This window comes from Scyliorhinus canicula, chromosome 5, assembly GCF_902713615.1.
Source record: "Scyliorhinus canicula chromosome 5, sScyCan1.1, whole genome shotgun sequence".
Lineage (NCBI taxonomy): Eukaryota > Metazoa > Chordata > Chondrichthyes > Carcharhiniformes > Scyliorhinidae > Scyliorhinus > Scyliorhinus canicula.
The window spans coordinates 152,909,183-153,053,361 of record NC_052150.1 but is presented as its reverse complement, the minus strand read 5'-3'; the positions used below and the strand labels follow the sequence as shown (position 1 = coordinate 153,053,361).

The 144,179-nt window shown below is 49.2% G+C and overlaps 1 long non-coding RNA gene across 1 annotated transcript; it reads right to left on the bottom strand.

The window, feature by feature from the left end:
* Positions 1–36,107: 36,107 nt before the first annotated feature.
* Positions 36,108–84,351, bottom strand: LOC119965645. The gene is made up of 3 exons (XR_005460591.1): positions 84,285–84,351; positions 72,437–72,587; positions 36,108–36,817 (listed from the first exon to the last, which is right to left on the bottom strand). It is a non-coding gene; the product is annotated as an uncharacterized LOC119965645 (long non-coding RNA).
* Between the last annotated feature and the right edge of the window lie 59,828 nt (positions 84,352–144,179).

Below are 144,179 nucleotides of genomic sequence, written 5' to 3'. Positions count from 1 at the left end.
AAGAGCTCGTGTTGGCTGACAGTCGGCCTTTCTCTGTACAACCACTGCCTGGCTCACATCAAGCGTATTAAAGCCTGTTGTTTGGAACTTCACTACGACTCGAGTCCAATTGATGGTGCATCACCTCCAAACAGACCTTCGGGGACAGTGTAAACAGATAGCCCTGAAGATCTGTTGCACAATCCCTGGAAGCAGTGTTGCAAGGAGTTCATTGGCCTCATACAGGTGATTAAGGTCAGTGATTGCACCGTTAAATGTCATTTCCCATCAACTAAACCACGAGCCTCAGACACATTCCCATTACAGCATTTACCAACCTTGGGGCGATTATCAGCTTGCGGGGCACGATTCTCCCATGCTGCGCCGTATTGGAGAATTGACGTTCGCGCCATATTTTCTCGCGGCGCCAGTCCGACATTGGCAGGCATTTCTCCGAGGAGCGGAGAATCGCCGCCATTTGCGCCAGCGCATTTGGCACAGTGCCGGTCGCGGGCCGCTGTCCGCAGCCTGGCCGCCAATTCTCCGGCCTAGATGGGCCATGCGACCACGCGGAAACGGCAGAGTCCCGCCGGCGCCGTTCACACCTGTTAGCAGCCGGCGGGATCTCTGCGCGTAGATTCGGGGGGTGGCCTGTGGGGTGGGGAAACGCGCTCCTTCACCGGGTGGGGGCCTCCGATGGGGTCTAGCCCGCTATCGGGGCCCACCGATCAGCGGACCGACCTCTCCAGCCCCGGCCCTATTTTATTACACAGCTGGTCCCTGAACCCCCACGCCATGTTGTGTCGGGGCTGGCGCGCTGAGGAAGTCCCCCATGCATGCGCGGGTTGGTGCGGCCCAACTGTGCATGCGCGGGTTGGTGCGGCCCAACTGTGCATGCGCGGGTTGGTGCGGCCCAACTGTGCATGCGCTGGTTGGTGCGGCCCAACTGTGCATGCGCAGGTTGGTGCGGCCCAACTGTGCATGCGCGGGTTGGTGCGGCCCAACTGTGCATGCGCGGGTTGGTGCGGCCCAACTGTGCATGCGCGGGTTGGTGCAGGCCAACTGTGCATGCGCGGGTTGGTGCGGCCCAACTGTGCATGCGCGGGTTGGTGCGGCACAACTGTGCATGCGCGGGTTGGTGCGGCCCAACTGTGCATGCGCGGGTTGGTGCGGCCCAACTGTGCATGTGCATGCGCGGGTTGGTGCGGCCCAACTGTGCATGCGTGGGTTGGTGCGGCCCAACTGTGCATGCGCGGGTTGGTGCGGCCCAACTGTGCATGCGCGGGTTGGTGCGGCCCAACTTTGCATGCGCGGGTTGGTGCGGCCCAACTGTACATGCGCGGGTTGGTGCGGCCCAACTGTGCATGCGCGGGTTGGTGCGGCCCAACTTTGCATGCGCGGGTTGGTGCGGCCCAACTGTGCATGCGCGGGTTGGTGCGGCCCAACTGTGCATGCGCGGGTTGGTGCGGCCCAACTGTGCATGCGCGGGTTGGTGCGGCCCAACTGTGCATGCGCGGGTTGGTGCGGCCCAACTGTGCAGAGCGGGTTGGTGCGGCCGAGCTGTGCATGCGCGGGTTGGTGCGGCCCAACTGTGCATGCGCGGGTTGGTGCGGCCCAACTGTGCATGCGCGGGTTGGTGCAGCCAAACTGTGCATGCGCTGGGTTGGTGCGGCCCAACTGTGCATGCGCGGGTTGGTGCGGCACAACTGTGCATGCGCGGGTTGGTGCGGCACAACTGTGCATGCGCGGGTTGGTGCGGCCCAACTGTGCATGCGCGGGTTGGTGCGGCCCAACTGTGCATGTGCATGCGCGGGTTGGTGCGGCCCAACTGTGCATGCGTGGGTTGGTGCGGCCCAACTGTGCATGCGCGGGTTGGTGCGGCACAACTGTGCATGCGCGGGTTGGTGCGGCCCAACTTTGCATGCGCGGGTTGGTGCGGCCCAACTGTGCATGAGCGGGTTGGTGCGGCCCAACTGTGCATGCGCGGGTTGGTGCGGCCCAACTGTGCATGCGCGGGTTGGTGCGGCCCAACTGTGCATGCGCGGGTTGGCGCTGGGAAGGGAGGCTGGAGCGGTGTGAACCGTTCCATCACCGTGCTGGCCCACTGTGAGGGCCAGAATCGGTAGTGCCGGCGCCCGTTTCGCGCCGATGTGTAATGCAATGGTATTCACGATGGCGCGAACACTCTGTCTCCATTTCGGAGAATCGCACCACAATCTCTGTCAGAGAGAATGGTAATGTGGGCAGAAAATCTGGAGAGAATCGGGAAATGTGATTCCTTCTGGAAAAATCGTGGTTCCCGATTTTCCCCGCCCCTCGCTGGCGACGTCATTTAATTGAAATTATAATACAATTTATATTATTAATGGTCCTCTACGCCACTTGATCCCATCTCACCAAATATTCATACCTCATCGGTTTACAACAGCTATTTAAAAACGAGATTCGGTTGAGGGGCTCCCTCCCCGCCACAGGTTGGCAGTACCCAACCTGGTAGTGTCTACATGTGCCAGCGGACAGTGCTGAAACAGTGCCAGGGGTGGGCCCTCATGGGAGCCCAATGGGGGAGCATTCCATTTATGGGTGATGGTGGTGAGGGGGTGGAGAGTGGGTAGCGAGGGGGGGGAACTTGCAGGCGTAGGTAGGAACGGGGGGGGGGGAGGGCAACGCCGGCGATACCTCCACGGCGATTCTCCAAAATGAGGCCCTGATGATTGGGGAGGTAGTGGGGCTGTGGAAAGGAGTGGGGGAAGCCCGTGATACTTCATGTTGGGTTGTGGGGGAGTTACACTTCACCTCTGATCAGGGAACCCTATAAAGATGGCGCACCGATCTCTGGGGAGCCGGATGCAGGCTCTATCAGTCACGCCCCACCAGAGTGGTGACATAAGCCACACCAACTAATTTTAGATGAATATCTGGAGAGGAAACTGGGGCTGAATTCTCTGCCGGTGGGATTCTCCATTTTGCTGGCATCCAGAGGGTTTCCCGATGGCGTGGGGCTGCCCCACAATGGGAAACACCAGTGACCAGCTGGTGAAAGGGAGCATCCCGCCAGCGTAGTGAACCAGAAATCTGGCGCAGCGGGGCAGAGAATCCAGCCCCTGGTCAGTGCAACTGGAGAACTGCACTCCAGTTTTCTGCTTGAGCCTGACACTTCGAAAAATTATGGTAAGGTTCTGCCCAGTCTATCAATTAGGACTCATACCTAACAGTCATGGCTTCCCCGCAGCATCATACACTTAGCACTGCTTCAAGTCTCACACCAACAGCTCACAGGTTATACACACTGCCAGCTATTCAACAACGACAGCCACACTACCCAAACATGTACACTGCATTCACTCACACACTCCCCTGTTGATGCACTATCAATTATGCAAAGACGAGAGTAGGATGTAATCGAGGCTTTATTACACTGAGATGTGTGGCCTCCTACAGCAGCTGATGAAATGGCTGGTGTACGGGGAGCACACATATTTATACTCCGCCAACTGAGCGGAGCCAGCAGGCAGGGATCTACCCCCGTACCTGTAGTACAGGGGCCTTACCATAAAGCACCTATAACAACATCCTCTATGTACAATATCCCAGCAGGCAGGGATCTACCCCCGTACCTGTAGTACAGGGGCCTTACCATAAAGCACCTATAACAACATCCTCTATGTACAATATATACATCAGTGGTGACTACAAAACCTGGCTTGAGGCCAAGGGAGTGACACCAGGATATCCTAACCCTCATGGAGGAGACAATGCTGACCAATGTTCTTACACCCATTGCTGAGATTTTGCAAGTGGCAAGGCTGAAATGATCGAAAATGAAGGTATCCTCCTACCTAATCCTCCCACTTCCTCCTCATCCCACAGTGTCTTCAGATTTACAAGCTGCAGATGGTGTAAGCATGTTTTCTTGCTTTCTCCATGTCCCCACATAGAACATAGAACATAGAACAGTACAGCACAGAACAGGCCCTTCGGCCCTCAATGTTGTGCCGAGCCATGATCACCCCACTCAAACCCACGTATCCACCCTATACCCGTAACCCAACAACCCCCCCCTTAACCTTACTTTTATTAGGATACTACGGGCAATTTAGCATGGCCAATCCACCTAACCCGCACATCTTTGGACTGTGGGAGGAAACCGGAGCACCCGGAGGAAACCCACGCACACAGGGGGAGGACGTGCAGACTCCACACAGACAGTGACCCAGCCGGGAATCGAACCTGGGACCCTGGAGCTGTGAAGCATTTATGCTAACCACCATGCTACCCTGCTGCCCCCTATGCTACCCTGCTGCCCCTGGCCACATCCTTGTGCCTTTCTCCTTTCAGATGGCCAAGAGTTGAAACCAGGTGATGTAGTGGAGGGACAGATCTGAAGAAAACACATTACTGCCACTTGTTCTCATACTCACATGTTCGGATGTTGACACTGCATGTATCTTAGATAATAGATTAGAGATGGGATCTGCACGTGGTGGGCTGAATTTTGTGCACACACAGTTGTCTCGGCAGCGGAACAGTTGTCATTGCCACACAAGTGAAATGCAATTGGCCAACTGTTGTTACATGGAATGGCCTGGAGACCCAGAGTCCATCCAATGAATGAGCAGGGCTGGACCACGGAGCATCAGTCTCGGTGTCATGTGACGAATAGGCAGGTTCTGGCACCATCTCTGAAGGCCTGCCAGCCCTTAATGCACACCTGCCTTGTTCACCTGGATTGTCACAGCAGCAGTCTTGAGGGACCCTATTCCTGCAGTCTGGGTTCCTCCACCTCTGTGGCTGCAGTGAAGACCACTGAGCCCCAGCGGGTCAATTGAGGACCCACCGAATGGACCAGAAGACAACTGTTATCATGCTGGGGTCAGTTCAGTGATGCCTCCATACAGGTTCTCATCCAATCTGCAAGGGAATGGTTGGAGATCTTCTTCCCAAGAGATGCTGCTGTCATGCAAGCCCTGATTTCTGTCAGTATGGGTGTGGACTACTGTGTGCAAGCGCTTGCAGGGTATCACAGCAGTTCAGCAATCTACCCTCCAACAGATTGCTAAAATTGTTGAGGCTCTGCCCTGGGTGAATGGTAAGTGGAACCACGCAGGATCCATCAGGAAGACAGCAGTCATGCTCTACTCCTAGCTTGTTGCCAGTACCTTGGCTGTTGCCTGTCATCTTGCCACCCATGTAAGATGGCACTGCCTGGAGTCAGGCCTTCTAGGCTCTGAGCATTTTGAGGTTGCCCTCCAAAACCATCTGTAGCTTCGTCCACTGAAAATTATCAGCCATCCACCAACCCGCACTACAGCCTCTGAGATAGCACCATGAGGGAGCGCAACCACAAACCACAGTCAAAGTTCTGCAGTGTTAACACATACAGACATAAATGTTGGTGATCAATTATACAACTAACATCAATGATGGCGGTGTCCAGCATGTTAATGAAAAAGACATGACTGATGCATTTGCAGACATCTTCAGCCAGAAGTGCCAAGTGGATGATCCAACTTGGCCTCCTCCTCAGGTCCTCAGCATCACAGATGCCAATGTTCAACAATTTAATTCACTCCATGTGGTAGCAAGAAATAGCTGAATACTGCAACGGTTATGGGCCCTGATAACATTCTGAGCTTCAGTACTAAACACATGCTCCTGAACTAGCTGCACCTTTAGCCAAGCTGTTCCAGTAGAGCTGGCATCAACCCAGCAATTTGGAAAATTGCCCAGGTTTGCCTTGTCCACAAAAATTCGGAAAATCCAACTTGACCAATTACTGCTCCATCAGTCTACTCTCGATCATCTGCAAAGTGATGGAAGGGTTCATGAATGGTGCTATTAAGTGGCACTTACTCAGGTATAACATTTCCTTGGATGTTCAGTTTGTGCTTCACCAGGGCCACCCAGCTCCTGACTTCATTGCAGCATTGGTCTCAATGTGGACAAAAGATCTGGGCCGGACTTTTCCAGTCATTGGGATTCTCTGTTCCCCACCAGCAATGCAACATAGCTTGCGGTTTCCTGGAGTCATGGGCTGGCTTCAATGGGAAATACCATTGACAAGCACGGGGAGTAAAGAATCCCACTGCCAGCGAACAGGGCGCCGCTGACAAACAGGTGGCTGGCACACCTGAGAATCTAGCCCCTGAATACATCAGGTGAGGTGAGAACGACTGCCCTTGATATCAAGGCTAAATTTGACAGAGTGTGGCATGAAGGAATCCTAGAATTACTGAAGTCAATAGGAATCAGGAAGAAAACTCTCCCACGTTGGAGTCATATCCAGCACAGAGGAAGATGGTCGTGGTTGTTGGAAGTCAATCATCTCAGCACCATGATTTTGTTTCAAGAATTCCTCAGAGTAGTTAAGGCCCAATCACATTCTGCTCCTCCATCAAGTACCCTTTCTCCAACATTAAGGATGTTTGCTGGCAATTACACAATGCTCAACACCATTCACGGCTCCCCATATATTGAAGTTGTTCATATCAAAATGCAGCAAGACCTGGAAAATATCCAGGCTTGAGCTAAAAAGTGGTTTGTAACATTCATGCCACAGAAGTGCCAGGCAATGACCAACTCCAACAAGAGAGAATATTACCATCACCACTTGATACTCATTACCATTTCTGAATCCCCCACTATCAACATCCTGGGGGTTATCACTGACCAGAAACTGAACTGGACGAGCGGCAAGTAACTTACCTTCTAACTCCCCAAAGCCTGTCCACCATCTACAAGGCACAAGTCAGGCGTGTAATGGAATACTCCCCACTTGCCTGGAAGAGTGCAGCTCCAACAACTCTCAAGAAACACAACACCATCCAGGACAAAGTAGCCCCATCCACCACCATAAATATTCACTCCATCCAACACCACAAATCGTGATAGCAGTGTGTACCATCTGCAAGATGCACTGCAGCACTTCATCAGACTTTCAACAGCATCTTCTAAACCCACAAGCTCTACCAAAAAGAAGGACAAGGGCAGCAGACAGATCAGAACACCACCACATACAAGTCCTCCTCCAAGCCGCACACCATCCTGACCTGGAACTATATCCCTGCTCCTCACTGTCACTGGGTCAGAATCCTGGAACTTTCTCCCTTATGGCACAGTGGGTAAACCTGCACCAAATGGACTGCAGCAACTCCAGAAGCAGCTTCCCAACCCAATCAAGGACATTAATGTTGGCCTTGTCATCATTGCTCACATCATATAAGTAAATTTTTTAAAAGGACAGACTAATAAACACATATGATTGGCACTGAGGGAATGCAAAATGGAGATTGTTGACTTTTGTATATAGAACATAGAACATAGAACATAGAACGATACAGCGCAGTACAGGCCCTTCGGCCCTCGATGTTGCATATGGAATGATTTAATTTATAACTTTGGTTTAGCATGTTTATTTTGTGGTGGCTTTGATTTTTGCATTGAGGCCGAGCAGATACTGTAATGAGCAGTGTAAAGGAATGGTGCTGTGTGGGAGTGTAAAGGAAAGGGGAATTGGGGTTACAGATTTTGGTATTGCACTCACATGAGTTTTTCAAGGACAGTTTGGACAGAAATTAACGAGTTAGGTTGCCTCTTTACTGGCTCTTCTGATTCCTCCTCATGTTTATGCTTCCCTGCTATTTGTTCTAATAGCAAACGTTGTTCCCTCATAACGTTGATGCCGTTCAGCATGAAGTAAACCACCACACAAACATTGACATCCGTTTTGTCAAGTCCCAAAGCATTCCTCCGGGGTGTCTGGGTAGTGGAATCATTGTTTCAGCACACCAATAGCCAGCTCCATTACATTTTTGGGGCCATAAGTCTTTCATTGTGTGCATACTGAGCACTTGAACGTGGGGGTCACATTGCAGTCATTAGGTATGTCGTCAACAGATTGTCTTTTTCGTCCAGTAATCACTTTTTTGTTTGCCGTAGCAGGAGCAGTGAACTGGAATCAGTGAGATGTTACAAATACCTCCAGCTCCATCCTGGAAGGAGCCAGCCACTTGACCATGGTCAACTTCCTTGCCACTGGCAATACTGGGCATATATAATCTCCTGCTGAGAGTCTTTTTCCTTCTCGTTCTTCCAGTAGCTTGTCCAGCTTTGTGTGACCTCTGTTCATTCTCCCAGTCATACTGTATTCCAATGGAAAGGCTTCCTAGTGCACCTATATCTAGGAGAAACTTGTTTGTATTGGAGACTTGGAGTCAGCAAACATTCCTCCAGCATCTGCCACGACTCGCCCTGTAGATTTTCCCAAGTTGAAACAACTATAGAAGACACCAAATGCTTGTAGCATCATAAAAACAGCCAGAAGGAATCAACCACTAACTCACCTGTAAGTAGTTTAAAAAAAATATTTTTATTCTCCTCCTTTTTCATATTTTCCCCCAAATTTACACCCACCAACAATAAACAATAAGCAATAACAAATGTAATGTCAATCCCCATATCAATAACAGCGATCCCATCCTCCCACCAAACCCCCAAACATTAGCCCGCATGTTAACATAAACAAATGACAAAAAGGAATCAGGAATCACCCATAGTCACCATTAACACATACAGTCCCCCTCCTCCAATCCTCCCATCTTCCCTCCCCCAACTAATGTTCAATGTTTCCCAGTTCTTGAAAGTGCACAATGAATAATGCCCATGAATTGTAGAACCCCTCCATCCTTCCCCTCAGTTCAAACTTAAGCTTCTCAAGAATTCCAACAGGTCCCCCCGCCACGCCAGGGCACAGGGTGGAGAGGTTGCTCTCCATCCCATCAGGGTCTGCCTTCAGGTGATCAACGAGGCGAAGGCTACAACATCTGCCTCCGCACCCTTTTCCAGCCGCGGCTTGTCCGACACCCCGACACCCCGAACATGGCCTCTTCAGGGCCTAGGTCTAGTTTCACGTGCGCCACTTTCGAGATTACCCTAAAAACCTCCTTCCAGTAATCCTCCAACTTTGGACAGAACCAAAACATATGAACGTGATTTGCGGGGTTCGCCCCCCCCCCCGCAACGTTCACGCACATCTTCTACACCCTCAAAGAGCCGGTTAATCCTCGCGCACGAGGTGGAGGCGTTCACTCTCCGGAGCACCTCACACCAGAATCCCTCCTCCATGCCCTCTCCCAATTCTTCCTCCCACTTTGCTTTGATCCCTTCCAGTGGTGCCTTCTCCTCTTCCAAAATAGCCCCGTAAACCACCGACACTACCCCTTCTCCAGTCCCTATGTCGTGAACATCTCCTCCAGCAATATGGAGGCCGGCTCCACCGGGAAGCTCTGTATCTCCTTCCTGGCAAAATCTCAAACCTGCATGTATCTAAATATTTCCCTCTCCTCCAGCCCATACTTCGCTCCCAGCTCCTTCAATCCTGCAAACCGACCCCCAAGAACAAATCTTTTAGTGTCTTAATCCCCTTCTCCTCCCATTAACGAAAATTTCCGTCCCACATTCCTGGCTCAAATCTGGTTTCCTGTGAGTAGTTGATTTTTCCTTTAAACATATGTTTAGTTGTCTAAGTTAAAAACAAGCAGGCACAATCAAGCCCACTTTTTTACCCATAGAACTTTCTAACTTGGTGAGAAAACATGATACAGGCAGCTGAGACTGATCCAAGATGCTGGGCACTGTGATGACGGTGGGCACTTTATTCAACCCACATGGAAAATTCTCACCTCTAGCCGTGCCATGTGTAAGCCTGAAGCAGAAGTCAGACATTCCCCCACAGGAAGAGAGGCAATCCATATTGGTGAGTCAAAGATAATCTCTCCTACATCCAATTCAAGAACTTAATTGATGCACTCTGAGGAGCATTTGTGTGCCCATTGTGTTAAGGGAGAAATGGGGCGTTGTTTAACTCTTCAAAACCACCCACTTGCACAAAATTAAAATTGGCCAAATGGTAGCTGTCCAAGAAAGACCAAAGGAAGGGGAGAAAATGAAAAGCGATTCAAAGTAATTGAGGAAGTTAAATAGGTAATGGAAATCTAGCTTTTGATGAGTGGATCACATCGAATATATAGTACTGTAATGGGCCATTTAGCTGTTGCTTATCCCTCGCATTCTATCTACCTCTTCTCAGTCACTCACCAATCATTTCTCTGATGTACTTATCATGTCTCCTTTTGAAGTCACCTCAGCTATTTGCCTCAATTGCTTCCTGCGATAGCGAGTTCTACATTCCAACCGTATTGAGTCCATTGTAGCCTATGCATTTCTCCTTTGGAGGTAGATAGTGCAGATATTTGCATCCTACCCAGAGCAATCTTTCAAGATATTATCAACATTAAAGGTGGATTGCTTTGATGAATTTCTGATATATTTTTAAAAACCTCCTGCTTGAAGCAGAACATAATAAGAACATAAGAACATAAGAACTAGGAGCAGGAGTAGGCCATCTGGCCCCTCGAGCCTGCTCCGCCATTCAATGAGATCATGGCTGATCTTTTGTGGACTCAGCTCCACTTTCCGGCCCGAACACCATAACCCTTAATCCCTTTATTCTTCAAAAAACTATCTATCTTTACCTTAAAAACATGTAATGAAGGAGCCTCAACTGCTTCACTGGGCAAGGAATTCCATAGATTCACAACCCTTTGGGTGAAGAAGTTCCTCCTAAACTCAGTTCTAAATCTACTTCCCCTTATTTTGAGGCTATGCCCCCTAGTTCTGCTGTCACCCGCCAGTGGAAACAACCTGCCCGCATCTATCCTATCTATTCCCTTCATAATTTTAAATGTTTCTATAAGATCCCCCCTCATCCTTCTAAATTCCAACGAGTACAGTCCCAGTCTACTCAACCTCTCCTCATAATCCAACCCCTTCAGCTCTGGGATTAACCTAGTGAATCTCCTCTGCACACCCTCCAGCGCCAGTACGTCCTTTCTCAAGTAAGGAGACCAAAACTGAACACAATACTCCAGGTGTGGCCGCACTAACACCTTATACAATTGCAACATAACCCCCCTAGTCTTAAACTCCATCCCTCTAGCAATGAAGGACAAAATTCCATTTGCCTTCTTAATCACCTGTTGCACTTGTAAACCAACCTTCTGTGACTCATGCACTAGCACACCCAAGTCTCTTTGAACAGCGGCATGCTTTAATATTTTATCGTTTAAATAATAATCCCGTTTGCTGTTATTCCTACCAAAATGGATAACCTCACATTTGTCAACATTGTATTCCATCTGCCAGACCCGAGCCCATTCACTTAACCTATCCAAATCCCTCTGCAGACTTCCAGTATCCTCTGCACTTTTCGCTTTACCACTCATCTTAGTGTCATCTGCAAACTTGGACACATTGCCCTTGGTCCCCAACTCCAAATCATCAATGTAAATTGTGAACAATTGTGGGCCCAACACGGATCCCTGAGGGACACCACTAGCTACTGATTGCCAACCAGAGAAACACCCATTTATCCCAACTCTTTGCTTTCTATTAATTAACCAATCCTCTATCCATGCTACTACTTTACCCTTAATGCCATGCATCTTTATCTTATGCAGCAACCTTTTGTGTGGCACCTTGTCAAAGGCTTTCTGGAAATCCAGATATACCACATCCATCGGCTCCCCGTTATCTACTGCACTGGTAATGTCCTCAAAAAATTCCACTAAATTAGTTAGGCATGACCTGCCTTTAACGAACCCATGCTGCGTCTGCCCAATGGGACAATTTCTATCCAGATGCCTCGCAATTTCTTCCTTGATGATAGATTCCAGCATCTTCCCTATTACCGAAGTTAAACTCACTGGCCTATAATTTCCTGCTTTCTGCCTACCTCCTTTTTTAAACAGTGGCGTCACGTTTGCTAATTTCCAATCCACCGGGACCACCCCAGAGTCTAGTGAATTTCGGTAAATTATCACTAGTGCATCTGCAATTTCCCTAGCCATCTCTTTTAGCACTCTGGGATGCATTCCATCAGGGCCAGGAGACTTGTCTACCTTTAGCCCCATTAGCTTGCCCATCACTCCCTCCTTAGTGATAACAATCCTCTCAAGGTCCTCACCTGTCATAGCCTCATTTCTATCAGTCGCTGGCATGTTATTTGTGTCTTCCACTGTGAAGACCGACCCAAAAAGCCTGTTCAGTTCCTCAGCCATTTCCTCATTTCCCATTATTAAAACTCCCTTCTCATCCTCTAAAGGACCAATATTTACCTTAGCCACTCTTTTTTGTCTTATATATTTGTAAAAACTTTTACTGTCTCTTTTTATATTCTGAGCAAGTTTACTCTCATACTCTATCTTACTCTTCTTTATAGCTTTTTTAGTAGCTTTCTGTTGCCCCCTAAAGATTTCCCAGTCCTCTAATCTCCCAGCAATCTTTGCCACTTTATATGCTTTTTCCTTCAATTTGATACTCTCCCTTATTTCCTTAGATATCCACGGTCGATTTTCCCTCTTTCTTCCGTCCTTCCTTTTTGTTGGTATAAACCTTTGCTGAGCACTGTGAAAAATCGCTTGGAAGGTTCTCCACTGTTCCTCAACTGTTCCACCATAAAGTCTTAGCTCCCAGTCTACCTTAGCTAGTTCTTCTCTCATCCCCTTGTAATCTCCTTTGTTTAAACACAAAACACTAGTATTTGATTTTACTTTCTCACCCTCCATCTGTATTTTAAATTCCACCATATTGTGATCGCTCCTTCCGAGAGGATCCCTAACTATGAGATCATGAGGATCCCTAACTATGAGATCACATAATTCGCTAATTGTATTAATAAGGGTAACAGAAAGTATTTCCACTGCATTTTCCACAAGAATGAATTTTGAAGTAGTTTCAAAGATTTAATTTAAGATCACACATAAACAGGATGCATGTTCGGACTGAAAATGAATGGGTTTCCTCTCTTGACGGGCTTTTCTGATTCCTTGTTTAGCCAAAACTGCAGAAAAAGTTTATGAACAAACTCAATGAATTTATAAATTCCATTGCCAATGCAGACTAATATTCATACTCCATTAAGTGAATGTAAATTTTTCTTACAAACTGACTCCCACTCATGTCCATTGACAGCTTTTTAAAAATCTGGGGCAGGCACCTTAAATGAGTGCAGCAAGAGGAATAAGAAAACAAACAGTGGAATGTTTCAACAGCATCTGGACAAAGGGAATGAATAGAAAGAGGTTCTAGATCCATTTTTTAAGAGGAGTTATTTGCTGTTTGACGATCGACATCCAAGTTATAATATCCTGCAGTAAAATACTTTGTACAAAACATTAGCTCGATAATTTTATGTAAAAATCAAATTTTTACTTTAGGATGACTAATTTGAAACTTCCTTCCTTGCCCTCCCATCCTTAGACTGGAGTTGACAATTTGAACATGTAGAGAAAAGTGTTATCAACCATGAAATCTCGCTTTCCATGTTGGAACGGGGAAGCCAGACAGAACAGCGTAGACTTGTTTAGTTGCTGTGACTCTGAAGAACTCAACTTTGGCGGCAACATTTTACCGATTTGGCACCAATTAATTTTTCTCTGGGCTTCTTCAGCCATGGGGATTTCAGTTGCTGCCAAAATGGCTCCTATTGCCCCAGCTTATCTGCCTGAGTTCATGGCACCGGAGATATTTCATTCTTGTCGCGTTTGCTTGTGCTGCAGCAAACAGATGATTCTAGCAGGTAGAAGCACATCTACAGCGCAGCACATCCCCTGCATCTGAGTCAGTATTAGATAAATTAGTCTCAAACACGTGATGGGAAATGTAATTAATCAGAACTGTTGTGATTTTTTAAAATGCAGGTAATAACATATCCGCCACATAGCAAGGAGTGGGCAGATAATGGCATCCTGGACAATCATGCTCTACTATGGTATGGTATGATCCTTCACTGCAAAACAGACATACTTTCAAAACCAAGAATAATGTATCATTTGCATTGTTTTCTTGCTTGCCATTCACACTGGGAGCATTTGCTATTTCAATGGTTTGAATGATTGCATCATGTAAAGATGCACTTTAAAATCACAGGCTAATGGATTTTTGGGCTCCCAGCCAAGCCTCATTATGTATTCTTAGCTGAGAGACCGGGAATCCATTAGGCTGTTGAAACATGTGAGCCCCAGGGAAAACATTGCTTGAGTGACAATTCTGGCTCGCTGACCTATGCTGTCAATTTCACAATGTTTATTTACATCAGGTTAAGAGGTTGCAACAGCTTCCAGTTTCAGCTATTGATAATTTAAAGGGTCTGCAAAATTGAGACATTAATTGACCTTTAGTTAAAAAGGAATTTTTGTTGAGAAAGTGAAAAGTTATCAATGAAATACTTTTTTAAAAGTTTATTTCCATGTCCTACTGTTCATATGGTTCATTGCTCCTATCCCACAATATATAGCAGGTAAATGGAAATGAAAGTGCCATAGCTTGGCATGGGGGGTTGTGCCATGAGGGGCCATATGGGTTGCTTGAGGGCATAGCTAGGCAGGGGAGGCGTGAGTACCATCGGGGGTAGGTGAGGGGGCATGGTGAATGTGCCAGGGACGAGGCAGTATGAGAGGTGAGAGCTGTAGGGCCTCACTGTTTTTATGAAAACGGGGACAAAATCCCACAACACCGAGCTGGGCTTTTGAAAAAGACAGCCCTGGCACCCGACAGCCACTGTGCATGCCTCTGAACATTTTCCTTGGTCGACTGTCCCAACTCCAACCGACACCAACTACTCACCCTCCTGTCTATCCAATGCAGCCACTTCCTCCTGTGGCAGGCAGGTCAAGCCGGGAATTTTCCAGACTTGGGGCGAAATTCTCCGACCCCCCCCCGCAGGGTCGGAGAATCGCCCGGGGCCGCCGAAAATCCCGCCCCCGCCGTGACAGAAATTCTCCGCCACCCGGGAATTGGCGGCGGCGGGAAACACTACCCGCCAGTTGGCGAGCCCCCTGCAGCGATTCTCCGGCCCGTGATGGGCCAAAGTCCCACCGCTGGGAGGCCTTTCCCGCCGCCGTGGTTTGAACCACCTCTGGTGGCGGCGGGATCGGCGGCGCGAGCGGGCCCCTGGGGTCCTGGGGGGGCTCGGGGCATTCGGATCCCAGGGGGGGCCCCCACGGTGGCCAGGCCCGCGATCGGGGCCCACCGATCGGCGGGCATATCAGTGCCGTGGGGGCACTCTTTTTCTTCCGCCGCAGCCACGGCCTCTACCATGGTGGAGGCGGAAGAGAATCCCCCAGCGCGCATGCGCCGGTAGTGACGTCAGCAGCAGCTGACGCACCGGCGCATGCACAAACCGACGAAGGCCTTTCGGCCAGCCCCGGCGCCGAGTGGCGGGCGTCAAAGGCTGCTGGAGCCGGTTTGGGCGCCAGTCAGTGTGGTGCCAACCGCTCTGGCACAGGCCTAGCCCCTCAATGTGAGGGCTTGGCCCCTAAAGGTGCGGAGAATTCCGCACCTTTGGGGAGGCCCGACGCTGGAGGGGTTGGCGCCACTCCGCTACGCCGGGACCGCCCCGCCGGGTAGGGGAGAATCCCGCCTCTGCTTCTTACCTTGGAGATGAAAATCCAGTGTGGAGTCACCTTTGCTGAACTGTGTCTTGTTTAATTTAAGGGTTGTCATAATTTTATCACTGGATGATATTCGCACAAAGCTCTGAAACATTTTAAATGAAATACTCACTCATAGACGGCGTGTGGGTGGCCGTAAAACAGGGCTGGTGAGACAGAGAATCCCACCCTGTCTGTTTTCAAGAATGAATTAGATGTAGCTGTTGGGGTTAAAGGGACCAAAGGATAGGGGAGAAAGTGGGAACAGGTCCAGTGAATCCATATAATCTCTACAGTGCAGAAGGAGGTCATTCGAGTTTGCACTGACCCTCCAAAAGTGCACTCTACCTAGGCCCACTCCCTGACTTATCCCCGTGACCCCGTAATCTAACCTGCACATCGTTGGACACAAAGGGGCAATTTAGCAGGGCCAATCCCCCTAACCTGCACATCTTTGGAATGTGGGAGGAAACTAGAAAAAGCAGAGGAAACACACGCAGACACAGGGAGAACGTGAACTCCGCACAGACAGTCACCCAAGGTCAGAATCAAACCTGGGTCTCTGGCCCTGTGAGGCAGCAACTGTCACTGTCAATGCTAACAACCGGCACTGAGTTGGATGATCAACCATGACCATAATGAATGGCAGAGCAGGCTCAATGGACCGAACGAACTACGCCTCTGCCTTCATTCTATGTTTCTATTGTAACCAGGTGAAACAATTATCCTTAAAGAAAGGAAGAGAGAGCAACCTTCATCCTGTTTCCTCTGTTGAAAACGTTCTTGACATTGCCACTTGCAATTTCTCTCGAGTTGTTGGCAGCCTAGCCTTGAATACTTCACCAATTGTGTATTTCTGAGAGATTTTGGGTATGTCTGTCTGGCTATCCAGCACCTCTGAGTGGCCATTTTTCACAGTTTGGTTCAAAGGAAAAAGTTTGTTTGCTTAACCTCTCTGCTATAGCTGCTGTGTAACATATGAAAAGATAAAAGGTGGATGAGGTGAAAGAATCACACAGACATCTTGGGCGGGATTCTCCCATCGCGGGACTAAGTCCCCACGCTGGTGGGAAAACCAGCGCCAACCACTCCGGCGTCAGCAGCCCCTGAAAGTGCGGAATTCTCCACACTTCCAGGGACGAGGTGGACGCCTGAGGGGTTGGCGCCGCTCCAGCTGGCGCCAAAGGGACTGTGCAAGTTCGCGCATGCGCCGAAGGGCCGGCGTGATCTCGCACATGCGCGGAACTGCTGTCTTGGGTCTGCGCAGCTGGCCGGCGTATTCTGGTGCATGCATAGGGAGTTGACTTCTCTGCGCCGACCATGGCAGAGCCCTACAGGGGTCGGCGCGGAAGGAAGGAGTGCCCCTATGTCACAGGCCCGCCCATAGATCGGTGGGCCCTGATGGCGGGCCAGGCCACTGTGGGACCCCCAGAGGTCGGATCCTCCCGCGCCGCCCCCCGAGGACTGTACCAGCCGAATTACCTGCCAGGTTCCGCCGTGTGGGAACATGCCTAACCCACGCCGGCGGGACTGGCCGAAAACGGACGGCCGCTCGGCCCGGAAAATTGCCGGGGCGGCCGCTGCCAACGGTCCCAACCGGCATGGCGTGAACCCCGCCCCCACCCGAAAACCGGCGTCAGGGCAGCGGGGCAGGATTCGCGCCACCCCCGGGGATTCTCCGACCCGGCGGGGGGGTCAGAGAATCCCGCTGCATGTGTTTTCACAAATGTATAAAGAGATGCTGGGGCGAATTCTCCACCTCCCCAGCTGAAGTGGTGGATAGCCAGGCAGGCTGGATTTCCTTTTGCTCTCCTGCTCCTGGGAAAATGGCTGGGTGATGTTTAGTATCTCTGACTGCCTGACCCAGTACCTGTTGTGGACTCTATCAATATATATTTGTTTTATTTAATGGTGCTCGCAAACAGGATCAAGCCAGATGAATATCAACAATGCATTTAAGCATTAAGATGGTCAAATATATTAAACAGTTATGAGCTCTTGGTAACATCATTTGCCCATGATAATGAGAGGGAGAGGTGTCATGGCAACCTCAAAGATGTGAAGAAGTGAACACAGGCTGTTTTGACTGGGGGGGGGGGGGGGGGGGGGGGGGGGTCAGGAACAACTCAGAAGAGATCACTGTAATAACAGCAGTGAATGTTACATTGAATGGATAACTTATTACAGTTTTATGGATACTTAAAGAACTCAAACCGAAGGAGCCCAATAAAATGTAAATCCAAGTTAGAAAATGGTGGATAGCTTTCAAAATCTGTTCTTTCTTTAGGCTTGTAAGAATCGCCAGAGTTTGAAAGTATTGCTGAGATAATAATCCATTAGTTATAAGATGGTGGTCTGCAGAGAATGTATATTCTTCTGAGGGAAGATCAACTATAAACAAAAGTGCCATCTGTTTTACCGCCATTTTATACGGGCCTGAAATATTGATCCCTTTAAACCCACATATCAGGTCGCCTCTTATTCTTCAAAACTCCAGTGAGTACAGGCCCAATCTACTCAACCTCTCCTCATAAGAAAATACCTCCATATCCGGGATCAGCCTAGTGAACCTTCTCTGGAAGGCCAGCATATTTTTCCTTAGATAAGGGGACCAAAACTGTTCACAGTATTCCAGGTGTGGTCTAACTCGTGCTTTGTGTAGTTTTAGCAGGGCTTCCCTGTTTTTATATTCCATTCCCTTTGAAATAAAAGCCAGCATTCCATTTACCTTCCTAATTACCTGCTGAACTTGCATGCTAGCTTGTTATGTTTTATGCACGTGGACCCCCAAATTCCTCTGTGCTGCAGCTTTCTACAGTCTTTCTGCTTGTGTGCATGAGGGCTGAATGCACTTTTACCTTTCTGAATTTAATGATTAATAAATTTGCTCTTTCTTTGACTCAAGAAAACCGTGTCTGATTGGCACCTGATTGCTTGCAGCTCAAATTGTGTAACATATCCTTATTTGGAAAAGAAACTTAAACCTTTTATGTGACCAACTGAGAAGGCTGAAGAGAGAGGAGCTAGTTCACCCATTCCCACCTGATCATAACAAGCTAAAACATTTCATAAAATACAGGTACATGCGTAGTGTTCTTGGCAAGACTTGTGAGGAATTGGAGCATGTCATTGAGCCTTGGATGACCTCCTTGAAAGTTGGTAGTGTGTGTGGATTTGACTGCATGCATATGGGCTTGCTCATGCCAAAAGAGTGCAAGAGGAGCCGAGAGTTTAAAAAGAGCATGAAAGGAGGATAAATACAAACGGCAGTTCAGAAAGTGACGTGGGACCAACCAAAACAGCTGATGGGTGATTAAGTCTTGGTGAGTATTTTCAATCTTTTAAACTAATTCATTGCTTAATACAAAGGTAGGGACTAAAAAATAAATAAAGAGGAGTATAGAATGTTGCTGTACAATTATAATAGATTACAATTATAATAGAAGTGTTTGGTAAGTAACCTCCTAATTAATGTAGATAAGGCCCCAAGCTAATTTAATTCTTTTTCAGGCAGTAATTAGCTTAATCGAGTGGGAGGTCTTTGCAGGAGACCTGAGGCCCGTGATATGCTACTCCTGCACAATGTGGGGAATGAGGGGTGCTGCCACCATCCCTTGATATGACACCCTGAGCTAGTGTTCGGTCAATTCCAGCCCCACAAAGCCCTGGAGTCCCAACACAAGTGAATTAACCAATAATTTGCATGACGTTTCTGAGATCTATGGCCTTCAACTGCTCAAATGACCTCAGGCACCAGATTTGTAAGTGAAACACAGCACTGTTTATTTATAACAAAAATGGAGATAAGACATGCAATAATTTTAAAAGAATAATGGCCAGCTAATCTATTATTCCCCCCTTTTATCGTCTCACCCTCTACCCAAACACACACAAAACATACACAGGCAGAGGGAGTGGTAGAGGAAAGATAATAAGGATTAATATGAAATGGAAGATGGGTTTCTTTGCTTCAGATGTTGAAATCGTTGCAGCAGACTGTCCTCTCTGGACGCCGAGTGATGGAAAACACCAGTTGGATTGCTAACCGGGGTCCTCTGGCTGGAACTCTCAGTCTGAACTCCCAGACTGCAGGATTTCTCGGAGGAGTCCACTCAAAAGAACAGCCTCAGGCCTGTATATTTCCTGGTTGCTTCCAACTCCACCAGAATGTCTAACAGACATTTGAGATTAGAGCAGAGTTCCTCACATGAAATTTTAAATGGATTGTTAAACTATTGACCCTGCTTGCAGCTGGTGCTGGACTGGATTTTCTTTGCAGTTAAATCTGGTTGCGCAGAGAGAAAGGTCTTCTGTGGGATTCTCCGTCGTGGGATCCTCCGCCTCGCCGGTTGCGTACCTACACCTGTGCGTCTGCCAGTGGTGTGGGGTGGCCCACAATGCGAAACCCCATTGGCCAGCTGCAGGAAAGGAGAATCCTGTTGCCAGCGGGGGTGCAAATGTCAGAAAATGGCGTTGCAGGATGGAGAATCCCACCCCTTTACGCTGGACCTTAAGAAAAAATGCATCAGGTGAGAGAGAAATCAGAGCTCTGAAACTCCAGCTTCTGTTTAAAGCGAAACTAAAAGCAAAAAAAAAACAGTCTCACAGAATAAGGGACATTCCAGAGAAAAACCCTGCATGATTCATTGATCAGGCACAGCAATCTGAAACAGTCTATTGGCCAACAGCCAAGTCCATCAAAATGTGTCCTCATTGATGTCAGAGTAAGAGCACACCCTGTCCATTTTAAGAAGAAAATAAAGGTGAATCCATCTTAAAGACAGAGGTGGATTTTTGTCCAGGTACAAAAATTGAAATAGCAGAATTACAGAAATTAAAAGGAAAAAACAAAGGACAGACAGGGTTTAATAGGAAGATCCTTTCAACCTGATGACCATATGTGCAGAAGGTGTGTCCAAATGCAGCTTGTAGCTAACCAAATTTCAGTGCTGAAGCTGCGGGTAGACTCACTGTGGAGCATCTACAATGCTGGGTCAGTCATGGATAGCACGGTTAGGGAAGTGGTCACACTGCAGGTGAGGATTGCACAGGCAGAAAGTGAATGAGTGATCATCAGGAACAGTAAAAGACTCAGGAAGGTAGTGCAGGATCACCTGTGGTCATCCCCCTCTCAAACAGATATACCGCTTTGGATACTGTTGGGGGGGGGTGGCCTCTCAGGGGAAAGCAGCAGCAGCCAAGTTCATGGCACCATGGGTGGCTCTGCTGCTCAGATGGGTGGGAGAAAAACGAATGTCAGGGCTATAGTGAGAGGGGTTTCAATAGTTAGGGACACAGACAGACGTTCTTTGGCCGCAAACATGAATTGAAGATGGTATGTTGCCTCCCTGGTGCCAGGGTCTGGGACGTCACAGAGCGGCTGCCCTCTACAGGAAGTTAGAAGATAAACTAAAATGCAGGATCTCAAATGTAGTAATCTCAGGATTACTCCCCGTTCCACGCAGGAACAAGAGGATAGATGAGATGAATGCATGGCTGGAGAGATGGTGCAGTTGGGAGCGATTCAGATTCTTCAGGCACTGGGACCGGTTCTGGGCCAGATAGGATCAGTACAAACCAGATGGGTTGCACCAAGGCAAAAGCTGGGACCAATGCCCTTGCGGAGGCTTTTGCTAGTTCTGTTGGAGAGTATTTAAATTAGTGTGGCAGGGGGGTGGTATACCAGGAGTAGGATCAGATAGGTCAAATTCAGATCAGGAAAATGGAAGTAGAACATTACCTAATGATGTAGAAGATGTAGTGATAGACTTAGAATTACAGGAGAAGCAAAGTTTAAAAAGTGTCCAGCAAGGGAAAATGGTGGGGTTAAACTTCTTATAATTCAATGCATATAGTATTACAAACAAGATAGAGTTGAGGGCACAGGCAGACGCATCATATCAGGACGTCATTGCTATAACGGAAACTTGGCTGAAGAAGGGGCAAAATTGGCAGCTCAATATCCCTGGTTATAAATTTTAATTTATTGTCACAAGTACCAAAGTACAGTGTAAAGTATTGTTCTGCGTACAGTCCAGGCAGATCGCTCCATACATGAAAAACATAAGACATTGGATCTTCAGACACAATAGAGTGGGAGATAAAAAAGGAGGGGGAGTAGCACTAATGGTTAAAGAATCAATTCCAGTTGTGAGAGGGGACGATATACTAAATGGGTCAACAAACAAGGCTTTATGGGTTGAGCCTAGAAACAAAAAAAGGGACATTCATACGACTGGGAGTAAACTACAGACTCCCAAATAGTGAAAGAGAGATAGCAGAGCAAATAGAACATAGAACATAGAACATAGAACAGTACAGCACAGAACAGGCCCTTCGGCCCTCGATGTTGTGCCGAGCCATGATCACCCTACTCAAACCCACGTATCCACCCTATACCCGTAACCCAACAACCCCCCCCCCCTAACCTTACATTTTTTAGGACACTACAGGCAATTTAGCATGGCCAATCCACCTAACCCGCACGTGGGAGGAAACCGGAGCACCCGGAGGAAACCCACGGGCCAAATATTGTGGCAAATTTCGGCCTGTAAGAACAAGAGGAGAAGAATAGTAGGAGACTTTAACCATCCCAATAGCAAATGGGATTCAAGCAATTTATGGGGGAACTGAGAGAGAAAACTTCATGCAGTGTGTCCAGGAATGTTTTTTCAACCAATTGGTGACAAACACAACGAGAGGTGATGCAATCCTAGACCTAGCCTTGGGGAAAGAAGGTAAAGTGGGTGAAGTGACAGTTGGTGACCATATCAGAAATAGTGATCACAATTAAGTTAATTCAGTATAACCATGGTAAAGGACAGAGATAAAGCAGGAGTTGAACTGATTGAAGGTATATTTTGCAGAAATGAGAAGGGACTTGGCTGAGGTGGACTGGTCAGCACTGCTAGAGCATAGATCAGTGGAAAACCAGTGGGGAGCACTAAAAAACGAGATCCTAAGTGTACAAAGTGGACATGTCCCCTCTCAAAATAAGAGTGGTGCAGCCAAATCTAGACAATTCTGGTTGTCTGGAGGAATACAGGGGAAGATCAAACAGAAAAATAAAGCAGACAACAGGCACAAAGCACTAAGCACTGTAGGTCGCCTAGACGAGTATAGGAAGTGCAGGAACAAAGTAAAAAAGGAAATAAGGAAATCAAAGAGAGGGCATGAAAAAGGTTAACAAATAAAGTTAAAGAAAACCCAAAGATGTTTTATCAATATATTAATAGCAAAAGGTTAGTTAAGGAAAAAGTAGGACCTATCAGAGGTGAAGAAGGGAACGTGTGTGTAGATTTAAAGAATGCTTATGTCGGAGGAAGTTAAAAAGGACCTGCAAAGATGGAACACACTCCCGCTCTCCCTCGCGGGGAGAGTCCAGACGATCAAAATGAACGTACTGCCCAGGTTCCTCTTCCTGTTTAGATCCATTCCGATCTACATCCCCAAGGCCTTTTCAAAGCGCTGGACAAACTTATCATGGCGTTCGTATGGGGGGGGGAAAAATGCTAGGATCCCAAAGAAGGTCCTACAAAAAACAAAATCCAGGGGGGGCTAGCCCTCCCGAATCTACAATTCTACCACTGGGCGGCAACAGCCGAGCGAGTAAGGGGATGGATCCAGGAGCCAGAAGCCGAGTGGGTGCGTGCGGAGGAGGCCTCCTGCATGGGAACCTCCCTCCGGGCCCTCGCCACGGCAGCACTCCCATCCCCACCCAAAAAACACTCCAGCAGCCCAGTGGTGACAGCCACCCTCCAATCCTGGAACCAACTGCGGCAGCAATTTGGCCTGTACAAAATGTCGGACAAGGCTCCCATCTGCAACACCATAGGTTCAAACCAGCACTGACTGACGCCACCTTCAAAAGGTGGAGGCAGGACGGGGGACACTGACAGTCAGGGACCTATACACGGACGACAGGATCGCAACACTGGACGAACTGACAGAGAAATTTCAGCTAGCTGGGGGGAACGAGCTACGGTACCTGCAGCTCAAAAACTTCCTACGAAAGGAGACAAGGACGTACCCACAACCGCCACGACAGACACTACTGGAAGACCTACTGGACGCAAGTATCCTAGAGAAAGGGAACTGTAGTGACATGTATGACCGACTGGTAGATAGGGACGACACCGTACTGGACACAACAAGAAGGAAATGGGAGGACGACCTGGGGATGGAGATAGGGTGGGGACTCTGAAGCGAAGCACTGCATAGGGTCAACTCCACCTCCACGTGCGCAAGGCTCAGCCTGACGCAACTAAAAGTGGTACATAGAGCCCACTTAACGAGAAACCGTATGAGTAGGTTCTTCCCGGAGGTGGAGGACAGATGTGAGCGGTGCCAAAGAGGCCCGGCCAACCATGCCCACATGTTCTGGTCTTGCCCCAGACTTGTGGAGTACTGGACAGCCTTCTTCGAGGCTATGTCCAAAGTGGTGGGGGTGAGGGTGGAGCCATGCCCGATAGTGGCGGTCTTCGGGGTTTCAGACCAGCCCGATCTATTCCTGGGGAGGAGGGCGGACGCCCTTGCCTTTGCCTCCCTGATTGCCCGCCGTAGAATCCTGTTTGGCTGGCGGTCAGCAGCACCGCCCAGAGCTGCAGACTGGCTGTCCGACCTCTCGGAATCTCTCCAAATGGAGAAAATCAAATTCGCCATCCGAGGGTCGGACGACGGCTTCCACAGAACGTGGGAGCCGTTCATGCAACTGTTCCGGGACCTGTTTGTGGCCAACGTACAAGAGGAAGAATAGTCGGGTGGCCAAGAATCGGGAAAATGGACGGGAATCGGGGGAAGGTAGCCGGGGGGGGGGGGGGGGGGGGTTACGGGCTCGTTATGGGGGTTTGATGGCAAGCCAAGGCCCAAAACCAAACTATAAATAAATGCCTATAAACATGTGCCTCGGCCATATTGGGGAATGTAAAATATGTATGCTGGCTAAAGGGGGGCGGCCACAATTGTTGTTATGAAGATGCTTACCTGTAAATATTCATGTTAAATTTTTGTGTTTTCTTTTTTTTTTCTCTCTAATAGTTTGTAATTTGTCATATATAAAATATGAAAACTCAATAAAAAACATTTATAAAAAAAAGAATGCTTATATAACACTCTCCTTCATTGGCAGAGGTATAGAATATAAAAATACAGATATAATGTTGGAATTGTATAAAGCACGGATGAGGCCACAACTGGAGCATTGTGTGCAGTTCTGGCCATCTCATTACAGGAAGGATGTTATTGCTCTGGAGAGAAAGCAGAGGAGGTTTACAAGAATGTTGCCAGGGCTGGAAAGGTGAGCTACTAGGAGAGATTGGATAGGTTGGGGGTTTTTTTCCCTTGGAACAAAGAATGCTGAGGGGTGACTTTATTCAGATGTACAAAATTATGAGGGGAAGAGATAGCGTGGACAGGATAAAATTGTTTCCCTTGATGGAGAACTCTAGAAGCAGGTGGCATATATTCAAGATAGGTGGCAGAAGGTGCAGAAGGGACTTGAGGAATAGCTTTTTCATGCAGGTGGTGGTGGGATTCTGGAGTTCACTGCCCGAATTGGTGGTGGAGGCAGAGACCCTAACCTCTTTTGAAAAGTACCTTGATCTGAACCTTAAGTGCTGTAAGCTATCGGGATGTGGACTGGGTGCAGGAAGGTGGGATTAGAAAGGGCACCTGGGTGTCCTTGGGCTGGCATGGAGAAGATGGGCTGAATAGCCTCCTTTGTGCTGTCACATTTCTATGGTTCAAAGGATTTGTAACATGTTGCTTCCTTGGCAGCAGAAGTTGAAGGCCTGTACGTTAGTCTGGAGGGAGTGTACCAGTTCTGCAGACATTTGCGCAGTGACATACTGTGAGTTCAAGAGATCTCGCAGGGGTCTCATTCTGGGTGGAATCTGGATGTAAGGAGGCTGTCACAGGCCTCTCTGGTGCATCATTCCATTGTCTTGGAATATGCAACTGGAGCCACACCATCCACTCCCTCATAAACATCAGCTTCTTCCGCATCTGTTGGCTCCTCCATCTCTCCAAATCCTCGTCCCTTTGCTACACGTCATTGTGTGGGATGCAGCAGACCCAATGATCCTGGAGACATTCTGTGATGCGTAGTGACATGCTCCATCTGAATGATTCAGGCAGCGGAACCTCATCTTCAGCAGTTCAATGGTCTGTTCTATTCTTGTCCTTGTTGAGGCCTGGGAGGCATTGACCTCCCCTCTGATGGGCTTTTTGGGTTCTGCACAGGGATCACATACTTTCTGTGGATATTCCTCCCCCCCCCCCAACCCCCCCCCCCTCCTCCCCCCCCCCCCCCCCCCCCCCCCCCCCGCCAACAACCCCCAGAGCCAAGCCTGCAATATCTGAGGGAGAGAAAACAGTTGTCGCACTGGATATGGAGTGAGGATATAAGAATCATGAAGACTCCTGGGAAGTGAACACATTCCTGCAGGATATGTTATACCCAGCTGCACAGAATGGGAGTTTACAAAGGTGCTGGATGGGATAAGTGGCTGATTGTGGGATGCACACATGTCCCCACTGGAGTCCCAGAAAGAAACACAGGCATAGAAATTTAACTTCAAGATAACTTTTAAAGCTACTGGCATTGGATTGCCTCCAAGTTCTTAGAAACCGAGGTCATCCTTAAGGAGCTGACATAGATGAGAATCCCTTGAATCCTCAGCCTTCTCAAACATTCTAAAATTGGCAGGTAGTTATTCTGCCTGTGGTATGTTTGATTATGTGGAAATGCTCAGCATCTCAAAGACGCCTGCTTGCTTTTGTCTTCAGTTACCTGAGCTTTAGGGGCACCCCTCATTGCTGTTCTGCCCATTATGGCACCTGGCCCTGGGCCATTCCTGGTCGTTTCCTCTCCAGATGGGTAAGAGCTAGCAGAACCTCTAGATGCACTTGACTCGCCTCGTCTGCCTGAGGTAAACTGCAGACACCAAGTCGGCAAAGATCTGGTCAGCACAGTTTTTAAGGGACCGTCAATGGGGAGCCCTATACTTTGCATTGAGGGAAGGAGGGGAGGTGTCTGTGAAAGAGGAATAGTACAGTACTGACCGAGGGGGGGGGGGGGAGTTGGCTGTGAAAGGGAATGGGGCAAGAATAATAATAATCTTTATTATTGTCACAAGTAGCCTTACATTAACACTGCAGTTAAGTTATTGTGAAAATCCCCTAGTCGCCACACTCCTGCCCCAGTTCGGGTACACTGACACTGAGGGAGAATTCAGAATGTCCTATTTACCTAACAAGCATGTCTTCTGGGACTAGTGGGAGGAAACCGAAGCACCTGGAGGAAACCCACGCAGACACGGGGAGAACGTGCAACTCCACACAAACAGTGACCCAAGCAGGAATTGTATCTGGGACCCTGGCGCTGTGAAGCAACAATGCTAACCACCGTGCTACCGTGCTGACAGAGGGAGGCTATTGTGAAAGGGGAATGGACAATACTGACTGAGAGAGGGAGGTCGCTGTGATAGGGGAATGGATAATACTGACTGAGAGAGGGAGGTTGCTGTGATAGGGGAATGGACAATACTGACTGTGAGAGGGAGATCACTGTGATAGGGGTATGGACAATACTGATTGAGCGAGGGAGGCCACTGTGATGGGGGAATGGACAATACTGACTGAGAGAGGGAAGTCGCTGTGATAGGGGAATAGACAATACTGACTGAGAGAGGGAGATCACTGTGATAGGGGTATGGACAATACTGACTGAGAGAGGGAGATCACTGTGATAGGGGTATGGACAATACTGGCTGAGAGAGGGAGGCCACTGTGATAAGGGAAACAACAATAATGACTAAAATAAGGAGAGGGAGAGAGACGACTGTGAAAGGGTCACTGCAAAGACCACTTCATGTTGTCACAGACTCGTATAGTGACACTGACACTGGAAGCCATCATCCTGTGTCCTCCCTCAGTCACCTTTGACCTTTCCTCCAACACTCTGGGCCGTCACTCCATCAGCCTTGCCCTAGGTTTTTATGACGCTTGCCGCATCCACTGTTGCATTACCCTCGAACAACTAACATTTACCTTCAAATTTCTCCCTGCCACCATAGCCAAGTTCCCTGTGATACAGCACCTTGGGCTAGTGCATGGTTAATTCCAGCCCCAATTGACCCAGAGTCGCAACTCAAGTGTATTAACTCCAAATTCTTAGAAAAATACCCGAAGCATTGACCCTTGGCTACCCAATAATTACAGTCACCAGGTGTGTAAATGTAAACATAATTACTTTTTAATAATAACAAAAAGTGCAAAGATATATGCAGTAAATACAACTGGTTAACTGTTATCTAATTTCTAATTCCTCTCTTTAACCTGCCCCCCAACCTCGACACACACATATGCCCGCGGGCGTGCGTGCACACACAGATACAAACAGGCAAACACAGAGGGGAAGAAAGGGGTCAAAATCATACGTTAAAGGAAAGAAGAGTCTTTGTTTCAAATGGAGTTTTCAGCACCGTACCTCTCTTCAAACTTTGCTTTCAAATCAAGGTTTTACTGTAGATTCATTCAGGTCGCTGTAATTTCAAAAATACCCTCTCTGGAGATAGAGAGGGTCCTGGTCTTTGTTTGCAAGATGTGATGATTTTCCTGTAGATTCATTCATTCAGGTTCTCTGCAGCTTCAGGGATACAGAATTCACCGCCTTTCTGGAGACAGATAGAGAGGGAGAAACGGAGAGAGAGCAGGTCCTTGTCTTTCTGTGTCGAGGACTCAACTGCTCCCTCAGGTCTCCGAGAACCATCCCGCTGGAATAGAATCCTTTCATCACCTGTTACTGGGCAGAGTATAGCCTTTTGGCCAATTCTTTTCCAACAGCCAATCAACCAAACCGAGCCCCACCCATCTCTCTGGTGCTGAAAGGTTACAAGCTCCTGTTCAAACTAGCAGGGTGTCCTCACCTGTAACTTCTGAATTCCTCATTCTGACTGCTTCTTGACTTAAAGATACATGTCCATTAATCACGCATGGATCAAAAATGATAACAGGAAAATAAAAGAAAGGGAATATAAGGGAATAAATAGGAAGGACCCATACACCTGGTACACTGGTACTGACCCTGTTATCCTCAAAATGCCATCTGTCATCCACGATCATTCCTCTATCAATCTTGACCTTCCCTTTCTTACCCTTGGACCTCACCATTGAGCCTTCCTTCAATAACCTTTGATCTCACAGTCATGCGTGACCTATTTTTCTATACATTGACCTGACCTGTGTGATCCAGCTCCCTTCCATTGTCCTACATGTGTCTTTGTAGGGTGACCAACTTCCTCTCAACTTCAGCCAGCCATGCCCTGCTCCCCTTTCACAGACACCTCCCTCCCTCCCTCCCTCAGCCAGCCATGCCCTGCTCCCCTTTCACAGACACCTCCCTCCCTCCCTCCCTGGGCCAGCCATGCCCTGCTCCCCTTTCAGACACCTCCCTCCCTCCCTCCCTCCCTCAGCCAGCCATGCCCTGCTCCCCTTTCACAGACACCTCCCTCCCTCCCTCCCTCAGCCAGCCATGCCCTGCCCCCCTTTCACAGACACCTCCCTCCCTCCCTCCCTTAGCCAGCCATGCCCTGTTCCCCTTTCACAGACACCTCCCTCCCTCCCTCCCTCCCTCAGCCAGCCATGCCCTGCTCCCCTTTCACAGACACCTCCCTCCCTCCCTCCCTGGGCCAGCCATGCCCTGCTCCCCTTTCACAGACACCTCCCTCCCTCCCTACCTCAGCCAGCCATGCCCTCCCCCCTTTCACAGACACCTCCCTCCCTCCCTCCCTCAGCCAGCCATGCCCTGCCCCCTTTCACAGACACCTCCCTCCCTACCTCAGCCAGCCATGCCCTGCCCCCTTTCACAGACACCTCCCTCCCTCCCTCCCTCAGCCAGCCATGCCCTGCCCCCTTTCACAGACACCTCCCTCCCTCCCTCCCTCCCTCAGCCAGCCATGCCCTGCTCCCCTTTCACAGACACCTCCCTCCCTCCCTCAGTTTTCCATGCCCCTTGGCCCTGTCACAGCCATCTTCTTCCCTCCCTCCCTCCCTCGGTCAGCCCTGCCCCATTCCCTTTCACAGCCACCATCTTCCCTCCCTCCCTCCTTCCCTCGGTTTGTCATGCCCCTGTCCCCTGTCAAAGCCACCTCATTCCCTCCCTCCCTCCCTCGGTGTGCCAGGCCCATTCCCCTCTCACAGCCATCTCCTTCCCTCCCTCCCTCCCTCCCTTCCTCGGTTAGCCATTCCCATTCCCCTTTCACAGCCACCTCCCGCCCTCCATCCCTCTCTCCCTCAGTTAGTCATTTCCATTCCCCTTTCACAGCCACCTCCCGCCCTCCATCCCTCTCTCCCTGAGTTAGCCATTCCCATTCCCCTTTCACAGCCACCTCCCTCCCTCTCTCCCTCGGTCAGCCATTCCCATTCCCCTTTCACAGCCACCTCCCTCCCTCCCTCCCTTTCTCCCTCGGTTAGCTATGCCCATTCTCCTTTCACAGCCACCTCCCTCCCTCCCTTTCTCCCTCGGTTAGCTATGCCCATTCCCCTTTCACAGCCACCTCCCTCCATCCCTCCCTCTCTCCCTTGGTTAGCTATGCCCATTCCTCTTTCACAGCCACCTCCCTCCCTCCCTCCCTTTCTCCCTCGGTTAGCTATGTCCATTCCCCTTTCACAGCCACCTCCATCCCTCTCTCCCTCGGTTAGCTATGCCCATTCGCCTTTCACAGCCACCTCCATCCCTCCCTCCGTCCCTCTCTCCCTCGGTTGGCTATGCCCATTCCTCTTTCACAGCCACCTCCCTCCCTCCCTCCCTCCCTCCCTCGGTTTGCCATGCCCATTCCTCTCTCCTAGCCATCTCCCTCCCTCCCTCCCTCCCTCTCTCCCTCGGTTAGCTATGCCCATTCCCCTTTCACAGCCACCTCCCTCCCTCCCTCGGTTTGCCATGCCCATTCCCCTCTCACAGCCATCTCCCTCCCTCCCTCCCTCCCTCTCTCCCTCGGTTAGCTATGCCCATTCCCCTTTCACAGCCACCTCCCTCCCTCCCTCCCTCTCTCTCTCGGTTAGCTAGGCCCATTCGCCTTTCACAGCGACCTCCCTCCATCCCTCCCTCTCTCCCTCGGTTAGCTATGCCCATTCCCCTTTCACAGCCACCTCCCTCCCTCTCTCCCTCGGTTAGCTATGCCCATTCCTCTTTCACAGCCACCTCCCTCCATCCCTCCCTCTCTCCCTCGGTTAGCTATGCCCATTCGCCTTTCACAGCCACCTCCCTCCCTCCCTCCCTTTCTCCCTCAGTTAGCTATGCCCATTCCTCTTTCACAGCCACCTCCATCCCTCCCTCTCTCCCTCGGTTAGCTATGCCCATTCCTCTTTCACAGCCACCTCCCTCCATCCCTCCCTCTCTCCCTCGGTTAGCTATGCCCATTCCCCTTTCACAGCCACCTCCCTCCCTCCCTCCCTTTCTCCCTCGGTTAGCTATGCCTATTCCCCTTTCACAGACACCTCCCTCCCTCCCTCGGTTAGCTATGCCCATTCCCCTTTCACTGACACCTCCCTCCCTCCCTCCCTCCCTCGGTTAGCTATGCCCATTCCTCTTTCACAGCCACCTCCCTCCCTCCCTCCCTCCCTCTCTCCCTCGGTTAGCTATGCCCATTCCTCTTTCACAGCCGCCTCCCTCCATCCCTCCCTCTCTCCCTCGATTAGCTATGCCCATTCCTCTTTCACAGCCACCTCTCTCCATCCCTCCCTCTCTCCCTCGGTTAGCTATGTCCATTCTCCTTTCACAGCCACCTCCCTTCCTCCCTCCCTCTCTCCCTCGGTTAGCTATGCCCATTCCTCTTTCACAGCCGCCTCCCTCCATCCCTCCCTCTCTCCCTCGATTAGCTATGCCCATTCCTCTTTCACAGCCGCCTCCCTCCATCCCTCCCTCTCTCCCTCGGTTAGCTATGTCCATTCTCCTTTCACAGCCACCTCCCTTCCTCCCTCCCTCTCTCCCTCGGTTAGCTATGCCCATTCCCCTTTCACAGCCACCTCCATCCCTCTCTCCCTCGGTTTGCTATGCCCATTCCCCTCTCACAGCCATCTCCTTCCCTCCCTCCCTCCACCTCTCTCCCTCGGTTAGCTATGCCCATTCCTCTTTAACAGCCACCTCCCTCCCTCCGTCCCTCTCTCCCTCGGTTAGCTATGCCCATTCCTCTTTCACAGCCACCTCCCTCCCTCCGTCCCTCTCTCCCTCGGTTAGCTATGCCCATTCCCCTTTCAGAACCACCTTCTTCCCTCCCTCCCAGTTATCAATGCCTCCTCTCTCCTGGTTCGAGAAAGATCCCTGTATAAGAATAGCAGTAGCTACTCAATTCAAATCAGGAAGCCTATCTCGACTGTTGCCCACCACCTTTAACCAGTCGTGTTGTTTTGTTTGCTGCTGACTTAATCACAAAGGTATGATTTATTCTGGTGCCCATGTATATTAATGAGTATGTATAACATGTTAATGTATTAAAAAGAGGTTCCAGCTGCTTGCCATTGGGAAGCATAATCCACCTTCTCCTGCCGCCAATTTAATACCCAATGTTCATTCCGCTGTCGGAAAGCTGACATTTTGCCTCCTGCTCAATTATGGTCCCCTCCCATCTCGTTCCTGCTTCCGGAAGCTTCACATAATTCTATCACTTGTCTTTCACAGGGCCTTTTAATATTTATAGTTTCCTGAAATTATAATACAATAACATTAATCTATACATTAGCACCATTACGATGTGGCAAGATGTATAATATTGATCAAAACGTTGGCAGATGAGTTATTTTTGAGGTTTATTCACATCTATATATTGAAAGAGTTCTAATAAATTCTTTGTTTCCACACTTAACCCATATCTCCCATAGCTGAGTTCTCTTTCCCCACCAAATTGTAATTATGCAAAAACACTGAACGTGGCACTAATGTCTGATTTTTACAAAGTTATCTTTGAATGTTGCTTTTGTTTCTTAATTACTGATAATTATTTTATAATTTTGCTCAAAATCCTTTTGAATTGCACCTGTTTCATGAGCATGTAATTCACAGAGTGTCACGCAGGTGTGATTTTTTTACTGATTAAACACAAAATAATGAGGATAGTTGCACAAAGAGACGGCAGGTTAATGCTGTTCACAAATTGCATGATGTTGAAAACTAACCACAAATTGAAGCCACTAAAGAGTTAAACATTTACCCTGGGAATAAGCCACATTTTGTTCCCATGAGGTAAGCAGCCACTGAACACAGGTGACTAATGATGTGAGAACATGCTTTACAAGGAATAGGAGGACAGAGGCAATAATTACATGCTGTAAACAGCTCATGGTCATTTACTGCAGCACAGGACCTGGGCATTCCTCTATTCTAGCTATTAGAAGTAGCTCCATTAAGCACCATTGCACTGACAATGTGCTTTGTGGCACTTGGAGATCATGTTGAGAGCTACAAGATGTCATTCTGATATCTGGATTAAGAAAGGAATTTCTTCACAGGGAATTTGAGTTGGAGGATCCACTTGCAGAGAATACCAATTCAGTCAAATGACCTGTAGATTATAAGGTCTTAATATTTCCAGCCTTCCGGGGAAGATCTGGGAGGCTGGGAGAGGTGCTGGGTTGAGTTGGGTGGTGAGGGAAGGCCAGAGAGGAAAGGCTGTCATTTCCCACTGCTGTGCCATTTTACCTGTGGCGGTTGAGGACAGCCCCCCCCCCGACCCAGAAGGCATTGAGTCACTCGTACCCAATAAGAGGGTCCCACTCAATTCAAATCTGAAAGATTCCACTGCCACTAGCATTTTGCCAGCAGCAAGGAGACCCTTCAGGAGTCTGCCCAGTGAACCCTGGTGTTCTCCCAGTAGTCTCGGGAGGCTATTCTGTTCTGGCCCACAATGGGGGCCCAGAGGCAATGGCCGTCCCCTTGACAGCGATGCTACCTGCCATCACCAACCAACCCTCCTCACCTCCTGGGCCTGACTGGCTTACCCTGGATGGGAGGAGAACATCCTTCCAGTCACCCTCTTCTTCCCATTATGGCAACACCAAAGTATATCATGGAATTCACCTGACCCACAACTTTTAATAGATTTTGGATATGGGGAGTACAAGGGCCCACTTCCCAGGTGTGTGCAACAGAGATCTAAAGTATTTGTAAACTAAACAATGTTTATTCTATGAATCCAGTTAACATTTTATAAATATACAGTAAACAGTTTATCAACTACCAACACAAATAATCCCCACAGGTACAGTAGTCTATAGGTAACCCTTAGTAACTTTCCTAACAACATCCACAAGCCAAAGACCCTTTTTTACAAACATAAGAGGTTTGCATTCCTTACAGAAACAGGTATTACTTTGAAATAATAAAGTGATCTGGGGACATTCTTTAGCATGCAGAGAGACCAAAATACACCTCCTTGGTTTGAATGCAGCTCTCCAACTGAAAACGAAACTAAAACGCAGCCAAAAACAGCTTCCAGCTCCAAACAAAAGTAAAAAGCAGAGTCATAGCCGAGCTCAACCCACACAATTACATCACTGCAGCACATGAGAAGACAAGCATTTCTTAAAGTGACATTCCCATGACATTCCGGATGCAGTCCCAGGGGTGGCCACTGTTCCCGATAGCACTGCTGAGACTGCTGAGTTGCCGGCTGTCTGATTGGGAGGAACAGCAGAATAACAGCAACCAATTAGTTGCCTGACTTCTTATAAAATGAGCCTCCAGATCCTGAAAACAGCCAAGGCCGGGTCGCCTAGGGCTTACAGGCCCATTGTTGAGCCTCCTATTGCGGGAACAAAATTGGGCTCATGTTATTCTATACGAGAGGCAGCAGCTGCCCATGTGTGGTTTCAGTTCCAACATTATTATTTTCGATACCAGACAGAAATGGATAAGAAAGTGTCATAAATCAGTAACAGAGCTGGGTTGGAGTGTAGGTTTCAGATGACAATGTCATAAATCATGGGAGCAAGCCAAGCATGAATTGTAAACTGGACATCTATATAAGTTTTCCACATGCATTTTCTTTCCCATGTATTTGTTACTTTCTCTGATTTGTGTAACATTCCTTCACCATGATATTAGCAGGCTGACTTCCCAACTACCTGAATCATTGCTACTTCAGCAAATCTGGAACAAGGCGACTGATTCATTTACTGACCCTTTAAGGAATCATCTTTTGTGATCCCTGCACTATCACTGGCATATGGCTGAAATTACATAGGAACATAGTAACCATTCAGTCCCTCAGGCCTGTTCTAGGGAACAATTAGATCATGGCTGATCTGGGTCTTAACTTTGTCTATCCACCTTGCTTCTGTAGCACTGTTGTCAACACAAAGTTTTAATGTTTTGAATTGATTCTGAGAGCCTTGAAAACCTTTTGGGGAGAGAATTCCAGATTTCCCGGCCTTTTTGTACAAACAAGTGCTTCAGGACATCGCTCCTGAATGGCTTCACAGTAAAGTTATGATATTTTCTTGTTCTAAAGTCCCGCATCAATGGAGATAATTTCCCTCCATATACCTGAACAAATACTTCGATCATCTTCAATTGCTTGAGGGCCGGCCGGGGAAGATGTAGTCACTTGGTCAACACGTAGAACACGAGGGACAGCTCAAATTGTGATTGTGGCCATGCAAGTCAGGCCATCGCCCACTGACTGAACTTCTGCCCTGAGAGATCCATTCCTGGCAATATTACAACCATTCACCCTGAGTTCAGCTGAAGCCGTTGAATGGATTGTTAACCTCAATATCGAGTTGTAACTGCTTCCCAGCCATATAAAAGAAAAACTCAAACCACCTCAATTAGGTCTGAATTTTCTATATTCCAGCAAGTACAAGCCAGTAGTCTATACAATTTTCTCATAAATTAATCCTTTTAGCTGGGTATTATTCAGGTGAATTTACAATACAGCTACTCGAAGAACAATATATCTTTGTATTGTGCCATTCCCAGGACTGAATGTAATACTTCAGATGAGGTCTCACCAGAGCTCCGTACAGTTCTAACATAACTTTCACCCACTGTATTTCACTTCCTTTAAGATAAAGAGCAACCTCCCATTTAGTCTTTTAAAGTTTTGTTGTGCCTCTCCACTAGTTTTTAATGATTTCCTGGACTCCTGCTCATTTCCTGCTTATCCGTGGCTCCTCACCATTATTACGATCCTAGGCCAGACCCCAACATTTGTCAGGATACCAGACAGAAACCCTAATATTTAATTTAATTTGTAAGACTGTGAGGAAAAGATACCTTGCACCAGGAGTGACTCCACACACAAATCGGGATATGGTATATTATAAATAGGCTTTATTAAAACACAGTATTTCTAACTTTAACATCTGTTACAACACCCTGGGCTAGGGCGTGGCCCACTCATTCCGGAGTCACAACACAAGTGAATTAACCAATAATTTTTAGAAAAATTCTCAAAGTCTTTGGCCCTTAGCTGCCGAATAATTACAGTGACGAAGTTTGTAAGTTGAAACACAATTACTGTTTATTTATAGCAAATATAATGATGAAATATGCAGTAATTATAACTGGATAACAAGAATCTAACCTACTCCTCCGCTTTTACTGTCCCACCTTCTACACACACACACACACACAGAAGACAGACAAATACAGAGGTGGGGGGGGGGGGGGTGAAAATGATAAAGGTGAAGGTCAAAAGAAAAAAGCCTTTGCTTCCAATGGTGGTTCTGGAGCATGCTTTCCTCACAGCCTGCTGGTTGATCAAAGTCATGAGTTTACAGCTGGTAATGATTTTCTTTGCAGAGTCATTAATTCAGTACAGCACTTGCAGGCAGCATTCCTTCTGGAGAGTCACTTTAGTTCTTAGCAAACTGCCCTTCAACTCAAGACTCACACTCGTACCTATTTCTTTCTTGACTTTAGCTCACATCAAACCCTGCATCCAGCTCGTGGTTTGACTTCAAGCGTTTGCAGTCTCGAGAGATTGACACCCAGTCTTGCAGGAGAGAGAGTCAGCCCTCACAGTGGCCTTATGGAGAGAGTTTATCTGGATCTTTTAGGAGAGAATTACTTAGAATCCTCCATCCAAGCTGTAGAATCAAAAGTTAAACCAAACTGGAACCTGGTGACTCTGAGAACATTCCAGTGGGACCAGATCCAATCACCACCTGTTACCGAGCAGAGCACTGCCTTTTGGGCCCATTCATTGGCCACCAGCCAAATCAATGAAAACGCGTCAGCTCAGGCGAGAGCCAATCCGCAATCACCAGTCTAAAACAGCACAATCATCTGGAATCTTCTTGTTTCAATTAAAGGGACAGGCTACTTGCCTTGATGGCACAGGTCCATTAAACATCTATGGATCAAAATTAAAGGAAGAGAAAATTAGCTAATTGGCCGGGAATAAACAAGAACAAACAAGAAGGACCCTTACACGTCATATGAGAAATATCTTACAATTATTAGTTAAACAATAAAACTAATCACTTTAACTCCTAACTGCTACATTTTTTATCTCTAATTGAGCAAAACCATCTTGGGACAAAAGAAATGGAGTAAAAACAGTGTTAAATGGTCTGGTCAGTTCTGGCAAAATGGAAGCACAATCGTGGAATTGTCCAATTCACTGTCCATGCTCTAAACCTGCTTCCTTTTTTAACTTTTTAACTTTATTACACCCATAGCTCTTGTAAATAGGAATTCTGTGTTCTTTCCCTGCTGCATCTTCCATTTCTCTGAATTCATGGCGAACGTTTCTCAACTTCCTTCCTCGGGCTACTGCTTCCATGTTAATGATCACCTGGTCACATGGACCAGTATTTCTTATTACCCAATAACAAGACAATTGATTCCTTTACAATTAGTGTAATCTCTTAAAAGTTTTATTCAGACATTCTTAAAAACAGTTGCAGATTCCCGACATTTTAAGGAAATTACAAAGTTTCCTGACTGTGTTGCTTGCAGGTCAAAGGTTGCCAGAAAAAAATATTTCCAATGGGAATGGAGGGGAAGCTTGTGGGGTGAAGTTGATATGGTTACTCATAGACTCGCATTTTAAACTTAAATAAGGGAAACTAAGTGGGAATGAAAGCTGAGCTACCTGAAGTGAACTGGCCTGGATCTTACATTGGCGACAAGGGTGAAGTGGAGCTGCAAGAGACTCCAATTTCTCAGGACCCGGCCTACTTCGATAAGGCCTCAGGGGTACTCTGAACAGGCAACAGGTATGCCTCTTATTGGGGGTGTTTGACGCCGAGGCAGGCGATCGGAACCAATACATCAAGAGAATGCAGCATTGTTTTGCATCAGTGCAATTATTGGCAATGAGGGACAGGCGGTGACCCTCTTCACAGTTTGTGGAGCTTTCACATACAGCATCATAAAATGTTTCACCTGCCGAATTCACCTGATATGCGTTCATTTCCAGAGCTGATCACGTTGGTGGGTGACCACTTTATTCGAAGCCGCCCATCATAGTGAGGCATTTTCGTTTCCACACCTCCACCCAACACCAGGGAGAGTCAGTGACCAGTTTCCTGACCCGCCTGAAAAAACTTGCCAATTTTTCTGAGTTTGGACCTATGCTATCAGAGTCAGCTGGAATTTGCAAAAGGTGGCTGAAATCATTTGTCCAGGGAAAATGCAGAGCAAGGGATACAGGAGCTACAGGGGCTGACCGTCCTCAATATGGGTGCCAGAGGGAGCCCCTTTCACCCTCCAATCCCCCTTCCCCACCCTCTGGGCTGAGGTTCCAGACTCACGCTATAGGGGCCACCCTTCCCGAGTCTCAGGCCATCGGCACCAATGCCCCTCCACTTGGGAGGGCCCGAACCAAAAGGGTCGATAAGCCAGTACCCAAAGGGCCAAATGGAGCGGTGCCTGAGGGAAAGCTCACCCACCCACCACCCCGCCGGGTACACCCGCCCCCACGGAAAGGCACATTTTGTAGTCGGTGAGTTGGACAACCGCCAGCACTTGCATTATATTGCAGCACTAAGGGTGGTGCCGATTCATGTCACCATCCTTGATAAATGGGTTTCTAATCCAATGATACTGGAGACTGGAGTTGCAGTTTCCATGGTGAGCTGATGCACATTCGACCGTATGCGATCTGATATCTAAGAGTTGGAGCAACGGGATCCAGATGCAAGGTTGGCAACATACACGGTGAAACCGTTGGCAATAGTGGGAACCTCAGTGGTCGCCATGGAGTACGAGTTCCAGTCCACAAATCTGCCATTAGTGGTAGTCCGAGGGACTAGGCCCAGCATGCTGGGGCGCGATTGGCTAAAGCGCCTCCAGTTGGACTGGCAGCAGATGTGCCAGATGCACCGATGGCCCTAACGTTGTACTGGCCACATTTCTGGATGTCTTAAAAAAATGTATATTTTCAATTGTTCCAACTAAGGGGCAATTTAGCGGGGCCAATCCACCTACTCTGCCCATCTTTGGGTTGTGGGGGTGAGGCCCACACAAACACAGGGAAAATGTGCAAACTCCACATGGACAGTGACTCGGGGCCGGGATCGAACCCGGGTCCTCGGCACCATGAGGCAGCAATGCTAACCACTGCACCATTGTGCCGACCCCCCCTTTCTTGACATCTTTAAGAAGGGCTTGAGTACTATCCGGAAAATTGGTGAATGTGGTTTGCGCTGTCAATCTAGTGGGGGAAGGGACATGATTGAGCCAGCAAGGCCAGCTCCACAGAGATCGGGGCACCATCTGTAAAGGGTGCCCCGATCAGTACTGGAATTAAACTCCCCCACAGACATGGAGGACCCCACTCACAATCATCAGGACAACTCCCCCCCACCCCCGCCACAGAGGTATTGGGGGCTCTCTATCCCTCTCCTCCCACCACAACAGAAGTATTGTGGACACTTTTCCCCCATCACAGCCATTGCAACCCTCCTCCACAGGCATAGCCCCCCCCCCCCCTCCCCCGTCCTCTTCCCCCCACGGGAATCAACCTTACTCCCCTCCCCCCAACCACACAAAAGGGGAAACCTCCCAATGGGGTTCCCAGAGTGCCCACCCTGGCATTGGCCTGATACAGGCTAGCACTGCCTGTGTAGGGGCAGTGCCAACTTGTGCTGGGGGTAGTGACATGGGACAATGCCCTGCATGTCCCTGTCCCCCCAGGGACTACACTTACGTTGACACCCCCAGCGGGATCCCCTCGACTGATTCCCATTCTTATGTAGTTGTAAACCTTGCCAATGTGACATCATCTCGGTGAATCATAAGCTTGGAAGACCTTTAATAATATGTTCATGTATTCAAACATATGGATGGGATTTATGGGCGGGAGCCTCGTTACGTCACAGGTCAGGGGCTGGGAAAATCAAGAAAAAAGGTCTTGCCAGCAAAAATCTCATTTCTCAACTCTCGTGGGATTTTGCACCCACATTGCTGTTTGCTCACATGGTGAGCAGGGGCTCAAAATTCCCCCCATAATGTTCACATTCTTAAACCATCTCATCAGGCGAGCATTAGTGTTTTCTCTTCTTTCTTATAGATAAATATGGTGAGCAGTTGTAGAACGGATAGGTGAGAACAGGAGGTAAAACATTTATTCAGAGGCAGATATTGGAGGTAGGCTCCATTAGAGATGTGCAAGTGGTCAGGCTTCAAGAGTCTTGGCTATCTTCCCTGTCCTTCCTTACTATATTATCACCCTTTATACACTATGCATGACAAAATGCAGCTGCTTCCAGGAGTGGCACATTTGTCTCTGCTTATCCTTCACATTTAAAGCCAAACTTTCCCTCTCTCTTCCTCTTCAAGCCACCAAAATGTAGAGTGCCCAAAGAATAAAGAACTGTTAAAGAGCATCACAAAAGATGGTGCTGCATCACAGGACCTGCTTGGACAGCTCAGAGATTGGGACTATGAATACACTGCATTGTGAGACCCACTGAGCTGAAGTGTGCGGTGGGATGGGCAGTCTAAGAAACAACAAGCTGGAGAGAGGAAACTCACATATTGGGCGGGATTCAGTTTTCTGGTGCTGCGGGATTCTCCGTCTCGCCAGCCGGCCAATGGCGTTTCCCATTGCCGTCGGGAAATCCCCGGGCGCAGGTGCACTGCCCATTTTCTTTGTTGTGGAGGCAAGATGTGGTGATCCAAAGGGCACAACCTGCATTAAAGGACTGATCTGTATGCACCAGGATTGTTAAAATGCACTGGGAACCTGTCAGATTGTTTGCACACAATGGCATGGAGGAGTGCAGCTCTAGCTTGTGTGGGGTCTTCCAGTAAGGCGTTCAGACCATGCAGGAATAAGTGGTCAGCCCAACAAACTATACTGTTCTATGATGAGGTCTTAGAGGTTGACCCATCTTCCTAATTAATTGATGCACCATATGAAGTCTCTGAGACATTTTTTGGGAGTCAGCTATGTTTGTAGCAGCTGAGCAGGATTCAGATCTTTATTCCACTGAACCCACCAATATAGTAGCTAGTTTATTGCTGGCTGTCCATGAAAAGTCTTCCAGAGAAAAGCCGTTCCTGATTCCACGTTACAGTTAGGCTCCTAATAACCTTGACATCAATAGTGGGAAAACTGATGGAGGCCATAATACAGGCAGGATGAGATAAATATGCGCTTAGAGAAAAATAAGTTAATACAAGACAGTCAACATGGCTTTATCAAGGGAAGGTCATGTCTGACAAACTTAATTGAGTTCTTTGACGATGTGACACAGGCAGTGGTGAAGGTAGTCTCGTGGGTGTTGTATATTTGGACTTTCAGAAAGCATTTGACATGACAGGTTGGTTGGCACATTTGAAATATTTGGGATTGCTGGGTCCTTGGCAGCTTGGATTAGAAGTTGGCTGAGAGATACAAAACAGAGGGTAGGTATAGACAAGCATTTCTCAGACAGTAGGTATAGACACTGGAGGGCTCAGTGTTGGGACTCTTGCTTTTTCTGATTTATAGAAATGATTTATAAGTGAGTGTTGAGGGAAAAATCTCTAAATTTGCAGATGACACTAAGCTAGGGAGAATAGTGAATTGTGTGGATGATGCTGAGCGGCTTCAGAGGGACATTGGCAAGTTGGCCAAATGGGCAGACACCTGGCAGATGAACGTCAATGCATCAAAGTGTGAAGTAATGCATTTTGGTAGAAGAAACATGGGGAGACAATATAGGCTCAATGGTACAACTTTGAGGGGAGCAAAGGACCTCGGGGTCAACGTGCATAATTCTCTGAAGGTGGCCAGGCAAGTTGAAATAGTTGTTAAGAAACTCTTAGTTTATAAATACAGGCATAGGGCACAATTCTCCCGAAAAATTTCTAAATGTGGTAGCGAGCGGCAATTGCCGCAAGCTTCCCGGCGCTCAGCCCAGCGAGGCCAGCAACACCTTTCAACGTAAATTGGTCCACTGCATCTTCTCCCCGTGTCTGCGTGGGTTTCCTCCTGGTGCACCGGTTTCCTCCCACAAGTCCCAAAAGATGTGTTGTTTGGTGAATTGGATATTCTGAATTCTTCCTCTGTGTATCCGAGCAGGCGGTATCTAGGGGCTTTTCACAGTAACTTCATTGCTGTGTTAATGTAAGCCTACTTGTGACAATAAAGATTATTATAATTATTATGAGGCGCCATGAGCTTCTCGACGCAAATGAAGGCTCACCAGCTGGTCTGCTGGGACCACGCTCACCAGCCCCCTGCTAACAAGGACTTTCCACTGACTTATGGTGTTCAACACTGCCTCAGCCAGCTTTTTGATGTCAGCACCTTGTTTATGTGGGTGAATACAAGAAAATGCAAATTTTAATGATGCACACTCATGGGCGGCTCTAAAAAAACTAAAGATATTTATTGAGAAGAAAAATTGTACAGAGGTCAGCAGCCCCCGTGGCTGCTCCAGTCTTTACACACCTTCTGGCTGCCTTCTGCCTAAGAGAGGACTCCACACTCTGGGGTGATTACCCACTTTCAGGCTCAATTGGTCCCTCAAGCCAGGTGACCCTCTTCTGCTGTGCTGCCCTTAAAGGGACAAACACCACAATCGTCACACAAATGAGAGGCTCCAAAGCACCATTATCATAAAGGGCTACAAATGCAAATCAAGATTCCTAATAACGTATTTCATTGATGCCAGCATCCAGTTCAGACGAGCCCCAGTGGTAGCTAATTTATCTCCTTTATAATATAATGGCTGCCACTTTATGAGCCACTCTTCCCAGAGCAGGATGTCCATCTATGAAATTTGTAAGTCCAATGCTGAAGTCACACTCTTGGCACCTGCAAGACTTGAAGGATTTTCAACCCCGGAATCAGGTATCATAATTTAAACAGTGAATCATAGTTCTGAACGCAGTAAGTTCAATTCTCATTTGTTGTGTGTCCCTCTGCATCTTGGTTAAACTCAGTCTGGAGACTTTCCTCTCCCATAGGAAACTCAGGAACATCTGTTTCATTTTCCTGAATCGGTGTTCCTGGCAATCATAAAGGTGGATCACAACACCCACACATTATATTCATCTAGAAACCATTCTTTTCAATGTGTAATGGGAACTGGAAAACTTTAACATTCTAAATAAGTTATCCAATGCCCAACATTTGTTTGATATTATTACCAACTATTAAGCAACACGGGCCCAGGGCAAGGATTAGGCATGAACAGACCATTCCGTTAGAAAACTAAACAGAATCATATCCCTTCATTGTACTGTGTCATTGCTGTCATTTAATGGATGGATCACTAATTTTTCCAGCTAGTTTTGGGAGGTAATTTTGACTTTCACTGATCATATAAAATGGGAAAATTGTGGTTCAGCCAACTGTGGTATATCTCTACCAATTTAAAAATTGGAAAGATGTATAAACAGTGTTGCTGATCCGATATACATTATTTCCCAAAGTCAAAATTATCCCTGCATCATTCTGTTCAGTTACATGTTATGTAGAGTCTAATGGAAGCAGAGAAGGACCATCAGCTAAAATACCCTTATCCATACACTATCTACCATCTTGAGGAACTGTAAGTTTTAATCAAGAAATGAAGATGAACTCAGATTTAGGATTCTTCACAGTATATCTCAGTTCATATAAAGATACTCATGATATTAATAATAGCAAAAAAAAACGCAAGGCTCTCATTTCCATGTTCTGTTTACAGACATTACAGACACCTGAGCGTTTAGATTTAAATAGGCTTTAAAATATACAATCTTCTTGAATAACAAACTTTGCAAAAGGAGTTGCTAATTAAACAGTGAATTATTGATTCCCTGTTTGCTTTAAGACATGTTATTTTTAATCAACTCCTCTGTCACATCACGAAGCTTAAGCTAGTAAGGCAATGTACAATCAAACATTTGATATTGTTATTCAGTTATCCTTAATTCTCAAATATCTATGAAGTTATTATTGGCCCATATGTCCCATTTTTGATTTTATGCATTCTTTTAATGCAATCAATATATGATATCCACAAGACACTTTGTGGATTCTTGTGACCTCTACAGGGAGTTGTCAGTGTATTTTGGTATCTGACGTAAATGTAACACCAATTTATCTACCAAACTAAGTCATGCTATATGAAACTGGCACAATTTCAGAACACTAGCCGATGATGACTCAGATGTTTGGACAAGTCTGAAAAATAACAGAAAATTAGATGATCCAACCTACTGTAAAAATCCCAGCCCCTATTAGATATATAATTTAGATAATGATCTAGATGTACTTCACAGACACGCAAAAGTAAACAAGCTCAGGTTTTATTCAAAAATAATTTTATATCTTTTTCCCTGTTCTAATTTTCTCCCCTCCTCTGCTGTAGGTTTCACGTTCTTCATCATCCTTTTATGCGTTTTAATGGGGAAGTTAGATAAACACATGAGGGGGAAAGGAATGTACTGATAGTTTAAGACGGAGGTGCATGGGAGGAGACTCATGTGAAGCTGAAAAGATGGAGTGTGGATCTGTTGAGCAGATCTCTTTTTGAGGCTCCTGGTGATCTGCTTACTTGGATGGTGCCTTGCATGGCCAGCCCCCCCCCCCCCCCCCCCACCTCACTGCGGCCCCCTCCCATACGCCCCAGCGGATGTGGTGAGCCATTTAAATCCCCATTCAGTTCGGCATGAGAGGCCGTAACGTCCTGGCCATGTCTGGAACTCTCTTCTTATTAAATGCCACAGGATCCAAATGTGCTATCGGATTACAATCTCTCATCTGGTTCAGAGGACATTTTCAAACGCTGGTTGGACAAGTTTTAAGTGACTTTGCTCTTTCTCACCTGATTTATGCAGATGGTTTACCACACACACCTACATTGAATTTTATCTCCTTCACACTTACAGTATGTATGAGAATTTCTATGGTTGGGCGGGATCTTTAGCCCTCCCTATTGGTGTGTTTGATTGTAGGAGGGCATTTAATTGGGTGGTACAGTGCTGGGTGAGCACTCTGCTACCTTCCTGCCTCTCCCCCAATTAGGTCCGGGGTAGGAGGGCCCATGGTCGACCTTCCCACCCTGCTGCCAATTGAGGCCTTTAAGAGGATAATTAATGACCGCTAATAGCCTCACATGTCCATTAATCATCCATGGATCAAAAATGATAACAGCAAAATACAAGAAAGGTAAATAAGGGAAAAAACAGGAAGGACCCTTACAGAGCGGAAAAGAAAATTATTTCTGCTCAAGGGTGGGGCGGCTGGTCATGTGCGATCCTGTGCTGTTCAACTCATTACTTACGCCTGTGTGAGGATCTTGGCAAACCTCACAGTAGGTGCGGCAGAAAGTTGCTGTCCATGCTATTACCTGATGGGGGTCAAAGGTTTTGATGGAACAAGGACAAAGGAACAAGGACAAAAATAAAAGACAGAAAGGGGAATAAGAAAAGTGATGGGCAGGGAAACCAAGGGTGTGATCCAAATCGGGCCACAGTGAAAAATATTGGTAGCGAGACAACTAAAGTCTAAAAGACAAGCTTAAAGGCTTTGTGCCTTAACGTGTGGAGCATTCGCAATAAAGCGGATGAACTAATCGCGCAAGTAGATGTAAACGAGTATGATATAATCGGGATTCCGGAGACATGGCTGCAGCGTGACCTGGGATGGGAACTGAATGTCTCAGGGTATTCAGTATTTAGGAAGGTCAGACAAAAAGAAAAAGGCAGTGGAGCTGCAGTGCTGGTTAAGGAGGAAATTATACAATAGCGAGGAAGGATATTAGCTCTGACAATGCGGAATCTGTATGGGTAGAGCTGAGAAACACCAAGGGGTTGAATATAGACTCTCAAACTGCAGTGGTGATATTGGGAATGGCACTAAACAGGAAATTAAAGACGCCTGCGATAAAGGAATATTTGTAATTATGGACGATTTTAATCTGCATATAGATTGGGCAAAACAAATTAGCCTCAATACCATTGATGACAAATTCCTGGAGTGTTTACTGAATGGTTTTCTGGATCAATGCGTTGAGGAACCAACTAGAGAGTAGGCCATCCTAGATTGGGTACTGTGTAATGAGAACAGAATCATTGGCACTCTAGTTGTGCAAGACCCCTTGGGGACGAGCGACAGTAATATGATAGAATGTTTCATCAAGATGGAGGGTGAAGTAATTGATTCTGATATGCGGGTCCTGAATCTTAATAAAGGCCAATATGATGATATGAGATTGGTTATGATCCATTGGTGAACGTTACTCAGAGGGATGACAGTGGATAGGCAATGGCAAACATTCAAGGAGTGCATGGGGGAACAGCAACAATTGTTTATTCGTGTCGGGCAGAAATGTAAAACGGGAAAGGTGGCCAATTCATGGCTTACAAAGGAAATTAGAGATAGTAAAGAAGAAGCAGACAAGTTGGTCAAAAGAAAATTGGAGGGGCAACCCGCATTGCCAACTGGAAATTGCAGTATGTGCGGTAATGGGGCCTTAATAGACATGTCCCTGTGCTGCTTTCATTCAAAATGGCTCCAGGTCAGATTTGTAGCAGGGAACCGGCATGGAGGCCGAAAATGCCAAATTGCACATCCATCCACCTCCGACCCCTTTTAAAAATTTAGTCCCCAGAGAGACTCGGTGTTGAGTTTACAAACAGACATTGAATGGCTGGACAGAATTTGACCAATGTACAGACAAGGAGCAGAAACAGTTCCACACACGTCACAATGAACTGTCACGTGGGCACAGGGCAGCATTAAATGGGGTCACAGAGTGGTGGTACCTTGTTCTTTGAGAGGTAGGATTCTGGCAGAACTCCATACTGAACACACAGGAATAGTCAATATGAATTATAGCAAGAGATGTTGTTTATTGGTCTGGTCTGGACAGTGACCTAGAATAAGCTGCCACAATTAAAGAAAAAGGCTGCCAATAACATGGTCAACTCCACCATCTCACAGGGTTAATGTAGACTCTTGGGAAAAGAGAAATGACAGTTTCTTGGTATTCATCAATAACCACCCAAAGTGGATCGTAGCAAAGCACATTGGTCAAAACACCAACACTAAACAGAGAACAAATGAGATATGATCTATTTTTGATTGCTATGGATCACCAGAAGAGCTTGTCCTAGAAAATGAACCTCAATTTTGTTTTCCTCTGTTCCAAATGTTATCGAATTTGCATCAAGCCCACACTCAAACATCTTTACCATTCAGCATTAAATGGAGCAGCTGAAAGATCTGTTCAGATTGTTAAAGAAGCACTCAAGAATCAAATGCTGCGTGGCTGTTCAAAACTCCATGTGAAACAGCAGATGGCTAATTTCCTGCTGAAGTATAGAACAATCCCATAACCACCACAGGGTAAACACCTGCTGAGTTTTTGATGAAAAAACGGTTAAGGACACCTTTGAGGCTAGTTCTACCAAATGTGACTGCTTTAAGTTGGGCATAAACAGTTGTCAAAAACGTCACTATGCCACAAACAAAAGAGAACACGGTTTCAGGTAAAGTGACCACGTTTCTAAGTGTGGTATCGAACGGGAACTGCCGCAAGCTTACCGATACTCAACCTGGCGAAGCCATCACTGGTATCAAACGCTAATTGATCCACTTAATGAGTCTCCACGGGCTTCACGCTGTAACTGTTTGTCCCGCCAGCTGATTCGCCAGGAACGCATCCACAAGCTCCCCACTATGAAGGTGGAGCCGCACTTACACCAATTCCACAGAGCAAGCCCACACAGCTTGCAGCCATGCCACCCCCGCAGACCAGCTCCACGATTCGGAGATGCCGACCAGAACGGGATTGCCCTGTTCCCCCGAGAGGCTCAAGGAGTCAGCCACAGGGCATCCTGTTTCACCTGTCAGCAAGGCGAGTGTCACCAGGAGGACCGGCTGAAAGAAAATCAATGACACCAGCCCCGTCTGCCACCCCTACCCACACTCCCGAATAATCTTTGCCTCCCACTGACCCAATGACCATGTGTCCATTCCCCCGCAGGATCTCCATCTGATGGTGCCGGCAAATTCGGGGTGATTTCCACACACCCCTACCTTTGAAGAGAACACCTCGGAGGGGAGACCACCCTCGATGCACCGACTGGGGAGAGGGGTCTCTGGGTGCCAACCTGGCAGATGGGTGGCCACATTCTCAGGGTGTGGGGTGGGGCCCTGCACATGGGCCACCCCCTCGAGCTTCTGTAAATGCTGCTGCCGTTGCCTTCTCCGGAGTCTGGCCTCTTGGCCTGCCATCAGCACCATGAAGGCAACCCCGCGGGGTCCAAGATGTCATCCACCTCATGTAATATCTGTAAGGAATTGGAGAGGGTGCGAGACTGACAACCAGCATTGTCCCCCACTCCTGGACCCTCCAGTCCACCATGGCTCCCCCACCCTCCACCTACGTCACTCCAACCCCACTCCTCCCCGCCATCCCTCAGGGCGCGATCCAATCCAAACACCCATTGGTAACTTTACCTGGCGCTGGTTTCTTCACTGGTACACACACCCACCCTCTGGTTGCAGGAATGTCCACTGTGCTGAGGCCCAGCCCCTGTTTGGATGCTGTTTGGATGTTGGCTGCTATGTATGTGGTGTTGAGGCCTCCTGTGTTCAGTCCAGAATTCATGGTCTGATTGGGATACTAGGCCATAACTCCCACCTGCATCATGGCACACCTATCCACAGTGATCCATGTGGGAACTCTGAGATACTCACTTTACTACGATTGCCGATTCCGTATAAGCAATAGGCTTCAGCTGTGCGGCAAAAGGCCACCGTGGTCATTAATTGGAAAAATTAAAAATAAGCAATCTATAGAGTGGCATGGCAGACCAGCGGGCCTGAGACACCCATCCCCCAAGCCCAGTGGCGACCCCGCTCACCGATGGTGGCCCATCCCCCCCCACCAACCGAGGCCCCCCCCTCCCCCCCCCCCCACCCCCCCCCACCCCCCCCCCCCCCACCCCCCCCACCCCCCCCCCCCACCACCACCCCCCTCCCCGCCCCGCCGAGCAGTAGGGCAGTAATTCCGGTGCCCTTGGGCTCACGGCACGGGATCAAATTTGGCTGCCCACCTCCTCGGATCCCCCCAGTAGCCCTTCTGCCAGCTTCCCGTTTTTAAAAAGGAGTGCTAATCGGCGCCCGCGTGACCACTTGTTGGGAAGATGGTTAGATCACGGGAGGTCGTTAGATAGGAGGTCGCTCCAGTTAATTGTCTGGGGATTGGCTTTAATTGGTGATTATTGGTTTCTTGCAATGCGAGATTCAGTTCTCACCAATGGGGGTGGGCCGTTAGACCGCAAACCGATCTGCGCCCAGTGCAGGTCCCGATTTTGGCCTCTGCCGTGAATTAATGGCCGCGTTGCGCTCTGTCTCAAGGGCGACGCACCCGTAGCAAAGGTGTGTGGAATGGAAAGATACTTGGTTGAAATTGGTGGAAAGGGGAGAAATGTTCATGTAGATCCCATGATCACAGCAAGGGATCAACCAAAGCATTCATCTGATCCACTTGATCATGAGCTCATGCCAGAGTTTGAACCAGTTTAGACTTCAGTATCTGAAATGCCAATTTTTGAGAAAGAACCAGGCACGTATCTTTAATGGAATGGCTCCTAATCTCCTATCCCTTGCATATTTCAGATATGTTTGTTATATTTGAGTCTTTAGCTGCATGTAAGAATTTCCTTGCACGACATAATGGGCTCCATTTCCCAGAAAAATTCATAGGATCCATGGAATCCCTGCAGTGCAGAAGGAGGGCATTCGACCCATCGAGTCTGCACCGACCCTCTGAAAGAGAACCCTACCTCAGCCCCACCCCCCCACCCCCCCCCACCCCCCCCCCCCCACCCCCCCCCCTCCCCCCCCCCCCCCCCCCCCCCCCCGCCCTATCCCCGTAACCCCACCTAACCTGTTCATCTTTGGACACTAAGGGGTAATGTTAGCATGGCCAATCCATCCAACTGCACATCTTCGGACACTAAGGGGCAATTTTAGCATCGCTAACACATCCAAATGCACATCTTCGGACGCTAAGGTACAATTATAGCATGGCCAATCCATCCAACTGCACATTTGTGGACACTAAGATACAATTTAAGCATCGCTAACCCATCCAGATGCACATTTTCGGACACTAAGGTACAATTTTAGCATCGCTAACCCATCCAAATGCACATTTTCGGACACTAAGGGGCAATTTTAGCATGGCCAGTCCATCCAACTGCACATTTTCAGACACTAAGATACAATTTTAGCATCGCTAACCCATTCAAATGCACATTTTCGGACACTAAGGTACAATTTTAGCATGACCAGTCCATCCAACTGCACATTTTCGGACACTAAGGGGCAATTTTAGCATGGCCAATCCATCCAACTGCACATTTTTGGACACTAAGGGGCAATTTTAGCATGGCCAATCCATCCAACTGCACATTTTTGGACACTAAGATACAATTTTAGCATAGCTAACCCATCCAGATGCACATTTTCGGACACTAAGGGGCAATTTTAGCATCGCTAACCCATCGAATGCACATTTTCGGACACTAAGGTACAATTTTAGCATGGTCAGTCCATCCAACTGCACATTTTCGGACATTAAGGGGCAATTTTAGCATGGCCAGTCCATCCAACTGCACATTTTCGGACACTAAGGGGCAATTTTAGCATGGCCAATCCATCCAACTGCACATTTTCGGACACTAAGGTACAATTTTAGCATCGCTAACCCATCCAAATGCACATTTTCGGACATTAAGGTACAATTTTAGCATGGCCAGTCCATACAACTGCACATTTTTGGACACTAAGATACAATTTTAGCATAGCTAACCCATCCAAATGCACATTTTCGGACACTAAGGGGCAATTGTAGCATGGCTAACCCATCAAATGCACATTTTCGGACACTAAGGGGCAATTGTAGCATGGCTAACCCATCTAAGCTGCACATCTTTGAAGTGAAACCATCTAATGAGTTTCCTTTCCTTGCTGCGCTGGTTGCGATATCTACTAATGGGCCTTCTACTACTGTCTACCAGGAGCCTATCTTCACTGGTCAATATTCATGCTGGGATTCCACACGGCAAAAGATTGTCCTGATCAGCAACTTCATAAATATGGCCTGAGCAATTTACTCAGCGAGCAAGCTTAATGCTGAAATATGGCGTATCAAATCTATCCTGCAGGGTAACGGCTATCCTGATCCGATCATTGCTCACTGTATACTGCACAAACGACAAACTCATGAATGGGCCTCAGGCCACTACGTTTTGTCCTGAAAAGTGCCGGGTCTACCTCAGATTACACTGCAAGGGTCTCAAAAATTTGAGCAACGTTATTTTCAAACTTCTGCTATGCAGTAGCAACTCAGGGGATATTCCCCACTAACAGAATGCTGCCATCAAGCAAGAAAGGCATTCTGCCTACTGAACAATGATAACATGGGACAGGATTCTCCAATTGGCCAAAGACGGAATCAGGAAAGGCGATTGAGGGAAAATAGTTTTCGACACCGAAACCGTTGCAGGCAGTGGTTTCACGCGATTCTCCACCCCCAGTGGGGCGAGTTCCCAATGGCGCGGTTCACTTGTGCTTTAAAAAAATGTTAAAAGAATAGAAATAATAGAGACCAACCTGAACATTCAGAGGATGGCAGCGTTATTTCTGCAGATCCATAGCCACTTGGAGGAGTCCCAGGGGCTACAGGCGCAGGACATGGCACCAGCAATGAGTGGCACTGACGCCAATGCTGCCAGGGTGATGATCACAGTGGAGAGCCTGGTGCACAATGTCAGCATCATGAGTGAAGGTGTCCAAGGCATCGGGCAGTCAGTGACGGCTATGGCTGAGAATCTCGGCAGTATGTCTGCCTCACTGGAGGATTGTGGTAGTATGACTAGGGAGATCATGTTACCTTAGAACCAAGCTGCCATTGGTACAGCAGTCCCGCTGCCCATTGGCCCAGGCAAGTCATGTGCCTCTCTGCCAATTGGCTGTGGCTAGTCATGTGACTCCCACCGATTGGCCGAGAGGATGGTAGCTCCTCCTACAAGGCGGGGTATAAAAGCTCGTACCAGCTGGCAGTCGACCTTTCCTTGTACGACCACTCACGAGCTTACATCTAGCTTATTAAAGCCTGATATTTGGATCCTCTCTACGACTCGTGTCTGATTCATGGTACATCAGGGATGTTGCCCAGTACCAGGCTGACCCTGATGGGGTGCTGTGGGACATGTCCCGCTCTCTGATGGGCATGGCCGAATCGCTGCGGAGCTTGTCCCAGTCGCAGGTGGGCTTGGCTGAAGCGCATCAGAACATGTCCCAGTCACTGAGGAGCATTGCCGAGGGCGTCAACACGATGTGCAGACCATCAGAGTGGGGATTGTACAGCACCTTTTCATAAAACCATTATGATGCCTCTGCCACCTCCTTCTGCAATGCGGGCTGACCCCTGGACCCTTTGACCATCTCCCCAGTGCACCCCCCCCCCCTCCCCATGGCAGCCTATTCCTGCGGAGGGTCCCCCAACCCACACGGAGCACTGGAGTGGCAGGCCTAGCACCCCCGGGCTCTTTGCCTGTGAGCAAAGATGGCTACTCACCCCCTCGGCTCCCCACAGAAGCTCTTCCACCAGGTTCATGTTTTTCGAAAGGATTGATAATCGGTGCCAGCGTGAGCACTCGCTGGGGAGGCCGCTGAATGACGGGAGGCTGTAGGATATAGGGTGGCTCTCGTTAATTGTATGGAAATGGGGCTTAATTGGTGATAATTGGTTTCTCGCCACACTGTGATACTGAATTCACCTAAGGTAGGCTAGTTGCATCGCAAACTGTTCGGCGCCTGGTGCGGATCGCGTTTTTTCCCTCTCCCGCCAGTCACTGGCCTCGTTATGCTTAAGCGAGAGCGGAACGAGGCCGGAAGATCACGCTCTAACTCTTAGCTTTTTGCAGAACCGTTTCAAAACTCTTTAAAACTTTTGTGTTTGAACTTTCTGGGCTTAAAGTTCCTCGAAGGTTCCAGTCTTATGTGGTAATTTCAGCAGGAGACCAAAAGAACCAGAGTATTCTGGATTCCTTATCATGGGAAAACTTCCATTCATCCCTGACCAGATCAATAACAACACGAGTGGGGTGATGGTTAGATATGCTAAATGAGCGGAAGCAACCCAAGGAAAACTGGGCTCACTATATTTATTAAACGTTACTTAATCTCATTGGGTGTTTTGGAGTCTTCTGAATTAGAGGCGGGGAAAGTATTACCTGATACATCTCACTTAAATATAATCTAAACACATATGTACACACAGATAAACAAACACATTTCACACACACAGTGATAGAAAATATGAGAAAGTAGACATAATTAACAACCTCATTTGCAAAACTGCTTACATTATTTTGAAAGCTGTGTACAGGTTCAGCATAGCTTTACCCTAGGAAGCCTTATATTACTCACTTAATAAGAAAATGTGCCGTTTTAATCACCTGGGGGACATATTTTCTCCATATGTTAATGCACTGAAAACACAGACAAAGGTATAAAGCATTTGGCGTGCAGTATGCGGCACAGCTAAAACTAATAGGGTTTTGATTTTTCAATTCATTCAGAAGTATTGGTTAACTGGAGTCATCCTTCTCAGGTACACAGCGCCTTCCAAGAATGAGTCACAACCCAAATACATTTGGACAACGTGGCAGCAGCTTGTGATCACCATCAGTGCTAATCCATTCATGCAAACCTTCGCTATACTTAGCACAATGATTTAAAATTTAGTTGTGTTGTCCATGGAATTGAGTGACAGATGTTATTCCCGAAACACCCCCATTTGACTTCTGTGTAAGTAAGTGGTACATATAATTTACTTGTTAAAGGGCAAAATGCTGAGCATTTCACTGTCCTTACCCAAGATTGATATTCATCGTGAAGCCTTGTGGTGCTGTGGCAGCATCGCTACTGCTGGACCAGAAGCTCCGGGTTTGAGTCCAATCCCAGGACTTGTTGGCCACGGAAGAAGTGTTCAATGTGGTCCAACAGGCTAATCATCAGCTCGGAAATCCTACAACTTCCTCCCCAATATTCCCCAAAAGAGTAAAAAAACAATGTGGATGTGATGATATGCTTAAAAAACCTGATCACAGAATAATACAGCACAGAAGAGACCCTTCAGCCCATCGAATCCGCACTGGTGCGTGAAAAGCACCTGACCTGCCTTCCTAATCCCATTTACCAGCACGTGGCCCCTAGCCTTGAATCATATGATGTGCCGAGTGCTCATCCTTTTCAAAAGATGGGAGGTAACCTCTACCACCCTCCCAGGCAGTGCATTCCAGACTGTTCCATTCTCTGGGTAAAAGATTATATGGCACAGTCCGGTGAGGCAGGGGTGAGCCATATCTCTGTGAAACAGAGCACACAGCAGTCTCTTACTTCCCTCTGAGAGGTACATCTGCCGTTAAATTCATCCAGCTTGTTTTCGATCGCTTGTTCGTTTCCCAGGAGTCTGCAGGTGAGACTGAAGCAACGGAGTTTCAAGACTCCTCTCCCCACCGTACATCACTTGGGTTGCTTTTGTGGAGATATGCCTGTGAATAGTTTTGTACAAAGTTAGTAAGTCGGTGCTCCTTCTCCCGGCATACAAGCAGAAACTCAAGCGGGAGAATCCAGCTAAGAAGATCGTGCAGTGCTGGTCCAAGGAAACAGAAGAGCTCCTATATGACTGCTTAGAGACAGTGGACAGTGGACTGGTCCACATTTAAGAACTCAGCGACCAACTTAAATGAGTATGCCACCACCGTCACAGACTTTATCAGTAAATTTGTGACTGCGTGCTAAAGAAAGCATTACATACATTCCCCAACCGGAAACCGTGGCTCAATCGTGGGATTGGCTCCCTACTGAAGGACAGGTCTGAGGCGTTCAAGTCAGATGACCATGACCTATACAGGAACTCCAGGTACAACCTCTGCAAAGTCATCCGAGATGCCAAGAGAGAATATCAGACCAAGGTAGAGTCACATACTAGCGTTACAGACTCTCGGCGGTTGTGGCAAGGCCTAAACAACGTAACGGGCTACAAAGCTAAGCCGAGCAGTATCTCCGGCAGCAGCGCAACCCCCCCCCCCCCCCCCCCCCCCCGATGAACTCAATGCATTCTATGCTCGGTTCGAGTACGAAACCAACAATCTGCTGTTCAGTGTCCCAGCAGCCCATATCATACCCATGCCCGCCATCACAGCTTCCGAAGTCAAATCGGCCTTCCTGAAAGTGAATACTCGGAAGGCGACGGGTCCGGACGGGATCCCTGGTCGTGCTTTCAGAGACTGCACGGACCAGCTGCCTGATGTGTTCGCAGACATCTTTAACCTGTCCCTTTTCCGCTCCGAGGTCCCCACCTGCTTCATGAAGACCACCATCATTCCGGTGCCAAAGCAGAACCAGGCAACGTGTCTTAATGACTACTGTCCAGTGGCCCTGACTTCAGTTGCAATGAAGTGCTTCGAGAGGTTGATCATGAAGCGCGTCAGCTCCATATTCCCAGAACGCCTTGATACACTACAATTCGGATACAACCAGTCCACAGCAGATGCCATTTCCCTGGCCCTATACTCATTCCTAGAGCATCTTGACAACAAGGACTCATACATCAGACTCCTATTTATTGACTACAGCTCCGCCTTCAACACCATAATCCCAGCCGAGCTCATATCAAAGCCCCCAAACCTAAAACTTGGATTGAATTGGATTGGATTTGTTTATTGTCACGTGTACCGAGGTACAGTGAAAATTATTTTGCTGCGAGCAGCTCAACAGATCATTAAGTACATGGAAAGAAAAGAGAATAAAAGAAAATACATAATAGGGCAACACAAGGTATACAATGTAACTACATAAGTACCGGCATCGGACGAAGCATACAGGGGTGTAGTGTTAATGAGGTACAGTCCATAAGAGGGTCATTTAGGAGTCATTTAGGCTCCTCACACTGCAACTGGATCCTCGATTTTCTGACCCACAGACCACAATCAGCAAGAATAAACAACACCTCTTCCACAATAGTACTCAATAACGGGGCCCCACAAGGCTGTGTACTTAGCCCCCTACTCTTCTCCCTGTACACACACGACTGCGTGGAAAAATTTGGTTCCAACTCCATCTACAAGTTTGCTGACGATACGACCATAGTGGGCTGGATATCGAATAACGATGAGTCAGAATACAGGAGGGAGATAGAGAACCTAGTGGAGTGTTGCAGCAACAACAATCTATCCCTGAATGCCAGCAAAACTAAAGAGCTGGTCATTGACTTCAGAAAGCGAAGTACTGTACACACCCCTGTCAGCATCAACGGGGCCGAGGTGGAGATGGTTAGCAGCTTCAAATTCCTAGGGGTACCAAAAATCATCACCAAAAATCTGTCCTGCGACACTACCACCAAGAAAGCACAACAGCACCTATACTTCCTTAGGAAACTCAGGAAATTCGGCATGTCCACATTAACTCTTACCAACTTTTACAGATGCACCATAGAAAGCATCCTATCTGGCTGCATCACAGCCTGGTATGGCAACTGCTTGGCCCATGACCGCAAGAAACTTCAGGGAGTCGTGAACACCGCCCAGTCCCTCACACGAACCTGCCTCCCATCCATTGACTCCATCTATACCTCCCGCTGCCGGGGGAAAGCGGGCAGCATAATCAAAGACCCCTCCCACCCGCCTTACTCACTCTTCCAACTTCTTCCATCGGGCAGGAGATACAGAAGTCTTAGAACACGCACCAACAGGCTCAAAATCAGCTTCTTCCCCACTGTCACCAGACTCCTAAATGACCCTCTTATGAACTGACCTTATTAACACTATACCCTGTATGCTTCATCTGATGCCGGTGTTCATGTAATTACATTGTGTACCTTGTGTTGCCCTATTATGTATTTTATTTTATTTTCATGTCCTTAATAATCTGTTGAGCTGCTCGCAGAAAAATACTTTTCACTATACCTTGGTACACATGACAATAAACAAAATCCAATCCAATGTAGGTGCAGCACGTAATAAGGAAGGCAAAGGAAATTTGGCCTTTTTAGCGAAAGAGATAGAATATAAAAGTAGGGAAGTGTTGTTGCAACTGTACAAGGCATTGGTGAGACCGCACCTGGAGGATTATGCTCAGTTTTGGTCCCCTTATTTGGGAGGGATGTAGTTGCATTTGAGGCAGTTCAGAGGAGGTTCACCAGGTTGATTCCAGAGATGGGGGCTTTACCTTCTGAAGAGAGGCTGAGCAGTTTAGGCCTATAATCTCTAAAGTTTAGAAGAATGAGAGGAGAGATCTAATTGAGGTATATATGTTGATAAAAGGCATTGACAAAGTAGACATAGAGCGGTGCTCCCTCTTGTGGGGCAATCTAGAACAAGAGGTCATAGTTTCAGGATAAGGGATAGCAGATTTAAAAGAGACGAGGAGAAATTACTTCTCTCACAGGGTTGTGAATCTGTGGAATTCACTATCCCAGAGGGCAGCGGATGCTGGGACATTGAGTAAACTTAAGGAGGAAGTAGACAGATTTTTAATTACTAATGGGGTGAAGGGTTATGGAGAACGGGCAGGAAAGTGGAGTTGAGGCCAAAAGGAGATCAGCCATGATCGTATAGAATGGCGGAGCTGGCTCGAGGGGCTGAATTGCCCAATCCTGCTCCTAGTTCCTATGTTCTCATGTTCTACTTGCATCATAGTTACATCAACAGTTACATCAGTATCAGGTGCTCCTTCATTCTACATCTCCTCCTCAAATCCTTATTCCAACTATATGCATTTTTCCACAAAGCCACTCAAAGATGGAATCAGTGCAAGGTGGCAAAAATGTGCTGTATGTGTTTGAGAAAAGAAGCGAATGAGTGCTCGAAATGCATGGGAGGAGATCTCGAAACATTTCTCGGGAGGGAGTTGGTAGTGGCAGTAATGAGGGCAGGCAAAGTAAGCCACTAGTTGCTGTCACTTTTACTCCTCAGGCACCGTCAAAATCAAACCACTGCTCACTCTTCAAAATGAAGCACTGCACAAGTTGCCCTTCACACTGCACTGTGCTTCAGAGAGGCACTGGGCGCGATTCTCCGCCCCCCACGCCGGGTGGGAGAATAGTGGGAGGGCCTCCCGACATTTTTCACATCCTCCCGCTATTCTCCCCCCCCAACGCCCGAACCACGCCACGAATCGCCGGCGAGCAGCGATTCTCCGTTGCCGATGGGCCGAGCGGCCGGGCCTTCACGCCCGTTTCAACACGGCAGCAAACACCCCATTGTGCAGAAATCAGATTCAAGCTCTGTAATTTTCTTTAAATACAAGGCAGAATGTAAAGGCAAGATTCCCTCATACAGTAGCGAAAACCAAATTATAATATCCACAGTGAATCCCAACATATGGAGTGGGATTCTCTGTCGGCTGATGGCGAAATCGCGATACGCGATTCGGAGGAGAATCAGTTTTGATACCAAAATCGTAGTGGGCACCAGTTTCACGCTGGTTTGCAATTCTCCGGTGCCTCAACAGCGGCATCAATGCCTTCCACTCCGCACGCACAGTAAACGCATTTGTATATCATTCGCGGACCTGACCCGGTATTCTCAGCGGCATCTGCGATTCTCTGCCTCCACTGGGGGGATTTCCCGACGGCGAGGTTCACTTGTGCTTTTTAAAAAGGCACGGTATCGTAGCACAGTGGTTAGCGTGGTCCAGGGTCCCAGGTTCGATTTCCAGCTTGGGTCATTGTCTATGCGGAGTCTGAACGTCCTACATGTGTCTGCGTGGCTTTCCTCTGGGTGATCCGGTTTCCTCCCACAGTCCAAAGTCATGCAGGTTCGGTGGATTGGCCATGATAAATTGCCCTTGGTGTCCTTAGTGGAGTTACTGGGTTACGGGGATAGGCTGGAGGTTTGGGCTTAAGTGGGGTGCTCTTTCCAACGGCCGGTGCAGACTCGATGGGCCGAATGGTCTCCTTCTGCACGATTAATTTTTTGATTCCAGACATGTTCGCGATGCCTCCGCCCTGGCTGGAGGGTGGTTGGCTCCGAGATGACAGGGGTTATCTGCTGCGATTGTGGATGAATGCGCCTATCTGGAGGTCACATACTGATGCGGAGACCTGCTATAACGATGACCATGTAGCAATCAGGGGATGATTGAGTGATGCTTCGACAACCTTAAGATGCGTTTCATGTGCCTGAACCATTCTGGAATGGCTGTAGCTTGTCAGCCTCCTGAGTGTCAATTACAAATCCGACAAATCCGGCACCGTTTCTCATTGGAATCGAATGTGTTTCTCGTGGTGCCAGTGCTAGCCCCTCAACAGTCGCTGAATCGGTCCAGGTGAGGCGCCAGTTTTGCTGTCGTAGAACACCACGAATCCTGCCCTGGCGTCAAAACCTATTCTTAATGTCACCATTAGCAATTCCCATTCAGTGCCCCTTCAGCTGAATACTTCTCCTCTACCAGGAGAGTACAACCATTCATAGGTGGGGCACACCAGGGAGACATGATGCTTAATTTTCACCATAACTGTACGGCGCAGACGCAATGGACCAACCGGTCTTTCATTTCATATTGTCCTCGGCTGCTGAGCAGGGCTTGGCTTCATGAAAGGTGGATGGAAAGACAGAAGTCTCAGATTTTAAGGCAGGTGATGTCGTAATTAATTCCACTTCAAAAGCAGTAAAGCATTTCAGGACATCCTGTGGTTATGGAAGGCACTATATATGTGCAAGTCGTTCTTTCTTAACATTTCTCCAGTTTACCCGAAACTTAGCAGAATCTTTGCCAAGGTACTTCTGCAACAGAATCTCCATGTAACATGTGCTGAGGCCAAATTTCTGGCTGTGCAAAACTGCAATTATTGAATAAAGCCTTGCCAAACCAAGAATTTTACAGCCAGCCTCTGATATTAAATGACTTAGGGTAGGCGGTGACACAGTGGTATTGTCACTGGACAAGTACACCAGAGTAATGCTCTGGAGACCCAGGTTCAAATCCTGCCACTGCAGAAGGTGAAATTTGAATTCAGTCAAAAACCTAGAATTTAAAACGTCGAATGGTGACCATGGGCAGCGCGGTAGCACAAATAGCTAGCACTGCGGCTTCACAGCGCTAGGGTCCCAGGTTCGATTCCCCACTGGGTCACTGTCTGAGGAGGCTGCACGTTCTCCCCGTGTCTGCGTAGGTTTCCTCCGGGTGCTCCGGTTTCCTCCCACAGTCCAAAGACGTGCAGGTTAGGTGAATTGGCCATGATAAATTGCCGTTACTGTCCAAAATGGTTTGGAGGGGTTATTGGGTTACGGGGATAGGGTAGAAGTGAGGGCTTAAGTGGGTTGGTGCAGACTCGATGGGCCGAATGGCCTCCTTCCACACTGTATGTTCTATGACTATGTCTATGTCTATGAAATCATTGTCGATTGTCGTAAAAAAAACCAGCTGGTTCCCTAATGACCTTTAGGGAAGGAAATTTGCCGACATGTGACTCCAGACCCACAGTAACATGGTTGACTCTTAACTGCCCCTCAGTTAGGGATGGGCGATAAATGCAGGCCCAGTCTGCGATGTCCACGTCCCATGAATGAATAAAAAAAAACTTGAGATGATTCCTCGTGCTTCTATTACTTTTGTGGTAAATTTAAAGCTCTAAACTGACCATGCTTGTAAGTGTTGTGTGATAGAAAAGGCAAATGGACCGTATGTCAGGAGAGGATGACAATTGGTTCCATTGGACAGGAGAGCGAGGGTGGCTTTCCTGTTGCCCGTTCCTCATTCCTGCAATCTAATTTCAGCCTACAAAGGGTTAATGCACTGGGACCAAGTTCGGGAAACTTTAGTTATAAAATACTCTCCACTTTTCTGTTGATTTGAGGCTTTATTTTATTTTTGCTGAACAGTGGAATCCAGCTATATATCAAATTTAACTGTGTAGGGAACATCATTGCCCACACACTTTTTAATTGTCAAAATAACAAATATTATACTTGGAAATAAGTTTTCAACAATTCTGCTGCAGTACACATCTTTAAATAAATGAAAAAAAGCACCATGTAGTTCACACAAATAAATCTGTGAACAGCGTGAACGACTCCCACTGGTTGGTTTTGAAATTTCTGCTGTGAGTGACCTGAGAAATTAGCAACCTTTGTTAAAAGGCAAAATCATATTTGTCCAACCCCCGATCTTAGAGAATCCAGGGCGGTACAAACTCCATTCACTAATAAGCCACCAGCTAGATGAAAGGCCCTGTTGGTGATGTGAAGTCTCAGACATTCCTGTTCAAAGTGTAAGAGTGTAACATGCCCAGTGGGAGTTACATGTTCTCCACTGATACAGTATGTCAAAACAGAACAAAGAAGTTTCTTGAATCAGCCTTACAGTGACAGGATTGATCACAACAGGACAGACTGAAGCCTGTGTTAATAAAACTTCTGTTGGCCTGCCAAATGGTCTTTTGTAGAAGAATAGTGGAAATCTGTTTACTAGCAGGTCCAACTCGATCAGTACAATTGGGACTTTGCAACAGAAACACAAAATACTGAGTTCAACAGGTTTGTTTTGAATCACTAGCTTTCGGAGCACAGCTGCTTCCTCAGGTGAATGAAGAGGTGGGTTCCAGAAACATATATACAGACAAAGTCAATGGTGCAAGACGATACTTTGAATGGAGTGGGAGGCCCCCAATTCGGTTGCTCACCTGGAATGTAAGGGGTGAATGGCCCAGTGAAAAGACCGAGGGTATTCGCCCACCTGAAAAGTTTGAATGCTGATGTGGTATTTCTGCGGGAGACTTATTTGCAGGGAAGGCACCAGACAAGGTTGCGGAACGGGTGGGTGGGTCAAATATTTCACTCAGGCTTTGGCGGTTGGACCCGGGGGCGGGGTTGGAGGGATTTTGATCAATAAAAGGGTTAACATTTCGCCTGATAAGGTCTTGGCAGATCCAAATGGCAGACATTTGTTAGTAGGTCCTTAGCGGCCCCTCATTACTCTTGGTTAATGTCTGTGCGCCAAACTGGGATGATAAAAAGTTGCTGGCCTCCATTCCAGATTTTAATTCACATCAGCTAATCTTGGGGGAGGTGACTTAAACTGTATTCTAGATCAATCCAGGCCCAAATCTCTGACTCTATCAGGTGTGGCAAAATGATTGCTGGTTTTCATGGAGCAGATGGGTGGGCAGATGGGTAGGTTTGCCAGCTTTAAGGAGCTGTCGGAAAAATGTCAACTCCTTGAGACCAATTTGTTTAGATATTTCCAGATTTGTGATTTTTGCGGAAGGCTTTTCTTTCTTTGCCCTTGGCACCACCGTCCTCCCTGTTGGAGAGGATTTTATCTTTGACCGGGTCTAGTGAAGGAAATATTTCGGGCACTAATGGCCAGATCCTGTCAGTGGAGTCCGCTCTGTTGAATGAGGTGAAGGAGAAATGAGAGGGTTAATTGAGTCATATATTGGATGTGGAGATGTGGAGCGAGGGTCAATACCACGTCCTCCTTACTCGGCTTAGTTTGATCCAGTTCAAGGTGGTGCACAGGGCCCATCTGGCCAAGGCGAGGATGAGTGTTTCTTTCAGGGGTGGATGACAGGTGTGATCGTTGTCTCGGGGGCCGGCTAACCATACCTACATATTCTTGTCATGACAAGAACATTTGGCTGTGGCAGTCATTCTGAGAACTCTGAGATTCAATAAACTTCAATGATTACATCAAGGACATTTGGGCATCACAAAGTGTCGAGCCGAGGCAAGATATTCCATTTAGTGGTCAGCTCTCTCAAAACGGAAAATTGTATTACTTGTGCTATTCATCCTCAGGAGACAAGAGAACCATTGATATCTTCTTTTCCATCAAGACTATGTTAATATCTTGGGATGGACCTCTTCCAACTCTGAGGTTAAATGTTCTTGTTCATAGGAGACTACTACTCCAGATGGATACAAGTCAAACACCTGCAGGGTTACATTTCTGAAACAGTAATTACATAATTGGAGGAGATATTTGCAACACATGGAGTCCCAGACATGCCAGATCATCGACATGGGTACCACCATTATATGTGAGAACACCACCCACCAGGTACGTGGTACATAATCGTGCGACTCAGCCAACGTTGCCTACCTCATACGCTGCAAGAAAGGATGTCCCGAAGTATGGTATGTTGGCGAGACCACGCAGACACTACGACAACGGATGAACGGACATCGCGCGACAATCGCCAGGCAGGAATGTTCCCTTCCAGTCAGGGAACACTTTAGCAGTCAAGGGCATTCAGCCTCTGATCTTCGGGTAAGCATTCTCCAAGGCGGCCTTCAGGACGTGCGACAACGCAGAATCGCCGAGCAGAAACTTATAGCCAAGTTCCGCACACATGAGTATGGCCTCAACCGGGACCTTGGTTCATGTCACATTACATTCAGCCTCCACCATCTGGCCGGGGAGAAATTCTACCAACTGTTGGGGCTTGAGACAACTCACATCTCTTTAACCTATGATTATCCCTCTCTCCAGTTGCTCTGTTTGGACCAGTAGACATAATTACCTGCAAAGACCTGCATTCAAAGTAGCGTATTAAATCTTTGACTTTGTCTACATATCTGTTTCTGGAACTCACCTCTTCATTCACCTGAGGAAGGAGCAGTGCTCTGAAAGCTATGATTCAAAACAAACCTCTTGGACTTTAACCTGGTGTTGTAAGACTTCTTACTATGCTCACCCCAGTCCAACGCCGGCACCTTCACATCATGACTATATTCATGGTCCTACCTCATTTAAACAAGTAATATTGAGGTGAGGTGTAATAGACATGCACTAGTTGTCACACAAAAGCAAAGTTCTAAAAGTCAAAGCCGTCATCTACCAAATTGAACAGACCATTCATCCACCAATCCTGGTGACCACCAGATGGCGAATCTGATTCATCGATTAATTCTACTTCTGTTTAGCAAAGTTTGTAAGGTCACCCAGAGAACTCAAATCCCAAATCTCCACCAAAGGAGCTGAGGACCTGTTCAGGTAGACTAATGAAACTACCACAGCAGTTGTCCATATAAAATAGAAGAGGAAGTCAAAGACTTGGGAGGAGATATGGTACAATGAGGAGATCAGAAATTTATGGGAGATAAAGTACAAGGGGTTAATTCTAATTGTGTAATATGCTAATGAGACAATGTATACATCATCACAGGAAGTCATATGATTTCACATGATCTTGCTCTCTCTTCTAGAACCTCATGGTAAGATGTGGACACAGGAAGACATGTTTCAATAAAGTCTACTCACGTTCTCAGCTCCTGAGGAGGAAATCTGGGATTTGAGCCATCTGGTTCTTTTAGCCCGGCAGACTATGTAAATATTCGTATTAGCACAATGAGACTAAAAATATGACAAAAACTATTTTACCAATGCCATGTGTGGAATAGAATCATACCTATTCTGAACCCTCAAACAAGAAAAAAGTACAGCACAGGAACAGGCCCTTCGGCCCTCCAAGCCCATGCCGACCATGCTGCCAGTCGAAACTAAAATCCTCCACACAGCCAGGGTCCGTATCCCTCTTTTCCCATCTTATTCATTACATGAATAAGATCTGCATTAAGATGCCCCTTAAATGTCACTATCATCCCTGCTTCCACCACCTCCTCCGGCAGCGAGTTCCAGGCACCCACTATCCTCTGTATAAAAAAACTTGTCTCATACATCTCCTCTGAACCTTACCTCTTGCACCTTAAACCTATGCCCCCTAGTAATTGACCCCTCTGCCCTGGGAAAACTATCCACTCTGTCTATGCCCCTCATAATTTTGTAGACCTCTATCAGGTCACCCCTCAACTTCCTTCGTTCCAGTGAGAACAAATCAAGATTATTCAATCTCACCTCATAGCTAATTCCCTCCATATCAGGCAACATCCTGGTAAATCTCTTCTTCTCTAAAGCCTCCACATCCTTCTGGTAGTGTGGCGACCAGAATTGAACACTATACTCCAAGTGTGGACTAACTAAGGTTCTCTTCAGCTGCAACATGACTTGACATTTTTTATACTCAATGCCCTGGCCAATGAAGGAAAGCATGCCCTATGCCTTCTTAACTACCTTCTCCACCTGTGTTGCCCCTTTCAGTGACCTGTGGACCTGTACACCTAGATCTCTCTGACTGTCAATACTCTTGAGGGTTCTACCATTCACTGTATATTCCGTGCCTGTATTAGACCTTCTAAAATGCATTACCTCACATTTGTCCAGATGAAACGCCATTTGCCATCTCTCCACCCAAGTCTCCAAACTATCTAAATCCTGCTGTATCCTCTGACAGTCCTCATCGTTATCCGCAATTCCACAAAACTTAGTGTCGTCCGCAAACTTACTAATCAGACCATTTACATTTTCCTCCAAATTATTTATATATACGACAAACAGTAAAGGCCCCAGCACTGAACCATGTGGAACACCACTAGTAACAACCCTCCAATCAGAAAAGCAGCCTTCCATTTCTACTCTCTGCCTTCTATGACCTAGCCAGTTCTGTATCCACCTTGCCAGCTCACCTCTGATCCCGTGTGACTTCACCTTTTTTACCAGTCTGCCATGAGGGACATTTTCAAAGGCCTTGCTGAAGTCCATTTAGACAACTTCCACTGCCCTACCTGCATCAATCATCTTTGTGACCTCCTCGAAAAACTCTATCAAGTTAGTGAGACACACCCTCCCCTTCACAAAACCGTGCTGTGTCTCGCTAATACATCCACTTGCTTCCAAATGGGAGTAGATCCTGTCTCGAAGAATTCTCTCCAGTAATTTCCCTCCCCTGACCTAAGGCTCACCGGCCTGTTGTTCCCTGGATTATCCTTGCTACCCTTCTTAAACAAAGGAACAACATTGGCTATTTGCCAGGCCTCCAGGACATCACCTGAAGACAGTGAGGATCCAAAGATTTCTGTCAAGGCCTCAGCAATTTCCTCTCTTGCCTCCTTCAGTATTCTGGGGTAGATCCCACCAGGCCCTGGGGATTTATCTACCTTAATATTTTTCAAGACGCCCAACGCCTCGTCTTTTTGGATTTCAATGTGACCCAGGCTATCTACACACCCTTCTCCAGACTCAACATCCACCAATTCCTTCTTTTTGGTGAATACTGATGCAAAGTATTCATTTTGTACCTCGTCAATTTCCTCTGGCTCCACACATAGATTCCCTCCCCTGTCCTTGAGTGGGCCAACCCTTTCCCTGGCTACCCTCTTGCTTTTTATGTATGTGTAAAAAGCCTTGGGATTTTCCTTAACCCTATTCGCCAATGACTTTTCGTGACCTCTTTTAGTCCTCCTGACTCCTTGCTTAAGTTCCTTCCTGCTTTTCTTATAATCCACACAGGCTTTTTCTGTTCCCAGCCCTGACAAATGCCTCCTTTTTTTTTTTGACGAGGCCTACAATATCTCTCGTTATCCAAGGTTCCCGATATTTGCCACATTTATCCTTCTTCCTCACAGGAACATGCCAGTCCTGAATTCCTTTCAACTGACATTTGAAAGCCTCCCACATGTCAGATGTTGATTTACCCTCAAACATCCGTCCCCAATTTAGGTTCTTCAGTTCCCGTTTAATATTGTTATAATTAGCCTTCTCCCAATTTAGCATATTCACCCTGGGACAACTGTTGTCCACCAGCACTTTAAAAATTACTGAATTGTGGTCACTGTTCCTGAAATGCTCCCCTACTGAAACTTCTACCACCTGACCGTGCTCATTCCCCAATACCAGGTCCAGTACAGCCCCTTCCCTAGTTGGACTATCTACATCTTGCTTTAAGAAGCCTTTCTAGATGCTCCTTACTAACTCTGCCCCGTCCAAGCCCCCAGCACTAAGTGAGTCCCAGTCAATATTGGGGAAGTTAAAGTCTCCCATCACAACAACCCTCTTGCTTTTACTCCTTTCCAAAATCTGTCTATCTATCTGTTCCTCTATCTCCCGTTGATTGTTCGGAGGCCTGGCTTAGATACCCCTCTAAATTTTGATTCAGTAATTAATTAATTATGTTTAGTTAGTTTAACAATGTTTAATTTTTACATTTAGTGCAGATTCTCTACCAGCCAATCAGGTCACAACTTTCCTGTGACTTCACTTTTCAGTTTTTGCCCCCCCAGTCGGATCACTCAGAATAGCAGGATATCTATCACTTACCGGTCATCACTTACCATTAATAATTACTGTGAGATTTTCTCAGTTTCCTTTGTAATCATGTTTTGTCTCGGGTGCTCCAAGCAGGATCACATAAGGAATTCAGGGACATACATAATATGTGGATTTTATGTTGACTAATCTTTGAGAACAAGGGTGGGGGCAAGATCATAGCAGCGTAATACTCACTGCATTTACGTTGACTTCATCCTGCTAACAATTTTAACTGACAGGATTCAGGAGGCATGTCAGCCCACACTTCAAGCAGATGAGAGGACAATGAAGATGCAAAAGTATAGAACCAATGATGTCATTCAGATCTCAACACTATTTTAACATTTTCAGTGAGGTCACACCCGGTGCCAGTCTTGCTAGCAACCAGGGGCGCCAAGGCAGATCTGTAAAAGGCCACATGCTACAATCTAGCAGGTGGGATTGTATTCAGCTGCAATCAAGGATAGATGTTAAAGGGCAGGAAGGATGATTTGCTCGATTTAGTAACTCCATTTGCATTCTGGCAATTAGAAAAGATTTTATAGTTCAATATCTGATGCACAATTTTAAATATATAGAAGCAGAAGATAGTTTTGAATTTCCCCTGTTAACATTAATGATAATGAAGATTTTTAAAAGTTGTGAAATCATTTATTTTAACCCTGTTACAATCCCCATGGGAACTATGATCCAAAATAACTAAATTTATCAAACAAACCCCAAATGAAGAAATTAGCAACAGGACTTTCATTCTTTGAATCTTTTACTTCAGCGTGAATCAGAACCAATGGAAATCAAATGTGAATTAACAGGAAAATTATACTTCAAATTGAAAGGCAAATTTCACTTTAAATAGTTGACACAACCAGTGGCGGACTGGCCAGGGTGTCAGCTTGCCCGATGGCAAGTGGGCCCCTGATGAAGTGGGCCCCTGATGAAGTGGGCCCCCTATATCAAATAAAAATGCAATAAAGAAACAAACACAGGCAACTGTTTTAGTAATAAAAAGGAATAAGAAAAAAAAGAGAACAGGACACAAATAAGCAGTGCATGAAAAGGAACGAAGCAGGGGAGGTAGTGGAAGGATGTGGAATGGGGGGCCCGGGTCGGGCATAATTAAGGAAATTCCATGTTTTCAGCAAGAGTGTGTGAATTTAAAGATAAAGTTACAATTCGTGATTTGAGATGGTCGGCAACTTCAAAGGATATCAAGCAATAGTCTTGGTTCAGCCAGTACATCAGTCCGGGGCCCGGAGAGCTAAGAAGGGGCCCGTGAATCTCTGAAGGGCCCTTAAAAATTATAATTAATTAGATAAATAAATCTCCAACTTCTTTCCTGAGATTTGTATTCTAACTTAATAAAATATAATTGTTTTTAAAAAGAGCAATACCAAATAAAAATGCAATAAAGAAACAAACAAATAATCACTCAGTGTATGAAGGAACGAAGCAGTGTTAAACGGATGTGAAAAGGAGTGGAGGGGGGAGGGGCTGGTTCACCCCGGTCGGACATAGTTGGAAATCCACGTTTTCAGCAAGAGTGTGTGAATTTAAAGATAAATTTACAGTTCGTGATTTGAGATGGTCGGCAACTTGAAAGGATATCAAGCAGTACATAGGGTCGTGAGGTCACCGAAAAGGAGAAGCGGTACCTTTGACTGTGAATCATGAGGTCAAAGATATTGAAGTGATAAGCCATGATCGGTAAACTCAAAGAGTTGCGACTTGTAACACTACACTGGTATCAAACTGGACATGTTAACTTTAGTCGTGGGACCATTCTTAATGTCTTACTATAGTCGGACCAAACTTCTAAGTTTCAACAGTTGTCTCAGTTGCTTGCTGGTGTGAACACTGGGCAGTGGATTTTCTCCTCTTCTGAAGCTGCATAGGCCACAGTAGTATTGACTAATGAACATAGCCTATTGAAGTGTAAGTAAGTTATTTCATATTTTTTATCAAGTAGGGGTTTATCTGGCGTTCCTTCAAGTTATTCTTGCAATCATCAATAATAATTTTTCCTAATGTGGGCTATTTTTAATTAAGTTTTTATTTCAGGAATATTACCCCTACCAGCATGGAAAAGAAAAAGCATAAATCTGGGTCACTAAAACACAAAGAACAAAAAGAAGCGGAAAGGAAGGAATCAGCCAAGCGCTGCAGGCCTATTACAGAGTTTATAATACCACAAGCACAATCCACATCAATATCCAGTTCTGCAACAAATAATCAAGAAGCAAGAAACAATGCTCATGGTGATGATGCAATGACATGCGAGTTACAAGAACAGAGAAGAGCTACTTTGAATGTAGAGACAAATACAAGTGCATCCATTACTAATCAACGCAGGCCCAATATTTCTTCTGGCTTCCTTGTTCCGGTATCTGTACTGCCTGTAGTTGCAACATCTGAATACATAGCTTCAACTAGTGACAGGGAATCAGATATTCCTTCAAGCATAAATGACTTAGTTTCTGAAGCACAACCTGTAAATGAACCTACGCAAGAAAATGAAAGATCAATTACTGGAATCTTCCAATATCCATCACGAGCAAAGCTAAAACAGTTTTTTGCTGAACATCCACTTCAGCCACTTGATGATCTGCCATTTGATGCTCGTTTGTATGAGAGGAAAATTATGAACGACTCAGTCCCAAGAAAATGGCTAACATATAACAAAGAAAATAGATGCTTATATTGTTCATACTGCTTAGCCTTTGAGTTTCCCAACACTTGTAATCCAGCACCCTTTGTACGTGGCTTTAGTGACTACAGGCGTATTAGCCAGAGCTTGACTTTACATGAATCGAGAACAACACATGTCAGAAATGCTCAGCAATATATCAGTGTGGTTAATGATGGCACCTTAGATAAATTTTTTGCAGCATCACTAATTAAAAAGAAAGAAGAAGTATTGAAGCAGAGAAGTATTGTCATGAAGATTATAGACATCATAAAGATGTTAGGCAAACAAGCACTTCCTTTTCGAGGTCACAGAAATGAATCGGCCTACACTCTAGATAATGAGGTTCTGAATCATGGCAATTTTTTAGCTACAGTGCAGTTGATGGCAAAATATGACCCCATTATGGCAGCTCACGTTTCTGCAGTGCAAAACAAGTAAAACAAAGAATCAAACGATTAGAGCAACAAGGAAAGGCTCAAAGTAAAGGCCGTGGTGGACTTGTTACATACCTGAGTAAAACAACTATAAACATGTTAATCAAAATTATGAAGAATATGATACAAGAAAGAATTAGTCATGAAGTTTGTCAAGCAAAATATTATTCTATTCAGGTTGATTCAACACAAGATAATTCATCCATCGATCAGTTTAGCATTATTATTTGGTATGTGCTTAAAGGTATTATCTGTGAGCGACTACTTTCAGTTGTGCCAAGTAATAATGGTACAGGACAGGGACTTTTTGATCTATCGATTGAAACATTACAGGATCTTAAAATTGACCCCCAACAATGTTTATCTGATAGCACAGATGGCACTGCAAGCTACCGTGGCCAGTATAATTGTTTACAAAGTAAAATTGCTGATGTGGCTGATCAACATGTTCATATATGGTGCTATGCTCATGTCTTGAATTTGGTGATAACTGAAACAACAAAATGTTGTGTGCCTGCAGTTTCTTTTTTCAATTTGCTCCAGAATATAGCAACTTTTGTGAAAGCATCATACAAGAGAATGGCTGTATGGATAGAAGTTGTTGGAAAACATCTAGGACAAGAAAAAATAAAACGATTAAAGCTAATTGGTGAGACCAGATGGTCAGGAAAATCCAATGCAGCAACAACTATATTTGGACGTTTTGATAATGCCGCTGCCAGTACTTTCGTAAATGTATTGACATGCTTATCAATGATACAAGATTCAGAAAAGTTTGATGCAAAAACAAAACATGAAGCAAATGTTTTACTTCAAATTCTTCTAAAGTTTGAAACCATATTGACAGCATTTACTTACTTGTATACATTTGAAACTACAACCCCGTTATCAAGTTATCTACAGACAAGTGGTTTAGATATGTTTACTGCATGGAGTTTGGCAGATTCAGCTACAACAAAGTTGAAGGAACAGACAAGAACATTTGATAACGTTCACAGCAAGGCTTTGGAATTTGTAAATAAATGTGATGACAGGATTTCACAGATGAATATGGATGAAAATCAAACATTGGAAATTGATGAGTTGGAAACAGCATTGCCAGTTAAGAGGCAGAGGAAGAAGAAAAGAATGGCAGATGAGCTTATTGATGATGAAAGAAATTCCTCAGATTCTCTAGCTGATTTTCGAGTAAATGTTTAACCTAATAATGGATCGCATTGTCCAGTCACTAGAATCATGCTTTGTACAACACAAACAATTGTATAAAGATTTGTCCTGCTTGGACCCAGCAAAGTTTAAAACTATTGCAGAGAAAGGCCTTGAAGATGAAGCATTGGAAGGTATTATTAAGCTGTTTCCACAAATCAGCAAAGATCAAGTAATATTGGAATTGTTTTCTTTTGCTTCAAACTTTGATGTATTAAAGTTATTGCTTAATGATGGTGAGAATATGGATTCCAGTTGCAACAATTGTAAAATTTGCAGCACTTGCCCATCGTGTGTACTAAAATTCTGGCATCCAACAGACTTCATGACAAGGCATATGATAACTTTTATGAACTTTATAAAGTCATCTGCACACTATCAGTTACTCAAGTCCAATGTGAGAGGAAATTTTCAAAGCTAAAGATCATAAAGACAAAGCTAAGAAATTCGCTGTCTGAGGAGAATTTGGAATCATACATGTTGCTATCCATTGAAAAGGGATTGTTAGATGAATTGGATGCAGAAGCAATTATTGGCAGATTCGCACAATCATCTAGCAAACACAAGCGATTGCTCGTAATATAGTGGACTGCATGCAATGCTCTATTGTGCTTTTGAACTATCTGTTAATGTGTAAATTGTGCAGTAAACTATTTAAAAATATCAACCAATTACTTAAAATTTTAAAAAAATAAAAAATTCAATTATAATATTCTGTATTTACATTTGGTATCTACTGCCAGTAATATGTACAGTACATGTACACTGTAATTACTAAGAAATGCACATTTTTTCCACAAAAATTTCAATTGTACCCTTTTTTCCATATGAAAATTTTATTTATTCGTTATGAAAATTAAATGATAGCATTGTAGTTGTGGGTGGGCCCCCTTTGTCTCCTGGCAACCAATATTTTTAGACCCAGTCCACCACTGGACACAACCACAAGCATGCACAGCATTATGTAGCTACACATTTCCAAAATATGCTCTTCTTTATTTACAGAGGTTAAGTTGGGAATCCTATCTATCAAGTTCTCACCTCTGAGTTTCATGGGTCAATCATCATCAGTAAAGCACATTTCTACGAACCCGCTCTCCCTTGGGTCACAAATAGCCTTGATAGTGTAGCTTTCCAGAATTCCTTTTCAACTGACCATCCAATAGCATCCCAGTTCATAATTTGACTTCTTCTAGGAAAACACACAAATCTTTATTCACACAGCTTTCCAGGTATTAGACCTTTTTAAAAAAATTATATTTTTATGAAAGTTTTAGAATTTTTTACAAGTAATGCAACAACATTTTTAAAGCACAACTGGTACAGTACAGAACAAATATCTCTGCAAATGGAAAAACAAGCAAGACAGTGGTCCTGAAGAACTAATGTCTCCAATTTTAACACTGGATCAATCAGCAAATGGGGAGAAATAGAATACGGCCATATAAACAAGATAGGATAATATGCACATGCATAACTTTCTGTGCAGCGAGATCACAACTTGCAATATGGTTCATGGGAAACCTTACAGGAGAAGGTCATATGGAGCGGAGCCCATTAATTTTAGATAGGGGTCCCGCACTTTATGGAATATATCAGACTTAGAATGCATCATAGACTCAGAAATTCCATAGGGATACATACAATGACTATTTTATGCCAGTTTTGAATTGAAGGATAGCACCGGATAGCTAGGGTGGCACGGTAACACAGTGGTAGCACTATTGCTTCACAACTCCAGGGTTCCGCCGACGTGGCCACGGGTCACGTCGGCGAAAAACAGAGTAGCTTTAAAACGGCGTCAACCATTGATGATGGTTGACGCCGTTCAGTGACCTAGGGCGAGTGCGGGGGGGGGGATTGCGCAGGGGGGTTGCGCAGGGGGATTGCGTGGGGGGGGTTGCGCGGGGGGGGTTGCGCGGGGGGGTTGCACGGGGGGGGTTGCGCGGGGGGGGGGGGGGGTTGTGGGGGGGTTGAGAGAGGGGGGGTACCGGCGGTGAAGGGGGGTTGCGGCATTGAGAGGGGGGTACCGGCGTTGCGAGAGAGGGGGCGGCGTTGGAGGGGAGTAGGGGTGGTGGGGACGGGGGTAGGGGTGGTGGGGAGGGGGGAGGGGGGTAGGGGTGGTGGGGAGGGGGGGTAGCGGCGTTGGAGGGGGTAGGGGTGGTGAGGGGATAGGGGTGGTGAGGGGGGTAGGGGTGGTGAGGGGGTAGGGGCGTTGGAGGGGGTAGGGGTGGTGAGGGGGGTAAGGGTGGTGAGGGGGGTAGGGGCGTTGGAGGGGGTAGGGGTGGTGAGGGGGTAGGGGCGTTGGAGGGGATAGGGGTGGTGAGGGGGGGGTTGGGATCGGGGGCAGCGGCGTGCAGAGTGGGGGCGACGGTGCGTTGGCCCCGGCCATCCGTCGCCCCCCCTGCACGCCGCTGCCCCCTACCCCAACCCCCCCTCACCACCCCTACCCCCTCCAACGCTCCTACCCCCCTCACCACCCCTATCCCCTCCAACGCCGCCCCCCCCCCTCTCAATGCCAGTACCCCCCCCTCTTCCTCTCAACGCAGGTAAACCCCCCCTCTCCTTTCCTCTCAACGCCGCAACCCCCTCCCTCCCTCCTCTCCTCTCAACTCAACGCCGCAACCCCCCCTCCCTCTCCTCTCCTCTCAACGCCGCAACCCCCCTCTCCTTTCCTCTCAACTCAACGCCGCAACCCCCCCTCCTCTCCACGCCGCAACCCCCCCCTCTCTCCCTCCCCCCCTCTCTCCTCTCCTCTCAACTCAACGCCGCAAACCCCTCCCCCCTCTCCTCTCAACACCGCAACGCCCCCTCCCTCCCTCCTCTCCTCTCCTCTCAACGCCGCAAACCCCCCCTCCCTCCCTCCTCTCCTCTCAACTCAATGCCGCAAACCCCTCCCCCTCTCTCCACTCAACGCCGTAACACCTCCTTCCCTCCCTCCCTCCCCTCCTCTCAACTCCGCACCCCCCCCCAAACGCCGGGTCTCTCTCTTCTCCTCCCCCCCCCCAAACTCCGGCTCGCTCCCTTCTCCTCCCCCCCCCCCAAACGCCGGGTCTCTCCCTTCTCCTCCCCCCCCCAAACGCCGGGTCTCTCTCTTCCCCCCCCCCCAAACGCCGGGTCTCTCTCTCCCCCCCCCCCCAAACGCCGGGTCTCTCTCTCCCCCCCCCCCAAACGCCGGGTCTCTCTCTTCTCCTCCCCCCCCCCCAAAACGCCGGGTCTCTCCCTTCTCCTCCCCCCCCCCAAACGCCGGGTCTCTCTCTCCCCCCCCCCCAAACGCCGGGTCTCTCTCTTCCCCCCCCCCAAAACGCCGGGTCTCTCTCTTCCCCCCCCCCCCCCCCCAAACGCCGGGTCTCTCTCTCCCCCCCCCCCCAAAACGCCGGTACTCTCTCTCCCCCCCCCAAACGCCGGGTCTCTCTCTTCTCTCCCCCCCCAAACGCCGGGTCCTCTCTCTCCCCCCCCCCCCAAACGCCGGGTCTCTCTCTTCTCTCCCCCCCCAAACGCCGGGTCTCTCTCTCTCCCCCCCCCCAAACGCCGGGTCTCTCTCTTCTCCTCCCCCCCCCCCCCAAACGCCGGGTCTCTCTCTTCTCCTCCCCCCCCCCCCCCAAACGCCGGGTCTCTCTCTTCTCCTCCACCCGCCCCCCCCAAACGCCGGGACTCGCCACTTCCGCAGCGGGTGAAACTGACGCGTATCGCGTCAGTCCGCTGCTGGCCCTTTCGGGAACGGAGATTACCGGCTTAAAAGAAGGCCCCGTCGCCGGAGTCATCTGCATCGCTTTTTCCCGCCGGAAACGGGCGTCACGTCGGTCCGCGGAGAATTTCGCCCAAGGTGAGAGGCCAATATTCGGGATCATCAACCCCTTTGGAACTAGGGTTGGTCAACTTTAGACGAGGCTTCTCCTTATTCCAGATAAACGAGCTAATCATTCCATTAATCTCATTTAAGACCCGAGCAGAGAATAAGATTAGCAACATCTGCAACATATTCAATTTAGGCAACATATTCATCTTAATCAAAGCAATCCTACCCAGCCACGATACCAGCAGGGAGGATCAATGAGTCAAGTCACGGCTAATAGATTCAATTAACTGAAGGAAACTGGCCCCATAGAGCTGTTTGAAAAAGGGGGTAATTCTAACACCCAAATATGTGAACCCCAATGGAGACCACCTAAAAGGACAATGAACAAAGTGGGGTAGTTTACCACTCAACTGTCCCAGTGGCACAGATTCCGACTTTGTAAAATTAATCATATAACCTGAGAAGGCGTTAAATCTATCTATCATATGAATGATAGTGGGAACTGAAAGATTCGGCTTCACACAGCAGCACATTATTAGCAGAAAGCATGATCTCATGCTGTTTCCGTCCACAGTCCAGAACAGATAACAAGGGACTGTGCCCAATATCCTCTGCCAATGGCTGTGGCCAGTGCGAACAGCAAGGGTGCAGCCCTGTCTAGTCCCTCACTTAAGACCAAAATTCTCAGATCCACAACCATCGTGAGCACTGCTGCCAAAGTTCTATGAGATTGTTTTTCAAACTTATTTTCCCGGGATTCTATGTTCTATGTTCGACTCACTTTTACCAACTGGCCAACCTTCATGATCCACGCCGGCCGAACTACATGACCCACGCCGGCCAAACTACACGATCCACGCCGGCCGAACTACACCATCCAGACAGGCCGAACTACACGATCCACGCCGGTTGAACTTCATGACCCACGCCAGCCGAACTACACGACCCACGCCAGCCGAACTACACGATCCACGCCGGCCGAACTACACGACCCACACCGGCTGAACCACACGACCCACGCCGGCCGAACTACACGATCCACAGCGGCCAAACTGCACCACCCAATGCAGCTGAACTTCACAACCCATGCCGGCAGAACTACATGACACACGGCGGCCGAACTACATGACACACGCCGGCCGAACCACACGACCCACGCCGGCCGAACTACACGACCCACGCCGGCTGAACTACACGATCCACGCCGGCCGAACCACACGACCCACGGCGGCCAAACTGCACCACCCAATGCAGCTGAACTTCACAATCCACGCCTGCCGAACTACACGACCCACGGCGGCCAAACTGCACCACCCATGGTGGCTGAACTTCACAATCCACGCCTGCCGAACTACACGACCCACTCCGGCCGAACCACATGACCCACGCCAGACGAACTACACGACCCACGCCGGCCGAACTACACGACCCACGCCGGCCGAACTACACGACCCACGCCGGCCGAACTACATGACCCACGCCGGCCAAACTGCACCAACCAATGCAGCTGAACTTCACAACCCATGCCGGCAGAACTACATGACACACGCCGGCCGAACTACACGACCCACGGCGGCCAAACTGCACCACCCATGGTGGCTGAACTTCACAATCCACGCCGGACAAACTACACGACCCACACCGGCCGAATTACACGACCCACTCCGGCCGAACTACATGACCCACGCCAGCCGAACTTCATGGCCCACACCGGCCGAACATCATGGCCCACGCCGGACGAACTACACGACCCACGCCGGCCGAACTACATGACCCACCCCGGCAAAACTACACAACCTACGCCGGCTGAACTTCACGACCCATGCTGGCCAACCGTTACAACCCACGCCAGCCGAACTTCACGACCCATGCCGCCCGAACTACACGACCCATGCCGGCAGAACTACACAACGCACACCGGCTGACCTTTATGACCTGGTTTAGCTCACTTGGCTAAATCGCTGGCTTTTAAAGCAGACCAAGCAGGCCAACAGCATGGTTCGATTCCCGTACCAGCCGACCTGGACAGGCGCCGGAATGTGGCGACTAGGGGCTTTTTACAGTAACTTAATTGAAGCCTACTCGTGACAATAAGCGATTTTCATTTTTTCATGACCCACGCCGGCTGAACTTCACGACCCAGGCGGGGCGACTTTTGTGACCCACCATTACTGCTTCCCTTTAATGTGACAGGTGAGCCTGCTTGGTCTTAATGATCTCACTTGCTTTGTCATTCAATGTTTCATTTCTGCTGAGGACTTCAGCTGATGATTCAATTTCTTGCTGCATTCTTTGAAAAAAACCAAGAAGTTGCTCCTTGAACTCGGCATGCTTAGTCTTCAAATGCCTTTGAAGCTTTGACGGTTTTAAACTTTCATTTGCCAGTACTTCCCTGCTTATAACACACTTGAGCTTTGCATCCTGATTTGCATTGGCACAATTAACAAAGCCATACTCAAGAAATCATCTTTATACTGCTTTGTTTCTAATTTCAGCTTATTGTTAATGGGTTGTTCACCAGAGGCCCTAGAGCTCACACCAGCACTGCTTTGTCCTGCTGTGGACTCTCTGAGCAGCTCTCTCTAGCAGATTTAGTTGTGAGATCCTGGCCTGTTTGTATTTCTGGCCCTCTCTTCCTTATTACAAAATAATCCATTTTAAATTCTTCACAGTCCTGTTGCTTGCTGGCAGTTACAAAATGGAGGAATCAGACGTCGCTCTGCCGTCATCCTCAACCAGGCAGACAGGCCCGTGGTATTCTTTTCACGCACCCTCCATGCCTCCGAAATTCGGCATTCCTCCGTCGAGAAGGAGGCCCAAGCCATCGTTGAAGCTGTGCGGCATTGGAGGCATTACCGGGCCAGCAGGAGATTCACTCTCCTCACTAACCAATGGTCAGTTGCCTTCATGTTCAATAACACACAGCAGGGCAAGATCAAAATGATAAAATCTTGAGGTGGAGGATCGAGCTCTCCACCTACAATTACGAGATTTTGTATCGCCCCGGTAAGCTCAACGAGCCCCCTGACGCCCTATCCAGAGATACATGTGCCAGCGCACAAGTGGACCGACTCCGGACCCTACACAACGCTCTCTGTCACCCAGGGGTCACCCAGTTCTTTCACTTCACAAAAGCCCGCAATCTGCCCTACTCCACTGAGAAGGTCAGGGTTATCACCAGAGACTGCCAGGTCTGCGCGGAGTGCAAACCGTACTTCTACCGGCCAGACTGCGCGCATCTAGTGAAGGCCTCCCGCCCCTTTGAACGCCTCAGCGTGGATTTCCAAGGGCTCCTGCCCTCCACCGACCGAAACACATACTTCCTTAACATGGTCGATGAATACTCCAGATTCCACTTAGCTGTCCTATGCCCCGATATGACGTCATCAAAGCACTCAACACCATCTTCGCCCTGTTCGGTTTCCCCGCCTACATCCATAGCGACCGGGAATCCGCCTTTATGAGTGATGAGCGGCGTCAGTACCTGCTAAGCAAGGTCATCGCCTCAAGCAGGACGACCCACCCGGGGATGAAGATGAGGTTGACACACTCCCGGAGTCACCGGCGACCGAGCCGATGCCTGCATCACCACCGGGACTGCGATGCTCACAACGGAGAATCAAGACACCCGATCGGCTGAATTTGTGAACTTTCCCCAAAATGTTAACTTTAAAATGCATGTAAATAGTTTTTCCATCACCCCTGCTGGACTCTTTTTTAACAGGGGGTGAATGTGATAGTCACCACTGTTGTATATATCACATACGAGACGTAATATGGTAAGATGCCTGTACTTCAGATACGGGGGTAGATCCCTGCCTGCTGGCTTCGCCCAGTAGGTGGAGTATAAATGTGTGGGCTGTCCGAGCTGCAACCATTTCCGCAGCAGCTGCAAGAGGTTACACATCTCTGCTTAATAAAGCCTCGATTACACTCTACTCTCATCTCGTTGTAATTAATGGTGCATCACCTTCACCATATTAGAGCTCGCCTGTCAGCAACTTAGGTTAAGATCAAGAGCCGATTAAAAAAATAAAAATAGGAAAAACCCTCCCCATCAAGGAAGCCCATGCACAGAACTTCCACTCCTGCAGCATGGACCCGTCCACATAGATACGGAACTGTGTCCCTGATACTGAGCCATGGAACCATCTCCGTCCCCCACAGAACACCCCTCTACAAAACACCCACCCACGCAATGCTATCTCCTAGACGTGGCGCGGGGGTGCAGGGGCAATGACTGTGTAATGCCCGGGGCAGTGCCAGGGTACTACCCGGGCACGATCCTCTCCCCCATGGGGGCTAAATCCATCTCTGTGCCCCAGGCAGATTCTGCTCGCCAAGTGCATGTCATGGGGGGCCTGGCGTGATTCATAACGACATGCTCTCACAACAATGTGAATAGACACCTTAACAGGGGAGGGACTATCAGGAACAAAGGCCTGATAATGATATTTAATCATAGCCAAATGGAAATCCTGAGGTCAAAAGCCAGGATATCGTCATTGGCAGGGGGGCATGGACAATCGCGGCGGGAAATCCCACTGGCGTAAAACCGCCGTTTGGGACTCCTGTGGGATTTCCCGCCCCTGCTACTGATCCTATCCCCGAAAACAGGAGAGGAAAATCTCCCCCATTAACTCTGTTTCTCTCCACAGATGCTGCCTGACCTGCTGAGTTTTTCTGGTATTTTTGATTTTTATTCCTGACTCATGTTCCCCGCCTCCACAGCGAAAATTCAAAGCCTAATATCCAGAGGTCAGGCAGAGCAGTCTAGAAATCAAACAAATAAACATGGAGTCTGAATGAATAAGCAAAGGAACAATGTCAAGAAAGCAAAAACTGAAAAAGAAAACGACAAAGAGTCAGTCAGGATGGTTTGAAAGCGACTTCTGTTGCTCTGCGCCTGCAGTTGTCTGCTTTGCTCCAACCTGTCAAGGTGCACAGCACTGGACTGGTGCCATGGGCATCGGAATACAAAGGCTGCAAGGCCAGCAGCCAAATGAATGTTGTAATACGGCATTTCACTTGCTGCCTCACATGTGTCCCCATGGGTGCCAGAAAACCCAGGCCAGCACAGTTGTTCTGGTCCGGAATGCATTGCCTGACAGGATGATGGAAGCAGATTCAATAACCTTCAAAAAGGTATTGGATAAATACTTGAAGGGAAAAATTTCAGGGTATAGGGGAAGGGCCTTGGTCTACTTGGATAGCTCTTTCAAACAGCCTTCACACTTACAATGTGCTCAATGGCTTCCTTATATGAAAATGAAATGAAATGAAAATCGCTTATTGTCACAAGTAGGCTTCAAATGAAGTTACTGTGAAAAGCCCTCTCGTCGCCACATTCCGGCACCTGTTCGGGGAGGCTGTTACGGGAATTGAACCGTGCTGCAGGCCTGCCTTGGACTGCTTTCAAAGCCAGCGATTTAGCCCTGTGCTAAACAGCCCCTTATGCTGTGTGACTCTAACAAGCGCACTAATTCTGACCCTTCATTTCAAGTCTCCTTCTCTGCCAAGTGGCACCTGCACTCCCATTGCCCCCGAGGAACATTTCAGCCCCTAATCAACTTGTGTAGGGCTTTTAGGGTTCCACATTTCACACCCAGGGTCTAGGGGCGCAATTTAAAGTGAAAAGAAAGAGTCCCGTTTTCGGTGTATCTAGCGGAGTGTTTCTCAGCGCTGTGACCCCACTATTAAATGGGACTGTTGTGTTTTTTCTGGCCTCAGCGAGCAATGCCCCGCCACTTGGCCTACCTTTACATAGACCAGTGTGAAACGACACCACGGCCAGGTCTCCCTGGCCTTGGGAGACTCCGGTGCATGCATATTTACGTGAGCCTATCTGCACTTAAAATAGGGGCTGGTTTAGCTCACTCGGCTAAATCGCTGGCTTTTAAAGCAGACCAAGCAGGCCAGCAGCACGGTTCAATTCCCGTACCAGCCTCCCCGGACAGGTGCCAGAATGTGGCGACTAGGGGCTTTTCACAGTAACTTCATTGAAGCCGACTCGTGACAATAAGCGATTCTCATTCATTTCATATGCAAATCAGATGCATCAAATGCAGATCACAACATCTAACGAGATCTCGTGAGGCGTCCTGAGTGCCACAAGTCTCACGAGAGGCTTCTTGCGAGGTTTAATGGCCTCATTAGGGCGTGACGAGGCTGTATAAACACGTCAGGGGTGTTGACACCCACGTCCAAGAAATCAACTGCTTCCATTTAACTAACTGGTTGGTGAATGGAGTAAACAAAATGATTTTCTGCCTGTCCTCACTAAAGATTCTTGGTAATTGGACTCTACTTTTGTATGCTTGTGTAATTTCTTGAGTTTGTAACTGCAATCAGCAATGTTCAACAACAGAAATCTTCTGAACAGTTTCTGTAAAAGCAGTCAGTTTGTGGCAGTGAAATCAAATGTGCAGTTGTTTTCCAATTCAAATCAGTTTCGTATAAAGACGAGGCTTGTTCTAGTTTTGAAACAATGGGTAACTAGTGACCAAAATTTGGTTTTAAATTGTAATCTTTCTTATTGTCGCAAGTAGGTTTACATTAACACTGCAATGAAGTTACTTTGAAAATCCCCTAATCGCCACACTCCAGCACCTGTTCGAGAATTCAGAATATCCAATTCACCTAACAAGCACGTTTTCCAGGGCTTGTGGGAGGAAACCGGAGCACATGGAGGAACCCCACGCAGACACGGGGAGAACGTGCAGACTCTGCACGGACAGTGACCCAAGTCAGGAATCGAACCTGGGACCCTGGCGCTGTGAAGCAACAGTGCAAACCACTGTGCTACCATGCTTCACTTTACAGACTGGCTAGGCCTGAAAGCCTGTATTCCCTCTTCACTAATGCTTCAGAATTCTGAACTGTGATTTAAAGTTCAGACTTTAGCCAAAGTTTACTTTAACACATCCCTAACTATTATGTAACGTGAACTGGCGAGCTACTAAACAAGCCAGTTAAAATTAGACATCCTAAACTTTCCGCTTCAGGTTTAGAATTTTGCAGTGTTATGAATGGTGCACAGCTCTTGCTATCTGTGGATAGAAAGAGAAATAAGTCATTGCTATGGAGGTGGGACTATCACAGTATTCCTCGCAGTATTAAACCAATCGGGCCTATAGTTATAATAGAGGTTTTCAGTATCCTGTAAACAGCCAGGGTTAGCCAAACCTGACTTGTGTGTCTTTTTGCAGTTGGGTAAAACCAGAGAAACATGCAAATCACACGACCACAAAGTCTGTGAAGGAAACAAAAAGGAAAATTAAGCAGTAGATGAAGAAAGGTGAAAATACATTGGAAACAGAAGAATAAAAGGAAGATTACATAAATACCATGTGACCACCCTACTGCTTTTAGCCAGGTTCCACTTTTTTGACCGCAGCCACTGCTTCGTGTTAATGACTTGTGTTTAAAATTTTTTCAACATTGACAGCTTTGATAAAGTCTTAAATGTATGGAACATTTCCGATTCTGGCTAATGTATCGCTGTTAGTTCCTGTTAACTTTAGCACAGTGGGCTAAACAGCTGGCTTGTAATGCAGCACAATGCCAGCATTGTGGGTTCAATTCCCGTACCGTCCTCCCCAAACAGGTGCCGGAATGTGGCGACTAGGGGTTTTTCACAGTAACTTCATTGAAGCCTACTCGTGACAATAAGCGATTATTATTATTAACTGAATAAATTTGTCCTGTGAACAGAATATTAATTTAGTAATACTCTACCAAGTTACAATGCCTGTATTTGGCCTATAGCAGTATGTTTTCTCAAAGGATGTAAAACCCCTGGCAACTTGCATCATACGCATACTCACTGCCAAGGTCAGCACGTGATACTACTGAAAAAATATTTGCGGTAATGGGATAAGCAGTTGAAATCTCCCTTCATGCGTTTAACTAGTCAACTGCAACAGAGAAGAAATTCTGTTGAGAGAAGATCATTCCTGTAAATTTTGCAGACACTTGTTAAAAGTGCTTGAAAAATTATAAAACTAAGAGTAGTTCTTTCATTATGCTACATTAATTGGTAATGCTTTATATTTTTTTATTTCAATTTTGCCTCCACCAGTTACGGCTGAAATTAACTTGTAGCAATTTGTTTTCTCAAGTGTAGTATCTGCAATACTAAGTGTACATTTAATTGTTTAAATACCTGCAGGGATAGCCCAATTCTTTAATTAAATGTATAATAGTCAGATCATCAATAACTGACTGTAGTGGTCATGATGCCTTTGTGAATTGTATAATTCCACGGAACCCTTGCAGCGCAGGAGGCCATTTGGCCCATATAGTCTGCACCGACCCTCTCAAAGAGCAACCCACCTAAAGCCATTCCCATGCCCTGTCCCGAAACTCCACCTAACCTGCTCATCTTTGAATTCAATTGGTACTTTTCAGAAAGTCTTTCCAAACAGTCAATTCGATGTTTTGATCAATTTTAAAAATCCAGGGCTGGATTCTCCGATCCTGCGGCTATGTCCGCAGGATCCGCCTGGTCTTAAGACCAGAAAGCCAGCGGTGCCCCCAGCGGTGAAGGGCTAGCAGCTGCGCCGCGTAAAGCCTGGTTTTACCTGCAGATATGGCCGGGTCTGTGGCTGCGCATGTGCACATTGGCGGCCTGTGACGGCTGCACCATGCAAATGGCGCTGGCCATGCGCGGACCTGGCCTGCCAAAATCTGCCCGCCTGTAACCAGCTTCGGCACCCCCCAGACCATCCCCCACCAGTCCCCCCTGTGGTGATTGTATATCAGTGTGGATGCAATACAACTGAGCAAGCACTAGAGGGAGGATGGGAGAGCTATAAATACAGAGGAACAGGAAGTGAGGAGACACTTCACAGAAGGGGGGACTGGGAGCAAGACACAAGCAAGCAAGCAGCATTGAGGTAGCTGTAAGTTAAGCACTGAAGACAGAACAAACTCACAATAAAGCATCTACTCCAACTTTGAGACTACGAGCTTTATTAAGACACAAGGAACAACACATAGTACCAGCAGTGGCTTCAGACGCTTACTATAAGATTACTCAAGGAACAGCTGCAGACACAGAAAGACAAAAATGGCAAGGAAAACTCCTACCGGGCATTCGACTTGGGAAGACCTCGCTTATTCGATGATGTGGGTTGGAACCTCAGCTGGACATAACCGGTAATGTAAGTAATGTCTGGAAAAGATTTAAACAAGTGTTCGATATATATATCATAGCTAATGATTTAGCAGCAGCCTCAGATGAAATGTAAATAGCACTGCTCATCGCAGGACATGCAGCTAGAGAAGTATATAATGGCTTTAAATACTCGAAAGCTGAAGACAGCAACAACTTAGAAATAATACTAAAAAAATTTGAAGAGTACTGTATGGAATTTGAACAGCACTGTATGCTCAGAGGCCAAACTGCACAGAAACTGAGTGATGCAAAACTCAATCAATCACTATCAGAACAGAAAGGGTTCAGTCTAGAAATCGCGAGTGAAAAGTTCAGATCAAAAGGAAAAAGTAACTTGAACTTCTCACATAGACAAAGCACTGAAATCCAGTTCAGATCAAAAGGAAAAAGTAACTTGAACTTTTCACAAAGACAAAACGCTGAAATCCAGTTCAGATCAAAAGGAAAAAGTAACTTATACTTTTCAGAAAGAAAAAACCCTGAAATCCACTGTAAAATGGCGTCTGAGCACATTTTACAGTCTCTGGGCAACAAAGGACGAAAATCTGCATCTGCGTATGCGCAGGGAACAGAAGCCGCGCATGCGCAGTTACAATCACCCGTTTTGCGTTCTGCGCATGCGCAAGCTGCGGAGGCGCAGTGGACACAAAACTGCACAGTAAAGGAAGGCCGATTTGCGCATGCGCAATTGATTCCTATGCATGACGTCACGAGAATCATAGAACAAGATACTTAAAGCTGTAAAACCCAATTTTCTTACCTCAAAAGACAGAAAAACGCCTGAACTTACACCAGCAAATGAAAATAACTCTCACAACACCCTGGAACAAGCAGTCTGCACCACCCAAAGTGAAGAGAACGATACCAAATCTGAAACAAAAAAAGATGATTTGTTTTTCGAACAATACTACTCAGACATGGCTGAGTTATTCAGATATGCAAAAAATAATGAAGAAAACGATACCAAATCCGAAGCAAAAAAAGATGATTTGTTTTTCGAACAATATTACTCAGACATGGCTGAGTTATTCGGATATGCTGATCACAGCATCAGCAATACGGTCACAAAGCTCAACACGACTCTACTCGTGGTAGATGAATCCAACACCATGGTGCCATGGCAAATCGTCGATACATTGAATGACAGCAATACCCAAGACGAAGACAACGCCACACAGAGAGCACAGAAAGACTCCACAGAGAGAGCGATGACAGGCTCCACAGTGAGAGTGATGAAAGACTCCACAGAGTGACGCGAGCTTCCACAGACAGCTCGTTGAAAGTCTCCAAAATGGAAGCAAGCAAACACTCCCTAGCGAACACCATGCATGAACAAGACCATGACGGTCAACCCGCCGTATCTGAGCAACCGCAAGCAGACTATGAAAGTCTACCAAGCTCACATAATAATGAAGAAGCCAATGTAAATCTACCCACTGCATGCGAAAACAGTGACAATGTGATCACACTCGACAGACAGGAGGTGCAGGATCACAGCGAGACTGACAGATCTCAGCTCGTCTGTACAGAAGCACACAGTAGGGCCACCCAAGAGTCCAGAGAGACCACGTCAATAGAAATTATGAAGCTTTTAACTCCAGAAGAGGAGCACCAAGAGTCCAGACAGACCACGTCAATTGAAATCATGAAGATTTTGACTCCAGAAGAAGAGCACCAGGAGTCCAGAGAGACCACATCAATAGAAATCGTGAAGAATTTGACTCCAGAAGAGGAGCACCAAGAAAGCAAAGAAGAGGAATTAAATCCACCACAAATGACTCCAGAAGAGTAGTACAAAGGAAGCAAATAAGAGGAATCAAATCCACCACAAATGACTGATGTCACCAGCATCAATGCAACATCAGATCATTCTCACCATTCTCTAGACGAAACGTTCAATGTAACAGATACCACTAAGGACACTCGCACCAATCACTGTGACAATGACTCAAATTATCCACATGGGACACTCATTGAGCACAACAAGCATAACAACAAGAACTACAAGAAGAACAACAAAACCAACAAGAAGCATAACAAAGATAGCAACAAGAACCAAGACAGAAATGACAAAAACAACAACAAGAACGACAATGAAAACAACAAAGACAGAAACAACAAAAACAGCAACAAGAACAACAACGAAAACAACAAAGACAGGAACGACAGAAACAACAGCAATGAAACAACGACTTGTACAAAATGGTAAAACTCTGCACATGAAGGACAATGCCACAGCACACTGCAAAACAATGAAAAGACTACAAGCATGCCATGGGATGACAACGAATCTCACAAACTCACATCTGCTCCAGAACAAGCAAGCACACCAGCTTTCAAGGTAGATGACACACTAAATCGATACCACAAGCACAGAAAAAAGTCCATGTCAGTCAACATCAGTGGTTTGACCATTCAAACACATCAGGATGACGTATTGGTTACTTAAAATAACAAGAACACCGACAACATTCACAACGGAGTTGCAATATCAATATCACCATGTCAACAACGAAAAAGAAAAAACTCAATGACCAAATGCATCAAGTTTGGACTCATAAATGTTTTTATGAAGATTGGACTCATAAATATAAATTGGCTTTGTAAAATATGCAATAGCACTATCACTTGTATAGATACACATATCGTAAGTAATCTAACTGTTTTCTACAATTTTCTTTAACAACGTACAGAAAATATGTAAAGAAAAAAGGGGGATGTGGTGTGTGTATATCAGTGTAGATGAAATACAACTGAGCAAGCACTAGAGGGAGCACGGGAGAGCTATAAATACAGAGGAACAGGAAGTGAAGAGACACTTCACAGAAGGGGGAACTGGGAGCAAGACACAAGCAAGCAAGCAGCATTGAGGTAGCTGTAAGTTAAGCACTGAAGACAGAACAAACGCACAATAAAGCATCTACTCCAACTTTGAGACTACGAGCTTTATTAAGACACAAGGAACAACACACCCCCAGTCACCGCCGAAGCCCCTCTGCCAGCGGAACGGGTTCCCCCCACCCCGCCCCCGGACTGCGCCGACGTTGGATTCAGTTCGCAGCCGCCACAAGAGGCCCCCGAATGGTGTACGCACGCATGAGCGACACCGTTGGGGACTTGGCCCATCAGAGGCGGAGCATCGGGGGAGGGCCTCAGGTGACATCCTGAGGCTGTCCATACGATTTGAGGAGCATTGCAAAAATGCCGCCTCCCCCGATTCCGGCGTAAACGTGGATTCTCTGGCCGATCACCAAACGCGATTTTGGCGTCGGCAATCGAAGAATCCAGCCCACAGTTCCTGCCGTAGTGTTTTTCGAAAAGTCTTATCGTGTGACAGTTTGTTGTTGTGGTCTAGCTACAGGCAAAGCGGAATCCTGAAAAATGTATAGCTGCTTTGTTGGAAAATCTAGTTCCACAGTTTATGAATTAAGACATTTTTGTTATTTCTGAAGTGCAATGGCTAATAACCAATATGTAAAGCAATAGTTGTTGAATTTCTCTGTCACAGTAATGTTATCACATTTACCACCTCATGCAATGTCTTACTTCTGCCAGTAATCGAGCAGCGCTCACAATTACCGCAGTCCTCATTTCTGTGTAATGTTTAAACAAGCTAAATTGGAATCCTTTACAGTGTCTAAAATATCAATTAAGTCAATTATTAGTGGGTGGTTCTGACTAAAATAATTAATATCAGCATTCTCCACATTACATAACCTTGAGCTCTTTGTGCATTCACTGAAGTAGGGTTAAACATTGCTACTCAGGCTTTCAATGACTTTCCTTTAATTTTAAGTTCAGAAGTCGCTCACAGGGAGAGTATTCACTTTGCAGGTTTTCTGCAACACAGACAGAGTGGAGAAAGGTGAAGGAGAGAAACTCTCAGGCAGTATGTGTACCAACCAATGACAAATTACCTGGCCTCGACTCCATGGTACTATATCTGGTGGATTTTCTCTCATGGCACATTTCTGAACAAACATCTGCCGCATGCTCAAAAACTTGCTAGAACCTTCATCCTTGAATACCACAAGAGGAGCACATAGGACAGTCAGAAGTAACAAAAAGGCAGGCAGTTTGCATTCTAAAGCAATATTTCAAAGATCGAGTTTCTGATGTGCCCTCGGATGTATAAAAATGGGACTGCTTGCTGCATTCTCTGTAGGAGGGGTCATACAAATAACGAGCAGGGATATGGTTATGGAGGACAGTGTAATCTAGATGTTTCTTGAGTTGGAAGGACATGTGGGGCCATTTAATGGACAGACATTTTGTCTGTGATGACAGGTTGTAGGAAAATAGGAGGATGCCCAGATCATGTTGCCCTGCAGGATCCACACGTAACAGGACTGGTGAAATTAAGGAGTGAATTGAAACAAAAATGTAGCCGAGTGTTTCTATGAATACAGTAATCCTAATCTGATTCTACTAAACAGCATTCTGTAGATAATCATGGAGACATTGTCATTGACTGCTGCACTTTTCAATAGGCATCCCCGTTTTAAACATTACTCTGCAGAGAGTTCTCCATATGCTGGCTCTTCCCAAAGTTCAACAGCCAGTCTATGTCAACATCTGTGAAGTGCCAAATTCACATAACTCATAAATACATCTCAGATTACTAAAATATGAATGCTTAATATATTAGTCTGAAATTTCTCTTTGTTAAGTCATCAGGAGCATTTAAATGAATGCAATAATTGTTTATAGAAGTTTTCTATGGTGTAATTTACTGCCATAATTCTTACGTATAGTAATTGCTTGTGATATATTGAACATAATTACCATCGAACGACTTCAGTTTGCATGGTTGAAGAAAATAGATTACCTTATTATGAAGCTTATTAAAGAAATTATTTGAAAGGTACATATAAATTGTATGTATGTGTTCAAGGAAAAAGTGCTTAAATTTATTGATCTACTCCCAGTGGGCAGCGAGCAAACCCCTTTCTTCCTCCACATTTAATGCCCCACCGTCCCTCACCAGGCCCCACTCTCTGGAATACCTTTAACCCCGTGGCCTCTCCACTTCCCTCTATTCTTTAAGATGCTTGATAAAAGTAATGGGTGGGATTCCGCGTCAGCCAATGCAGAATTGGGAAAAATGATTGGGCGGAGAATCAGTTCCAACGCCAAAATCGCAGCAGGTGCTGATTTGACGTCAAGGTGCAATTCTCCGTCACCTTGACAGTGGCGCCAATGCGTTCCAGAAAGAATGGATAGAAAACACCATTTGCATGTCATTAGCGGGCCAAACCCAGTATTCTCCAGGGCCTCCACGATTCTCCTCCTCCAATGAGCTGAGTTCCCGACGGCGCGGTTCATTTGTGCTTTCAAAGATCGTGACACCGCTGTCGTGGCTGATGGGTGCCCCCACCCCACCAACCCCCACACCCCAGCTCCCACCCCCGCAACCCACCCTCTTCCCACCATCCAATCCGGCTGCCGCCTGGCGGCGGGGCATCAGACGGTTCACCCAGGAAACGCCCACGTCAACCGCTATGTGGGTACCGGCGAGGCAGCGGCGGATACTGCTGGCAAGGGCAGCATCAGCCGACAGTACCCCTGGCATCACCAATGAGCGCCAGGGCCAGAGACCCCGAAGGTGCCGGGCACCAATGGGGCCAGGGGTGCTGAGATGGGGTGGGCATGCGGGGGCAGATCCCACAGTGCCAACTGGTGCCACCATGTAGCCCAGTGGACCTGATTTGGCACGGGGATATACACAATGCTAACAGGTCTGCCTTTCACCACCTGCAGACAATTGATATTGGAATTCAACCCGCAATGGTGGCCTTCCTGCTAGTCCCCGCAGCCCTTGGGGCTAGACGAGCTAACGATGCTCAAAGAGGAGGAAGCTGCAGCAGTGGTGCATAACCCTAGGGGAACAGGAGTCAGCCACTCAGGATGGAGAGCCAGCTGCCCAACAGGCCAAGGAAGAGGTGGAGGTGCCATCACGGAGGCCCTATATGCCCAGGCGGATGAATACATCCATTTTAATGTGGACCGAGCCCACCAGAATGCCTGGGCAGAGAGGTTTGCCACCATCAAGGGGACGCCCCGGATCCAAGGGGTGATCGATGGGATGGCATGTCGTCCTATCAGAATCTGCAGCAGACAGGCTGCTCTACACAATCAAAAAGGGGTTTCACTCGATGAACGTGTGGCTGATATGTGACCATCAGCTGCGCATCACACACATCTGCGCCCGAAACCCGAGCAGTGTGCATGACTCCTTCATCCTGGCACGCTCGACGATTCCTGACATGTTCGAGGCGCCCTGGGCGACAGGGGTTATCTGCTGCGGTAGTGGTTGATGACGCCTATCCGGAGGCCGCAGAACGATGCAGAGACCCACTACAAAATCGTCCATGCTGCACCCAGGGGTGTGTTCGCTCTGGAGGGGTCCTCCAGTCTGACGCTGAGAAGCTTGCTCGCACCGTGGCGGCCTGCTGCATCCTCCAGATGCAGGGGTACGTGGGGACGGGAGTGGGGATGGGGGGGGGGCAGGGGTGTGGGGGGGGGGGGGAGGGGTGGGGACAGGGGTGTGCGGGGGGGGACGGGGGGTGGGGATGGGGGGAGTGGGGACGGGGGAGGAGTGTTTGGGGACGGAGGGTGGGGGCGGGGATGTGGGGGGGGTGTGGGGTGTGGAGGGGTGGGGATGGGGGGTGCGGGGACGGGGGGGTGGGGACGAGGGGGTGGGGATGGGGGGAGGGGTGTTTGGGGACGGGGGGTGGGGAGGTGGGGACGGGGGTGTGGGGGGGGGGTAGGGTTGCTCGGGGACGGGGGGGTCCCCGTGGGTGGGCGCCTTCTGGGACGAACAGGCCTGGATGGACCCACCTGCTGCTCGGGTGTCCCAGGTGGCATGGTGTCGCCCTGTTCTGCCTGTTGCTTACCGGATGCACCAGGGACAGGGGGGGGGGGTGGAGTCCGAGGTGCTGCGGTGTTCCGGCACCCCCCATGTGAGAGTCACCAGCATGGGCCCCATCATCTCCTCTTCCCTTGGGAAGCCCGTGGACCCTGGGCTACTCCATGGGAAGGGGGTGCGAGCAAAGGTAACTCCTGAGGCTCCCCCGCAACCTGGCACTGCTAGCCCTGGAGGCGCGCTCTGGTCTCAACCAGGGTCTGCATGCTCGTGGCCATTGAGCACAGGGAGTGGACCATTACCGTGTGGGACTGCACAACATCACACTGTGAGTGTGACACCACCTACTGGGTCTATGTCACATCAGCCAGTGACTGCGCCAGCTCCCTCTGGGACTGGGCCAGCTCCCTCTGCACCTGGGCCAGCGCCCTCTGCACCTGGGCCACCTCCCTCTGGGACTGGGCCACCACCCTCTGGGACTGGGCCAGCTCCCTCTGGGACTGAGCCATCTCCCTCTGGGAATGGGCCACCTCCCTCTGGGACTGGGCCACCTCCCTCTGGGACTGGGCCACCTCCCTCTGGGACTGGGCCACCTCCCTCTGGGACTGGGCCAGTTCCCTCTGGGACTGGGCCACCTCCCTCTGGGACTGGGCCAGTTCCCTCTGGGACTGGGCCAGCTCCCTCTGGGACTGGGCTACCTCCCTCTGGGACTGGGCCACCTCCCTCTGGGACTGGGCCAGTTCCCTCTGGGACTGGGCCACCTCCCTCTGGGACTGGGCCACCTCCCTCTGGGACTGGGCCAGCTCCCTCTGGGACTGGGCTACCTCCCTCTGGGACTGGGCCACCTCCCTCTGGGGCTGGGCAATGCCGCCGACATTCTCAACCATGGCCTGCTGTGACTGGGCCACGCGGGGAGCGCTGCTGCAATTTCCAGGTGGCTCCCGCACATGGTCGCCTGTGAGGTGCCAATCTTATCCTGGGCCACGACAACCACCTGCACAGAATGCCCCAGGCCTTGGACATGCTGATCTAAAGGCAAAACCCTCACCACCAATGCAGTGAGGTAGCTGGTGGCTCCAGTGGCCAGGGCACCCGGCCATGGTGGCCATCATGGGTGCTGATATGTAGTTCAGGGTGGAGGTTTGGCTGCCCTCCGGGTGGGGGGGTGGAGTTACAGGTGTGGGACGGGGGTTAGTACCAGGTGCACAATGTTGCCTACTCACCCTGGCCGCCCTGAGGTGGTCGTGCATTGTTTCCCGGCACTGCTGGTCGGTATGGACTGTGTTGCTCACGGCGCTCACTGACACTGCCGACTGCGCCAAAGCACACCAAATGGTGGTAGGTGGCAGCCTCTTTCCTGAGCCGGTGTACAGGGTCAACCACCTCTCCTCCACCGTGTCCAGGAGGGTCTCCAGCTCGATGTTGGTGAATCTTGGGACCACTCTCCTTGCTGCCATCTTGTGGGCTGGGATGGTGTGTGCGGGGAGTGCAGTGTGTAGATCTGGCTGCAGCTTGTCAGCCTCCCGAGTGTCAATCCCGAACCTGGCGAATCCCACACCGTTTCTCATTGGAATTAATTGCGTTCCACATGGCGCCAGTGCTCGGCCCTTAATAGTCGCTAAATTGGTCCAGGTGCGGCGCCAATTTTGCTGTCATGGAAGTCCATGAATCCTGTGCCGTCGTCAACACTTAGGGCGCAATTCTCCGGAAATATTTCCAATTGTGGTAGTGAGTATGAACTGCCACAAGCTTCCCGGCGCTCAGCCCAGCGAGGCCGGCAACGCAATTCAACGTTTCTTGGTCAACTTAACAAGGCCCCTCAGGCTTCCCGCCGCAAATGAAGGCTCGCCAGCCGATTCTCCCTCACTGCGCTCGCCAGCCCCCCTGCTAACAAGGTCAAGCAGCACTTCAGCACCACCTGCTCAGCCAACCCCAGCTAGCTCGCAACAATGGCGCCCAGGAGACTGTTCCCAAGTTCGGGAATGCAGATCTGGGGAGGCTTCTAGACACAGTAGAGGCAGGGAGAGATGTCTGTTCCCTGGTGGGTCCCGGAGGGTCAGCCATAGGGCAGCCAATGCTGCCTGGGACAAGGTAGCAGTGGCTGTGAGCACCAGGACTGTGACCAGGGAGGCTGGTCTCCAGTTTCGGGAAAAGGTTAATGACCGACACTGGGCAACTTGAGTATGTAGACATTAATGCCACCCTCTCCCCCACCCCCGAGACCTTTCTATCCCCATACGAGCATCCACCCCCCAACTCTCCATGTGAACCGCAATCCTCCCTCCACCCCCCTCTCCCTTCAATTCCACCAACCCTTCTGTAACCCCCCCTCCCACCACTGTGAACCACGCGTGTGGCTAATGATGCCATCTCTGTCTATTCTGAGGAAAAGCTCTCCCACAATCACCGGGAGAGGGCCCAGACTGGCAGTGTGGTGCTGGACGTAAGAATTCTCACCACCTTCAAGAAATGAGTCCTGGAGGTGGCCGCTGTGGCTGAGGTCAGAGCGGTCACCCACGCTGAGGCTGGCGAACGCCGCAGAGGTGAGGAACCACTGGGCCCCACTCAGAGGACCTGGCAAATGTGGGTTCTTATTGTTTTACTGACGGACTCATCTTTCCCACTGACCACATGTCCATTCTCCTGCAGGTCCTCCAGCTGATGGCACCAGCCCATCCCACTGACCACACGTCCATTCTCCTGCAGGTCCTCCAGCCGATGGCACCAGGCCATCCCACTGACCACATATCCATTCTCCTGCAGGTCCTCCAGCCGATGGCACCAGCCCATCCCACTGACCACATATCCATTCTCCTGCAGGTCCTCCAGCCGATGGCACCAGCCCATCCCACTGACCACATGTCCATTCTCCTGCAGGTCCTCCAGCCGATGGCACCAGCCCATCCCACTGACCACATGTCCATTCTCCTGCAGGTCCTCCAGCCGATGGCACCAGGCCATCCCACTGACCACACGTCCATTCTCCTGCAGGTCCTCCAGCCGATGGCACCAGCCCATTCCACTGACCACACGTCCATTCTCCTGCAGGTCCTCCAGCCGATGGCACCAGCCCATTCCACTGACCACATATCCATTCTCCTGCAGGTCCTCCAGCCGATGGCACCAGCCCATTCCGGCTGGCCCCCTCTCCAGTCTCCCAGGAAGACACCTCGGAGGAGACACCGAGGGAGACACGATTGAGGCATCACAGCTGTCATCCCCATCCTCCACCAGCGCAGACACACATGCCTCGGTGGGACATGCTAGTGGTCAGGCTTCTGGGGCACAATCTGGTGAGCACCACACCACTGCTGATGCACTTCAGATGAAGGCAGGAACCCCTAAGCTAGACAGCAGTTGGAGGTCTGCTGGATCCCAGGACCCTACTGGGTCCCAGCCTGAAGCTGAGCCTCTGGTACAGGGTTACCCGGAGCTGATGGAGACATCAGGGAGCGGCTTCGGAGGGAGATGCCAACGATACTCCAGAAGGTCCATAGCCACTTGGAGGAGTCCCAGAGGCTATGGCCGCAGGAGATGCTGCTAGCAATGCGTGGCACCGAGACCAACACTGCTGGGGTGGTGACCACAGTGGCGAGCCTGGTGCATGACATATCCCCAGTCTCAATGATGGAGTAGCCCCACACATCTGTGCTAAAGAGTTTCAAGCATTCAAACAATCTTCAGCCAGAATGCCGAGTGGATAATCCATCTCGGTCTCCTCCGGAGGTCCCCAGCATCACAAATGTCAGTCTTCAGCCAATACAATTCACTCCACGTGATATCAAGAAACGGCCTTCAACGAAAGAATTGGTGCCAGCTTTGGGGGTCTTCTGGTTCTTTAAAATTCCTCACGACCTCTTCTAGTGATCATTGGTTTGAATTGGGATTGGTGGGTCATGTGCTGTCTGCTCAAGTGTTATTTCAAAGGGAGAATTTGTGCAGTACTCTGGGATCAAAACGAGATGGAGAGAGGAAAAAGAAAATGAGGTTGAGAGAGCTGATTATTTCCAGTTTTGACATTCTGGGAAATAATAACTGCAGAACTTACTGTGAAATGTACTTCTCTTCTGTTTTATTTGCTTCATTCATTTCTCCCTCTTCTATTTTAATGTACCAATACATAGCAGCTTCGGTTTTCTCCTACAGTTCTTCTTGTCATAGAATCCCTACACTGCAGAAGTAGGTCATTTGGCCCATCGAGTCTGCACCAACCCTCTGATAAAGCACCGTACCAAGACCCATTTCCATGCCCTTTCCCCATGATCTCACCTAACCTGCACATCTCTATGCACTAAGGGGCAATTTCAGCATACCCGTTCCACCTAACCTGCACATCTTTGAACTGTGGGAGAAAACCGGAGCACCCAGAGGGAATCCACGCAGACACGGGGAGCATGTGCAGACTCCACATAGTCACCCGAGGCCAGAATCGAACCTGAGTCGCTGGTGCTGTGAGGCAGCAGTGGCTAACCACTGTGCCACCATTTCAGCTAATCTGAACTTGCCCCCAGATCATCTATCTTTCACTACGCATTATTGTTTTTAGTTTCACTTCCAGTTTCTGCACGACCTCTCCTGTGGTTGTTGTGGTCAGGCCTGTGCAGGAGTCCTAAAGACTTGTGTGTATGTGAGACATGTATCCAGGTAAGTTGGTAGCTCTCCAACGTCAGTTTATGTACATTCACCAACCTTCCTTTCCAACACAGCTGCTGATCCCTCCTCAGTACCAGCTGTCCTTGATATTTACCCTTGGCCTGTTGCCAGGAAATGCTGGGGCCCTGACTCTCACAGCTGTGAGCATTTGCATGATGACACTGCATATTTTGAAAGGCAGAGTGCATGCACAGAATTGGATCCAACAAGTTGTTAATGCTGTGTGTTGTTGGGAAATCATCCTCCACCAGATCTGTGGCCCGCATTGATTTGGTTCATAGTTATCAATATTGCAGTCCAACAGGGGATCACCTTGTGCCGATAGGGATGTATGGAGTCTATTTCTAGCAGAGCAGAGGGCTTTTCTGATGACATCATCTATCTCACGGTGAAGCTGCTTAAATAAATTGTCAAAGACCAATGTGATTTATTTGTACTTCCAAGTCTAAATAACTCTGTGGCATTAACTAAATAACTCTGGGGGGTACTTGGTGTGGCTTTTATTGCAAAGATGTGGAGATGCCGGCGTTGGACTGGGGTGGGCACTGTAAGAAGTCTTACTACAACAGATTAAAGCCCTGCAGGTTTGTTTGGAATCACTAGCTTTCGGAGCACAGCTCCTTCATCAGGTGAGTGAAGAGGTGGGTTCCACAAACACATATATAGACAAAGTCAATGATGCAAGATGAATGCGAGTCTGTGCAGGTAATTAAGTTTTTACATGTCCAGACGGTGCAATTGGAAAGAGGGATAATCACAGGTTAAAGAGGTGTGAATTGTCTCAAGCAGGAGAGTTGGTAGGATTTCGCAAGCCCACGTCAGATGGTGGGGGCTGAATGTAATGTGACATCAATCCCAGGTCTCGGTTGAGGCTATACTCATGTGTGCAGAACTTAGCTATCAATTTCTGTTCAGCGATTCTGTGTTGTCGCACATCCTCATCCTGAAGGCCGCCTTGGAGAATGCTTACCCGAAAATCAGAGGCTGAATGCCCTTGACTGCTGAAGTGTTCCCCGACTGGAAGGGAACATCCCTGCCTGGTGATTGTCGCATGATGTCCGTTCATCCGTTGTTGCAGCGTCTGCATGGTCTCGCCAATGTACCATGCTTCGGGACATCCTTTCCTGAGGCACACAACATTGGCGAGTCGCATGAGTATGTACCACATACCTGGTGGGTGGTGCTGTCACGTGTAATGGTGATACCCATGTCGATGATCTGGCAGGTCTTGCAGAGATTGCCATGACAGGGTTGTGTGGTGTAATGGTCGCTGTTGTCCTGAAGGCTGCGTAGTTTGCTGTAAACAATAGTTTGTTTGAGGTTGCGTGGTTGTTTGAAGGCAAGTAGTGGGGGTGTGGGGATGGCCTTGCCAAGATGTTCGTCTTCATCGATGACGTGTTGAAGGGTTCTCTGTTGGCTGTGTCCCGTGTTTGTCTTCTGAGGAGGTCGGTGCGTTTTTTTGCTGTGGCGCGTTGTAACTGTTCAGGGAAATGCATGAAATTCCACCCATTGTCTGGGATTTTCCACTGCTCTCTTCATCAGGCAGTTCCTGCAGCAGGAGTGGAAAATATAATGAGAAAGCCAAAGATGTGTTTTACATCAGTGGGTACGTTTGCTGCCACTTGTCAGTGGCAGTCTTCGTTTCCCGTCATGCATTCATTTACACCTCATTATTGGGTCTCGAGGCTGGATTCATTCCCCCTGTCAAAGCGTTCAGCCACGTCAACATGATGTCACAATGGCACAAATCACCCCTGAGACCTTCCCCGACTCATGCCTTCTCACACCTGAGACCTTCGCCGGTGCCCCATGCTCCCCCTAAATACACAGAACCGATCCAGGAGTGCAACGCTCACCTCCAAACTCCCCTCTGATGTCTGCTCACCAGGTGCATGCCTTTTAAAACCAGTCATCATTTGTGGGATATTCCCGGAGTCACCAGGGTGGATAGCCCAAGGCTGTGCACCACTGATCCTCCTCCCTATGGGTGCTCTAGGGCCTGAAGCTTCCACCTTAGGGTAGAGGGGCAGCTGCAGTGAGTTCAAGGAGCCCCGCTGTCCTCTCATGTTGGCACTGATTGATCCCAGAAAGTGTAGGCATCATGCAATGCATGTCCTGCAGCGGGGCAGGACAAATGTCTTACGCCAAGATCTCCATGACCCTGCCACCCAAGCTGTGTAAGCCTCGTTGCATTGCAGTTTCAGTACAATCACCTCAGACATAAGGTGGATGGTCCCCTCCATTCTGTCTCTCAATCTGAGGAGTATAGCTGACATCCCTTCCTGATTTTCCCGAGTTTGCCATTCGAGCTCCAGCATTTGAAGCATGTCCGAGTCCAGAGGCTCGTCACCTGACTGGGATTCAGCAGATTCCTGGCCTTCAGCATCCTCCGAGTGCCGGCACCCTGCGAAGTCCTTACCCCCACTTCCTGTGGGACCGAGAGTATGATGTGCTCACCAGATTGTGACCAAGGTTACTCTAAAACAAGTCCCACCGAGCTGTGTGCCGCTGTATTGATGGAGGTGTGGGTGAGCGGTGTGGCAATTCTTCAATCTCAACATTCAGGAACTCATCTGTGCTGTCCATGATCTGGATTCTTGGATCTGACTGGAGGTTGCCTTAGGCTGCTTTTCAGATGTGTCTGCGAAAGAAAGAACAATGAGTGCTTGGCAGGGGCCTTTACAAACAGGAGACATAACTCACAGCATTGTTACATGATGGATGTTGCTGCCCTGGCTCAACACTCAGTTTGTCACCACTAACCTCACCATTGGCACAGGAGAGATTGGCATTCTCCCCTGCCAGTTAGACGGCTCCTTCCCCAAAGTATGTGAGGACTTTTATCTCAGTCATCCCTCCACCCATCTGGGATCTCACTTCTTGTTGGGAGCCAGCTTGTCTTGCATGAAAATGATGAAGAGATTAAGCAGGACATGTGATCAGGATGTCTGGCATGTGTGAATGGTGATGGGAGCAATGAGATACTAGGACACGGCCCACAAGGGTGGTGTGGAGATGGAGGGTGGCGTTCCTTCAGCTGGCAGTGAGTGATACCCATGTGGAGGTGTATTAATCTGTGAGTTGAGAGTAAAGAGAAAAGTGATTTACCCTGGCAGAACGAGGAGATCATCCATTCTTTACCTGCACTGGAAGTGTCTCCTCCTCTGCAATGGGTTTGTGCTGACCACCGCTACCACTAGCTGGTTTCCTACTTGTGCACGGGTACAGAATGTCACACCATTCCTCCAGTGCATCCAGCAGTCTCAAGAGAGTGCTGTTGGAGGACCTGGAGACAACCTTTCTGGCAACCATCATTTTTCGCCGACCAAGGAGATGTAGCTAGTGAGTGCTGGGGCAGCCTTGAAATCTAGAGCCCCCATCATTAATGGCGGGACAGGCGAATCAGAGGCCGCATGTCAGCTATCCAGCATGAATCCCGTGGCTTCAAAATCTTTGCTTTAAATGGCGTGCAATATGGCGGGAAAAGCCACCAGTGCTGTCGGCAGACTAAACAACACTTTTCCCACCCGTCATAAACCTTTGTCGATTTATGGCAAAAAGTTGCTCATTGTTTCTCCTCATTCTTGCACTCAAAGTGTATTAGTTCAGCAATCTTCCAATGTCTTCCTGAAGTCTACCTCCTTGTTATTTAGTCTACTGTCAAGTTCTGTGTCATTTACAAAGATTGAAATTATGTCCACTGTACTGAAGTTACGATCATTTACATACAATTGCATATATACACCATTGTGATCAAAATCACCACAGCCTCGGTATTTTTCTGCCTCTCGTTTACTTCCGGGTTAGTGTAAGAATCATGTGCAGCAACGGCTGATATTCTGCACATTCATCTTTCAGTCAGATAACAGAGGCACTTTTATTTCTTTACCATTGAATGGATGGCCTTCTGTACTGCACGGTTTCCCAATGATAACTGTCACGTGGACATCAAATGTCCGTTGTTACAGGTTGCTTCCATGTCTCCTTACAACGGGTGACATGGTTCCTCGCTGCTTCTCCGCTGACTTGAAGACTGCAGAGGCAGTCAAAGTGGGAATTCCAGGTTTGCAGGTACTGTTGTTGGTACAATGGTAAATATGGGCCATTTGCACTGCTTGTGTTCTCCTGGCACACCACCATTTATTCTGTACCGCTTCAATCATGATATTATGGAGTGAGTTTTTATGGGTTCATGCGCGTGTGTTGAGTTAGATCCCCTAAAGGTCACTTCACATCAGATCAGGATGCCAACATCATCCTGCCCTACTCTGGGTTTCAACCAGGTGGGTTTGTAGGCCAGAGGCAAATCTCCAGGGAACTGTCAAGTAAGTAATTAAATATTAAAGTAGGCCATTAATTTTCCTTTAAACCAACAATTCTGGCTTTAGTTATCAGTGTCATCAGGAGTCATCAACTCACCAGAGTGCATCAACTCACCAGGGTGCATCAACTCACCAGGGTGCATCAACTCACCAGGGTGCATCAAGTCACCAGAGTGCATCAACTCACCAGGGTGCATCAACTCACCAGGGTGCATCAACTCACCAGGGTGCATCAACTCACCAGAGTGCATCAACTCACCAGAGTGCATCAACTCACCAGAGTGCATCAACTCACCAGGGTGCATCAACTCACCAGGGTGCATCAACTCCCCAGGGTGCATCAACTCACCAGAGTGCATCAACTCACCAGAGTGCATCAACTCACCAGGGTGGATCAACTCACCAGGGTGCATCAACTCCCCAGGGTGCATCAACTCCCCAGGGTGCATCAACTCACCAGGGTGCATCAACTCACCAGGGTGGATCAACTCACCAGAGTGCATCAACTCCCCAGGGTGCATCAACTCCCCAGGCTGCATCAACTCACCAGGCTGCATCAACTCACCAGGCTGCATCAACTCCCCAGGGTGCATCAACTCCCCAGGGTGCATCAACTCACCAGGGTGCATCAACTCCCCAGGGTGCATCAACTCACCAGAGTGCATCAACTCACCAGGGTGCATCAACTCACCAGGGTGCATCAACTCCCCAGGGTGCATCAACTCCCCAGGGTGCATCAACTCACCAGGGTGCATCAACTCACCAGAGTGCATCAACTCACCAGGGTGGATAAAGAAAATGAACAAGGAATGTCTTTTCAGTGAAACTGACAGGCAGGGTGACTTTGATCAATAAAAGTGAAGAGCTCCTACCGTGGCCAGCTGAGAGGGTGCCGCTCACAGCAATTCATCTGAGATTGTGTTGTCGCTATTTGACAGATAATATCTAACTTCTTGGTGGCAAGGTGGCACAGTGATCACACTTCTGCCTCACTGTTCCAGCGACCTCAGTTCAATTCTGGCCTTGGGTGACTGTGTAGTTTGCATGTTCCCCCATGTCTGTGTGCATTTCCTACGGGCGCTCTGGTTTCATCCCACAGTCCAAAGATGTGCAGGTTGTGTAGGGCTGTGTAGTTACGGGGTAGGGTGGGCGAGTGGGCCTAGGTAGGGCTTTCAGAGGGTTGATGCAGACTCAATGTGCTGAATGGCCTCCTTCTGCACTGTAGGAATTCTATGATGTTATGGGCCAAGGTTTACAGAACACCGAAGTATATCATTGAGTTCATCTGACGTACAACTTTTAATAGATTTTGGTTATGGGGAGCAAAAGGGCCCACTTTCCATGTGTTATGCAACAGAGATCTAAAGTATTTTTAAACAAAACAATGTTTATTCTATGAATCCAGTTAACATTTTATAAACACACAGTAAACATCTTATCAACTACCAACACAAATACCCACCCAAAGATACAGTACTCTATAGGTAACTCTTAGTAACTTTCATAACAACATCCATAAGCCAAACACCCTTTTTTCCTACAAAAACAGTAAGTTTGCATTCCTTATAGGAACAGGTATAGCTTTCAAAATTATCAAGTGATCTGGAGACATTCTTTAGCATGCAGAGAGAGACCAATTTACACCTTCTTTGTTTGAATGCAGCTCCCAACTGAAAACCAAAAGTAAACCTCAGAGCCAAAAACAGCTTCCAGCTCAAAATGCAAGTGAAAAGCAGAGCCAGAGCCCAGCTTCACCCACACAATGACATCACTGCAGCCACTTGAGAAGACAAACATTTCTTAAAGTGACATTCCAATGACAATGGTTCTATGTCTTCCACCTCAGTCACTTTCAGCTGCACCTCCCTGCTGTCAGCCTTCATTGCAGCATAGGAGCAGCTTATTCATCTCTACCATGCACCCCTGACAAGGTACAAGAGAAGCAGCAACGTAAATACTAAGTGCACCAGCAGCAGGAGCATCACCCTCAGCAGCTACCTTGTTCTTGGCCACATGCCTCTTCACAGGACAGAAGGGGAGGCCACAGAAATCTAGCTCCAAGTCGGCGAGACCCCCAACATTATCAAGGCTCTCTCAAAATGTCTGAACAGCAGTGGCTCAGGAGGTTCAGGTTTTCTTGGAAGTTTATGGCCTGGAACAGCGGAGCAAGTGGGAATGGATAGCCAGGGGCTGTCTATGTGGGTGTCACTGGAGAGTCATAGGTATCTGACTCTCCCCAAAGTTGTGAACTCTCCTCTACTGCAAGGAGAGAAAGCAGAGAGTTAAGAATGTTAGAAATGGCTTGTGTGGAGAGGGGGGCAGAACAACATTTGTAAACAATGACTGTGAGGCATGGGGGGAAGGGGACACTGGACGAGGGTGAGTGAGAGTGTTGGCTGTTCAGATGGGAATGTGTGGTGCCTGGAGAGAGTGAAATGAGTAGAGCTGCGAGGTGTATTGTTCTGAGATGTGCTGTGCAGGGGAGTGCTGGGAAAGATAGAGCGTGCAGATTGGCACCTGAAATTATTCTGCTGCTCACCTTTCCCACCTCCTAAGGTCCTGGATCCTCTTGCTGCTCTGCATCCAGAATTGCAGGCCCACACCCCTGCTGCTCACTTTCTTGGTTTTTTCCATCCTTCTTCTATTTGTATGCAGAGGCTATCCCCTTTGACCTGTCTTTGGGAGAGCTCATTTCATTCCAATCCCAGAGATCCCATAGCAGGATCTCCATTCAAGATGAGAGGCCCAGAGAGCAGCATTCCAGCACCCCTCTGTTTCTGTGGTTGGGGTACCCTCAGGAATCAATGTTCCATTGCGTTATTCTGACCCCTGCTGGGCACCCACTAATTAGAAATCCTTCCTTTGACAGATTCAGTGCGTCATCCCACACACCCTCTCTGACTGAATGGGAAACCCACAAACGTGGGTGCAAATACCGTGGCTGGAAGTGTCTCAGCAAAGCCCAGTTCAGGAGCAACCAGGTTCCTGGTCCTGCTGTTTACGAAGGACTAACAGTTGTAAAGTCTGCCTGACATACCTGATGTGCTGGAAAAGCAAACCATATTATTGCTTGTAGTTTAGCATGGTCGGACTCTGCACTTAGCCACTCCAAGTTCCCCTGAAAGCCTTCTTTTGTCAGAACCCCTATTCAGGCCCTCCATTGTTTTCAACATTGCCTCCTCTTCTGGCTCCTCTTCTGGCTCTCAAAAAAATCTGAAATTAAATAAACATGGTCCCCCATTCCCCACCCCACTAGAAACCAGCACGAAAGATTACTGGCAAATAAAAATTGGCGGGGAAAAAAAATAAATCTTTCGTCCTTTGAATCACATGGAGCTTGCATCACGCCCTTTGCAGATGGATGAGCAAAGCACACAGTATGATCCCATTCTAAACAGATACAGATTCGTGCTGTGCCTCACTTCCATACATTTAATTTATTTCAGCATTTTGTTCAGTTCTGGCACATTATGTGCACAAGACTTTAGGAATTGAGTAAGCATCTGGCAAGTGGGATTCTGTACCCAAATTCCTGGCCCCTTGTGTGTACTCATTCTGGCTGAACTGATCAGGCCAGCTGGGAAATACTACCACTCGTGTTTTAAACATACTTTCCCGTTTTTGATGCAGGAACGCTCTTTCGAAAACCTTCCTTGGCAGCCAACTTTAAAGAGCTGAAGGAACATCATCATTGTTGACACTGAATGAGGTGGTCTGTGTACATGCTGAAAGGTAGCCACAGCACTCAAAGAAAATCCAATAGTGGGCTAGATTTGGTGGGGGGGGGGGGGGGGGGGGGGGCATGTGCCACAGGGCACAACAATTTTAAAGCCCATTCTTGCCTGACACCAACTCTGAATAAACTTCCTATAAACAAATTGTTTGTTGTGATAAGATACAAATTTCACAATATTGGGGCCAATTTGATACCTTGCAAAGAGGTTTAACTAATTATGCTAATTCAGGATCAGTGTTTGGGTCCCTTTGAAGTACAAACAACCAGTCAGCTGAATGCTGCTGATGCTTTTCTCTTTAATATGTTAAAAATAAAGCAGCACAAATTTCCCAACCAATGCAGAAAATTCAATGTGGCGGCAACACAAAACAAAAGTAAAATTAGCACTGGAAATATGTTGTGATGTTCACGGTAACATTACCATATCAGAAAATTAAGCCCTTAGTCTCTTCAGGCTGGCCTGCGACCAGGATGAATGTTCGGAAGGAATTCAGCAATGTGGCGAGTGGCCTGCCAGTGAATGTGCAGGCAAGCCGTAATGCCACGGTAAATGTTCTCTGCAAGCACGTTTATTATCTTGTTACAGCCAGGTGAGACCTTTTGAGATCCCATACCCCTGGTAGGGCTTTACACACAGGGTGATGTGCCCATCGTTTTCCAACAAGCTGAGTTTGCAATCCTTTGTTGATACAGGATCAGAGAATTCACTCCTCGAGCACTGAGGAAAATCTCCTGGCAAGTTGGGTAACTGGTGCTTTGGGAGAGGAAACCAGGAAGCTGGAAGCATGCAGATTTGCTGATTCCTGACTATAAACTGATAAGAAATGACAATTTTTTCTTTTCTACTTTTCCTTCCCCGATCTGCTTAATAAATAAAACATCCTCTTGCTTGTGTGTTCGCCATGCAGAGCAATATCAATAATTAGAAAACAATCATGAATCGTGAAGTCAATTGTGAAACTTGAATCAGGATTCATATCACCTGTAAATAAACAAAGCAATTTGAATATATTTGGCAGTCTGTCACTCATCAATTCTATGGCAACAGAAGCAGCATACGTTCAAATTCAAGGAAGATTTTTTTTCTGTTTGCCACATACGGCAAAATAAAAAAAACATTTAATCCCTTAAATTATGACTTGATTAAAAACAGAAACCAAAGGATATCTTCCCACCTCATTTAATACAAGCACTGAACACTGTGGTGTTGCAAGTAGTGGGGACGGACAGATAAAAACAGCAGTGGTGAACCAGCAACTGTCCCAGAGAATAAATGAACAAAAAGAAAATCAAGCAGTGATATCACAGGACAGCAGTTAGGGAAATGGTTATTCGGAGAAGCCGGAGTAAGGAACCCAAACCTGAAGGAGTTCGGGAGCTGAGCAGCAAAGCAGAGTGAGCACAAACATTGAGGCTGCTGCTTACCCATTTTCCCAGCAAGGTCAATAACTTGCCAAAATCAAAACCATGAGGGAGCTAGACAGGGTAGATAGGAAGAAACTGTTGCAGCTCGTAAAATGATCAAGAACGAGATGGCAAAGATTTAAAGTGATTTTCAGAAGAAACAAATGTGATGTGAGAAAAACATTTTTCACACAGTGAGCAGTTCAGGTTTGGAATGCACTGTGTGTGGTGGAGGCAGGTTCAATACAGGCATTCAAGAGGGCATTACATGGTTACTTGAATAGAAACAAGGGTACAGCGATATGGGGAATAGGCAGGAGAATGACACAAAGTCATGGCGCTCGTTTGGAGAGCTGGTGCAAATGTGATGGGCCAAATGGCCTCCTTCTGCGCTGTAACAATTCTATGATCCTGGGAACTTCATATTTAGCTAATGCTCTCTTATCAAATTCCTTCTGACATTTCCCCTGACCACTAATTTAGTCATCTCTACAAAACATCCAACCATGCCCATCATGTATGACCTACCTTTATGAATCCATGCTGATTCCCTCCAATCAGCTGAGTATTCAGTTGTATCACCCTTAAATCTTCTGCTCTGCAATCAAAGTTCAGCATGGGAGCCTAAGCTGGAATTATTTTTGCTGTTGGAGGTATAGCCATCTGGGATGGCCACTTACAAAGGATCCCGGGAAATATGGCAACCTGCAAAGGACCATGGGAAATATGGTCAACCCAGGACTCAGACGCTCAGAGCTTATGTATTTTGGCAACTCAGATAACTAGACTCTATCGAAACCCCAGCTACTTTGCATTCTAATGGCCCATTTCCATAGAATAAAAGACCTGTACTCAGGTAACAGATACAGAAACAGACTCATACGGTGCCACTCCCTTGCTCAGGGAGCCTAAAAGGCCAAGGTCAATGACCGCTCAGGACACGCCCCACCATCAAGGCACCCGGCCCTTTATTGGCCAGAATTGAAGGCAGTAATCGAAGCTGCCGAATTATTGGGTCCAAAGCTAAGGACCGCCCAAAAGAGCGCAAAGCCCCAGAAGGATAAAGAGAGACACTGCCATGTTCAGTCTCTCTTGGCCCCGGCGCTCGGTCTCTCTTGGCCCCGACCTATGCCTAAAACCAAGTGTAGCATCACGAACAGAAGACAAGTTCAAGACCAACGATCGCTACCAGACGGACGAGTCCAGCAGAAACCAAGTCACTTTTCCAGACGCAGCCACACAAGATCCGAACAAAGGCCTTGTTCCTCTGTATAAAGCCGGGTGCCTGAAGTTACATCCATGTTGTTGTAGTGTTAGGTGTAATTTAGCTTGTAGCGTTTTATGTTGCATGTCGAAGTAATTCTTGTGTGTAAATAAACTAACATTGAACTTGAACTAACTAACTGGTTGTTTGGTCTTTGATTGATATCTGGTAAAACCTTGTGGTGGTATCATTCGATACCTGGCGACTTTGAAAAGCAATATCATCATTAATAATTATCATATCAGTATCCAGTTAAAAGAGCAACATTATTGACATCTCCGGTGCGAATTTCAACAGAGGCATGGTGGGGTGGGGGTAAGAAGTGTGTCAGGACAGCTGACCACACGCGATCTTGCAAGTTACCTGAGCATCTCTGCAAGGAGCTTGGTGAATCTTGAGGCGGGGGTGGGCAGGAAGTCGTCATCCCCACCCTTACCACATGGGGTCGAAGGTCCAGGCACCGTATTTAAAGGGCTCCTGGACGGCCATTCATGCACAGCAGACCGGGAGCCTTTGACTGTTATTCAACAATCTATATCAGCCAGGATGTGGCAGAGCAGACAGTTCAGTGAATCCTCCCTGGAGATTCTCCCGAGGTTGTTCAGGAAAGGTGGTAGGTTCTTCTGGATGGCATCAGGCGACCCTCTTGTCTGATCACAGCAGCTTGGATGGAGGTCACAGCGGAGGTTAGCAGCCATGGAGCCCACCAAAGAAACGGTGAAGTTCAAGAAGAGGTCGAATGAATTTTTGCACTCTACCAGGGTAATTGGCATCATCTACTCACTGCAAACTGACACTCCTAAGGCCATCAGGCAGTCGAAGTGTATGAGTGCACAGGGATGTCAGACAGGGGTTTGAGTTGTCGCACTCAGCAGCAGATGGGACATGTGCACTGAATGTGGCAAGACATCCTGCTGCTTAATAACTTACCGGGGAGGGCTCAGCAGCTGCCAAATGCAAGCATGCTCCCAAACTGTACATGCAGGAAATGACAATCACTTCTGACTTTCTCTTTGCTACTAATGTTAACACTACTGGAATCCAGAATTGCAATGGCCACAACACTCAATCATCTCCTCCTCACAAGTTATGGACTATCCTGTTTACCCTTTTCTTATATTTACTTAATTTGAGCTCAATTCCCCAACTAATCTGTATGAACGTACATGCATATATTTGACCATTTTCTTGGCTTCAGAAATGAATAAACTCACTGTAGTAATCCACGGGAGGCAGGAATTCCATCACCACACCAATATTTATTTACAATAACGATATTACAGAAGCAGCTACAAACAGTGCTGCTAGCAGTCCAGTCAACTTAAGACTGCTTCAGAAAGCCTACACAGGTGCTTATATGGGCCCCCTCAATGAGCTATCATTGAGGGAGCTCATATTCCAATTGGCCAACCAATAAAGCCAATTGGAGTTCATTACACTCACTCTATCTTCCACTCAAGAAAACCTGGTTAAATTAGCACTTTTTAAAACATAACTACTGGGTCTGGGAAAGGTATCATTGAAAAGGGATCCCTTTGAGATTAAAATCTGTTTTGTCAGGGCCACGAATAATCCGCACCAAGTTCAGTTGAAGCAAAAACCGTACTGTATTTTATATTATATAAATATACTACTATTATATACAGTCCCCAGTAGTTCTCCACTGGGCCTTCTCTCTAGCAGGCGTCTAACTAGACGGCTTTAAGTATGGTACAGCTATACATTGTTTAGAGGTCCCCCGCCCCCTCCAATGGGGAGTTCGTATTCTGGATGGGGCCATGGGGAAGATAATTGTTCCCACCCCGTAGGATACTTGTGAGTTAGAATAATCTAAGTTACAATAATCTAACTCACTGGTTTAGCACAAGGCTAAACAGCTGGCTTTTAAAGCAGACCAAAGCAGGCGAGCAGTGCAGGTTCAATTCCCGTACCAGCCTCCCCAAACAGGCACTGGAATGTGGCGACTAGGTGCTTTTCACAGTAAATTCATTTGAAGCCTACTTGTGCCAATAAGCGATTTTCATTTCATTTCATTTCAATCATGTTTCCCCCAACAGAGGGGATTGAATATAGGCAGGGAGTCAGTCCATCCCTCCTCGTCGGGGATTGTAACAATTTGCGGATAACCCAGCCGGGCAAATTGAAGGGCCTTGCCCACATCAAAAACTTTGGAGAAAGCTCACTTGGGGTGGGTTGTAACACTGACAAACATCCATTCACATCTCATGTGAGGGCAACAGCAGCAGGTGCTGCCATGACCTGGTTGAACATATTTTCAGAGGTCATAACATGGTGAATTGCAAGTAATGGATTTCATGATGTGTGCCCAGGTGGCCCACTCACAAGTAATGATCAGTGCTTCATCATGTACATGTGGGATTATTGAGTAATCACGATATTGATAATGTGAAAGCAGTGAATCTATGGGAGGACATTATCGAGCTCTGATGGGGGCCCAGATACTGTGCCTTTAGTGCCCATGACTATTGAAGCAACTAACAGCAAGGTGGAATCCAGGAAACTTCCAAACAGTACAAATGAACATATATTCACAAGTGACAAAACTTTATACAATAATTGTACACCTGTAATCTCTTCATTTTATTTTGCCGACTGTTACAGTTAGGTTCAGCCCTGACATGTATTGGTGAGAAAGAGGTAGCCTGCAGACTGTTGGGTCCTGTTGGTGAGAAAGAGGTAGCCTGAAGACTGTTGGGTCCTGTTGACTGTGATGACTTTGGTAGGCGTACTCTGAAAACCTGAGGCCCAGTGGAAAGGCTGCTGAGGGTTTCCTCCACAATGCACCCTTCTTGGCCTGACATGTTAGAGGCAATGGGGTAATTGGTGGAGTGAAATGACAGGGCACCCTTGGAGTGTCCTGCGATGAAGCTCCGAGGGTGCCTGACTGGCACCCCTCCTCCCTATGGGTGCCTGATGACACCTCCCTGATTCCTTGAAGAGAAGGGACACCTGGAGGGAGGTTGAGATGCCCATCCCCCTCTCATAAAGTCACTGCTGCACTGCACCGATAACTAAAGAGATGAAGTGGAGGTACGAGTACATATTCGACAGCCACTGTGCGTTCTGCTGGGCTGTGGTCTCCAATGAGGATACCACCTTTCCATGGAGGTAGCCAATATTTTAAGTAGCTCAGGTCTTAATCGCGATCTTTGCAGCTATCCACTGGTCACATCCTGCCAGCCTGAAAATGACCAGTTTATTCTTACTCTCTACTTTGTCTGTTAATCAATCATCTATTCATATTGATACATTCCTACTATCTCCATAAGCCCTTACCTTCAATATGAGCCTCCTATGCGGCAGCTTATTGAATGCCTTTTGGAAACTCAAATATAATACATCAGTTGGTTCTCTTTCACCCACTTGACGAGTAGCAGCTTCAAAAAACTCAAATAAATTTGTCGAGCATAGTTTCCTTTTTGTAAAACCGACTTGACTTTGCCTGATTTGTTATTATTAAGTGCAGTGTTAAGACTTACTGACATTATCCTGACAGCTGATGCCAGGTTAACTGGCCCATGGTTCCTTCTCTTCATCCTTCCTCCTTTCTTGAATAGCACAATTGTGGGTGGGATTCTCCGTGTGGAAATTGCGAAACGTGATTGGGCGGAGAATAGGTTCCGATTCCGGTTTCACGCCAAATCGCAATTCTCCGTCACCTTGACAGCAGCATCATTGCGGTCCCGAATACACGTACAGTAAACACCGTTTGCTGTCATTAGTGGGCCAAAACCGGTATTCTCCAAGCCTTCCCGATTCTCCACCTCCGGTGGGCCAAGTTCCCGATGGCACGGTTTACTTGTGCTTTTAAAAATCGTGAAACAGGCGAGTGGCTGATGAGGGCGAGAGAGAGAGAGGAGATAGGACACAAAGTGGCATGACTGTGGGCTGCCGGGCTGGTCTGACTGGGGTGGGGAGAGCCCTGCTGGGGCCAGGGGAGGGTGGGTAATGGGGTAACAGGCTAAGTAGCTGGGGTGACCCCTCACAGGACTGGGGCAGAACCCAGTCACGGACCACCATTGTCTTGTCGGCCCCTGTTTCTGCAGAGTGACACCAGCCGTAAGGGAGCCTCCACCACCCCCATCCCCGCACCCCACCCTCCACCACCCCCATCCCCGCACCCCACCCTCCACCACCCCCATCCCCGCACCCCACCCTCCACCATAACCCCCCTCCCAGCCGCCCCAGGGCAATGCCCACAGAAGCCCCTATGGAGGTGCCAGGCGGGGGGCGAGGACCATATCGCTGGCAAGGGCAGTGCAAGTGGACGGTACCCTGGCATCAGGGATGGACACCAGAACCAGAGGCCCCGATGCTGGCCACCGACAGTGCTAGGTATGACGAGTTGGGTGGGGGAAACATGTGGGGGCAGAGCCCATGGTGCCAACCAGGGGACCATGTACCCCATTGGACTTGGTTGGGCACGTGGGTATGCACCATACTAAAATAGAACATAGAACATAGAACATACAGTGCTGAAGGAGGCCATTCTGCCCATTGAGTCAGCACCAACCCACTTAAGCCCTCACTTCCACCCTATCCTCGGAACCCAATAACCCCTCCTAAGCTTTTCGGTCACTAAGGGCAATTTTTCATGGCCAATCCACCTAATCTGCACGTCTTTGGACTGTGGGAGGAAACCGAAGCACCTGGAGGAAACCCACGCAGACACAGGGAGAACGTGCAAACTCCACACAGACAGTGACCCAGCAGAGAATCGAACTTAGGACTCTGGCACTATGAAGCCACAGTGCTATCCACTTGTGCTACCGTGCTGCCCATTGTGCTACCGTGCTGTCCCGGTAACATGTCGGCCTTTCACCCCCTGAAAAAAATGGATATTGGAATTCAACCAGCAATGGTGGCCTTCCTGCTCGTCGCCACAGCCCTGGGCGATGCCCTGGGGCTACACAATCTGGAACTGCTGGAGGAGGAGTGGAATAAGGGGCAGCCGCCCAGGATGGAGAGCCTGCCACACAACAGGCTGAGGTGGAGGAGCTGCCAAGGGGATGCCGTATAAGGCGCAAATCTGGATGTACATTGTCACATTAAACACCTGTTCACACTGTTCCAACTGTCTCGGTGCTCCGATGGATGGCTGTGAGGGGTGGGCTGGTCTGGGGTGGCTAGGGAGGTGGGGGATCGAATGGGCTAACTTTGTAGTAGGCCTGGGCTCCATCCCCCCATCACGGACCATCCCCACCACCATTACCCAGAGATTCGACAGGACCGTATGATGGAATGGCCAGCTCACTTGCAAGGATCACCCAGATGATGGTGGAAAGTGTTACTGTGGGCAAAGGAGAGCGGCTCATAAAGGCTCCCTCTGACCTAACTCCCAGGCAGCACAAGACCATGGCACCACGCTCCGGGGATGCTGACCTGGACAGGCTTCTGGACACCGTGGAGGAGAGATGAGACATCCTGTTCCCCCGTGGCTGATAGAGGACTAGCAATGGGGCCGCCAATGCCATCTGTGAGGCAGTGGCATTGGCCGTCAATTTGGGCAGAATGACCAGGAGGACCGCCGTACAATTCCGGAAGAATAACTAACGACTTCCACCGAGCCGCAAGGGTAAGGCAACACCAACACCCTGGCATCAGTCCCATCTGCCAGCCACCTTATCACCACCACCACCCCCCCCCCCCAACCCACACAACAGGTCAGCAGCTGGCACCTCTCAATGCCCAACAGCAAAGCACCGTGCTTGTGCCCCAGCACACCCTGGCACCCACCAACACAACCCCTCCATGCCCAGGAGTAGTGTACACACATGCCAACTGCCATAGACCTCCTCACCGATGCATCATAATGAGGCTCACATAATGCGGGAGTCCTCCATGACTACCGTGAATGGGTGTCTTCCTCCTCCCTGAGGTGACAAGTCCGCAAGGACATGGCACAGGTGGCACACCGTCCCCTTGTTGACGCGGAACCTCCTGCAGCACATCCTGTTCGTCATCTCCTCGAATGACCAACAACACCTTAGGCCGTTGCTGACGCCCCCACCCCACCCCACCGATCCGTGGCGGGCCTGTGCCGTGGGGGCACTCTATTCCTCCGCGCCGGCCGTGTAAGCCTCCGCGATCGCCGGCGCAATGGTGAACCCCCCCCTCTACGCATGCGCGGGGATGACGTCAGCAGCCACTGACGCTGCTGCGCCTGCACGGACCCGCGCCGGCCGGCAGAGTCCCTTCGGCCCCGGCTGGCGCAGCGCCAAAGGCCTTCCATACCGGCCAGCGGGGCGCAAACCACTCCGGCGCCAGCCTATCCCCTGAAGGTGAGGAGGATTCTGCACCTTTGGGGCGGCCCGACGCCGGAGTGGTTTCCGCCACTCCACTGCGCCATTTCTGCCCGCCCTGCCGATTCCCAGAGAATCCTGCCCAAAGTGACCATCAGCGTATAATCATGAACAGGGCTCTGTGTGGAACTGTTTAGTGGGACTGACAGGCAGGGTATATCTTTAGTTCACTGGTATGACAAGGAAATTCTGCCCATTATTTTATATTATAACTTTGCCATTCTGTACCCATTGCGCTTGGTAGATTTATCTGTATAATGCTTTCCAATGTCCGTCGTTTGGAAAATTTGGACAACCAGCCAAAAGTGCGTTGACTTTTAGTAGTAGTGTAAAATCCCAGTCAGGCCAGAACATCCTGGTCTTTGTTCCACTGCCAGCAGGAGCGCTCCACTTATTCATGTGGTACCTTTCAAGGCAAATGAAATGAAAATTGCTTATTGTCACGAGTAGGCTTCAATGAAGTTACTGTGAAAAGCCCCTAGTCGCCACATTCCGGCACAGCTGGTATGGGAATCGAACCGTGCTGCTGGCCAGCTTGGTCTGCTTTAAAAGCCAGCGATTTAGCCTGGTGAGCTAAACCAGCCCCTGATGCTCAGGCCCTGGGAGTGAATAAAGTGCATGAAGCAAAGAAAATGAAAACCAAATTCTGAAATTGTATTTTTCATTCTCATATTAATGTGGTTGATGGTTCAGCAGTTAACCTAATATTGCTGGCATAATATTCAATTAGTGCACAGTTCACAGCAATTATTGCATTATTACTAACATGAAGGAACTTAATCCCTTCAGAAAGATTTTTGAAAACCTTTTGTTGGGTTTTTACAATTATCATGTCTTCTTTGATGTATTCTATTTAATGGGTCACGACTCAAAATTGGAATTCTATTATTCAAATGATTAAATGTAAATAGTTGAATGAAAATGTTTCTGAGAAGACATGTTTTCATAAATAGAGCATTCTGTATCATTAGAACTCTGTCTAGTAAGTTTTACTTTGAGTGTATATTTTATCCATTTCAAAGAAATTAAAATGTTTTGAGATATAAGCCATGACCATGCTTAAAATCATTGATATTTGAATGTCTAATTTTATATGCCCACAGACACAAGTACACAATAAGACTACAATAAGTGTTAACTCTACCACGGAGTATTCTGATGACGATGAATGCTCTATTTATGAAAACATATCTTCTCAGAAACATTTTCATTCAACTATTTACATTTAATCATTTGAAATATAGAATTCCAATTTTAAGTCGTGACCCATTGATGTACCATCAATTGAATGCGAGACGAGTTGCTGAACAAAAGTATGGCTTTAATATACTAGATGTTAAGCCCTGCGGTCGATTACAGTAGAAGGACGACCGCCGGGAGTACTGGGTATTTATACCCCACCCTGGAGGCGGGGTTAACTCAGCCTCTCGACCAATCGGGGAGCCGTCACATGTCTGGCCTCAACCAACCGGTCGAGAGGCACATGACCGACCAGGGCCAATGGTAAGCCGGTGTTCTGCACCAATGGCAGACAGCTATGCGGGAGTATTCATCGATCACCGTCAGGAAGTAAATGTTGCGGCTGCTAGAGGGAAGGGGCCCCTTGAAGTCTATGCTGAGACATTCGAAGGGGCGGGATGCTTTGATCAGATGCGCGCGCTCGGGGCGGTAGAAGTGCGGTTTGCACTCTGCGCAGATGTGGCAGTCACGGGTTACTGTCCTGACTTCCTCGATGGAGTAGGGCAGGTTGCGGGTCTTTATGAAATGATAAAACGGGTCACCCCTGGATGGCAGAGGTCTGCGTGGAGGGAGCGGAGGCGGTCTATCTGCACGCTGGCGCAGGTACGGCGGGACAGGGCATCAGGAGGCTCATTAAGCTTCCCAGGACGATACAAGATATCGTAGTTGTACGTGGACAACTCGATCCGCCACCGCAAGATCTTGTCGTTCTTAATCATGCCCCTCTGTGCATTATCGAACATGAAGGCTACTGACCGTTGGTCTGTGAGGAGGGTAAACTTCCTGCCGGCCAAATAGTGCCTCCAATGTCGCACAGCTTCGACTATGGCCTGGGCTTCCTTTTCCACTGAGGAGTGGCGGAGTTCGGAAGCCTGGAGGGTTCTGGAGAAGAAGGCCACGGGTCTGCCCGCTTGGTTCAGGGTGGCCGCCAGAGCTACTTCTGATGCGTCGCTCTCGACCTGGAAGGGGAGGGACTCGTCGATGGCGCGCATCGTGGCCTTTGCAGTGTCCGCTTTGATGCGGCTAAAGGCCTGGCAGGCCTCTGTCGACGGCGGGAAGGTTGTCGACTGAATGAGGGGACGGGCCTTGTCGGCGTAATTGGGAACCCATTGGGCGTAGTAAGCGAAGAAACCCAGGCAGCGTTTGAGGGATTTGAGGGTATTGGGGAGAGGGAGTTCCATCAGGGGGCGCATGCGTTCGGGGTCGGGGCCTATCACTCCGTTACGCACTACGTAGCCGAGGATGGCTAGACGGTCGGTGCTAAAGACGCACTTATCCTTATTGTAAGTTAGGTTAAGGAGTTTTGCGGTTTGGAGGAATTTTCGGAGGTTGGTGTCATGGTCCTGCTGGTCGTGGCCGCAGATGGTGACATTATCGAGATACGGGAAGGTAGCCCGTAATCCGTACTTGTCGACCATTCGGTCCATCTCCTGTTGGAAGACCGAGACCCCATTTGTGACACCGAATGGAACCCTGAGGAAGTGGTAGAGGCGCCCATCTGCCATGAACGCGGTGTACTTGCGGTCACTCGCGCGGATGGGGAGCTGGTGATAAGCGGACTTGAGGTTCACCGTGGAGAAGACTTTGTATTTCGCAATCTCGTTTACCATGGCGGAAATACGGGGGAGAGGATACGCGTACAGTTGCGTAAACCGATTGATGGTCTGACTGTAGTCGATGACAATCCGGGTTTTCTCCCCAGTCCGGACCACCAGCACTTGGGCTCGCCAGGGACTGTTGCTGGCCTCGATGACCCCTTCCTTCAGCAACCTATGGACCTCGGACCTGATGAAGGTCCGATCCTGGGCGCTGTACCGTCTGCTCCGGGTCGTGCCGGGTTTGCAATCGGGGGTGAGATTAGCAAACAAGAAGTTCTACTTTGAGGGACGCGAGGCTGCAGACAGTGAGGGGGGGTATAGGGCAGCCGAATTGGAAGGTCAAGCTCTGCAGGTTGCACTGGAAGTCCAGTCCTAGGAGTGCCGGTGTGCAAAGGTCAGGGAGGATAAGGAGTTTATAATTTTAAAAAACCTTCCCCTGGACCGTGAGGTCCGCGATGCAGCACCCAGTGATGCGGACGGAGTGCAAACCTGAGGCTAACCCGATTTTGTGTTTTACAGGATGGACAGGGAGCGCCACAGCGTCTTACCGTGTCAGGGTGTACGAAGCTTTCCGTGCTCCCGGAGTCCAGCAGGCAGTCCGTCTCGTGCCCGTTGAGGTGGACTTGCGTCGTCGTCTTGGCGAGCGTGCATGGACGTGACTGGTCGAGCTATATGGCTGCGAGCTGTGGAGAAGATCCATAGTCGTCGTCGGCGGCCGAGTAGGTGCTGGCAGCACCTTGTGTGCCAGTCCAGGATGGCGGCGCCCAGGACCCGCACGTGGGGTCGGGGCCGCAAGATGGCGGCGCCCAGGACCCGCACGTGGCGTCCGGGGCCCAAGATGGCGGCGCCCGCAGGACCCTCGTGGTTGCTGGGGGCGGGGTTAGCGGTGCCGGCGGGCCATCAGAGCGGCTGAGAGCGGGGGCAGAGAGGCGCGCAGGCCAGATGCAGGGGCCCGGAGGTGGGGGGGGAGATTGACGCGGTGCGCTGGAAGGGCCCAGAAGGGCCCGGAGCAAGAGATCCCCGGTCACTGCGCGGCACAGCAGTGACCGATTTGGCCTGGCAGGCCGTCGAAAAATGACCGTTCTTCCCGCAGCTCTTACAAAGGGCGGAGTGGGCCGGGCAGCGCGGGCGAGGGTGTTTGGCAAGCCCACAGAAGTAGCAGCGGAGCCCCGCAGACTTGTCGGGGCGTCCCGCGGCGCAGGCCTGAGGGGGGTCGGGAGCGGCGGATGGCGGTGGGGAAGCGTGCCAGGAGGCCCAGGGCGCTGCAGTGCGGCTGGGGACATAGGCGCGGGCGTTTAAGTCGGCGACCTTCAGGGAGGTGGAGAGAGTCCGTGCCTCAGTTAGGCTGAGGTCGTCTTTTTCCAGCATCCGCTGGCGGATAGTGGCAGACTTCATCCCAGCCACATAAGCATCTCTAATCAAAAGTTCCATGTGCTCAGTGGCTGAAACTTGGAGGCAGGTGCAATTCCTCCCCAGGACAGCGAGGGCCCAGTAAAAATCATCTAAGGACTCAACGGGAAACTGTTGTCTGGTAGCCAGCAGATGTCGGGCGTACACTCGGTTTACCGGCTTAATAAATTGTCCTTTTAGCGTATCCATGGCCACGTCATATTCCTTTTCTTCCTCTATCATCGCGTAGGCCACCATGCCCACGCTGGAATGGAGAATATGAAGTTTCTGTGCCATGGTGGGGGGGCTGCATGCGGTCGCCAGATAGCTATCGTAACACACCAGCCAATGCTTGAAGATTGCCGATGCGTTCGGAGTTTGCAGGCTGATGCGGAGGCACTCAGGCTTGATCTGGAGCTCCATCTTCAAATTTCTAGTATATTAAATTGATGTACCATCAATTGAACGTGATACGAGTTGCTGAACAAAAGTATGGCTTTAATATACTAGATGTTAAGCCCTGCGGTCGATTACAGTAGAAGGACGACCGCCGGGACGACCCCTGGGGGCGGGGTTAACTCAACCTCTTGACCAACCGGGGAGCCGTCACATGACTGGTCTCAACCAACCGGTCAAGAGGCACATGACCGACCAGGGCCAATGGTAAGCCGGTGTTCTGCACCAATGGCAGGCAGCTATGCTAATCATACCACCACACCCATTAAATAGAATACATCAAAGAAGACATGATAATTGTAAAAACCCAACAAGATTAATAATATTAAGAATACTTGGTAATATCCTGAAAAGACAGCTTTAATTCATCCCTTCCACCTGTACCATCTATTACACTTTCTTCCTCTCCCTGTAGTTGAACCCAGAGTCTTGGTTCAGTAGGTCCCAACTTTGAGTCAGACCATAATACCAGAGGATATAGGAGCAGAATTAGGCCACTCGGTCCACCGAGTCTGCTCTGCCATTCAATCATGGCTGATATTTCTCTCATTCCCATTCTCCTGCCTTCTCCCCAAAACCCCTGATCCCCTTATTAATTAAGAACCTATCTATCTCTGTCTTAAAGACATTCAGTTTAAAACATATATATTCATTCATGGGATGTGGCGTCACTGGGCAGGGCAGCATTTGTTGTCCATCCCTAAGGGCATTTGAGAGCCAACCCCATTGCTGTGGGTTTGGAGTCACATGTAGGCCAGACCAGGGAAGGCCGACAGATTTCCTTCCTGAAAGGACATTATTGAAACAGGTGGGGTTTTACAACAATCAACAGCGGTTTCATGGTCATCATTACACATTTAATTCCTGATTTTTTTTTTATTATTGAATTCAAACTCCACCATCTGCCCTGGTGGGATTCAAATCCAAAGCATTACCTTGGGTCTCTGGATTACTAGTCCAGTGACAACACCACTATGCCACTGCATCCCCATAAGTGATTTGGCCTCAACTGTCTTCTATGGCAAAGAGTCCACAGATTCATCAGCCTCTGGCTCACGAAATTCCTCCTCATCTCTGTTTTATAGGATCATCCCTTCAGTCTGAGGCTTTTCCCTCTGGTTCTAGCTTTCCTGCTAGTGCAAACATCCTCTCCACGTCCACTCTATCCAAGCCTCGCAGTATCCTGTAAGTTTCAATAAGATCCCCCCCCCCCTCATCTTTCTAAACTCCAAGAATTACAGACCCAGAGCCCTTAACCGTTCCTCATATGACAAACTCCTCATTCCAGGGTTCATTCTTGTGAACCTCCTCTGGACCATTTCCAAGACCACACATCCTTCCTTAGATAGAGGGCCCCAAACTGCTCACAATAATCCAATTTGAGTCTGGTCAGAGCCTTATATAGCCTGCTCTTGTATTCTAGCCCTCTCGATGTGAAGGCTAACATTGCATTTGCCTTCCTGACTGCCAACTTAAACTACACGTTAACCTTAAGAAAATCTTGAACAAGGACTCCTAAGCCCCTTTGTGCTTCTGATTTCCTAAGCAATTCCCCATTTACAAAATAGTCTATACCTCCATTCTTCCTCCCAAAGTGCATAACCTCACACTTTCCCACATTGTATTCCATCTGCCACTCTTTGCCCACTCTCCTAGTCTGTCCAAGTCCTTCTGCAACCCACCTGCTTCGTCAACACTACCTGTCCCTCTGCATCTTTGTATCATCTGCAAACGTTACAACAGTGCCTTCAGTTCCTTCTTCTAGGTCATTAATGTATATTGTGAAAAGTTGTGGTCCCAGCACAGACCCCTGAGGCACACCACTAGTCACCGGCTGCCGTCCTGAAAAATACCCCATTATCCCCACTCTCTGCCTTCTGCCAGTCAGCCAATCCTCCATCCATGCCAGGATCTTACCCTTAACACCATGGGCTCTTAACTTATTCAACAGTCTCCTACACTAACCCACGACAACGATGGCAGGGCTACACAAGATCACAGGCTACAAAGCAAGGCCAGACAGAATACTTGGGGCTGGAGCAGCCCTACCCTATGATCTGAACAAGTTCTATGCCCGCTTTGAACAGTCAGCCAATGTATCAGTGCCACCCGCCCCAGCAGCCCTGGACACACCCATACCCACTATTACAGCCTCGGAGGTAAGAGCTGCATTCTTGAAAGTGAATCCGTGGACAGCGACGGGCCCCAACGGAGTCTCTGGGCGAGCACTCAGAGCCTGCACAGACCAGCTGGCGAGTGTATCCACAGATATCTTCAACACCTCACTTCTCCGCTCCGAGGTCCCTACCTGCTTCAAGAAGACCACCATAATACCAGTACCAAAGAAGACAAGGTAGCCTGCCTCAACAACTATCGACCGGTGGCCCTGAAGTCTGTTATCATGAAATGCTTTGAGCGGCTAGTCATGAGATGGATCAATGCAAGCCTCCCAGATGGTCTTGATCCACTGTAGTTTGCCTATCACCGCAACCGATCCACAGCAGATGCTATCTCCCTGGCTCTACAATCAACACTCGAACACCACGACAACAAGGACATCTACGTAAGACAGCTGTTCATAGACTACAGCTCCGCCTTCAACACCATTATCCCGACAAGACTAATAACCAAACTCTGCAATCTTGAACTTGACCCCTCCCTGTGCAGCTGGATCCTTGACAGGGAGTGGGATAGCTTGATCTTGGTTTTGGACAAAGCTCGGCACAACATCGAGGGCCGAAGGGCCTGTTTTGTGCTGTACTGTTCTATGTTCTATGTGGCACCTTGTCAAAGGCCTTCTGGAAATCTAAATAAATCACACCCACTGGTTCTCCTTTCTCTAACTTCCTTGTTACACCCTTAAAGAGCTCTTACAGATTTGTCAGACATGACCGCCCCTTGACGAAGCCCTGCTGACTCAATCCTATTTTACCATGCACTAGTCGCTGGACTAGTTATCCAGGGACCCAGGATAATGATCTGGGGCTCCGGGTTCAAATTCCACTGCGGCAGGTGATGGAATTTAAATGCAATAAAATATCTGGAATTAAAAAGTCGAATGATGACCATGAAACTATTGTTGATTGTTGGAAAAACCCATCTTGTTCACTAATGCCCTTTAGAGAATTAAATCTGCCATCCTTACCTGGTCTGGCCTACATGTGATTCCAAACTCACAGCAATGTGGTTGACTCTTAACTACCCCCTCAAGAGCAATTAAGGATGGGCACTTAATGCTGGCAACACCTGTTGATGCCCATGTCCATGAACGAATAAATAAAACTGCAATCAGGGGCGGGATTCTCTGCGACCCGGCGGGGCGGGCCACTCCAGCGCCGAAGAGAGGCGTGAACCACTCCGGCGTCGGGCCGCCCCAAAGATGCGGAATCCTCTGCACCTTCAGGGACTAGGCCGGCACCGGAGTGTTTGGCGCAGCGCCAGCTGACGCGGAAGTGCTTGGCGTCACGTCAACCGGCAGCGAAGGGCCTACACTGGCCTGCGCGAGTTGGCGCATGCGCGGGAGCACCAGCGTGTGCTGGCGTCATCCCAGCGCATGTACAGGGGGGTTGTTCTTCGCACCGGCCATGGCGGAGGTTGACAGCGGCCAGTGCAGAGCCAAAGAGTTCCCCCACGGCACAGGCCCCCCCCCCCCCCCGTGGATCGGTGGGCACCGATCGCGGGCCAGACCACCGTGGGGGCAGCCCGTTTGGCCAGATTCCCCCTGCGCCTCCCCCCGAGGACTCTGCAGTTGAATCTTGCTGTTGATTCCTTCATTCCTTACTAACAATGCAACAATGCACCCTTTGCCCATCTGCCTGTCCTTTCAATGGGACAGATATCCTTGGATATTTAGATCCCAGCCCTGATCCCCTTGCAGCTACGCCTCTGTGGGTAAGATTGCATCACATAGTGTAGGACCTGACCTACCTGGTTTGTGCCAAGAAATGGCCATCTCCAACAATAAACAGTCTTCTCCACCTATCCTTGATGTTCACTGGCAGATGCTTAGTCTCCTGATATCACTATCCTGCAGATTCATCATTAACCAGAAACTCAACTGGGTCAGTGATTTAAATAGCATGCCCACTGGAGCAGATCAGATGCTGGCTATCCTACAGCAAGTGTTGCCCTGCCTAAGCCATTCTACCACTGATTCAGGAGTGTGTTGGAATGCCCAGTCACTCAAAAATGGTCATTACATCCTCCCATGGGCATCCAATGACTTCTGTTGCATGTAAAGCCTGTCTCTGTATTTTCAGGTTTTTGATTGTGTTGCTGAAATTGTGAGCTGCTAATGATTCAGTGACGGAAACCAGGCAAACCACTGTATATCTCCTATAATATTCAGAGCTGTGAGTGAATTTAGAGGCCCAGATTTTACGGCAGTGATTGCAGGAAAATTGTCAGCCTATTATGAAATTGACAGCATCCCCTGGAATCCACACTTGCGCAATTAAATGTCGAAACGTTGCTGTCAGCAATTCTACGCTTCTCCATAGGGTGCACTGTTGAAGCCCCCACAGACTGTAATCAATAGAAATCGAATGAGGCGTAACTTGGTTTTTAATGGCATACTAACTGCATAATTACTGCTCAAAAGCTCTCTGCCCTGAAAGGCTTATTTATATTAGTGGTATATGAAATCTTGCCATTATGTTAAAACATTCCACATATCTATAAAATGATGATTCATTTTTGAGTGTTTGTTTATGGCATTTCAGCTTTTACCTTATATGTGTTTCCCAGCCATTTATTTTGCTTTCTGTAAACTTAATTTAAAGTTGAAAGATAATCTGTGCATTTTGCTTCCTTGCTCACTGTCTGTGAGAATACTTCAATATGATTGGCTGCTACCCTTCTTGGAGGTCTGTTCAGGTTCAAACCAATGTTGGGAAAGGGGAAATCCATATTACAGGGATCTTTAGAAGAACCTAAAATTGTCCAATGCATTTCACTTGTAAGCCAGTAAGCGGATATAGGCCAGGATTCTCGGATCCCGCGGCCAAGTTCTGATGCCGGCGTCAAAAGCGGCGCGAGCCACTCTGGTGTCAACAGGCCATGAGGACCGGGTATGCACCCCTTCCTAGGAGGATAGCATGGCGCCGGAGTGGTGTCCGCTGCTCCGGGGCTTGGAAGCCAGCGCGGGGCCGAGCATGCGTGCCACAGCCCACGGGTAATATGACAGAACCCCACAGGGACCCGGCGCAGAGGAACATAGGCTCCCAACAGAACTAGCCCGCACACCGATCAGTAGGCCCCGGTCATGGGCTAGGCCACCGTGTAGGACCCCCTCTGTTGTCGTATCCCCCCCACCCCCCACCAGGATGGCCCCCGCCACCATAACTCCGAGGTCCCGCCGGATGGGACCATACGTAACCCACGGCGGCAGAACTCAGCCGAACCTGGCGGGCACTCGGCCCGTCGAGGTGTGGAGAATTGCTGCGGGGGCCGCTTTCAACGGCCCCGACTGGCGCGCCGCCGATCCCATGGGTGCCTGAGAATCAGCGCCGGAGAATCGGCGGGCCGGCATCGGAGAATGCAGGTCATTGTTTTTGCTAAGTTAATGGTGGAGCAGAGCATCTCGAAGAACAATTTTTGTATTTCTGCTTCTCGCTTGGACCATTTTCACGTAAATGACCCCGACCGATATTCCCCACATTGTTATTTGACAACAAATCCAACCTTGTTAAAATGCATAGTTTTGTTATTTGTGTAACCAGATGAGGAAAAACCCTACAACAGCAGGAAGACTGGCCGCAACTCAGGGCTTTTATTCAAGGCTTGCATTCTGCTCATCATCCCATCTTATTGATTTATTCAATCACTGGTGACAAACTATGTACAGTTTCCGAAAATCACATAAAAGAAGGGGTGATGTTAAAAAAGCAGTTGTGCTTTAATTTATTTTGTATGCTGACTAGGTCCTGCTCCGCCGAAACACCTCGCATTGCAGTAAGTTGGTAAGTTGTTCTTGGAAATTTGTAGGCACGCTGTCATCGTGACAGAAAAGTAGAAAGGACTCTGGATGCAATGTCAAGAACCCTGGGTAGGATTCTCCGAACCCCCGCCGGGTCGGAGAATCGCCGGGGTCCGGCGTCAATCCCGCCTCCGCCACGTCCCGAATTCTCCGACCGGCAAAAAGTCAGCGGAGCGTCAATCCCGCTGCGCGCCTCGGGGAATGGCGGGGGCAGGCGGGAGGCTATGGGTCCCGGTGCTGCCCGTATTCTCCCAGCTATTTAACGGCGTCAACCAGTGCTGATGGTTGACGCCGTTCAGTGTGGAGGTAGGTCACCAGTGTGGGGGGTGGCCGCAGAAGAAGAGACGGCGTGGCCGCAGTCTGTGGGTGGGGGGAGAGGGGGCGGGGTTGTGGGTTGGTGAGAGTGAGAGCGAGTGCTGGGTGGTGGGGGAGGGATGGGGGGGTGGCAAGAGCGAATGCCGGGGGGGGGGTTCGGGTTGGGAGCGGCGGCAAGAGCGTGTGCCGGGGGGGGGGTGTGGCGAGAGCGAGTGCCGGGGAGGGGGGGTTGGGGTTGGGAGGGGTGGCAAGAGCGTGTGCCCGAGGGGAGGGGGGGGTTGAGAGGGGTGATGCGAGCGAGTGCTGGGGGGCTGGCGAGAGCGAATGCCGTGGGGGGTTGGGGGGGTGTTGGGAGGGGTGGTTAGAGCGAGTGCCGGGCAGAGTGCCGGGGGGGGGGGAGTACCAGGGAGGTGGGGGGTGAGAGTGCGAGTGCCGCGGGAGGGGGTGGTGAGAGTGTGAGTGCCGGGGACATGAGGGAGAGTGCTAGGGCAGGGGGGGGGGGGGGGGGGGGGGGGGGGGGGGAGAGCGAGTGCCAGGAAGAGTGCGAGTGGCGGGGGGGGGGGGGGAATGCGGGGATGGGAGGGGGTGGTGAGAGCGAGTGCCCGGGGGGGGGAGTGCCGGGGAGGGGGGGAGAGTACCGGGGAGAGTGTGAATGCCGGGGGGGAGTGCCGGGGAGAGTGCGAGTGCTGGGGGGGGGGGGGGTGGCGTTAGCGAGTGCCGGGGAGGGGGGAGAGTGCCAGGGAGGGGGTGAGAGTACCGGGGAGAGTGCGAGTGCCGGGTACATGAGGGCGAGTGCCGGGGAGTGTGCGAATGCCGGGGGTGGGGGGGGGGGGGGGAGTACCGGGGAGTGGGGAGGGAGAGTACCGGGGGGGGGGGGTGCCGGGGAGTGGGGGGAGAGTACCGGGGAGTGTGCGAGTGCTGGGGACATGAGGGAGAGTGCCGGGGGGGGGGGGGGGGGGGAGAGTGCCGGGGAGGATGGGGGAGAGTGCCGGGGAGGGGGGGGAGTGCCGGGGAGGGGGGGCGGGGGAGTGCCGGGGAGGGGGGGGGAGAGTACCGGGGAGAGTGTGAATGCCGGGGGGGAGTGCCGGGGAGAGTGCGAGTGCTGGGTGGGGGGGGGGGGGGGGGGGAGTGCCGGGGTTGGGGGAGAGTGCCGGGGTGGGGGGGAGAGTACCAGGGAGGGAGGGGAGAGTACCGGGGAGGGGGGGGAGAGTACCAGAGAGGGGGGGGGGAGAGTACCGGGGGGGGGAGAGTACCGGGGAGGGGGGGGGAGTGCCGGGGAGTGGGGGGAGAGTGCCGGGGAGGGGGGGGGGAGAGTGCCGGGGAGGGGGGGGGTTGGGAGGGGTGGTTTAGAGCGTGTGCCGGGCAGAGTGCGAGTGCCGGGGGGGGGGGGGGGGGGGAGTACGGGGAGAGTGCGAGTGCCGGGGGTGGGGGGGAGAGTACCGGGGAGTGGGGGGGAATGCCGGGGAGAAGGGGAGAGTACCGGGGAGTGGGGGGAGAGTACCGGGGAGTGGGGGGGAGTGCCGGGGAGGGGGGGCAGAGTGCCGGGGAGGGGGGGGGTGCCGGGGAGGGGGGGGGAGTGCCGGGGAGGGGGGGAGAGTACTGGGGAGAGTGCGTGTGCTGGGAACATGAGGGAGAGTGCCGGGGAGAGTGCGAGTGCCGGGGGTGGGGGGGGGAGTGCCGGGGTTGGGGGAGAGTACCGGGGAGAGTGCGAGTGCTGGGGACATGAGGGAGAGTGCCGGGGAGAGTGCGAGTGCCGGGGGTGGGGGGGGGGGTGCCGGGGAGGGGGGGAGAGTACTGGGGAGAGTGCGTGTGCTGGGAACATGAGGGAGAGTGCCGGGGAGAGTGCGAGTGCCGGGGGTGGGGGGGGGGGAGTGCCGGGGTTGGGGGAGAGTACCGGGGAGAGTGCGAGTGCTGGGGACATGAGGGAGAGTGCCGGGGAGGGGAGGGGGGGGAGAGTGCCGTGGAGGGGGCGGAGTGCTTGGGGGGGTGGCGAGAGCGAGTGCCGGGGAGGGGGGGAGAGTCCCGGAGAGGGCGGGGGAGTGCCGGGTAGCGGGGGGGGGGGGGGGAGAGAATGTGTGCCGGGGGTGGGGGGGGAGAGTGCGTGTGCCGGGGAGTGCGCAACGGCCAGGGAGGGGGGAAGAGTGCCGGAGAGGGGTGGTGGGGGGAAGGAGGTCGTCTGCCTGGCCAGGTGCCATCCTCCCACAGTCGCTCCCATGCAGCCCATGGCACCTGGCTGCCCGGGGCAGGGGGGGGAAGGTATGGGCAATGATGATATGTTATCGTTCCCCCCCCCCCACCCCCCGTCCCCCCCAGCCCCCCCGCAGGCCGTCATGTTTTCTGATCAGCCAGCGATGTTGGCCGCCGTGCCAGCAGCCGCTATTCTACATGTTGCCCTGGAGGAGGAGGAGGAGCGTGGCAGAGAGGCAGCACATGCTGCCGCAGAGGTGCAGGCAGCAGGTGCCCAGGCTGGAGGGCCACCCACCCGACAGGACGACGAGGAGGGGGAGGAGGGAGAGCACAAAGAGGAGGAGCACAGGGAGAGGGTGGAGGACGTTGTGGCGCCACAGCGATGGAGACGCCCGAGGAGGCTCCGTGTGTACCTGCCCCATTCGTCGTACCAGGACCTCACGGACCGGGAATGCAGGAGGAGACGTGAAGCCGTGGCTCACATCTGCCACCTGCTGGCACACCTGACACCGCGTGGCACTGGGGGAGGACACCCTCTCCCCGTGGCGGTCAAGGTTACGGTGGCCCTGAACTTTTATGTTACGGGGTCAGTCCAGGCGCCGAGTGGGGACCTGTCCGACATCTCACAGACATCGGTGCATCGGTGCATCCGGGCAGTGAAGACGCCCTTTATGCCATTGCGGGCCGCTACATCCAGTTCCCTGTGGACCGGGCCAGCCAGGATGCCCGGGCAGCGGGCTTCGCTGCCGTGACCGGGTTATCCATGGTCCAGGGCGCGATCGATGGGATGCAGGTCGCCGTGCGGCCACCTGCAGATAACAGGGCCGTGTTCACCAATAGGAAGGGGACCTATTCCATTAACATCCAGGTGGTCTGCGACCACCGCATGATTATCCTGCACGTCTGCGCCCGGTACCCGGGAAGTGTTCATGACTCATACGTATTGGCGCAGTCTTACATCCCCGGCATGTTCGAGGGACGCCAACCCCTGCTGAGGGGCTGGTTGCTGGGCGACAAGGGTTACCCGTTGCTGATGACGACTATACAGAGGCCACAGACTGACGTGGAGAACAGCTACAATGATGCCCATGCAGCAACAAGGGGTGTGATAGAGAGGTGCTTTGGGCTGCTGAAGATGCGTTTCAGGTGCCTGGACATCTCTGGTGGGGCCCTCCAGTACCCGCCAGATAGGGTCGGCCACATCATTGTGGTGTGCTGCGTCCTGCACAACATGGCCCAGCAGAGGGGCGATGTGCCGCAGGCAGAGGAGGGGGGAGTGGAGGAGCAGGAGGAAGAGGCACAGACCTCCCCAGATGAGGGAGATGGGGGAAATGGTCAGGGCAGACAGGCTGGACATGGGCGGGTGGCTGCCCACCGTTACCGGCTGGGCCAGCGGGCACGGGACAGGCTGATAGCCGCCCGGTTCACTGACTAGGGGGCGTACGAATCGGCGAGTATGGCCACATACCGCACACCATGGCAACATGTGACCACCCTCACACCCCTCACCCACCCAGCACCAGCACCCTCACCCCCCCCACCTCACCCACCCAGCACCAATACCCTAACCCCCCCCCCCCCAACCACTACCTACCACACCCACCCCACCCGCATACACACCACCCCTCCATTGCACATCCACCTGCGGCACAACGGGCCAGGCTCACACGGTTGCCGGTGGAAGCGTGTCTATTGCAGGCCATGGAGGATGATGATGACCCGCTCTGCGATGAGCTCCTGGCTCCACAAGTTGAACAATGTCTGACCCATGGCCACAGTACCACCCTCCACCCGGACCAACCCTGCATGCGGCCGTGACACTGCAGCGCACAGTCCCATCCTCTGCCCGGGGGGATGGCGAGGGCGGCCCAGGTGGAGTGGGGGCACACTCACCTGGGGCCAACGTCAGACCCGCCTCACACATACACACACTGGCGCTCAACGTACATAACACCCCCGCACGCTTCGGACAGAACACAAAGGCAGCTTCTGTAGGTGTGAAAGTGATTTTAATTACAAACTGTCCATACACGTGCCCTAGCCCCTATAACTCGTCTGTGCCTTGCACCCGTGCCAACTTACTCAGTGTCTAATTGTTTGGCCTTAAGGGCCCTTTGACTACGTCTAGGTGGATCCCCAGATGGTTCAGCAGAACTGGAGGTGGACTCCTGTGATTCCTTCCCTGTGACTCGGGATCCCTTTCGCAGCCGTTTCCTGGGGCGGCCCGGCCTAGATGGGCCAGGCTGCGGCTCGGGCGACTGGGATGGCGAGCTGTCAGCCTGTCCTGCCCGCTGCCCACCAGATGCCTCTGGGACGGAAGGGGGGGGGGGAGTCCGAGGTGCCGCGGTGTTCCGGGACCTCCCCTACAGGGGGACCCGGGACGGGACCCAGCACCTCCTCCTCCCTGGGGGTGCCCAATGGCCCCCGGGCCTCTACATGGGTCGGGGGTGCGAATGGACCAGCCATCCAACGCCCCCCCGACACCTGGCGCTGCCAGTCCTGGAGGCCCATGCTGGTATCTACAAGGGTCTGCAGGTTTGCAGCCATGGAGCTCAGGGAGTTGGCCATCTCTGTCTGTGTCTGGGCAACGATGGACAGCACATGGGCAATGGCGCCGATGCCCTCAGCGATGGCCTGCTGAGACTGTGCCATGGCCTGCTGGGACTGCGCCATGGCCTGCAGAGACTGGGCCATTGCCTGCTGGGACTGCGCCATTGTCTGCTGGGACTGCGCCATGGCCTGCTGGGACTGCGCCATGGCCTGCTGGGACTGCGCCATGGCCTGCTGGGACTGCGCCATGGCCTGCAGAGACTGGGATATGGCCTGCTGGGACTGCGCCATGGCCTGCTGGGACTGTGCCATGGCCTGCTGAGACTGGGCCATTGCCTGCTGGGACTGCGCCATGGCCTGCAGAGACTGCGCCATTGCCTGCTGGGACTGCGCCATTGTCTGCTGGGACTGCGCCATGGCCTGTTGGGACTGCGCTATGGCCTGCTGGGACTGCGCCATGGCCTGCTGAGACTGGGCCATGGCCTGCTGAGACTGGGCCATGGCCTGCTGAGACTGGGCCATGGTCTGCTGGGACTGCGCCATGGCCTGCTGAGACTGGGCCATGGCCTGCTGGGACTGCGCCATGGCCTGCAGAGACTGTGTCATTGTCTGCTGGGACTGCGCCGTGGTCTGCTGAGACTGGGCCATGGCCTGCTGGGACTGCGCCATGGGCTGCTGAGACTGGGCCATGGCCTGCTGAGACTGGGCCATTGCCTGCTGAGACTGGCCCATGGCCTGCTGAGACTGGCCCATGGCCTGCTGAGACTGGGCCATGGTCTGCTGAGACTGGGCCATGGTCTGCTGAGACAGGGCCATGGCCTGCAGAGACTGGGCCATGGCCTGCTTGGACTGCGCCATGGCCTGCAGAGACTGCGCCATGGTCTGTTGAGACTGACCCATGGCCTGCTGAGACTGCGCTATGGCCTGCTGAGACTGGGCCATGGCCTGCTGGGACTGGGCCATGGCCTACTGAGACTGGGCCATGGCCTGCTGAGACTGGGCCATGGCCTGCTGGGACTGCGCCATGGCCTGCTGAGACTGGGCTATGGCCTGCTGGGACTGCGCCATGGCCTGCTGAGACTGGCCCATGGCCTGCTGAGACTGGGCCATGGTCTGCTTGGACTGCGCCATGGCCTGCTGAGACCGGGCCATGGCCTGCTGGGACTGCGCCATGGCCTGCTGAGACTGGGCTATGGCCTGCTGGGACTGCGCCATGGCCTGCTGGGACTGCGCCATGGCCTGCAGAGACTGGGATATGGCCTGCTGGGACTGCGCCATGGCCTGCTGGGACTGTGCCATGGCCTGCTGAGACTGGGCCATTGCCTGCTGGGACTGCGCCATGGCCTGCAGAGACTGCGCCATTGCCTGCTGGGACTGCGCCATTGTCTGCTGGGACTGCGCCATGGCCTGCTGGGACTGCGCTATGGCCTGCTGGGACTGCGCCATGGCCTGCTGAGACTGGGCCATGGCCTGCTGAGACTGGGCCATGGCCTGCTGAGACTGGGCCATGGTCTGCTGGGACTGCGCCATGGCCTGCTGAGACTGGGCCATGGCCTGCTGGGACTGCGCCATGGCCTGCAGAGACTGTGTCATTGTCTGCTGGGACTGCGCCGTGGTCTGCTGAGACTGGGCCATGGCCTGCTGGGACTGCGCCATGGGCTGCTGAGACTGGGCCATGGCCTGCTGAGACTGGGCCATTGCCTGCTGAGACTGGCCCATGGCCTGCTGAGACTGGCCCATGGCCTGCTGAGACTGGGCCATGGTCTGCTGAGACTGGGCCATGGTCTGCTGAGACAGGGCCATGGCCTGCAGAGACTGGGCCATGGCCTGCTTGGACTGCGCCATGGCCTGCAGAGACTGCGCCATGGTCTGTTGAGACTGACCCATGGCCTGCTGAGACTGCGCTATGGCCTGCTGAGACTGGGCCATGGCCTGCTGGGACTGTGCCATGGCCTACTGAGACTGGGCCATGGCCTGCTGAGACTGGGCCATGGCCTGCTGGGACTGCGCCATGGCCTGCTGAGACTGGGCTATGGCCTGCTGGGACTGCGCCATGGCCTGCTGAGACTGGCCCATGGCCTGCTGAGACTGGGCCATGGTCTGCTTGGACTGCGCCATGGCCTGCTGAGACTGGGCTATGGCCTGCTGGGACTGCGCCATGGCCTGCTGAGACTGGGCTATGGCCTGCTGGGACTGCGCCATGGCCTGCTGAGACTGACCCATGGTCTGCTGAGACTGGGCCATTGACTGCTGAGACTGGGCAACGGCATTGAGCGCCTCTGCCATCTGCCGCTTGCTCTGGCTCATGGCTTCCTGTGCGAGGGAAGCCACGGACGCCGCCTGCACGGAAAGCCCCAGGCCTCGCATCCTGCTCCCCACGTCTGATACTGTCACACCCATTGCCTCCACCGCGGACGCCACCCGTGCGGTTTCGGTCTGGGTGGCACACATGACCGGCACCACTCCCAGCTCCTGGACGCGGGTGCACTCCTCCACCTGCATCTGCAGCTGCTGCAAGCCAGCCATCATCCTCTTCCTTCGTCCCAGGTTTGGTGGCTGCACGGGTCTATGGGTGGGTGTGGTAACTCCAGGAATCCGGGACCCGTCTGGGCGGCAGATGTTCACTTGCGCCAAGATGCCCTCCGACCTCTCGGCTCCTCTGCTGCTCCTACCTCCACCTGCTGTACCGGTGCGGCTGTGTGGTGCGCACCAGTGAGTGTCCCAGAAGCCTCATCACTAAAGTGCCCAACCGAGGTGAGTGTCTCTGTAATGGTGGAGGGTGTTGGAGAAAGCAGTGGCGTTGTGTCGTGCGCATCGTCAGACTCCGAGTCCATGGTCCCCTGGGGTGGCGCCTCGTCTCCACCCGTCCGCTGTGTGTCACTGTCCTGTCGTCCAGTTTCATGTGTGGCAGTGTCCTGGGTAGGGGTGTCCTTGGTAGGGGTGTCCTGGGTAGGAGTGTCTTGGGTAGGGGTATCCTGGGTAGGGGGTGTCCTGGGTAGGGCTGTCCTGGGTAGGGCTGGCCTGGGTAGGAGTGTCCTGGGTAGGGGTGTCCTGGGTAGGGCTGTCCTGGGTAGGGCTGTCCTGGGTAGGGGTGTCCTGGGTAGGGCTGGCCTGGTTAGCGGTGTCCTGGGTAGCGGTGTCCTGGGTAGGGCTGTCCTGGGTAGGGCTGTCCTGGGTAGGAGTGTCCTGGGTAGGAGTGTCCTGGGTAGGGGTATCCTGGGTAGGGGGTGTCCTGGGTAGTGCTGTCCTGGGTAGGGCTGGCCTGGGTAGGAGTGTCCTGGGTAGGGCTGGCCTGGGTAGGGGTATCCTGGGTAGGGCTGGCCTGGGTAGGAGTGTCCTGGGTAGGGGTGTCCTGGGTAGCGGTGTCCTGGGTAGGGCTGTCCTGGGTAGGGCTGTCCTGGGTAGGGCTGTCCTGGGTAGCGGTGTCCTGGGTAGGGCTGTCCTGGGTAGGGCTGGCCTGGGTAGGAGTGTTCTGGGTAGGGGTGTCCTGGGTAGGGGTGTCCTGGGTAGCGGTGTCCTGGGTAGGGGTATCCTGGGTAGGGGTGTCCTGGGTACGGGTGTCCTGGCCCGGCTGCGACGGGGGCTTGTGGCTGCTCCCCTCATCGCTGGGTGTCACACGCCTGCGTCGCCGCACCCGCACGAGACACGGGTGTCATCTCCGTGGTGCTCCATGTCTCTCCCTCTCCCTGGGGGGTCCTGCGGACATCGCAGGCCAGAGGGGCCGGCTCTCTCCCTCTCCCGTGGCTGCCCTTGGGGCACCCTGCGAGCGGTCGGCATCCGCGGGGACGGGTGCCTCAACGTTTGGTCCTGCAATACACAATACAGCAGCATGGTTAGACACGCGGGCGGTGATCAGGGGATATGGGGGATATGGGGGAGGGGGGATATGGGGAGAGGGGATATGGGGGATATGGGGGGGTATGGGATGCGGAGATATGGGGGATATGGGGGGATATGGGGAGTGGCGATATGGGGAAGGGGGATATGGGGGATATGGGGGAGGGGGGATATGGGGAGTGGGAAGGGCCGTGGGTGGCTCACTTTCTGGCGGGCCCCCGACCTCTGTATCGGCAACCTCCCGGTCCTCAGGTCCGCCTGCCAGTTCCAGGGCCCTTTCCTCATGGACGGAGAGTGGTCTCTCATCAGCTGTGCCCCCTCCAGTCCTCTGATGCTCCCTGTTGTTGTGTGCACACTTCTCCTGTGGGGGGCGGGTGGGTGGGTGGCAGGGGTAAAGGGCAACAGTGTTAGACAGGTATGTGACTGCACAACAGCAGTTGCGTGTATATTGGCAGAGGTCGCAACACATTAGGGTTAGGGTTAGGGTAGGGTCAGGGCCAGAGTCAGGGTCAAGGTCAAGGTCAAGGTCAGGGTCAGGGTCAGGGTCAGGGTCAAGGGTAGGGTTAGGGTTAGGGTTAGGGTAGGGTCAGGACCAGGGGTAGGGTTAGGGTCAGGTCAGGGGTACGATTACGATTAGGGTTAGGGTTAGGGTTAGGGTTAGTTGCACATGGGGGTGTGCTGCTCATCGTTGGGGGTCGGGGGGGACGGGACTCACCCTGGCTGCCCTGACGAGGTCGTTGATCTTCTTGTGTCACTGGTGCCTGACCTCGGTGTCACAGCCACAGCGCTGACGCCCTCTGCCACCTCCCTCCATAGGCGCCAGCTGAGGCGTGGGGCGACCTGGCGGCCATGTCCGGGGTACAGGGCCTCCCTCCTCTCTTGTACAGCGTCCAGGTGCACCTCGATGTTGCGCTCCTGGAACCTCGGTGCTGCACGGTGGCCTTCCATGTTTGCAGATCTTCCAAGGGGGGGGGGAGGGGGGACCATCTTTTGTGCTGTGACGCCGAGCGGCGTTTATTACGCTGCCCGGCGTCAAGTGACGCGCCGCGTCCACAGCGGGTGACGCCGTCGCGAATGGCGTCACGCCGCTGCTAGCCCATTCGGGCCCGGAGACTTCACGCCGTTTGGGGGGGCCTGACGCCGGAGTGATCCGCACCGTTTTTGGCGCCGGGTTCCAGCCATCGCACCGATTATCGGAGAATCCCGCCCCTGGTGTCAAAAAAATATGCTGCATCAGTTTGCTGCGTATTTGGCACAAAACTACATTCTATTTACAGTACAGAGACGAGCCAGTTGACTCAATTGGTGCATGCCAGTATTTTTATGCTCCACATGAGTTATCTCCCATCTCGTTTTATCATCAGATCCCTCCTGCAGCCAACAAACCATTGTCCTCCCTATTCAGCTCGGAGTTTCTCTGCCTGTACCCACTGCTAAGGGGGTATAGATGAGTGGGTGCACGCTATATCTCCACTGCAGCCTCATCTGGTTAACTTTCCTCCATAATCTTCCTCTTCCTTCAGGACACAGGGATATTTCTTTCACTCTGGCTTTAAATGTCTTCTTCCCATACCGACAGAGAGCTGAGAGCCAGCAGTTGTAAATCCCAACACATTTTTGACATTTACATAACATAATGATCACCTGCTGTCAGGAACAGCATTTTATTCAGAGTTAGGGTTTGATTTTGGCTGTGCAATAGCTTAAAACAGGTGATAGTTGAGTTACAGCCCATCTCTTCTGATTTTTATTTTTACTGACTTAAAATGGCTGTGGATTTACCGTTCACCTGTTTCAGACAAAGGGTGGAAGCATCCCAGAAATTTGCAACGTCCCTCCAAAAGGGCACTCTACCCAAGTCTACTCCTCCACCTACCTGCCCTAACCTGCACATCCCTGGACATTAACGGACAATTTAGCATCGCCAATCTTCTTAGCTTGCACATCTTTGGACTGTGGAGGAAACCAAAGCAGCAAGAGCAGCTAAACCCTCGACTGAAGGTCCAAGGACACTTTGGAAGATTAATCTGATGACATACTAAATAAAAAACCATCACACCGCTCACCCACACCCTCCACCTGCACAGAGACACACACCTTGATGGAATCTAGTTTTAGAGTAGCCTTGGAGGCACAATCTGTTGAGCATGGCAACATTCTGATCCACAGCAGGCAAAGGCAGGGACAACCCAGGATGCTGGTACCCAGAGGTAACTGAAGGGGGAAATCAGCTGAGTCCAAGTAAAGATGAGGAGCCTCTGGATTTGGATCTACGTCCATTGCTGGAGTTGCAAAGACAAGCTGAGGAACATCAGGAAGGGATATCTGGTGCACTCTTCAGATTGCACAATGGAGGAGTCCGTGCGCCTTCAGTCTGAGGTGATAATTCCAGCATGTCAGCAGTGAATTGAGGTCAAAACTGGTAGGATGGCAGCCACCATGGTGACTAAGTCCAGGACTTCAGTTCTGCACTGCTGCATGAGCTGTGCTCCATCTCCGAGGTAAAAGCTGGCATCTAACAGTATCAACACAAGAGAGCTGCGGGGCACCTCGATCTCACTCCAGCTGCCCGTTATCCTCAAGGCATCAGCCAGGGGCCCCTGGGTACCCATGAGAATAAGGATGAGGAGCTATATACCACTGCACCCCGGGAACAGCCACCCAGGTCAGGCACTCCGACTAATCCCAATCCCTTTTCCTGTGACCAAAATTGCCCATTTTGCAGGAATGAGAAAAAAGATGCATATTTTCTAAGTGGTGAGAGATTGCAGAGCTCTGAGGTGTAGGAAAGCCAAGAAGATGTAGTTGCGCAACATGGGTGCTGGTGTTAATCATTTGTATATAATTTTCACCAATGTAAATACACTCATGATCATCTCTCCTTATGTATGGCTCCTTGGAGGGCAGCACGGTGGCAAGGGCAGCACGGTGGCAAGGGCAGCACGGAGGCTAGGGCAGCACGGTGGCAAGGGCAGCACGGTGGCACAGTGGTTAGCATTGCTGCCTACGGCGCTGAGGACCCGGGTTCGAATCCCGGCCCTGGGTCACTGTCCGTGTGGAGTTTGCACATTCTCCCCGTGTCTGCGTGGGTTTCGCCCCCACAACCCAAAGATGTGCAGGTTAGGTGGATTGGCCACGCTAAATTGCCCCTTAATTGGAAAAAATAATTGGGTACTCTAAATTTATTTAAAAAAAAACAAAAAACGTATGGCTCCTTGTTATGATGTGACGTGTTTGTGTCATTCAGAAGTGAAACCTCGGGCAGCACGGTGGCACAGTGGTTGCAGTGCTGCCTACGGCGCTGAGGACCCAGGTTCGAATCCCAGCCCTAGGTCACTGTCTGTGTGGAGTTTGCACATTCTCCCCGTGTCTGTGTGGGTATCACCCCCACAACCCAAAAGATGTGCAGGTTTGGTGGATTGACCATGCTAAATTGCTCCTTAATTGAAAAAAAATAATTGGGTACTGTAAATGTTTTTAAAACGTGAATCCTTGGTCCCAGTACATAATGAAATGTGCAATTTAGACCAAAGTCTTTCCCAATGTCACTGCCCGCACCAATGATGCCTGCACTTTGAGGTGGATTGTGTTTACTGCAAGAATATTTCACCCAAGCGTTCTTGGATCACATGATGTTATGCTTGCTCTGAGCACCTTTGAGGTGGAATGCTCTCCCCCATCCCCTCTCTCCCCATTTCTTATCTGTATTCTTGATAGATGTGGGTGCCGTACTAAAGGGAACAGGTGATTATTGATAGATGTTACCGTAATACTGAAGGGGGCAGGTAATTGTTGGCAGATATTGGTGTCATGCTCAAGGGGTTATTAACAGAGGTTGGTGAATGCTGAAGGGGACAGGCGATTATTGACAGATGTTGGTGGAATTCCAAAGGTCGACAGGTAATTGTTGACAGATGTTGGTGTAATGCTGAAGGGGACAGGTGGTTATTGACAGATGTGGATGTAATCTGAAGGGTGACAGGTGAGTTTTGACGATATGGATGTAATCTGAAGGGGACAGGTGATTATTGACAATTGTAGTTGTAAAACTGAAGGAGACAGGTGATTATTGACAGATGTGGGTGTAATTCTGAAGGCCTACAGGTGATTATTGACAGATGTGGGTGTCATGCTGAAGGGGGCAGGTAATTGTTGGCAGATATTGGTGTCATGCTCAAGGGGATAGGTGGTTATTAATAGATGTGGGTCTAATGCTGAAGGGCACAGGTGATTATTGGCAGATGTGAGTGTAATGCTGAAGGGGTAAAGTGATTATTGGCAGATGTTGGTGTAATGCTGAAGGGGTAAAGTGATTATTGGCAGATGTGAGTGTAATGCTGAAGGGGTAAAGTGATTATTGGCAGATGTGAGTGTAATGCTGAAGGGGTAAAGTGATTATTGGCAGAGGTTGGTGTAATGCTGAAGGGGTAAAGTGATTATTGGCAGAGGTTGGTGTAATGCTGAAGGGGTAAAGTGATTATTGGCAGAGGTTGGTGTAATGCTGAAGGGGTAAAGTGATTATTGGCAGATGTTGGTGTAATGCTGAAGGGCACAGGTGACTATTGGTGATGTATATGTAATTCTGAAGGGGACAGGTGAGTATTGATGATGTGGATGTAATACTGATGGGTCAGATGATTATTGACAGATGTTGATGTAAAGCTGAAGGAGACAGGTGATTATTAACAGATGTGGATGTAATACTGAAGGGAACAGGTGAGTATTGACAGATGTGGGCGTAATGGTGAAGGTTAACAGGTGATTATTAACAGATGTTAGTGTAATGCTGAAGGGAATAGGTGATTATTGACAGATGTTTATGTAATGCTGAAGGTCGACAGGTGATTATTGACAAATGTTGGTGGAATGCTGAAGGTCGACAGGTGATTATTGACAGATTGGGTGTAATGCTGAAGGGGACAGATGATTATTGACAGATGTTGGTGCAATGCTGGATGTTGACAAGTGGTTATTTACAGCTTACACATCTACTACTGATGTCTGCTCTTCGTTTACGACCTTGAAGTCGAGAGACATTTCCATTTTTCCATGTATCATTGGAAGACGATATGTACCTTCCGTGATGACCATCTTCCCATTGTCATCCACCAGTCAACACCGAGCCTTCCCTATAGTTGGCGTTTCATAAGCCTGCAACAAAGACTTCCACTAAATTATATTTGCGTAGGCACCTGTATCTAACCTAAATGGTGCTGATATGCCATTCAGATCGAGATCTAGATCTACAGTCTATTTCTTTACTTATTTTCTTCTGGAGAGGCATAGTGGATTCTTCATCTGAATACCTTGGAACAACCTCATTGACTGTCACAATCAGGAAGGTATCCTCTTATTCGAACTGCTCATGTTTGCTATCTTCATTTGAGTTTCCAAACTTTACTTCTTCTCTTTGGATACTTGTGATCTCCCGATAGTCAGTGTAGGACTTACTCAATCTGTTTCCTGGAACAACTTGTGGAAAACGGCACTGTGCTGCAAACTGACCTAACCTGTTACAGTTCCTGCACTGTCTGCTCAGCGCCGGATATTTCTTTTTGCATTTGGGAGGTCCCACAGCGTGTGCACATCATGATGCTCATGACGTCATCGTCAAAATGGCGTTCTGCCGGTGCGTGCAGTTTGCTATGCTGCGCCACAACATCAATGGCGTCAGTCACGTTTCCAGTCTTCTACAGCCGCTTTCAAACTCGGCATATTCGGTCGATGCCTGCTCACTAGCCTTGCACATATTTGTCACTTCTTGCAACGATAGCAACAGTCTTCTAAGCATTTTTACATGCATACACTCATTTTGTATTCCAAACATTATTTGATCTTGTATCATGGAACCAGATGTGGAGGCAAAATTACATGATTGCGCTCTCAATTTTAACGGTGTAATGAATGCATCTACCAACTCCCCACTAAAAAAGGAATATTGTCTACAACAGGCACAGTGGTTAGCACTGCTGCCTCACAGAGACAGGCACCCGGGTTCAATTCTGGCATTGAGCGATTGTCTTGTGGGGTTTGCACATTCTCCCCATGTCTGCGTGGGTTTCCTCCGAGTGCTCTGGTTTCCTCCCACAGTTCAAAGATGTGCAGGTTAGGTGGATTCACCATGCTAAATTGCCCCTTAGTGTCCAGGGATGTACAGGTTAGGTTCCGGCGATAGGGTGGGAGAGTGGGCCGAGGTAGGGCCCTCTTTTAGAGGGTCAGTGCAGGCTTGATGGGCTGAATGGTCTCCTTCTGCACTGTAGGGATTCTATGGCTCTATTCTGTGGTTCCAGGAAACCCATGTAGACATGGGGAGAATGTGCAAACACTACACAGTCAAAGGCCCGAATTGAACCTAGGACCCTGGTGTTGTGATGCAGCAGTGCTAACCAGTGTGCCCTCGTGTTATGTTTCTGCTTTGTTTACTTCAATTATTTTATTCATTTATTATTATCTCATAATTAAACGTGTTTTGATGTTTCAGTAAGACATTTGTAGAAGCTTGTAAAGTTTAATGGAAAACATTCATTCACAAAAATAACTTTAAATACAAAACTTTGAAACCAGTTAAAATTAAAAGTTAAGTTAAATGTTATCAGCTGAACAATGACATAAAACAATTTCAACTCTTAAAAGTTTCTTGCATTAAAATGTATTTTCTTGCTTAAACACAACGGTCAATAAAATGTGTTTCCATATAAACGCAACGGTTCTGTCTATTTGTAATGGGGTGGGTGGAAGAGGGGGTAAGGGGAGGGAAGGGAGGGGAGGAGAGGAGGGGAGGAAGGGTTTTGACATATTAATTGTTAATTCTACTAGCTCAATGTCTGAAAGCACAGCTGCCAGGTGATCGTGAATCTGCACTGGATTTTGCAATATCTGTCAGAGAGATAGTTCACATTAACTTACAGGAGGCTTGCATATATCAACTAAGACATTAAACTTTGTTGAAGCATTTGAAGTAATCACTAAAGCTTGTAAGAATGAATATTACATCAGGGAGCCTCTTAAACAACACAGCTTAAAATACATTGCAAAATCAAAACTTTAGCTCTGAATCAGCTGGGAGGACAAGCATGCTAATATTAGTGTCCTTGAAAGAGTCAATACCACCAGAATCAAGGCCATGATCATCCGAAACCAACTCCGCTGCGCCGTCTATATGCTTAGGATGTCAGAGTCCCGACTGCCAAAGCAAATATTCTTCACTCAGCTCAAGGAAGAATCCCAAACATGAGGAAACAGAGGAAGCTCTTCAAAGACACATTGAAGGCTTACCTCAAGAAATGGACGTCAACGCCTGGGAGACCTTTGCTCAGAAGAGACCTACTTGGAAGAACCTCCTGATTGAAGGGACACAATTCTTCAAGAACACCCAAAAGCAAGAGGAGGCCTGGAAAAGGAGCCTGAGAAAGGTATATCCATGACCTCGCGTCCAAGGACCCATCGCACCTTTTGGAAACTCCTACCAAGTGGGTGATTGAAAATGCAACTCTAGGATTGGGCTCATCACCCGGGCAAAAACCCATATAACCTGTGACCACCGGCATGGAGTATCTCAGGTGGACAATCAGACTCGTTAATGGGTGATCACTGCATTCTATCCATTATAATTCCTGTAATGCAATAACATCCTCATGTCAAACCAAAGTTAAAAAATATATAATGTCACTTTCCGTGACTCCAACTTCATTTTATGCTGTAAACTACCTTTTCAATGGGGTTGACAACCTCATGGCAAAACAGTTGCAAAAAAATTATCTCCCTTTCACTTTATTTGCATTTTAAACATATTTATAAATACTAACACTACCAAACATGAACCTACCAAACAAATGGCTTCCGATGTCTCCTGCCTCTGCTCAATGATCCTGGACTGAGAAATTAAAAGGAGTTACAAATGACCTAACTTTGGGGGCGAGTCGACCAAGTTAGCGCTGTTGGATTTTTCATTCAGCAGGTTCAGCCCAGTGCATCAGTTCAAGCTGTCAAAAAATGCAGGCCGGAAGTTTGAACATACGTGCATGCCTGTGCGTCCGCACCTCCGGGTCGTCGCGGCACATTGTGCGGCGGTCCAGCAACTTAAATCAATGACCCGGAAGGAAGTTATGGGTCAACATCAAAATCCCAATGTTATCACTACTACAAGAGAGGTTCTTTCATACACTAAAATCACACAAATGATTCTACCTTCCTGTACTACAACTAAAAGTTCATAAGCATAGGTTAGACTGTTAATACTGATCTAATCACTTTCAGTGGACCAATCATGATTTCACCACCCAATCACGCTGGCCAGGCACAAGCAAGAATCAGACTCTTTAGGCTGGAGGCTTGAGGTCTTCTGCAATTGTTCTTCCTCAAGGTTTCTCATACCTAAGTGACTTCTGCATTAATATTTACATCTTTATTGGGACTGTGTGTCCAATCGCCCACATGCATTCCTACGTATAACCAATGACCACTTCCCTTTTCATCAGACAGACCACAGCAAAGATTCATGTTTATGGCCCGATATATTTCACACCCGCTTATCTCTCATCCTTCTTGCCGCGTGATCATTCCCAAACCTTGTTTCCATCTCTTGCCTGTGGCAGCTTTTAACGATAACAATCGATCTCACAGTCAGGAGCCACCATCTGCTGTGCTGTTTCTTGTTTCTGAATTTTCACACTCAGCTCTTAATGGGTCTTTTGTTTCTTCTGTGTTTCTGTTACTTGGCCACATTTCCCAGCAGGATTCATGCCCCTTTTACTTGGCCATCTTCCCCAGCAGGATTCATGCCCCTTTTACTTGGCCACATTTCCCAACAGGATTCATGCCCTTTTACTTGGCCATCTTTCCCAGCAGGATTCATATCCCTTTTACTTGGCCATATTTCCCAGCAGGCTTTGGGCTAGGGCCACAGTTCCCAGATTGTGTTCAGGAAACTTTGTACAACACTATGTGACCAGTCCAACAACAAAAGATTCACTGTTGGACCTCGTTCTTGGAAATGAGGTGGGTCAAGTCAATCAAGTTTCAGTGGTGGAACATTTAAGAGACAGTGATAATTGCATCCTAAGGTTTATGATGACGATAGAAAAGGAAAATAGGCAATCCAGAGTAAAACTAATTAATTGGGGGAGAGCTGACTTCAATGGGGCAAGAACAGAGCTGGGTTGGCTAGACTGCAATGATAGGTTGGCAGGAATAATTGTAACTGAACAATGGGCTACCTGGAAACAGAAATGGTCCGGACATAGTCAAGACATATTCCCTTAAAAGGAAAATGTCAGGCATAGCGGGAGGCGGTGGTGTAGTGATATTGTCGCTGAGCTCAAAATCTAGAAACCCAACATAATGATCTGGGTGGCGGGATTTAAACTCAATGAAATATCTGGAATTAAAAGTCTAATCATGAGCATGAAACCATTGTCGATTGTTGTAAAAAACGATCTCTTAAGGGAAGAAAATCTGCCATCCTTACCTGCTCTGGCCTACATGTGACTCCAAACCCACAGCAATTTGGTTGTACCTTAAAAGTCCTCTGAAATGGCCCAGCAAGCTACTCAGTTGTATTCAACTGTAGCGAAAACACGAAAAAGGAATAAAACTGGACAGACCACCTGGCATCGACCCAGGCACCGGAAACGACAACAGCAAACCTAGCCATGTCGACTAACATCTGGGGGCTTGTGTCAAAGTTGGAAGAACTGTCTCAAAGATTAGTCAAGCAACAGCCTAACATAGTCATACCCACAGAATCATACCTACAGACAATGTCCCAGACACCACTATTATATTCTTGGATATGTCCCGTATTGAGTAAGCTAGCGCTTTTCCAGGAAACACATCCGGAGTGAGACTCATCCAGAGTGGGGATTGCAACTTGGTAATTTGGTGCAGTGAGGTAATTCGGTGCAGAGTGTGAGGAGGTGCTTTTTCAGAACTGCTTTTTAACCCTGGTAAGTGACTGGTAAGTAGTTTTTCTTTTCATTCTTTTCATTGGGCCTCACGGTAGCATGGTGGTTAGCATCAATGCTTCACAGCTCCAGGGTCCCAGGTTCGATTCCCGGCTGGGTCACTGTCTGTGTGGAGTCTGCACGTCCTCCCCGTGTGTGCGTGGGTTTCCTCCGGGTGCTCCGGTTTCCTCCCACAGTCCAAAGATGTGCGGGTTAGGTGGATTGGCCATGCTAAATTTCCCGTAGTGTAAGGTTAATGGGGGGATTGTTGGGTTACGGGTATACGGGTTATGTGGGTTTAAGTAGGGTGATCATTGCTCGGCACAACATCGAGGGCCGAAGGGCCTGTTCTGTGCTGTACTGTTCTATGTTCTATTGTCTAATTTATTTATTTTAATTTTGAAATTGTTGTTGTATAAGTTTACCTAAGGTTTAAGACATGGCAGGAGATCCCAGACCCGTGTCATGCTCCTCGTGTGCAATGTGGGAGCTCAGGGACACGTTCACTGTCCCTGGCTCTTTCACGTGCAAGAAGTGTGTTCAGTTGCAGCTCCTGTTAGACCGCTTGATGGCTCTGGATCGCCGGATGGACTCACTTTGGAGCATCCGCGATGCTGAGGAGGTCGTGGATAGCACGTTTAGCGAGTTGGTCACACCGCAGGTGAAAATTAATGAGGGAGGTAGAAAATGGGTGACCAAAAGAAAGAGCAAGAGTAGGAAGGCAGGGCAGGTGTCCCCTGCGGTCATCTCCCTGCAAAACAGATATACCGCTTTGGATACTGTTGGGGGATATGGCTCACCAGGGGAAGGCAGCAGAGGCCAGGTTCATGGCACCGTGGCTGGCTCTGCTGCACAGCAGGGCAGGAAGAAAAATGGCAGGGCTATAGTGATAGGGAACTCGATCGTAAGGGGAATAGACAGGCGGTTCTGTGGACGCAATCGAGACTCCAGGATGGTATGTTGCCTCCCTGGTGCAAGGGTCAAGGATGTCTCGGAGCGGCTGCAGGACATTCTGGGGGGGGAGGGTGAACAGCCAGCTGTCATGGTGCACATAGGCACCAACGATATAGGTAAAAAATGGGATGAGGTCCTACAAGCGGAATTCAGGGAGTTAGGAGTTAAACTAAAAAGTAGGACCTCAAAGGTAATAATCTCAGGATTGCTACCAGTGCCACGAGCTAGTCAGAGTAGGAATGTCAGGATAGATAGGATGAATGCGTGGCTCGAGAGATGGTTCAAGAGAGAGAGATTCAAATTCCTGGGGCATTGGGACTGGTTCTGGGGGAGGTGGGACCAGTACAAACCAGACGGTCTGCACCTGGGCAGGACTGGAACCGATGTCCTAGGGGGGGTGTTTTCTAGAGCTGTTGGGGAGGGTTTAAACTAATGTTGCAGGGGAATGGGAACCGATGCAGGAAGTTGGAAGGTAGTAAAGCAGGGACAGAAGCAAAAGGAAGTAAGGGGAAAAGTGCTAGGCAGAGAAGACATAGTCAAAAATCTAAAAGGGCGACAGTACAAGGTACAGTGACTGAGGGGAGCTCAGTGAATAGACCCAGTAATAAAAAAAGGAATAAAACTGGAGATGTTAAGATTCAAAACAGAGGTAAAAAAACCAACATAAGTGTACTTTACCTGAATGCTCGTAGTATTCGGAATAAAGTAAATGAGTTGATGGCACAAATCATCGTAAATGACTATGATTTAGTGGCCATTACTGAAACATGGTTAAAGGATGGTCATGACTGGGAGTT